This window comes from Dermacentor andersoni, chromosome 1, assembly GCF_023375885.2.
Source record: "Dermacentor andersoni chromosome 1, qqDerAnde1_hic_scaffold, whole genome shotgun sequence".
Classification (NCBI taxonomy): Eukaryota; Metazoa; Arthropoda; class Arachnida; order Ixodida; family Ixodidae; genus Dermacentor; species Dermacentor andersoni.
In genome coordinates, this window is record NC_092814.1 from 159664894 (window position 1) to 159809072 (window position 144179).

A 144179-nucleotide genomic window follows, 5' to 3' on the forward strand; every position below is an offset into this window, starting at 1 on the left:
GCTACGTGTTTGTGCAAGCTGATCTGGCCAAACAGAGGGATGGTGGCAATCTTTCCGTGCGGGAGCCTCCTTGTAGCATACTATGCGGATCTAAACATGCCACAACGTTACATGCTACTTGAGTAGGCAGCTGGTTACAGACAACTTTCTTTGAGCATGCGCTGCCGTGTGGCTATGCACCGCTGTTCGTGCTTCTCACCATGCGATTGACTTTCACTGCATAGAGTTTCATAAAATTACTTGAGGGAACTGTGGCGCTAGTGTCTAGGGAAGCTGCAAGCAGGGCCTTAACCCAGCATGGGAATGATTGGGTAGCACATGGATTTCCTAAACGTCGTCCTTCCGGCTTTTATGGCTCAGTGACTTTACAAAGTTATCATTTTTAGGAAATACTGTGTTATAAATAACTAAAGAAACATTATTAAAATTTTCCGACGGCAGGATTCGAACACAGGACCACTAGCACAGAAGCCCGATATGGAAATCATTCCACCACGGATGCATGGACAAGCGGAACCCCTGCAACTAGCAGCGATTATGCATGCTTGCAGAGTCTTATCAGCGTTTGCATTAAAAAAGTATAAATTGCTTCGAAGTTTGGGCCAATTTAGGCCCAGATAAAGCGTGATAAACGAAGCTACAAGAAAGTCGGAAGCCCCAAGCACGACATGCATGACAAGTTCATGTAGTACCCATCGTTCTCACGGTGGTTGAACGATCGCAGCGTCAGAGTTCCCTCTAGTAATTGTAGGAAACTTTCAGTGTTCCCATTTATGAGCGACACCACCCTATATGTCGGCAAGCTGCGCTCCTAAAGCTGCCGAGCGACGGCGAGCCTTTTCACACCGAGTGGCATGGCTGATCGAGTCAGCCGTCTTCGCTGCACAGAAGACAAAGTGACTCGGGCTGTGCGCAATTCAGAGGCTGCGCTCAATGAAGCAAAATATCTCGAGCCATGTATCGACCCAACAACCTCCAGAGATGGCTTAAACACAGTTTACAGCATGCCACTTATTCGCATTATACGCAAGTGCATGTACTGGAGGCTGCACTGATTGGGATACACTAATCAGCAAAAATGTGCTGACATGGGGTGCAGCGAAAAAAGTCGATTGGCGGTATCCGCGGTATACAACTTGTAATTGGCAAGGTCAGCCCGAGTTTGGCTTCGGAGAGTATACAACATATTTTATTTTATATTATTGCGCCGCACCTCTGCTTCATATACACTTACTCACGGCTGTAGGACGGAAAATTTAGCCTCCATCCAAGCGAAGGCCGACGCCAACAGGGCGTCCAACGTTTCGTTATAGCGACTGACCTTGCGTTGCATCTGCGCAGGAAAGCGTCGCTTAATATCAGTACTCTGTGTGTCCCTCCTCTTTCTCGTTGGACCGCATTTTGTAAAGATCCATTTCACGTTGCATTCTTTTCGCCCTTCATCATTGGCAATGAATCCCACCGCCTATTGTGGTGGCCAAAGCACATGAACCGCCTGCTCAAGCAGATTTTGCGTATCTATCATCGCGTTTTTATTAAGATTACTGTTCGTTTAACTGCAAAATCCCTTTATATATATTGAACCAGACCCGAGCAGACACTTTCAAAATTCACAACGCCACTGCGTTCTAGAGCGGGAACTTCAATGTGTGGTCGCCGCCCGCCCTCCGTTCTGGCTATTTCCAGGTTTTCCAGGTGAGCTACACGTTGCAGATGAATTTTGTGCGAAAATCGCCAGTGAGTCAGTTTTACTCACTGGCTTGGATTTATGCGACATTCCTGGTCCACGAGGAACAAGTATGGATGCTCCATTCTCTATGGAAGAGCTACACTCTTCACAAATAACTTGCCACAAAGGGTATTTATTTATTTATTTATTTATTTATTTATTTATTTATTTATTTATTTATTTAATCATTAAATACTGTGTACACATGGTCCAAGCAGGGAGGGCGACATATGGTACATACGTTGAAAATAATATTGACAAAACAAACAAAACCATAAAATTACAAGATTAGGATGTGGATGTAATTGTACAATTCTATTCGGTTACAGTTGGAGGGAAAAAAAACTTATATGTGTACGTTCTTGCAAAGTAAGGGGTTAATTCATCATGTCTGCGGTGGCGTGTAGTACTGGTTGATAACTGCGATAAATATTCAGATGGGTCAGGGAATAAATTGTTAGTGCGAAGTAGTTCAATTAATTCAAGTCTGTGTTTCTTCTAAGCTCGAAAATTTCCATAAGTTCGGTGGGGGAATCAGAGCTTGAAAATTTGTTGAATATATATCTGACCGCTTTTGTCTGAATTCTCTCACGACTATTGATATTAGTTTTTGTGTACGTAATCCAAACTATGCATGCATATTCCAGCTTAGGTATAATTAGTTAGAGGTAGCAAAACATTTTAACGTTAGAAGGGGCTTTCTTAAGTTTGTGTCTCAAAAGGCATAGTTTTCTTAAGGCTGAAGCGTAAGTGTTATGTGATCGTTCCATGATAGCGTATTGTTAAGAGTCACTCCTAGGTATTCATAACTAGTGACTTCATGAATCTAACCTATAGGTATAAAGCAAGGGTGATTTCTTATGTGTCATTCGCAGTAAGCTTTTATCTTTATTTAGTGTCCTTCCCCAGCATCTGCGCCATGCAAGAATATTATTTAAACTACAACACATACACATAAACCAGTTTGATCGTGGATAGAGACAATATCTTCAAAGAGTACACAATCATCGGCAAATAATAGAATCTGTACATCACCTTCAACCGTGTTAACAATATCATTAATATATAGAACAAAAAGAAGAGGACCGAGGACACTGCCCTATAGGGAACACCCGATGTGACGGAAGGCTGCCCGATTTTTCGCCATTTATCCCAACGAATTCTTTCCGGTTAGACAAAAAGCAGAAACCCAGAAGATAAACATCTGAGGGATTCCTGCATTCTCAAGTTTTAGAATTTATTTATCATGCCAGACCGTATCGAATGCCTTACGGAAGTCAAGGAAAATAATGTCTGTCTGTCCGTTCTTGTCGAAGGTTGGTGCAAAGGAACGCGCTACAGTGACCAGCTGGGTGAAAGACGAATACCCTCTTCTGAACCCGTCCTGAAAGCTAGTTAAGATAGAATGCTTTTATAGATATTTGGTAATGCTTTTTGCTATGATATGTTCGATGAGTTTGCAGCATGGTGACGTTAAAGAAACAGGACGGTAATTTTCAACAAATAGACGGTCTCCCTTTTTATGAATTGGTGTAATTCGGGCTGTCCTCCAATCACTCGGCAATTGAGACGCCAATAATGAAGCATGGCATATTATAACAAGGAACTTTGATAAGGTTACAGCATATCTACGAAGAAACAGGTTAGGGATATCGTCACATCCACTTGAACATTTGGGTTTTAGGTTCAACACCACAGCGCGTACGCCAGCATATGATATAAAATTTGCATCAAACGGTTGGTACACTCTGCAGTTACGTGAAGAATCACTGGGTTTCGAGAAGACACTGTGAAAAAATATATTAAAGTGATGAGCAATTTCGACCTTCCCCTTAACCATCTGTCCATTTATTGTCATTTGGGATATTGGTTTCTTCTCGGCAATATCATTCCAGAAGTTACTTGGATCGTTGGTAATAAAATTAGGCAGTGATGAGTTAAAATAATAATCATTTGAACTGCGCACGGCAAGTGCTAGCTTGCCCCGCAATTCACATATCAAATTTGGCTGGGCATGGACCTTTTTTAATCTCTTAATTTTGCGTTTCATATCAATGATATTGCGATTGATCCATGGTGTTTGCTTCTGAACTTGTTTGTTTTTTCTTATTTGGTATGAATTTATCAAGACAAAAATAACGCATGTCCTTAAAGCGGGTCCAAAGTAAGTTAACATTATTTTCGTCAAAATCAGATAGACAATCTTCCAAGTAATCAATCACGCATGCGTCGTTAGCGCGAGAATAATCTTTGACAAAATGTACAGATGATTTTTTTTTAGTTTTAGCATTGGAATCAAGTAGTAAGAAACACAAACAAGACAGTGGTCAGATAGCCCCTGCTCGATCAGCACCGTGAATTCAGCGAATTTGCGAGCAACGAAAACAATGGCCAAAACTGAAGATTAAGAAACTTGCACACGTGTCGGCCCAAGAACAACTTGGCTGAGATCACGTGTTAACATGATATCCAAATAGTAGAGGGAGAGAGAGATGCAAATGAGAGAAAGGCAGGGAGGTTAAATAGTACATTAATATCCTGACTATGATGTGGCCCAGGCTGAAGGCGCAAGCAGTCTACTCCGGGAAAATTAAAATCCCCTACAAGAATAATCTTACTGTTTAAATATTTATTCATACAAGACCGTAATTTATGCAAAAATTCAGAAGGGGCGTCAGGAGGTCTGTAAGTTGCGAATACAACGAGGGTATAGCCCCAAAGAGATACTTTAATACACATACATTCCAACGTAGGTATTATGTCTAAAACGAAGGCTTCTATCTGACATAATTAGGACCATCACACCTCCTCCCTTAGAAGACCTATCTGCGCGATAAACACTATAGGATGGAGGAAAGTCGTCTTGGTCGTTAATGTCTTCGCGAAGCCAAGTTTCGGTAATAATAGTAATTTGTGGGTCATGTTGAAGCAACAATACTTCTAGGGAATCTCTTTTATTTACAATACTTTTAGCGGTAACATTAATTAATCCTAGTTACTTATTCCATGAAGGCTCATTGATTTACGATTGTGTTTGCCGAGGGCGACTATATGCAACCTGTACCCGTTTGTTTTGCGATTCGTCCCAAAAGAAAATATGCTTGTCTACTTTAAGCTTGTCGTGTACAGGTGTGACCTTCTTTCCTTGAAGTTCATCGTTGCTTGCACTTACCCATAGAAGCTTGCGCTTCTATAAGGTAGTTGGCGAGTAGTCATTCTAGATGAAAATACTAGTCTCCTTCAGTTTTTTTTCTTTTTTTACTTTGTAGTATTTCTTTCTTTACAATAAAATTCTCAAGATACATAATTACCGGTCGCTTGTCACCTTGCCTTCCTAATCTATGAATACGACTGACAGAATCACACTGCACATTCAATTTTTCATTAAATATATCCTGAGAAATTTTATCTTTGAGTGTGTTTCCGGTCTCATTGAGAATTTCAGGTATCCCATGAATGATTAGAACGTCGGCTTCGATCCTCAAGGTCTGTTAGCTTTTTAGCCTGGAAGGTGATCATACGTTTAGTAGACTGTAAACTATGCGTATTTGCCACAAGGGTATCTATTGTTTGCGTGATCTGTGTCTGGATTTTGTTAAAAATACTGTAAAGTTCCAAAACCAGCTTCTCAGTTTTCAAGAAAAGCGTTTGCAATTCTTGGATTTCGTTATGAAGATCAGCCTACCCCTCTAATAACTGTTTAAGCATGTCAGCCACTGTAGGGCCGGGATTCACTTCAATATGGCCTGTTAAGCAGCAGTTTACACACAATTATACACTCATAAGCCATAGCAAGGCATCTCCGTGGGCGCCGCAGGATCATAACACCACGATAATCGCTATGCAAGGAGCTCACATCGGAACCTACCTGCGCATTGAAGAACACGGCTTCCGTCAATGCCATGGCAGTTCCTGGTCCGCCGCACCCACAGAAGGAAAGTTCCTGTGGTGCGTCTTTTATACGGGCGACCATGGATGACGCCACAGCACCGCGCTCAAAAGGGGTCGCTAGGAGCAGGGTTGCGTCTGGCCATGACGATGAGGTAGGAGGCGCTATATCACCGCCGAAGGTACATATCGCGACTTGGGGTCGAAGACGAGAGACGGACTCTTGGAGCAGACGAAGAGGAGATTAAAAAGCTTTATACAATATTTACATGTAGCGGGTAATGGCATACAAGTAGCGGAGCCGAAGAGCACACCAGACTCTCTCTTCTAACAATGGGCGGGCTCTGCATTAAATGCCTTTGGGCGTCCCATCGTCGGCAGGAACGAGGCAGGACCGGTGCTGACGTCAACCGCGTCGCTTTCCTCTTTCGTCGAAGGAGAAGTTCAAGCTGCATAAAACCGGCCTCCACGGCAGAGGTCAGCAGTTCTGTGGAATTCTGAAGGCTGCCAGTGGATTCGTCGTGGTGCTCTGTGCCAGCGGACTCCTCAGTTCAACCAACGGAATGGGTTCGGTAGTTTCCTGGAACTTTGCAGGTTGTCACCAAGGGCAACCACTTCAGAAGAACGAGGTGTGGAGGGGGAAGCCCCCGTTGCCTCCATGTAGGCACGCAGTGTGACACAACAATATGCGGACATCACAGGAACGCTGTTGGTGAATGTCCTCAAGTGCCTCATTATAGACCTGGAATGCAAAAATATCAAGATTAAGCTTCTTTGGCTTCCCCCACACCGCGAACAGAAACGGATTGTTGAAGCACTAGAACCATATGGTGTAGTCTAACAGTGCAGTCTAATAGGAGAGAAATATGGCGTTGTGACGGCATGGAGGGCTGGCAAATGACTAATCGTGACGGGGCGTTCACATTGAAGGATGGAGTCTCTGCCAGCAATCTACCTCACCTATTGAGAATGTCTGGACACCGGTGTTTCATCTTGGTTCCTTGCGCACTACCACTTTGTCTATGGTGCAATATGGTCGGGTACATCCGGCGACAATGTAGGACACCGCGCTGCAGTAACTGTCACTGCTACGGTCAGCTTGCCGATGCATGCATCGGAACCTACCCTGACAAGCTTCGTGGAAATCGACCAGCTGAGGATGAGACCATCACCGATCATCTAATTGAAGTGAGTGAGGTTGTGGATGCAACCGGTGAAACACCTGTTGAGGCTCATCGACAGGGGGAGACAAAGCCTTCATCGTCTGACAATAACCCTTGCCCGAAGCCTGACAGTGAGGATTATACAACTTGCCTGATGAAGAGCCAACTACGTCATGGCAGAGTTGCCACCAGTCCAGGATCGCCCACCGTCAGTGGAATCTGGGTCAATGTGCGACGCAGTTAAGAAGCGTCCAGCGCCGTCTGACGACTCATCGACCTCGGGAAAGGAGGCCCGGGTTCCAAAAGTGTCAAAGTTGATAAAACCGCGTCGGGGAACACCTACTCCTGCAGATGTCACTGGTATTAAAGTGCAACAAAAAGTCGGCAGTGCATCACCTCTTGAAGGAGGGAGTAATGTCATTACGAAGCAGCGTTTAAACGCGGCGCCAACATAGGTAATCATTGCGGGCGCTGTCCCCTTCGATATTGGTACTTTAAATGTCCATGGTTTATGCAGTAAGCGACGAAAAGTACAGCTTCTTCGTTTGTTACGCAATCGGAAATTAGATATTTCCGCTATCCAAGAAACAAAGATCGAATCTGGTATAGACACAGAAGCAGCTTATCTCCATTCCTATCTAGCTATAAAGCTTGTGTAAGCCATGCAATAGGTGTTTGCGCTGATTGTATGTTATCTGTTAAGAAACGTTTACAATGTGATGGGCTGCATTTGTTAACAGATAGAGAAGGGCGCCTAATATGGTGTGACATTGATATCGGTGGTATGAGTTTTCGATTTGCGTGTTTATGCCCCGAACAAGTTACGTGAACGAGAATGTTTCTTGTTATCTCTAGAACACCATTTCTATACTGATCGTGCATTGGTCCTTTTTGAAGACTTCAATTGTGTATGTAACGCGCAAGATCTGGGTGATTATGATTATCAAATCAAAGCATTGATATCAATGAAGCAACTGAATGCATTGATTCGTTAGCGAAAGGCAAGAGGCCCAGCCCGGATGACCTTACTGCTGCATTTTATCAGCGTAAAAAGCGTTGACAGCTTCGCGAGTCGGTACGGGTTCATCTTTTTTAACAAACTGCGTGGTAGGATAGGACACAAGGAAAGAAATTAGACAGACGAGCGCTCCTCTGTCCCATTTCCTTCCTAGTGTCTTGTCCTACCGCGCGGTTTGTTAAAAAAAATTTATCAGTGTTTTCGTTCCCTCTTATCAGCATTAATACTTCAGGCGCACCGTGAGGCCTTGGAAGTAGGGTACCTACCTGCCACAATGTACGAAGGACACACTGTCTTTACAGCCAAAAGCAATTATGAGACTTAATTGCAGAAAGTGGGTGGATATCTGCTTATTTCCTTATGCAATGTGCATCATCATTTTTTGCACAGGTATTAGCTAACCGTTTCCAAGTCGTGGTAAGATCTGCGGTCGGTGATCACAAAACATGCGGCATCAAAGGCCGGTCTATTCAGATCAACATTCATGTTGCCAGATCGGTGCTTGAGTGTGTAGCTGAGGGAATTGGACATGTAGCAATGGTACAGCTAGATTTAGCTAAGGCGCTTGACAGGGTGAATCACTCGTTCCTGTGTACTAGAGCATATAAATATTGGATCTCGGCTCCTTAAAGGTGTCAGAATATGTCATGCTAATGATTCGACAAGGCTGATAGTCAACGGTTTTCTCTGCGATACGATTAATATTTCATAAGTACGACAAGGATGCCCTATGTCACCGCTTCTGTTCTATTTGTATTTAGAGCCACATTGTATGCACATCCTGAAAGAACGAAATTGCCAAAGGTTTAAATTGCCGTCGAATGAAATTCGGGTTCCTGCATGTGCAGACGACAGGGCCTTTTTTTTCGCACTGATAAAGATAGCGTAAAGACTGCTCTTGCAATTACAGAAGATTTTTGCTGGTGCTAGAGTTCACTTTTTTAAAAGCTGAGGTTTTTAGTTTGGGCTACAGGCCACAATGCCATCACATTATGCAGGCATTCAACAAAGATATGCGCTGTTTGTGAGTGCCTCTCTCACAGTGTCAAAATATCAATACTCATTGGTCGGGAGGAGTAAAAATGCAACTTAAAGCGAAGTCATGGCGAGGTCGTAACTTGTCCACATTCAGTCGTGCTGAAGTGTGCAATGCTTTTTAGTTTTCCGTCTAATGTATGTGCTGCAAGAACTGCACTGCTCCCGAATTCGCATTCAGGCACTGCATCGCGTATTTGAAACATTTATTTGGCGCTCAATTTCCTCCCTCTTGAAAGTGGTGGCCTACTAAGATTAGTCCATCTCTTCGTCAGGCAAATTGTTTCTGGCTTGTTTTTTTTTTCTTTCGAGGCAGTGGCCATCCGTTTTTGCGAGAAACGTTACAGCTCCAATTAATTCATTATCTTCCTAATATAGCATTGTAACCAGATGCCAAAGATGTCCCACAGGCTTCTTGGTGCTTTCTCAGGGAGGTCATTCACTCTTTTCTTTTGAAAGTTAGATTCAGCCTGGAGTACATTTTCACTGAGAGTCGAAAAGCGATTTCTACTGAACTAGTGGACTCAATTTTCCCAGATCCTTTGTATCGTGCACCTTATTCAGGTTTCCCTTATCAGGATGTACTTAGGTGTGTCCGTAAAATGTGTATACCTCCTGAAGTTAAAACATTTTTCTTTAAATTGCATTCGGAAACACTTCCTGTTAAAGCTTAGTTAACCTTGAGGGACTGCTATGCGCCGTGGTCCACGCGTACTGTCGACTCTGTCCACGTGCCGAGACCATAGATCACTCTTTCATGGATTGTAAAGATGATATACTTTTTGGGGACATTCTCCAACGGACGTTTATAAAGCATATTGACATCACGCCATACTAAATTAGGTTTCTACCATTGCGGTCTAGAGAGGACCATCATATTGGCGGTCCTGTCTATGACATGTTTGTAGCATTTGGTTTATACAGCCTCTGGAGATCTAGGTTGTATGATCACCATGCCGAAATACCGAGATCTACAAGACCCTTCTTTCGCGAAAGTGCAGCTTATGTGAGAAGTGTGTACGATGCGCAGGAACCTCCGCCTGACTGGATGCACTTGCTGGAAGCATGCGTGTGTTTGCCCGAGTTTTGAGTGTGTAGCGATGTTCGCTCTGTAATATACTTCCAGTTTTGTTTTGCATGCCACAAAGAAAAACAAAATAGTGGCTTTGGTGAAGTGTTCACAGTACTAAGCTCGTGAACGTGAATACGTGTGTTCGAATACTACTTTGGAGCGCTTTTTTTACAGCTCAATAATGTTTTTATCACTACATGATTGGATAATGTCCTTAAGTGCTTATTTGAAGAGCATTGGAAATAATGATCGTTGCTCTCTTGAGAAGCGTCGGAAGAAAGCAATTATTAGTCCGTGAAAATAGATCATGGCAAGATGGTGTCGTTCCACAGAAATGGAAACGCATGCCGCCTGATACCGCTGCCTAAAAGCAGGAAAGTCACTGCTGGAACTGTCATCATATAGGCCTATAGCACTCGCCAGCTGCGTTTGGAAGCTCCTGGAACTTAGGATCCTCATGCGTTCGAATGGTACCTGAACACAAAATTTACTCTGACTCTATGGTAGGATTTCGACGAGGCCGTTCATCGATTGACAACGTCATCGATCTAGTGTCATCTGTAGAGCAGCAAATATCTAGGAGGAGATTATTAGTAGCGCTCTTTCTTGACGTGAAAGTTGCCAACGACATTTCCCATCCAAGCCATCCTAGACGCGCTTTTGACAACTGATCTAGGAGGACGAGTATTTCAATGGATGGGAAGCTACTTGACGCGAAGGTCCTTGTTTGTACATACTGAAGATGGTTCGACTACCGACCACTACCACTACACGTGCCGCGACGTCCCCAAGGCGGTGTTCTAAGCCCTATACTTTTCAATCTCGCGCTTCTTGGGCTGAACGAATCCCTACCGGAAACAGTGTCTCAATCTACGCCGATGACAACGGCGTCTTGGCATCAGCAGTGACTCGCCTGCAGGTTCGTCCAAGGCTACAGAAGGCAGCAACGAAGGCATCTGGCTATCTTCGCAAACAAGGCCTAACCATCTCGACAGAAAGATGTGCGTTAGTCGCTTTTACGCCACAAGATCCAGTATTATCCAGTATGCCTCAATGGCCAGCCTGTCTCTATACAAGAGAAATCATCAGTTTTTGTTTATCATTGTTGACCGGCACCTCACTTGAAGCCCTCAGTTTGACCGCTTGAAGAAGAAGTTCGCATATATTGCCCACGTCTTCAAATTCGTCACCGGCAAAACATGGGGATAATCAGTGGGCTGCATGCTACAGTTGTACCGAGTACTTTTTATCGGATTTCTACGCTATAGCTCTCCCGTACTTTCTAAAACCTGCAAGTCAAATCTTTGAGCAGTTCAGACCGTGCAAGCACAGGCACTACGCGTTTGCCTCGACCTTCCGCAGAGCGCCTCAACAGCAGGAACAGTTATATATGGCTCGAGACCATCCGATCGCGACTTACATTACCATCGACACGCTGAGGGAGCATGTTCGCCCCATTTCACATATGCAATCGAACTACCTTGCTTGCCTGCCAGAACGACGACCACAGACATCATTCTCCAGCGTATAGTCAACACTCATCGTGCCTCCCTACTGTCGGCATTCACACCCTCAGCACGTTCACCGTCAGCCTTGCGGTGTGTACAACAACCTGAAGTGCGCCTTTCCGTCCGAGGAATAAGAAATAAGATGGACCTGTCCACCTTGGATTTAAAGCAAGCAACTCTGGATTGTTTGCGCACTTTCTACTTTAAACGAGTCCATATATGTACGGATGGCTCTTCCACTGAGACCAGCTTCACCGGTGCAGTGGTTATCTCATCACGATCAATAAGCATCAGATACAAGATTTCTCACGTAACAACATCGACCGGTGCGGATTTTATTGCCCTCCGAGGCGCCGTTGATTACGTTAACCACCAACCGTCTAATCGGTAGGCAATAGTCTGCGACTCAAAGGTGGCCCTACAATGTTTTTTTGGCAGCGCTTCGTCGCGCGTCCTGTGATCAACTCGTGTCAGAGATACGAGAAATGCACCGTTATGTGATCGCGAAAGAACACGTCAGGTTTCAGTGGCTGCCGGGTCATTGCGGTATCTCCGGCAACGACCTCGCCAACAAATCTGCTATGAAAGCAAACGAAGGAAGAAACCTTGTTTCTGTACTTTTATCGAGGACTGACGCAGCCGAACGCTTAAAGGGGTCCTGAACCACTGCTTATCGAAGTCTCGAAATGCATTTGACATTAAAACACTTTCAGAGATATCTTGCGCATAAAGTACTTCAATGCGTTCAGCAAAAGTGAAGTTATTGGCAATCAATGATCGCCTGTGAACCCCTTCGCGGTGCTTCCGGTCCTTCTTCAATGTTTCACACTGCGAAGGCAACGGCGGAGCGAAGTGAGATCCACAATGCTCCGCCTACTAGACGCCATCGTGGCGCGCAGTTCAAATTTAATTTTGGAGCGAGAGAGAGAGAGAATCAACTTTTATACTGAGCCCTTAGTAACGGTTGGTGCGCGCTGGCACCAGATGGGGTGGAACCTTCTTCTCAGGTCCCATATGCGTCCAGCAGTTCCTGGCCCCTAGCCGCCAGCGCGAGCTGGGTAGGTAGGTCGGGGCTGGACAACAAGGTCTCCCATCGCTCGGGGGGTTGGGGCTGATTTGGATTTGGTCGGGTTGATTTTGGATGTTCACATAGACGCCATTACTTCCGATTTTAGCACCTGCCACGCGCCAAACTAGGAGGCTATCCCTAAGCTTACGGTTGAGCTCGTGGTGTCTCATCCCTTTGCTGTGGTATAAAGTGTACTAGGTAGATAAACGCGCGGTTGTCTCGCACCGAGTGGCACGTAGGTGCCGCTTTAGCGGTCGCAAACCTATGAATTACTACACATTATCTACTGCGTTAATGACACGTCGATTTATTGTAGAATATTCATTTGGAGGTTATACTGAAGTTCATGTCAACGGCTGGGCGGAGCATTAGCAGCGCAGGCACAGGTGGCACGTACTGTAAAAATCGCAACCCGTTTTCCTTTTTTCGTGTTTTTTTCTAGGAAAGGCCTCTTACAGTACGTTCTAGAAGAAGCCGCTCTGCGCATGCTCCGCCCAGCCATGAACGTAAATTTACGTCCAATTGGATATGTCGCAATAAAACACATCGGTAGTAACAACGTGTCATTATTCATTACAGTGCGGCCGCTGAAGCGGGCATCGATACACCTAACCCTTCTTTCCTTCCCTCGCGCTGCGCGCTGAGTCGATCCGCTCCCCTTGGCAGGAAACATCCGTGCCAGGCCCTGTGGCAAAGCATAGAAAAAAAGTACTGAAGGCGCCAAAGCAGCGCGTCTCCGTTGCTAGTCGACGCCTAGCCGGCTGGAGGACACGCAGAGCGTGCCCTTCTGGAACGTACTGGTGTTGCTAAAACCTTCTCGTTTTTCTTTTTTACAGCGCAGCTCCTACGCGCCCAATCTTGCGTTGAGCATCGGCGTGCTTCGGCGTCGTTTCTCGGCCTAACCGAGCGAAAGAGCACAGCGAAAGATGAAAGAGAACGCGGAGCGCAGCAGGAGATGAAAGAAGTGAGCGCGAGAAGGAAAGTGGAGGAGGAGGCTACAGTGAAAGCATGAGGCGGAAAATGGAGGAGGAAAGTATGGCGAAAGGATGAAGCGGAAAGCAGAGTGCCGCACGAGACTAAGAGATGGCGCCATAGTATTTGTAATCTGATTGTATGCGCGACGCGAATGGTGTAGTACTTTCTTGATGTCACGCGGGCAGCAGCTATTACACTGAAACCATAGAGAAAGAAATTCAACAAGAGGGGACCCTCGGCGAAAACTGGCAACAGGAAACACGTCACGCCTAGTGCTAATTCCATCCGTTAGTTCACGCGAGCATCGGAAAAAAAGAATGTGGAATGAACTTATAGACAACGTTTTATTTTTTAATTCTTTCCCGTTAAAACTAAAAAGTATTGCGTACAAATGAACTTATACTTTGCGGTCTATTTTTCTTGCGTCACCTAGCAACAAGCTAGTGACACGCCAGACGCGCTATATGATGCGTCATGCGCCAGACGTCTCACCGAAGCGAGCGAGGCCGGCTGCGCACGTGAAGTTTGCCTGTACGGCGACCCGTCTCTTTTGGATGCAGCCTGTTTGTTGGGCTGCCGGCATTTTCTTGCGTTCCTTCTGCATTTCGACACGGCACCGCTGCACTATTAGACTACGGCAAGGTGATAAATTTTGTTTGACAGTCTGCGACGCATTTCAAGCAAATTTAGGCTTACGGCACAAAACCGAGACTAGCGACGCAGTTGGCGAAAAACAGCTCGGCCATTCTGACGCAGTTAATTTGAGTTAACGACTCGTACTGGTAGATGTTTGCAACGCTTTATATGAGCCCCAAAATTATTATAACTTAATTATTTCGGTAGTTTTTGGGCACGCTGGCCGCATCCGGCTTTGTGGCGTAGTTAGTGAAAAGCAACTCGACCGTGGTGACGGTTTCGCGTGTGCTGAATCTTACTGGAACAAGTTCGTGACGCATTCTCTGACCCTCAAAATTATTGTAATTTTGTAACTTCTTGGGATACTTCCGCAGCACGCGCGCCGCGTCTGGCGCTGTGCCGCAAGGCGCGCCAGGCGCGGCGCGCTTTGCGGCAAAAAACCGCGCCGATCAGCGGAGCCGGCGTGGCGTGTACCAGCTGGCGTTCAAAACGCGCGTGCCCAAAACCGAAACCGGAACGTGTTCATCCCATCCGCTTGGTGCGCTACAGTCAGATCGGCCGCTGGGCTCTATGGGAGTGGGCGCTCTTCTTGAATTTCTTTCTCTATGCTGAAACCTCCGACAAGCCATGTATAAAAGCCGACGCGCTTGACCCGCAAATCTGATTTTCGACGATCGCCGACTCTGCTCGCCGCTATCGTTGTGCTTGAGTCTTACTTGCTTTGCAACGTGGCGCAGGAGACAATATATCGCGAAATGAAAACACGTATAGAGCTGCGCTCAAATTTCGCATTAGGAAGTATCGTAATCATCGGTCAATATTTTTTTTTCTCCCAAGAAAATGTCGGCCCAGCACGTGACCCTCCGTTCGGAGAACTCGACCCAGTGCGCTTGGTTCGTGGTAAGTTTTAATAAATGCGTACTACTTCGGGTGCTATGCCAACCGCTCTGTGCACATTTTCTCCTGATATTATAAATATATAGAGTTCCCAACTTGGGCTTCGCGGACAGAGGAAGGACGGACGGACGGATGGTATGAGCGCCCCTCTGAAACAGGGCGGTGGGTTGCGTCACCAGGCTCTTGTTGTTATTTTGCCTAATGTCCTACCAATAATCAGAAAGAAAAAAATTACAACTGCGATGGATGGATGGATGGATGGATGGATGGATGGATGGATGGATGGATGGATGGATGGATGGATGGATGGATGGATGGATGGATGGATGGATGGATGGACGGACGGACGGACGGACGGACGGACGGACGGACGGATGGACGGAACGCTCGCGGAACGCTCGCGATTCATGATTGCGGTCGTCTATTCGAGAGGCAAAACGAGCATATCGGCAAGTGTAGCGTGCGAGTGCGCAGAAGAAGCGGAGGAAGCGGCGGTGGCACTCATCCTCTCGGATCCGACGTGCACGACGGTTCTGTGCGACTCGAGACAAGCGGTCAGAAACTTCGCCAAAGGATGGATCTCACGGAGAGCGGCCCGAGTCCTGAGCAATCGCCAAGTCCAGCGGGAGGTAGAATTTCAAACCAGAATCCAGTGGTTCCCGGCGCACATGGAAGAAGTATTGGAGACACATCACAACCGAAACGAGACGGCACACGCCAAGGCGCGCGAGCTCGCGAACCGCGCCGGCGACCGTCGTCCGTGGGACAGCACCAAAGACTGCTTGGCGAGCTACAACGAAATTACCAAGGCCCTCTGCCTGGCCCGCCGAACCTTCCCTCCGCCCAGCGACTGCCCTCCAGACAAGTGCAGACGCTCACGTACCCTAACCCGGCACAATACCACAGACTCTACCCAGGTACGTACCCGACAAATATATGCAAGGTCTGCCACACTGATATGGCCACTTTAACTTACACGCTCTAGGACTGTAACAACAACTCGCACGGTGCTAACTCCGGAACCCTTCCGCTGCGGTGTGCCGCTACCTTGCGCAGCCCTATAGCCTCGGCGAACAACTCTGGGCCGTCCAGCAGGCCCGCGAGGCGGCGGCGAGGCAACACCTTGACGTCCCTACGTCGAAGACAATAAGACCCCGTCAGCAAAAGCTCTGCAGGGCTATAAATAAAGTTGTTACCAACCAAATCATGCGACCCCTGCCGGCGCTGTGGCAAACCAGGAGAAACATGGAAAGCTCCACTATAGCTCCACTAAAGCTCCCTTAATATCAGAACCTTTCAGACGACTTGTGATAGACACGGTAGGGCCTCTACCAAAGACAAAGTCGGGTTACTGGTACCTCTTTACCATCCTGTGTCCGGCTACAAAATTTCCTGAGGCGATTCCTCTGAAAGAACTCAGCTACACCGAAGTAGTAGACGCGCTTTTGACAGCATTTGCCCGAGTCGGTTTTCCAGCCGAAATTCAGGCGGATCAAGGGTCAGTGTTAACCAGCTCACTGACTTCCACATTCTTACAAAAGAGCGGGGTAAAGTTAATACACAGTTCCGTCTATCACCCTCAGTCAAATAGTGTAGAGGGGTGGCATTCAGTGCTTAAGCGAGTTTTGAGGACACTATTACGAGCACAAGGAGGACTGGGAGAATTGTCTTCCGGCTACTTTGTTTGCTTTGCGAACGGTTCCTCAAGAGGCTACAGGGTTCTCGCCAGCAGAACTAGTGTATGGGAGGACACTCTGTTCTCCACTGAGAATGTTAAGAGAGATGTGGGAAGAAAGAGGAGAGTGTCCAACAGTGGTTGAATACGTGCTAAATTTGCTGGAACGGCTAAGCGCAACCCAAGAACTAGTCGGAAAGAACATGGGAGTAGCTCAAAAGAACGCCAAATTCTATTACGACAAGAATGCGAGGCTTCGTACGTTTAACGCCGGAGACCAGGTAATGATCCTCAAACCTTCAAGAAAGAACAAGCTTGAAGTTCACTGGGACGGGCCCGTTAAAGTGTTGCACAAACTTTCAGATACTAACTATGCTCTGAAAATGCCCGGTCGCAGGAAGGAAGTGAGGATATATCACTGCAATTTGATGAAGCCGTACGTGGAGCGGAGCAGAGTCGTTAACTTTACCATCAAAGAGCCGGATGACATTAACACCGAGTTTAATGAGTGTAAGGCAACCTCCAATTCTGAAATCAGCCTGGAAGAAGCTGTATAACACTCGGTAACCACGGACGCTCTTAAATCTGAGCAGCTAGATGAGCTAAAGGGGCTGCCAGGGGAATATCTCGGTAGATTCAGCACTCGCCCAGGTAGAACCGAACTAATAACGCATGAAATACAGCTGACATCAACCGAACCCGTAAGATCAAAGCCTTACAGGGTGTCTCCACGAAAGAGAGAAATTGTAGAGGCAGAGATATAGCGCATGCTAGAGTTGGGAGTTATTGAGACCGCTGAGAGTGACTACACGTCACCGCTTATACTTGTGGAATCCTAATAAGGACCCTGGTCCGTGTGTTGACCACAGGAAGTTAAATATCATCACCAGGAATCAGTTGTACCCGATACCCAACATTGAGGAACGAATCGAAAGAGTCAGCCCTGCTAAATGCATTTCGACTCTAGGTCTCGTTCGGGGATACTGGCAAGTTCTGTCAGAAACTGCCAGCCGCTATGCCGCATTTATGTCACCTGTAGGCACTTTTCACCCTCTCGTTCTCAGCTTCGGGCTGAAGAACGCGCCGTTTAGCTTCTCTAAGTTGATGGATATTGTCCTAAAAGACTTACAGGTGTTCGCACTGCCATATCTTGATGATGTCGCAATTTTTTTTCTCACAGCTGGAAACAGCACGTATCTCACCTCAAGCAGGTGTTCTCGCGATTGAGGGAAGCCCGATTAACGATGAAGGCATAAATATGTAGGTTTGGCTGCTCGTAGGTTACTTATCTGGGCCATGTTGTCGGCCACTGCACGAGACGGCCGGTCGAGCTGAAAATTAACAGCTACGATCGGCGATTTTTCACAGCCGCGCTTCATCTTCTAGCCGCGCACGAAAACAGACATTCGTTCATTTTTGGGACTTTTTTGGTACAATCAACAGTACATTCCGAATTATTCGCAAATAGCAAGTCCTTTAACAAACGCACTGGAATAAGAACAAAGAGAAGAAGTTGTTAGTTTCTCGTCCTGTGCTTCGCACGCCAGGCTATACAAAGGAATTCATACAGCGCATACAGTGCGACGCAAGCGACAGAGGAATGGGCGTGGCACTCAGGTCGGCGATGATAATGAGGAACATCCTATTATCTATGCCAGCCGTAAACTAACTGTAAGAGAAGACGCCTATAGCGCTCCAGAGAAGGAATGTGCCTGTTTGGTTTGGGCCGCCCAGAAGTTGTCGTGTTAGTTGTACGGAGCGAGATTCATCTTCTAGACCGACCACTGCTCTCTGACATGGCTTATCAGATGTCACAAAAAAATGGCCGCTTGCTCCGGAGCGTCACCCTTCAACAGTAGAACTTCACCGTTGGATATAAGAAGGGAAAGTTGCATATCAATGCGGATGGCTTGAGCAGGCTAATTTGAAACTCGTTCTGCGTTTAAGGATCCCGATTAATTTTTTTTTTCGTTAAGCCAAGACGAACCCCTTTCATTTAGTAATAATCCATCCATGATTGCTAATTTTGTCGGCACGAAATTCCTTCGAAATTGGCATAGCTAAATGGAGTCTTTGTTGTTCTTGCACTCATGTTTCCTTTGAAGCCTGGTGGGTCTAAAGCGAGATCCAAGATACTTCATCACTGCGCAGAGCCGTGTTGTGGGGTTCGCTTTGCTGCTGGCTGTCATTGTGAGATGTTTTGGGGTGCATGTCAGCATTTCGCAGCTGGTTGCTGCAAGCCGAGTCATCCCCCTTGCCACCAGCCATTCTCTTCCTGCCCAGTGGTTATCAGCATTGGCCAGTCGAGATTTTCCGAGCCATAGAGGAGCTGTTACGATTGGCCAGCGGGGGTAGTGACCGCCTAGCCTCTCCTGCCCCACTGCGACGAATCGCTTTGTGAAGCTAACAATACGTCCCCTTCGGACAGACCTGCGGCGCCAGCAAGGCGAGACACGTTTGGCGCATCAAGTGTTGTTTGCTGTTTCACCACCGTCACGGACCAATGGGAGCAAGAAAACGCCTAGAAAATGATGTTCTAAGGCGTTCCTTCACGGACTCCGGTAACCACCACGCTCGTTTGAGAGGCGCTCCAGCTAACTGCTGGATCATCCCAGGAACCAAGACGCGCCAGCTTGAGTCAAGCGCGGCAATCCCCGTCCACGAAGCTCCTCTCCTTTCTGTGTGTTCAGTGAAAAAATGTGCGGGAGTGATTGTGTAAACCCTCGCCCTCAACGCGGATCCTTCGACGACCTTGGACACTCCGATTGTACGAACGGGAGCGGTAGTTCTCCCTGGCCTATGGATCTAGGGAGGACAGGGGGGACTTAAGAAAACTTTTTCGGCTCCTCAGGGTGCTTCACTTCAGTCATGCTAGACTGATGAGACGTAATGTTCGCCACTCTTCACGTAGGTATTGTAAATAAACCCCGCACTCCTCGTTCTCGATGAGAACACTTTCCCATTTTCAACAACGTCCTTAGCGTGGATGAGTCGGACGACAGCGTGGGCCAGCTACTCCTTTTGACATGCCCGACCCCAACTTTTACAAAGCGTAGCATCGCCAGTATGAATGCGACGCTTGACCGCGAGCGCCTGGTGAATCACAGTGAATACAGGATTGTGGCGACCGGCGATGCTGACGCGTGCCGTGCACATGCCGACGATAGGAACAGTACCACCATTCGCAACGCCGAAGACTCGTGCCGACGCTGGGGTGAGGAGTTTTCTGAGTCGTCGTCGGGAGGCAGCGCTCACAATAGAAAGATGGGCTCCTGTATCGATCAGTGCAATGACAGGATAGCCCTCAACGTCAAGAAGATTTTGGTTCATAGGTAGCGAGAGCAGAGGATTTGAGGGCATTGTCGACAACGCAGTTTCATCTCCACAAGCTGCAGTGTCTAGTTTTCCGGTTGGGTGCGAAACGGCGATAGGCGGCGAAGAGAAGCGACGGGTTTGGGGCGAACAAGAGTGACGGCGTTGAGGTGAAGGTGCGTGACCGTAGCGAAGGTTCGAGAGTTGGGGCAACAGCGGCAGTGGGTTCATGGCGGGTGGCAAAGGGATCAGTAGGTCTAAAGGTGCGGGAATAAGCGCCGGCGTATGTCCGAGTCTGTGGTACCCATTGGTTGCGGCAGTGACGAGCGACGTGGCCGATGCGACAGCAGTGCAAGCAGATAGGCTTGTCATCCGGGTGCACCATTAGGAAGCTTGCGATATGTGGCGGAAAAGGACTGCCAGAGACGAGGAGGGCCGCTAGAGAACTGTAGAACGCCGCGTTGAGTCGACGCGTACACACGGAGCTGGGCCCATGTTCTCGAATTCCTGTCTGACAACCGCCTGAATCATCGCAATCGCGGTTGCTGACGGATCAGGAGGCGTCGCGGAGAAGGATGGCGAACAGGCGGCCTCGAGCTTGCGGCGAACAATGCTGGTTACATAGTCACAGGCGGTGGGCTCACACGGTCTACCCGCACATGTCGACGTAGCAGTAGTATTGGGTAGCCGTGTGATGTGCTGTGATACGGCGGCTCTTAGCTTGTTCAAGGCAACGGAATTCTTTTATGATGGCGTCGATATTCGAGACGTTGCCGAAAACAAGCAAATTGAAAGCGTCGTCCGCGATTCCTTTTAGTATATTAGCCACTTTATCTGCTTCAGGCATAGCGTCGCCAGCTTTGCGGCAAAGAGCCGAAGACATCTTGTATGTATGAAACGTACCGCTCTGGTAGATGTCTGAACACGAGTCGCATGAGCCTTTCTCGCGGCAACCTTGCGCCCAAAGGGGTCGACAACAGTTCGCGTAGCTTTGCTTTAAAAATGTTCCGGCTGGTGATCTCACCTTCATGCGTTTGAAGCCACACGCGTGGGGTGCCGCTGAGATAAAAGATGACATTGGCGAGCATAAACATTGGGTCCCACCTGTTATTGGCACTGACGCGTTCACAGAGTTTCATTCAAACAACGACGTGTCCCTCCAGGCCAATGAACACACCAGGGTCGCGATGGTGGGCAACCGTGACGATTGGAGCAGTATCACTAGCCGCAGCCGTTGCTGATGCAGTCTCTTCACCGGGAGCTATGGTGACAAGCTCGATGTACCGACCGCTGCGGAGCTCCGTGCCGAGCACGGGAATCGCAAACCTCCACCAAAATGTTACGTGTGGAAGGACACAGACAAAATACACTATATGCAATGTATTGTCACGAGCCTTCAGAAGTACTCTTGGGGTTTTAATAAACCGCAGAGCAGCTGGCTTTTGGAAAGTACGTCCATCGTCGGGGTTGGCTCGCGAGCAGAGAAGGCGTGCGGTCTTCTTTGTTCTTTCGGGCTCGACCCACTCTTGCCTTCGACCCACACCTACATGCGGCATTATCCCCTATTCCGAACAAAAGCACCGTCTCGATGGTGTAAAATAGGCGTAAGCAATAAAAAAAAATATACCACCACAAAAGAAACGTTCCGCTGCCACAGTCAATGAACAAAGAGGCAAGCTCGCAAAGATAAATGAAAAGCAGAAACAAAGAAGTGTGAATGAGAGAAAAACATTAAGAACGCGCAGTGTACAGTTTCATGCGCACAACATGAACTATGTCCGAGCTCGGTTGTCTTTGTGTCCGGATCCGTGTCTGTGGTGATTTGTCCGGGACCACTTCGTAGTTAACGTCACTGACGCGGCGTAGTACTTTATACCGACCAAAATTCCGGCTCATCACCTTTTCACAGAAGCCACGGCGGCGAACAGGGGTCCACACCCAGACTTGGTCTCCGGGTTTGTAGGACACGTCCCTGTGGCGGATGTCGTAACGTCGTGCGTCCGTCTGCTGACGCTTGCCGATGTGCAGCCGCGCGAGCTGCCGAGCTTCCTCGGCACGCTCAGAAAATTAATCGGCGTCAGTTGTCAATTGGTCGGCGTCTTGATACAGCAGCATAGCATCCAGCATCATCTGGACTCTTCGCGACCGTAGAGGAGGCGAAATGGTGTGAATCGCGTCGTCTCTTGTACGGCGGTGTTATACGCGAAGGTCACCTAAGGCAAGATCCGATCCCATGTTTTGTGTTGAACGTCGATGTACATGGAGATCATGTCTGTGATCGTCTTATTCAGTCGCTCGGTAAGTCCGTTGGTCTGTGAATGATACGAGGTCGTCGTTCGATGCCTGGTGGTGCTTAATTCAAAAACTTCATCCACAAGCTGGGTTGTGAATGCTGTCCGTCTGTGTCTTATGACAGTGAAGGGAGCACCGAGACGCAGTACGATGTAGCGCATAATAACTGCACTACCTCTGAAGCCGTGGGATCGCCTGCGTCTCAGCATACCGTGTTAAATAATCAGTCGCGACGATCACACACTTGTTGCCGTCGGCAGAAATAGAAAACGGTCCGAGAATGTCCATGCCGACTTGGTCGAAAGGCGTGTGAGGTGCTTCAATTGGCTAAAGGAAGTCAGCCAGCTTAACGGATGGTGTCTTTATGCGCAGGCATTCACGACAGTCTTTAACGTACTGTTTTACGTTTGCCGAAAGCCAGGGCCAATAGTACATCTCGCTTATTCTAGCGAGTGTTCGTGAGAAGCCTAAATGGACAGATGTGGGTTCATCATGACAAGCGAAGAGGACGTCGTTCCGCATGTCTCTTGTAAGCACGGCTGTTCGAACGAGCATTCTTCTTAGTTAGCACGTTGTTTCGTAGACAGAAGGACGTCAACGAACGGGACAGATGGCGTGGTATGGCTGAGCCGCGGCCCTTTAAATAATCGATCATCGGTCGAATATCAGCGTCGTCACGCTGCCGTCTGATCAAGTCCGACAATCTAATGGCGCCCAGGAAGCCGTCATCGTCCTCTGTTTCCTGACTGACAGGATCAATGGGTGCGCGGGACAGTGTATCGGCGTATTCGTACTTAACGGATAGACTTATAAACGATAGTGACGTCAAATTCCTGTAGCCGCAAGCTTCACCGTGCTAGTCGTCCTGAAGGGTCGCGCATGCTTACCAACCAACAGAGGCCATGGTGGTCCGTCAATATTTTGAAGGGACGATCATAGAGGTAGGGGCGAAACTTGATAATCGCCCACACGACTGCGAGGCATTCTTTCTCCGTAGTCGAATAATTCACCTCGGCACCGGACAGTTAACGACTGGCATAGGCTATAACATGCTATAACTCTTTCCACTCCATCTTGACGCTGGACGAGCACTGCGTCAAGGCCAATGCTACTGGCGTCGGTATGCACCTCGGTATCGGCATCATCGTCAAAACGTGCAAGAACAGGTGCTGACTGTAGGCGCTGTCGTAATTCAGCTAAAGCTGCCTGTTGCTCATTATGCCAGACAAATGGCGTGTCGTCCTTTGTAAGGCGACTCAGAGGCTCCGCTATCTTCGAGAAGCCCTTAATAAACTGGCGATAGTAGGCGCACAAACACAGGAAGCGCCGGACGGCCTTCTTATCGGCAGGAGCTGGAAATGCGGCCACCGCGGCAAGCTTGTCTGGATAGGGTCGGATCCCTTTGGCGCTTACTACATGCCCGAGGAACTTGAGCTCCTCATAACCGACGTGGCACTTTTCCGGCTTAAGTGTGAGGTCTGCCGATCGGATAGCTTCTAGCACGCTCCGCAGGCGGTGAAGATGCCGCTCGAACGTTTCAGAAAATACGACGACATCATCAAGATACACAAGAAAAGTCTCCCACTTCAGTCCAGTGAGGACAGTGTCCATCATTCGTTGGAAAGTAGCCGGGGCTGAACACAAGCCAAAAGGAACGACTCGAAATTCGTAGAGACCATCTGGAGTCACAAAGGCTGTTTTCTCGCGGTCTTGTTCGTCTACCTCGGTTTGCCAGAAGCCACTTTTTAAATCTAGAGAAGAAAAATAGTGGGCGCGCCGTAGCCTATCTAACGAGTCGTCGATACGCGACAACGGGTACACGTCCTCTTTAGTCACGTTGTTAAGCTCCCGGTAGTCGACACAGAAGCGGAGCGTTCCGTCTTTCTTTTTGACAAGAACGACCGGAGAAGACCACGGGCTGTCGGAAGCTTCGATGACGCCATCGTCAAGCATCTCCCGGACCTGCGTACGTATAGTTTCGCGTTATATTGCCGACACGTGGTAAGGCTGCTGGTGTATCGGGCGTGCGTCCTCGGACGAGATGATCCTGTATCTAGTGATGGGAGTCTGACGTACCTTTGAAGAACTCGCAAAGCAGGTCCGGAATTCATTCAAGAGCTTGCGCAGTGCTGTCTGGCTATCGGTAGACAGTTCATAACTGATGTCGATATGGCCCAGAGACGAGTCTGCTGTCTCCGCTACTTCCGGCGTGAAACAGTTGTTAACGTTTTCTACTTCGTCTGCAAACGCTATCGAAGTGCCGCGGAAAAGATGTCTATGCTCGTTGCTAAAGTTGGAAACAAGCAATTGTGACTGGCCATCACGAAGCTGTGTAACACTTCTAGCCACACAAACACCTTCCTTCAGGAGGTGTTCCAAACCATTTTCGGCCACCGCTTCGCCATCGCGTAAGCCACAGCATGTGATGTCGACGAGGACACCGGCTCGTGGAGGAAGCGTTACACTGTCTCCAGAAACACGAAGTACGTCGGCTCGCCGTTGATCGTCTTGCACGTCGACTGCTCGGTCGGCTAAGAATGCGATACGACGCTCTTAAATATTAATAATAGCGCCAAACACCTGCAGGAAGTCAACGCCAAGAATAACGTCGCGGGAGCATTCGCGTAAGACCTAAGCGAGACGCTACGAATGTAGATCCTTGAGTTTCAACTCTAGTCGTGCAGGCGCCCAATGGGGTAACAACGTGGCCGCCAGCTGTCCGAATCTGCGAGCTATACCAGGGCGTGATCACTTTCTTCAGCTGCGTTGCCATTTGCCCACTTAGTATAGAGTAGTCTGCGTCGGTGTCCACAAAGCGCTAACGGCGTAGCTGTCAACAGTCACTGCTATATCGAGAGAAAGCCGGTCGTCCTGTTCAGCTGCTGGTGGTGTCGGATCGAGATCTTTCCGTGTCTGCGTCGATCAGGGGTCTTCAGCACTTCGATCGTCAGCGACCTCGCCCCCAAAGTTCGCTTTAGTTAGTTTTCCCCGCGGGGACTGGGCGACTACGCGGTAGAATACCGCTAGGGCGGAGGTGAAAATCGTCTCGGAGACAATGACCGCGACTGCCGCCCGGAAGGCGGTGGCAAGCGCTGCTGAGAGACGTAGTCCTCAATGTCCCGGGGTCGCTAGCCGTATCGGGGCGGCGGTGAGTATGCGGAAAAGCCGCAAAGTCTAAGGCGCCGGTATGGGCACTGTCGGTACAGGTGGTCAGCCTCACCGCAGTGAAAGCACAAAGGCCGGCGATCGGGTGTGCGCCAACCATCCGACTTCCGAGGGGATGTGCGTCTATCGTCGATCTAATGGACCGGTTGCTCCAGACGATGGGCAACTGGAGCGGCATGAGCAAAGGGCGGCGGCGTGTACCCAGCATCGCAGTACGATATCGGCTGCGCCGACTGAAGTGACACTGTAGGAGGAGCACGAACGAACAGCGGCGGAGAGTAAGCAGGGTGCCTTCCGCGTAGGTCCCACCGCGGTATTCAGTAGGTCGTGCCGTAGCATTATCAGGTGGCAAGGTATCACGGAGGGCCTTGTGCAGCTCGTCCTTGATGACGCTTGTAAGGGAGCTAGCCGTAGAGTGCGGTGTTGGTGTGACGCCGGCCTTTTGCAACTCTTCACGTAGTACAGAGCGAATGAACTCTCTCAGACACTTACTGTTGCTTCCGATGGTCGTGAAAATGTCGGCAGCGGACATGCTGTTCACTTGCCGCTCATACAGGTTGAACCGATGCAGGAGCATCTTTTCCATGGTCACGGCCTCGGACAAGAACTCCGCGACCGTCTTCGGAGGGCTCCGCACGAGACCAGCAAAGAGCTGCTCCTTGACCCCGCGCATCAGATGGCATAACTTTTTCTCCTCCGTGATTCCTGGATCAGCTCGTCTGAAGAGGCGCGTCATGTCTTCGATGTACGTCGTCACAGTTTCGTTTGGCAGCTGGACGCGGGCCCGAATCACTCGTTCCGCTCGTTTGTGGCGATCAGCACTGGTGTAGGTGTCAAGAAGCCGACGACAAAATTCGTTCCACGACATCAGCTGCTCCTCACGGTCCCGAAACCATGTACGCGCGCCGTACTCCAGGTAGAAGTGACGTGTCTCAGTTTTGCCGCGTCGTTCCAATGGTTCAAGGCGGCCACGCGCTCGAAGTCAGAAATCGTCTTCGAACACTGCGCCACGGAACGTCGTCGGGACCCGTGGGCTCTCAAGTGTATACCGGTTTAACATCGTGCTCTCCGTACCGGTTGGGGCAGGTTGCGCGGAAGCGCTGGTCATACCGGTTGAAGAAGTGGGAACCGTAGCGTCGACGACTTCCGGGGCTAGTCCCCCGATCCTGCGGCTGGCCCGATGCACGGGAGTGTCGACTGGCACTGGATTCGTCGTGCGGATCCTTGGAGGGGTTTGCAACATCTGTGAGGACCCCGCACCTCCACCAGTTTGTCACGAGCCTTCAGAAGTACTCTTGGGGTTTTAACAAACCGCAGAGCAGCTGGCTCTTGGAAAGCGCGTCCGTCGGGGTTGTCTCGCCAGCAGAGAAGGCGCGCGTTCTTCTTTGTTCTTTTGGGCTCGACCCACTCTTGCCCTCGACCTGCTACCTACTGTGGCAGTATATACCCTGGAGCCAGACCACCAGGCAGACACAGGCTCGCACCAAGAGCCCAGACACTTCACCATCTTTTTCTCGGCGGCAGGTCTCTTGAGCATCTGTTGATGGTATCAACAGATGCTCAAGATGCAACGAGCAGGAGGTTGCGGACGGAGACAAACATGCACGCCGAACACTGGGTTTTGCTCCGTTACATATTCCCCTCACCCCAAGAAAACGCGAGCAACCAACAACATATGAGGGAACAAAAAGAGGCGGATAAATAAAAAAAATGTGCCGTTAGTCCTATGTCCCACGATAGTTTTGTTAACCTCATTAATTTCACAGAAAAGCGCAGCTATCCGATCACGTCTAGCATAGCTCCGGTGTGCGAGGTTGGCTGCAGCGTTCCGGGCGACATAGGAGCACCCCGTACATGAATACAGTTCATGTTGCAGCTTGTGCGCTGGTCGCAAATAAGTAAGATTGGGGAACCATATAGCATCGGCTAATCGGCTTATTGGTGGCGTCTTTAGGGACCGAATGGCACATTGTGTGGCCTATGCTTGTTCCATGACTGATTTTTCATGTCCTGTTGACTTCGGTCCACTCGTCGCCGCTGGTAAACAAGTGCTGCCGCTCGATTGAACGTTTGTTGGACGATCGTGCTGGAAAATGGTCCGTGTCCTTTCCATCCTATTGTGTGGCGTCGCCGTTGAAGTCTGCAGCGCAGGCCCAGTCTTGATCGCTGCCTAAGCCGTCCTCGGCGACGTTCCTTTATGGGAAAACGTCGTATTCGTTGAGTTCGCCTTGAACTGAGTGGGGTGGAGCGTTGGTATCTTTCTTGTTGTTGCATCAGTGGAAATTTCGGTGACGCTCTTCGTCGTCTTCTGTATCGAAGTCGCTGTGGTTGCGGCAGATGTTCTTGGATTTGTTGATGATGATGTTACGACATTTGTTGAGGTAGTGTTTCTATCGAAATATTCCTTTGATTTCTTTCGCAAATTGAAGTGGGAGTCAGTTGGTAGCTGGTACACTGTTCTTTTTTGTGAGCAATGTCTGGTGGAGAGCGCAGTGTGCTGCAGGCTTCTCAGAAGACTCTTCTGAGGCTGTTGCGACGTCATTCAGAATGAACGCTTGTGTAATTTGACAGTGTGCTATGCTGCTTGGCGCGTGCGACGCTTTTGCAGTGACAATGGATTGCAGAGCGTTAGACGCAGAAGAAAGCTAGCGAATCGCGAAGCAGCTTGATCTTCTGATTTATGTGGCTCCAAATTGTCGTCGCCTTGAAAAGTACTTGCGCTAGTGCCCAGGCACTTATATTCTGATTTCGTCTTGGCAGAAAGCAAGTTGGCTTCGTTTCACCAGAGCTGATTTTTGCATTTCCTCGATTCTTGTTGCTGATACGTACCATAGTTTGTGTTCATGTCGCTAGGAATTCGTGGTAATTGATCGCTCGATGATGTCGCAGCGGATGCGGCTTGACCATGCTCTTCCAAAGAAAGGTTGTCTGTCTGCGATGTCGTGACGTCGTGCTCAATCGTGTAAAGCATGCACTACGGCCTAATGTTCATACAAGAGTAGTGTGAGTTGAAAGTGCGTAGCGGCCCGCGCATTCGAGACGAGCGATGGAATCCGTCAGAAGCTGCAACGACAACATCAGCGCTGCAGCGTGCTGAAGGCGCGCATATTGTTGACTGGTGTGCGGAGGTCAAACCTGGTTCAATATTGGGTTTCGAAGGAACGAATAGCGTGCGCAGTGGCTTCTCTTTTATTAGGAATGTCAAGTTCACGCTAGGCGTGCGATTGCGCGTCCTCTTCGCGGGAGAATGACGACAAGGAAAAACTTGCTGACGATCCTCTCATATGAGCCCATTCATTAGCGCAAAGCTGCGACTGTGCGTAACTGTATTCAAATTCCTGCAGCTGATAAAAGATGCAGGGGTCTCTATCATATATTTTGAAGCGACTGATCATTTCTTTCCATGGTTCATTATATTCAAATATGTGGGTGAGGTAGAACCGAAATGCCTCACCGGTCACGTATTCATTGAAGTTGGCGAGCATCTCCTGTTCCGACCATGATGCAGCGGTTGCGTGTAGCTCGAAGAGGCGGAACCAGTATTTCACGGGCCCATCGTCCGCTGATCCAGTGTACTTGTTGACGTCCAAGGCTTCCGATGATGCGTTCATGATGCTGGTCTGTTTCGGTGGTGGATCTGTGCGCTTGGGTTTCACGGCGTGGCATGGAAGACTTCCATGTTGATGTGCGGCTAATGAAGTGGCTGCCAGGTCTTTATCCTGTCGACTTGTGTGACGCGAGCAGTAGGTTGCGGACGGAGGCGATGACGATGATGATGATGATAATGCGTTATTAAGTGGCACAAAACAACTGTGGGGGACAGGCCATGAACCGGGTGGTAAAATGATTTATAAATAAAAGGAATATAAACGAATAATGGAGGATGAGAAAGAAACCGAAATTAAGTGAAATTAAGTAGTGTACAATAAGTTAGTCAGCCTTGCATAGACAGGAATAGTAACATGAACTTAATATTTAAAATACGTAATATAAAGGGTAGACATAAATATGAGTAGGTTAAATTATGAATAATTAATTAATATTATTATAACTGTGAAGTTGTATTATTGCTATTTTGAATTTTCTAGAATGATAACTTATTGAAGGAGAAATAAATGAATCATGGAAAATGGAAATATTAACAAAGCAATCTTTTTGTGTCACAGAGCAAATTATAAATGGCTCGGCAAACGTTCCTGTGGCTGTATCCTAATACCGTTGCTTCAAATGAAAGTATAACTGTACTGCATAAAGGCAGTCCTAGATTTCGAAGCAGAATTTCCAAACATCGTTTTCGTATAGTAGAAAACCGCCGACACGATAGTAAAAAATTATCGGTGAATTCCGGCCCATTGCAGAGGTAGCATGAAGGGGATACCGCCAGATCACATCTGTGCAAGTAAAAATCAAGTGGTGAAATACGGCAACGCAGCCTTGTAAATGATATTTCGAATTGTCGGTTAGGACACTATTGTCGGTTCCAAGGATAATTTAGATGCATAAAGTCTGCAGATTTTTCTAATGACAAAACTGCACATATATCTAGCCGCAGTGATATGCGCAGTTGCCGGCAGCACGTATAGCATCGGGCCATTTAAAGACGCTTGTGCTAAAGAATCGGCTATTTCATTAAGATGAATGTCTCGGTGGCATGCATGGTACCCATAGTACATACATACATACATCTTTATTTCAGCAGCTCACAACTTTTTACACATATCGTGCCCGCATAAGCGCAAGTCGCTTGTGGGCGGGTCACGGCAGACATGAGGTGCTAGCTCGCTGCTAGCAAAAGAAGTATGACGTAAATGCTACATATCGCAACAGCTTGAAGAGAACACTGAACAGGAATATTTTACTGTGTTAGTAGCATGAGAAAAAAACTAATCTGAAAAATTAAATTTCCCTCTTTCTTTGGGAAAAGGTAAAGAAACACATAAATAAAAAGATCACAATCTTTTTGTTTACAAGACAACAGTGCAAATAATGATAGGAACTGTTTAAAAAACATAAGCACACAATACCTGTCAAGTATTTCGAGGATGAAGTAACCATGCTTTAATTTGTTGTTTGGCTTCTTTTTGGGAATGCTGTTGAATTAGTTCTTTCGGCAACTGGTTAAAATAAAAAGGAACGTAATATTCTCGACACTTTTTACCATAGTTCGTATATATACGCGGTAACTGATAAAGGCATGTTTTTCTTAGCGTTTTAGGTTTACTCTGTATTATTTTGTGGCGATTCGAGAAAATATTACGAAGAAGTATCACTTGGACAAACAGATCCGAAAACGACTCAACACCTGCAATATTACTTCTTACGTCATTGTCTGAACAATCGTAAGCGGTACTGTACAGTATGCTCGCAGCTATCCTATGCAATAGCTTATCCACTCGATCTACTTTCGTTTGTGAGCAGGAACCAAAAACTGAAATACCATATCTGAGCACAGACTGGCCTAGAGCCTTAAAAACTAACCTTCGCAACTTAACAGGCGTGTTAAATTTAAGCGTGTATAACTGAGCTGCTACCGTTCGTAAACGCTTCATTATGTAGTCAATGTGGACATCCCACAACATACGGTCGTCGAAATGAAGACCAAGGTACTTAACAGAAGAGGATAGGGGTAGAGACAGGCAAGAGCATTTTAAACACTGAGAACCATGTAATTGAATGGACAGGTCTAGGCTACCAGTCTTATGAGGATTTCTGAAACATATCATGGTGGTTTTGTCTTTGTTTAAATATATTTGATTAGCATTTAACCAATCGATCACACGTGTTGCGTCTTCTTTAAGCAGTTTTACGGCTTCAGAATACGATTCGTGTGATATAAGTAGTGCAGTGTCAAGCGTATTGAAATATTGCAGCATTCAGTTGTATGTTGGCAATGTCATTTACGTAAATGTTAAATAAAAGAGGTCCCAGGACCGATCCTTGAGGTACACCATATCTAACTGAAGTAAAATCACTATATGTATTTTTTATTGAAACTACATGCATACGGTTTGAAAAATGATTGGAAAAGAATTTCGAATAAGGACCTCGGAAACCAATACTTTCTAGTTTGTACATCATGACGTTGTGTTCTATGGTTTCAAAAGCTCTTGTCAGATCTAAGAAAAGGCCAAGCACAATATTATTTTGATCAATATTTTTACATATATAATCGTTACATTCTTCAAGCAGATCGACTGTACTTAACCTACGTCTAAAACCGTATTGGGAGGGACTTATAATATCAAATTTATCGCAAAAGGATACCATGCAAGTGTAAATAAATTTCTCCATTACATGCGCTAACACGTTCATTATTGCAATTGGTCTATAGTTATTTTTATCTGATTTACTACCTTTCTTATAAGTTGGTATAATTACTGAGGCCTTTAAACCCTGCGGGATTATACCTGTTTCGAAACATCCGTTTAGGATAAACAAGAGTACGATTTGCAGATGATAGAAATTGCACTTTATATCTCGCACTCTTATTCGTTCATAACCTGCCGGATTGTTGAGTGGAATTGCGTTAATCAAGTCCCACAGGTCACTTGCATTAATGGATGGTAGAATAGCAGAGTTTGGAATAACCTGCCCTAGGTAATTTGAACTCGGAGTTCTAGAAGACTGCTGTTTTAGTTTTGTTAGTGATAGTTCAAAGGCATCTTTAAAGGAGTTCGCAATGTCCAATGACTCTGCAGGCGAAAATGTTTTCAGCAAGCCATCATCTAGGCTTTTACGTTCAGGTTTTCCCGCCAAGTCATGCAGCAAGCCCCATGTCTTTCTTACGTTACTGCGACACTGTGAGAATTTTTCAGCGTAGTATTCCCGTTTACTTATTCGTAACTGAGCAGTAAGCTTGTTACGTGCGGTTCGATATTCTTTTTGCAGATCTAGATTTGTCGGGTAACTTTTACAAAGCCTCCATAATCTATCTTTTTGGTAAGATAGTTCTACAATGGATGCCGTTATCCATTTTTTCCTCGGATTTCTGCGTTTCAATTTAACTTTTTTTCGTGGCCAGTAAAAAGAACGTACTAAACTGATTTGCCAATTGATTATACGTTGTCACATGGTTCGATGTGTCTAATGTCGTCCAGTCAAAGTTTCTGACTAGCTTATCTACCTTTCTGTCGTCTCTGAAGTACCCCACGTGATTTACGTCATCTTGTGGAGCGATAGTATCTGTAACACGCAAGGCCGTGAAATAATGATCTGCCACTTTTTTATGTATAACTACCGCCTTGGTTTCAAAGTGTGGGCATCTCGACGCCATATGATCAATGCATGATTTCGTGAGGCGAGAAGCGACAAGTTCTTCACGGGTGAAATCGTGTATAAGATGTACCAAACCATGGGCTGAAAGCAGATCTACATAGTCAGCGACTACCTGTTTTCTTGCTTTGGTGATATCAATGTTTATATCTCCCGCTATAATTATGTTATGACGAGCATGTTTAATGAGGAATGTAGACAATTCAGATAAATATACTTTCAGATCAGAATTAGGTGGTCTGTATACTGTTAATACCAGGAAAGTAGCTTTAGGCTTGCATAATGTAAAGGGAACGACTTCCGCTGCGGTAAAGTCAGCAGAAATTACTTCCATTATCCATTCGTTTCTAACAAAAACATAGACGCCACCGCCCTTGCTCAGGTCACGGCACTTTCAATGTGACTGAAAACCTTTGAGAACAAATGCTGCAGATTCGGACTGCGTTATATTTATCTCTGTTAATATGAGGTTGTCTAAGTATTGCAATACTTCGCTCAGGTACACATTTAATGAATCCCAGTGCTTTTTAATGCTTCTGATATTAGTGTGCACAAGCTCTAGAAATGGTGCAGTGCAGCCATCATTAGAGCGTAACCTTCTTTGTACCCATTCCGCGAATGAATTGAGCGCTGTGGGCATGACTAATTCAACCTTAATAGATCAGCTTCGCTGACAATTTTCTTCGCGCCTGATCCTTCAGCTTTTCTCATGAAAATCATTCCATTCTTAGTCAACACAAACTTGAATGCCTTAGGCTTTGCAACTTGCTTTGCCTGCATGCCAGAGCAGTCTCCTTGTTTCAGCCGTCAAGTTCTCATTGATAAAAATGTTTTCCCTTACCAAGATTCTACGTTTGCGATACCATGTGTCTCTTTGTATTCTTGAAGTAAATTTAACGATTATGGGTGGTATCCTTCCTTCCGTAGCTGGCAGCCTATGAGCTGCATCAATACAATCAGCGCTCAGTGATGCTATATCGAGTTTTTCTGCTAGTGATTTCAGAATAATGTTAAGGTCTTCATTACCACCAGGTTTCACGCCATGAATTGCGATATTATTTCTTCTAGAATAAATCTCCAAATTTGTGACCGCTGTCTGCAGCTGCGCGATTTCTTTGTCCTTCGCCGCAAGACTTGCAAATGCTTGCATATGGACTAAACGTGAGTGGGGCGGAGCTAACGTATAAACCGTGTTCACAGCTGTCGAATTTGTAGACGCGTTAAGCGCCCTGCATATACAGAAAGAGAATCTGTGACCATAACAGTTCTCGTAGCATGAAGGGGTAACTTTCGTAGAGCAAGAACTATTGCCAAAAGTTCGGCCTGAAAAACTGATCTATAATCTGGCAGCGAAATGAAAAAGACCAATCGAGGGATGGTGAGTAGATTCCCGCGCCTGCCTTCTCTTCACACGAACGAGGAGGCATCAGTCGGTATTACATTTATTGGGAAATGTGCCAAATAGTCGTCTTGCAAATGGGCATTCAAATATGCTGGGGGCAGCAATTTTGCGTTATTGGCAAAAATGTCTGCAAATTCAATTTTGAACGACAACGTGGAGCTATCAAGCGGAATTATTTCCCTAATGAGAACATTCAAAGGTGCTAATTGGACCTGCGCAAATGCAACCTGTGGGGTATGCAACCGGGGCCACGTGTTCTCAAAAAATGAACTTGGTTCACTAATAAATGCCCACTGTGTACGTCGTAGAAGAGATCCATAAGTTCTTAAGTACGTTTGAACCGTAAGCATGCGGAATCGCGTGTGAAGAGTAGGTAGGCGCGCTTCCTGGTGTAATACATTATTAGCAACGAAATTAGGAAGACCTAAACATAGCTGAAGAGTTTCTTTCTCTAAAAGAAAAAGTGGTCTCATTTTATATTTTGCACTTCCGGAAAACAAAACACAACCAAATTCTAGAATCGGTCCTACATGCCTACGGTAGATCATAATTAGTGTGTCACTTCGCATGCCAGAATGCCGGTTACTGATTCCACGTAGTAAACCTACGGCTCGTGACCCTTTAGTCGTAATATATTCTATGTGAGCACAGCAGTAAAGTTTTCCGTCATATGTGACACCCAGGTACTTAAGCGACTCTACCTGGGGAATGGTTATCTGATCATACACTAATGATAACTGTATCGGCCGAAAAGCGGAAGAACAAGGGCTGCACTTTTGTTTACGTTAAGTGACAGATGAAGATTGGCAAGCCACATCCCTATAGAGTACAAAGGAATGCTTGCAAAGACAGGTAAAGGAAATTGATGTCTCTTGCTGCCTCGAAAAATGCGATGTCGTCTGCATAGACATACAGATGCACCTCCTGACGCAGCATAACTGAACTCATCAACAAGTTAAATAGTACAGGAGACAGAACAGTCCCCTGGGGCAACCCTCTTGTCTGCTTGAACTTTGTTGATGAAAAAGCCGTCCTAAAAACAATGAAATTCTGTTTCTTAGAAATTCGAAAATGCATGCCGTTATATATCTAGGAAAATTGTAGGACTAATATTTCCGGCAGTAGTGGGAAAAACTTGGGAGCAGTGCAATCACGACGTGCAAGCGGGTATGTCACGTGGTGTTTTTTTTTTTTTTTTTCGCGGGCATCCGCAGTAAGCTGAAAAACACCAACACTTAATAGATGGAAAGACAGAAACTTTATTCGGACGTTTTGCACGACGGCCATGGAGCACAGAGAGCATTGTGCCCATTCGACGCGGTGGGGTGAAAACGAGTTCGGACGTTTTGCAAACCGCTCTTCAACTTTCCCATTGGAATTTTAAAGCGAAGCTTTCTTTGCCTCTTCCTTCGACTTTCCCACTGCTGCTGCTGCTGTCATGCACACCGCGTCTGGGGGGTCACAACGTGTGCATACATGACAGAAGCGAGTCAGAGAGGAAAGGCGACGCTAGAAACTCGTTTTCACCCCACCGCGTCGAATGGGCACAATGCTCTCTGTGCTCCATGGCCGTCGCCACACTAGCCTCTTGACAGCTGTAATTATCCGTGACTCCCCTCAGAAGCATTGCAGAAACTGCAGCGCTTCCCTTTCTACTAAGGTGCGAGTCCGGGACCGTAGATAGAACTGTAGGGAGGAGGGAGGAGAAGAGGCAGTTCCCATACAAGGGAGAGGGGGGAAGTGACGTGAAAAGGCAAGCAAACTCTACTAGACGGCAGTTGCGGGGAAACTGGACCAAAGTCCCTCAATAATTTTAAAGCACAGGAAGGCTTTGATCCAGTCGACAACGCCAGCGATAGGCTGATCGGTGACATGTGACCTTGCTCCGCCCGTTTGCCGCCATGAAAGTTCCTGCGCGCCGGGCGAAGAGCGCGCGTTTCGCCTGTTGGGCTATGCACATTGCTGCGATAATTTCGGTCCGGGAGGGCCGAAATGCCTTGTTGCTGTGGGGTTGGGTGCCGAAACCGGACGAAGGATGGCAAAAAGTTATTTTGCATCCCGCGCGGCAACCAGAACCTAACCAGAAGAAAAGTATGGTTGCACAGAATTGGGCGGAAGAACTTTGAACCGTCGGTAACTGCACGACTATGCGAGGCAAGTAACATACAACGATACAAAGCTGACATAGAAAGTATACACGTGCGTGTGTCGAGCTGTGATAGTATTTCACTCGCGCGCATGAATGTTGATGGCCGAAGTTTGTGGAAATTATTTATTTGAGTTCGTTATGAGTCCGCTGAATAGCTCCGCATGACCTAGGATGCAAAGGAGCGAAATGCCTTGTAGCTGTGCGGGTGGGTGCCAAGATCAGACGGAGGACGGCAAGAAGTTATTTTGCACCCCGCGCGGCAAACAAAACCTAACCAGAAGATAAATGTGGTCGCATAGAATTGAACGGAAAGACTGAACCGTCGGTAACTGCACGACTATACGAGGAAAGTAACGTAGAGCGACACGAAGGTGCGAGAGAAAGTATACACGTGTGTGCGCAGACCTGCGATAGTATTTCATTCACGCGCATGAATCTTGACGGTCGAAATTTGTGGAGATTATTGATTTTAGTGCATTATGAGCCCATTGACTTAGCAAGTGCAGTATGACCTAGCATGCAAGTAAATAGCGGGGCAGAAGCGCATTACCTCGCTGATAAATATCCGCATTTCGTTCAGTGCGGTAAAAAATAAAAAATTTCAGCAACGAATTCTACTTTTACACTCTCCTGTGTTTGTGCGCGCGTTGTTAACTGCGCTTTACAATATGTCCAAAAAGTAATTTCCAACTCTGCATATCCTAATCGTATTTTCGGGCAGATGCATTAATGATAGACTGCGCGAACACAAAAATAAAGTCGACAAACTTGTATCAGATGGGTTTCTCTCCCTTCATTGCAAGCAACATAAGTGCTCCCCTCTCTTCGAATCAACAATCATTACCGGCAGAAACAAGTGCGAACTCACTAGACTTATAATAGAAGCCGAGCAGATTGATGCCCTAGGGGATTCATGTATCAGCAAACCATCATTGGCTCTCTCTGAAAAAGAACTGAAATTCTTGCGCATGGCTTAACATATCACAAAATGTATCGCTCTGATTGTTAATCTGTTCACGTGGCTGTGACTCATGTTGTCTGAGTGTATAAGTACGACCTGGTTTTCGACAATAAACAGTGTTGGAAGTTAGCGCTGTGTGTGTCCCTTTGTGTCTTCTCTTGTCCCGTCGTTGAATCGCGCTACCATACTCCCCTTGAAGATGCATTACCAACAAGCCCACATTGCAACCCTCATGAATCAAAGTAACCGCTATGTGTACGCAGCACACTTACAAGCAAAAGAATTCACAGAGCAAACGGGATTAAGCGCAAGCAATCACCAAGGCTCGCGCGGTGATTGTGCGCAAACGAACGAAATGTAAACATGCGGAATCAAGGCGATCAAGCACTCATTCCGCTCTCTTGAGCGTTTTTCTGTCAGCGCTCATTTGAAATTAAAGGACTAGATTTAGCAGTTCGGGCCCTTCTTTCGTTTTTCACCAAAGTCATGCACCAGTAGGTTTTATTTCCGCGTGTGTGCAGATATTTTTTTACCTCACGAATGCCGCGGTTTAGCGTGGGCGCCGTCTGCTACAGGAACTTCCTAGGTGGCGCACGCGGCAGATGTCGCTACCTTAGAGGTACCTAAAACTGGACAAGCCCGAGACACAAGGTGCGATTTTGGGTGCGATGGGTCGTATGGCCATTCGCATAGGCAGCCGCACTCAACAGGTTCTCAACCAAATCCGCCGCACGCGGCGCCGAGTCGTACGCCGCGCATGCGACCAACTTGGTGCGATCTGTCGCATCGGTCGGGCGACTGCAGCCAATGACAGCGCCGGTAGCGTGAACGTAATGGCCACGTGGTAGACTCGGGAGGGCCGGCGAGTCTCTGGTCGAAACGCTGGCCTCTTTCGCCGCTGACGACGGCGCATAAAGCGGGAGACACATGGGGCGATTTTTGGTGCGATCGGTCGTACGACCATTCGCATCGGCAGCCGCACTCAACAGGTTTTCAACCAAATCCGCCGCACGCGGCGCCGAATCGCACGCCCCGCATGCGACCAACTCGCTGCATATTGTCGTGCGACTGCCGCATCGGTCGGGCGGCCGCAGCCAATGACAGCGCCGGTAGCACGAACGTCACGGCCACGTCGTAGACCCGACGGAGCGGAGCCGGCGAGCGAGCGCCTCGCCGCTCCGATCATGTCTGTTTTTTTTTGTTTTTTTTTTTCTCCCTGGTCGAAACGAAGGCCTCTTTCGCCGGTGACGGCGGCACATAAATAAGCTGCAATTTGTTTCTGACACGAAATAACTTATAGAATAAAGTGGCCTCGAAAGAGTGCATGTTATAAAACGTTGTGCGATATAGTAAATAGTTGGCATGATTTGTAATCGGACGCGGTCAGCGCAGATGCGCCAGCAATCGTCTATACGAAGCGGCTCGCCTGACTGGCGTGTTTACTCATCGCTACTAACGGCACCGAGAAAACTAACCGTATTTTCACTTAAGAGAAACATAAATGTTCAGGCATTGATTGTGCTGATGAATTTAGGCACTTTATTACGAGCTGCGGACGCATCGGCATGGGCCCTCGTCCTCGGATAGACGGCCGGCGAGCTAGGCCTACACAGTCTCCCAGCGATCGCAAGCTCGCCTGGCATGCTCATTCGCTTCCGTCGGCGCCAATGAAATCAAATGTGCTGCAAATTAAGCGTAAGATAACTGTGTACACGTTGTGCCGACTAACATAGACGCTTCGTTATACGAGCTGCAAGCGATCGTGTCACAAGCGCCACCAGTGTCGGATTCGATGGCCGAGCGAGCTATGCCTGCCGGCTCCTGTAGCCATCGGCGGCTGTCAAAGGAGCCGTTACTGCTCACGCGGCCTTGCGGAAACACGTCTACAGTGCTTCCATAGGCTTGTTTATATTGTCATAGTTTGTCTACATGGTGCGATTTCCCGTGCGATCCGTCGTACGGCGCGTTGTGTGCGACTTGCCGCATGCGGCGATTCGGGACACATGGTACGAATGACCGAGCGGCGGGTAGCTCCGCCCAGAACCGGCGCCCCTGCGCGGAAGTTCGGAATGCTGCAACTTCGAAAAGAAGGTGAAAGCAAACGTATTTGCACAGCTCTCTTGTTTGAAACAAACGATGACAATATAAACACGCCTATGGAAGCACTCTAGACGTGTTTCCGCAATGCCGCATTAGCAGTAACAGCTCCTTTGACAGCCGCCGATGGCTATGGGAGCCGGCAGGCATAGCTCGGTCGGCCATCGAATCCGACACCGGTGGCGCTTGTGACACGATCGCTTGCAGCTCGTATAACGAAGCGCCTATGTTAGTCGGCACAACATGTACACAGTTATCTCACGCTTAAATTGCAGCACATTTGATTTCATTGGCGCCTACGGAAGCGAACGAGCATGCCAGGCGAGCTTGCGATCGCTGGGAGACTGTGTAGGCCTAGCTCGCCGGCCGTCTATCCGAGGCCGAGGGCCCATGCCGATGCGTCTGCAGCTCATAATAAAGCGCCTAAATTCATCAGCACAATCAATGCCTGAACATGTATGTTTCTCTTAAGTGAAAATACGGTTAGTTTTCTCGGTGCCGTTAGTAGCGATGAGCAAACACGCCAGTCAGGCGAGCCGCTTCGTATACAGACGATTGCTGGCGCGTCTGCGCCTACCGCGTCCGATTAGAAATCACGCCAACTATTTACTATATCGCACCAACGTTTTATAACATGCACTCTTTCGAGGCCACTTTATTCTATAAGTTATTTCGTGTCAGAAACAAATTGCAGCTAATTTATGTGCCGCCGTCAGCGGCGAAAGAGGCCTTCGTTTCGACCAGGGAGAAAAAAAAATCGGAGCGGCGAGGCGCTCGTTCGCCGGCTCCGCCCCGTCGGGTCTACGACGTGGCCGTGACGTCCGCGCTACCGGCGCTGTCATTGGCTGCGGTCGCCCGACCGATGCGGCAGTCGCACGACAATATTCAGCGAGTTGATCGCATGCGGGGCCAATGCCTGCCGCGTTGTCCGGTAGCTCGGTTCCGGGCCCTCTCCCTTTTCTCTCCTCCGCGAAAAGGCAACGAGCGCCTCTCATGGCGAACGCCTACAACTTGCAATCATGTGCTGCGGCCTCTGAGATTACCGGGGCATCTGTCACCATCTCGAAGGCCCGCGATAACGCCCACTAACAGACGCCCGCGCATATAACGCGCCGGCGGATGCATTCAGCCGCCGCTGCCACATCCGCCGGAAGTTGAAAAGGCAACGAGCGCCGCCTCACGGAATTTGTGCTGAACTAACTTCAACTAAGGAAACCGCCGCTACAATGGGAAAGCGAGCAACGCGGCGGGGGGCGTGCGATTCGGCGCCGCGTGCGGCGGAGTTGGTTGAGAACCTGTTGAGTGCGGCTGCCGGTGCGAATGGTCGTACGACCGATCGCACCCAAAATCGCACCATGTGTCTACAATTTGCTTCTGACACGAAATAACTTATAAAGTGACCTGGAAAGTGTGCATGTTATAAAATGTCATGCCAAATAGTAAATCGTTGGCATGATTTCTACTTGGAAGTGCACCATGGTCAGCGCAGATGCCGCAGCAATAGTCTATGCTAAGCGGCTCGCCTGACTGGCGTTGTGTATTCATCGCTACCAATGGCGTCGGGAAAACTAATCGTATTTTTACTTAACAGCAACATAAATGTTCGGGCATTGATTGTGCTGACGAATTTAGGCGCTTTATTACGAGCTGCGGAAGCATGCAAGGGCTCTCGGCCCCAGATAGACGGCCGGCTAGCTAGGCCTACACCGTCTCCCAGCGATCGCAAGCTCGCCGCATGCTCGTTCGCTTCTGTCGGCGCCGATGAAATCAAATGTGCTGCAATCTAAGCGTGCCATAACTCTGTACATGTTGTGCCGACTAACATAGGCGCTTCGTTATGCGAGCTGCAAGCGATCGTGTCACAAGCGCCACCGGTGTCGGATTCGATGGCCCAGCGAGCTATGCCTGCCGGCTCCTAGCCATCGGCGGCTGTCAGCGGAGCCGACACTGAGAACGCGGCCTTGCAGAAACACGTCTACGGCGTTCGCATAGGCGTGTTTATATTGTCATCGTTTGTTTCAAACAAGCGAGCTGTACAAATACGTTTACTTTCACTTTCTGTTCGAAGTTACGCAGCATTCCGAGCTTCCACGCAAGGGCGCCGGTTCTGGGAAGAGCTACGCGCCGCTCGCTCATGCAAGCCCGTTATCCGACGTCTACAGAAAGCCTACACATACAGGCCGGTAGCTGCATTTTAACTCGGTACATACGCAATCACAAAAAGGGTATGTTGCTGCTACGCCGTTCCAGCGAGCAAAGTCGACCGTTTGCACATGACAGGAAGACTGCACGCGTGATGCTGCGAACGTTTGTGAAGATTTGAAAACCTGTGGCTACCCTTTTCTGTCCTCAGCGCAGAATAAACTGCCACACCCAGAAAGACGGCGTTCTACATCGTCTCCGGGAAACGAGCAGCCATTCCATGTCCCGGGCACAAACGAGACCATCGCTCGTGCGCAGCTACAACGTCAAAATTGCGCCTATGCCATTACGCAAACTAAAGAACATTCCAGTCAACGTAACGGAGAAAGTTAGGCAAAGTTACAACCTTTGGAGTCAGCGCTGGATTAATGGGGGAAGGGGGGGGGGCTAAGGGGGCTGCAGCCCAGGGCCTCACGTGGGACAGTAGTAGAAGGGGGCCCATTTATTCTAACCTGCTTAGTATATGGAACTATGGGCAACGGAACTTCGAGCGACATGTATGAAGCGAGAAAACCAGAACGAGCAGACGGGGCCCCCCGCCTAATGTAACAGCAGGCGTTTAGCCTGAGCATTTGGAGAGAGGTTGTCGAGCTGCAAATACTACAGGAATCCCCCGCCGCCCCGTGGGGCCCTCTTTCTTACGAAGCAAGCTGCGTTTGCTTGGAAGAGTTTTCGTGGTTTCCTGTCAGTCCGCCTGTTCAGTGCTGTCTGGAGGAGGGGCAAGGGGGAAACACCTAAAACATGTAATGTGGGATGAGGACCTCAATTTCCCTTGCCCCTCGTCACCACCACGCCGTTCCCCCCCTCCACCTCTCAAATAGTTCCGCCGCTGTCCTTCTCATATAGAAATGATGAGCTGCAGTACCCAAAAGTGACTCCCATTCGACTTTACCGCGATGGTAATTTGGGCGAGGGAGGATGAGCTCGATAGTAGATGATGAGTCTGATGGCAGAGTCTAGGCAGGAAAGATGATGTCACACGTGCTTTTGTCCGCGTGCCGTGGGGCATGGAATGTTCACTGTTCGGGCTAGGGTCGTGGAAGAGTGAAGGGGGAAGTTGGAGATCTGGACACAAAGGCCTGTCTCCAGGGCCCATTCCTGCCTAGTGGCTTGGTACCCTCGCGCTCGACGGGAAAAGCAGGTCAGACTGGCCGCCGAACATTCCAGAAAGAAGTAGAAAAAGGTGACTCAGAGGCGACGGAGGGCGCGTAACTTCGCCCGCGCTAGGAGTCGCCCTCTCCCCTTCATTCTCGCGCTCGGCGTCGACAGGGTGAAAGAAAAATCGAGAACCTCCTAGAACAGACGATTTCTCCTAGCCAATATGAAGACGAGACCGGAACGGGAGGAGTGAGTTTGTACGTAGAAGGAGGGAATTTGTACTATGCGTATGTGAACGCCTGCTTTGGCGCTAGTAACAGACAGACGCGGCGCGCGTCTATAAAAGGAAGTTGATCGCGGGCTGCGATTCATCCCCGAGCCGCCGGTTAAGCTTGCATAAGCCCGCCCGCTGAGGAGCTCCCGGGGAACGCACCACTCTCGGCCAGCCACGGACCATCCAGGCAGCGTGCGCCAGTCATCGGGACGGCCACCGTTGGACACCTGCGGTCGCGTCGGACTGACGAAGTGCCCGGTGAACAATTAGCATCCATTCATGCGAAAATGCTCGGTCGGAAGCATCAAAGTGGTGCGTTTAAACGAAAGGCGAAGTTAGAAAGAGAAGAGCGTGAAAAGAAGCTACCAAAGATGACAAAGTACCTACTGAATGCAGCTTCCGCGGAGCAGTATGATCGCGCTACCCAGAGTCTGTGTGAAACTCCCAATAGTACCGACTGTGCTTCTGTGGAGGACTTGCCAACTCCCTCATTACGGTTTTCTGGCAAGAAGCAAGGTTTGACTCATCTTGGTTGTCTGGATCCTGTGAAAACGGTGCCAACTTCGGTCGTCCCTATTTCTGAGCAACCGACGCTAACCGAGCCCTGTCCTGTTCCCGAGTCAGCAACGTCTATGCTACTCGGCCGAGCCCCTGCCACAGAGCTCCAGGTGTCCGGTCCGCCACGCCCGATTTCTACTACTGCTGATCAACAGGTGCCAATAAACCTCCCCGATGAGCCTCCTTCTACTGACGAGCGCCAGGAAATAACACTCCAAGAACCGACTCACTTATTTCCTGTTAATCTGGCTGCAAATAATCATGTTCCCACCCACAAAGTGTGCCTCGAGAGGACGAATGAGACGGCTTCTCGTTGCTGCAACAGAGACGTACAGACACCCCCGCAGCAAGAGGTACGTTGCGAGATTTTCCGAAGTGACCCTGCTAAGTGGCCGGACGTTATTGCTGACATCTTTCGGAGTGTACATCTGAGCTGTGTTGTCTTTTCTACGTTCTTGTTCGTCTTGAGTGCACTAAACTTTTCCTTAAAGCCTAGCTTTTGGTGAAAACAGAATGCAGATTAATCACAAAGTGAACATATGTGTTGTTTACAACAGTGCGCGTTTCAAGCAAATTTTGTTGTTTTCCGTATAATATTAACAATAATAATAATCCCGTTGATCACACTTCATTCTCTTTAATTTGGTGGGATTAAAATGAAACATGGCATACTTCCAGTAGCGTAGCAGGCGACGGGGGGGGGGGGGGAGTCAGTATAGGGTAAGGGGGCCGGCATGCGCGTTAGCCCAGGGCTCCCATTTTTCTTAATCCGGCCCTGTTTGGGGTGTATCTCTGCCACACAACGATAATCGTCATCTGCCTTGCTTGCGTTTCCTTTCTTGAAAACGCCGCGCCCGCTACTTTCCTGTCGGGAATCTTATGTCATGCTGATAACGCCATGCCGTTCGTTACTGGAAAGTACCGGGCTCGCCGTTTTAAAGAAAGGAAATGCGGACAAGACAGATGACGATTATCGTTGTGTGGCAAAAGAGTGCAATTTTGCTTTAAGCGTCGAATGAGCGTCTGCTTCAAAACCACCAATGGCAGCCATGCGGAGATTCACCTCTGGGCTCGCGCCGCGTTTCGACGCGTATGAGCCGTGCCGCACTGTCTGCGCATGCTTGTACATGCGGATGCAAGCGTGCGCGCATCCGCAAGCGTACGAGTGGTCTGGCCTTTTCTAGGCGGCCGTTCCTGCGGCGAGCGTCGGCGGCGTAACAGAGCGAACGAGCACAACGAATGATGAAAGAGCGAACGCGGAGGGAGATGACGCGAGCCGCGGGAAACTGGTGTCATGCGGGCCCACCCGACCGCTCGATGCCTGCTCGTATATGCTATTGGCCGGACCGCTCGTTCCGTACTATCGTCTGCTCGCGCTTGTTTGGTTTGGTCTCACGTAATCCGATTGTATGCGCGACGCTAACTGTGTAGCGCTTTCTGGAAGCCACGCGGTACCAGCGATTACACTTCAACCTTCGACGAGTCGCACATAAAAGCCGGCGCGCTTGGCCCACAGATCAGATTTCCGACGATCTACAACTCTGCCACATCTCTCAAATTCTCTGCCTCAATATATCGCGAAACAAAAACACGTATAGAGCTGCGCACAAATTTCACCTTGGCGAGTATCGTAATCGTAGGATCTTTTGGTCGGTGCATCACTCCGCGTTTTTTTTTTTTTTTTCGATACGCTAATATTATTGGTCGATCGCCAACTCACCCCCGCCCGGTACTTTCGGTTGTAAAGCGCCGTGCATGAAGCGTGCTACTACAAGAATTTTTATAAAGGGCTTAGCAGTAGCCGAGAAAGAACTAAACGAGATGTCAAAAGCAATGGCGCGATGAAGCCCAAAGGCAAACTCCATCGTTTGTCACGACTCACCCTGGACTCATTACTTCGTCTCCCTTCTTTTACCCATGTGCCAGTGTGTATTTCACAAGTACCCCAGACTTGTTCACAACGCTGTTAGCTATTGGCCTCGAGCTCCACCACTGGAAAAGCTGGCGCCACCGTCGGCGTGACGTGCTAGGAGGGATCACGTGGACATAGTGGCCGCGTCGGCTGCTTCGGGCGCGCCGAAGCGAGCTGAAAACGAGTTTAAATTCCCTCGTACGCTGCGGTTCTCATTTAGCGGCAAAATTTTCCCGCTTCGAGTGTCTCCTTTACAACGCTTGAAAGCACTACAATAGGTAGTGGCTGCCTTTGAAGGCGCGCGACATGGTAGGCTACTGCTCGGTGCCGCAGGGCCGGACGCACGTAACGGAGGCCGGTGTCAGCCTTATTCACAGGTAGCCGCAGGACAAGAAGCTGTGTGAAGCTTGGCTCGCGAAACGTAAAGCCGGCAAACAGTCATCGGCTACAACTCGGGTATGCAGCAAGCACAGACGCGAGGAAGATTTCTGCTACGGCGCCCGGTCTGCGATGTTCTGAAAACGCGCACTGAGACGCACGCCCGAGTCCGCTGCCCGACTAATGTCATGACGGTTTGGTCTATGAACTTGTCGATACTATAGATACTGACAAGTTCAGTGGAGTGGAAAGGCAGCGGTAATAAGCACATTTAAAGAAAGCATGGCATATGGTCATGTTTATGTTATGAATTAATGCACTGGATTACAAAAAAGGAGCAGCGGGAAATTGCACGCTGAGAACGCCGATAAACATACAGTGCGACGCAACTCGAGAAATAGTATCGAAAGGTCAAAGAATTTAGAAGACAAAAAAAAGATTGAATCGTCGCGACGGCACATCACAGTCCCCGGAGGCGTCGAAGTCTCTACAATGAAATTATTTTTGAACAGCTCTGATAGCGCCCACGCAACAATAGTTGCTTGTATACTGTCAAATGCTCATATTCTGCGGCCTAAAGCTCATGGCACGGTGAGAAAACGCGCGCGCGGAGAAAGCGAAACAGTGCGCGGACAAGCATGCAGACGCGCAGTCGGTCGCTGCGAATCTGCGCGATCGCTGCATTGAGGCTTCATTCTATTACGCTCCATTTAGTTATACAAACACTATAAGAACATATTTCACATAGTTTGCTCTCAGCGTTTACCTACCTTTCACGCAAGAAGCCGGTTCGGGAGACTCCATCGCGGCGACCGCGCGCAGTGGCGTTCACTGTACGTATTCGGTAAGGAGATGGCGGCTGTAAACGATTGTGTGCTTTCAGTTTGCCCAAGATTATTATTTAGACAGTAAGAAACTTCTCTCGTTTCGAAAGTACTTCCAGAAATGTCCGGGAGAGCTCGCGCGTGGTGTTTTCAGTGAGCGCTGACAGCGAAACCTATGAGGAGCGCGCCACGTGATCCCTCATACTACGCCAGCGAGGCGCTTCCGATAGAGGGCGACTCCGTAACTCCTCGCCGCCAATATGTGCGCTACAGGTGTGAGGCGTCTGCCACGGAAGCACTGCAATGTCCTCTCAATAGGTGGGGCAAGTGGCTCCTCTTAGGAAAGCTCCATGTGGGCTTCTGTTTGAATGTTCAACCATTTTTTGCAGCATTCATCGCTGTAGTAGTGCAAACACGATCGTCACCTTGTGATCCACACATTGGGCTTGTTTGTCTGCAGTGCCTAAACCTGATGAGGGACACTTCGATTGCTGGTCAGCACCACTGGCAATGCACAGAATGAAACAACATAGTTATTGGCTCTGCAATTTCCAGCACTTTGTTGCGGCTATTCCAGACATCCCATAATACGTAAGCGTAATATCTGATCAAAAATTTTCGCTGGCTCCGTGAAGTAGGAATCAAATTAATTAGGTTAATAGGTAGCAATGTAAAATTTGTAAATATGGTAGATGGATAGTGAAAAATACTAGAATGTTTTTACTCAAATACAAATGTTAAAAAAAGTAAATTATGGGGTTTTACGTGCCAAAACCACTTTCTGATTATGGGGCATGCCGTAGTGGAGGACTCCAAAAACTTTGATCAGTTGGGATTCTTTAATGTGCACCTAAATCTAATACACGAGCGTTTTCGCATTTTGCCTTCATCAAAATGCGGTCGCCATGGTTGGGATTCGATCCCGGGACCTCGTGCTCAGCAGCCCAACACCACAGCCATTGAGCAACCACGGCGTGTAAAACGTACAAACGTAAAATTTCCCTCACACTAAATACTGATGTGAAAAAGCACAACAAAGGAAGGTTGGTGTGCAAGTTTGCACCTTGCATACAAACCGTCAACACCACCACGCATTGCTCATGCAACTTGTGTAACCTTAAACCATGAGGAAACAGATTCACACAAAACAAACTTAGTTTGGAAACTTTGTGGGTGGAAATACTACTAGTCATGTGCAGCTACCATAATTTCCTCAATTACAAGGATAAAAGTGTGTTGTATGTGGACTGCACATCAAAGTGTTCTTTTGGAATAAGACAAACACACAATATAAGAAAGGTTCTTTTACTCAACCGAAGCTGAATGCAGGAACAAACATCCATGCTGCATTTTTTTTTTCATTTCTTAAAGCACACACATCGCAATGTCACAATGCAATAGATAAACTGATGTTTACAAGTCTCCAATAATTCTGCTGATACAAACTACTTCTTTCTCTTTACCTTATGTTTTGCCACACTGTCAAAGACTCCTTTCCATTTGTTCGTTGTACCTGATAAGCAACTCACTTCATCCATCATCTGCATTTGAAAAACAAATGAATATCATTCTTATACCAACAGAGATTCCAATCATGCAGCTTGTTCATTCACTTTTGTAGGAAGACAAACAGCAAAACAGTGTGCGCAGCATATATAGAGTAGTAGTTTTGAAGCCATCAGTATTGTGAAAAACAGTGTATATGGGATATGTACAACATGATCATCAATGAAAAATGTGACAGTTTGAATTCTGCAACATGAGAGACAATGTGTCCAAGGTGACAATGAGGGGAGTATGTGATGGAGTCGCCACACTGCCTGACACAAGTGTTGCAAAAAATAACTTGAAAGTTAAAATTATGGCAGTCTTTATACAATTTTTTTTTTTGCAAGAGATGTCGATCATAAAACTTGCAAAATGCACACACACACACATGCAGAAGCATTCATGCACTGAGTGTACTTAAGCTCACAGGCATGCTACATCCAGCATGTCCTGCCATGGCATTACACTCTGCTCTGACATTACCACATATAGTATGTGCTTCTCACAAATGCGAATTCAAGACACGCCGACGGATACATTCAACATTCAAATGCTTTCTTTCACCAGAAAGAGAAATGGTTTTGTGCAATAAGAACCTAAAATGTGGCCAAGTTTACTGAAAGCAAGAAGTCATGCCACGCGGACATATCAAAATTACTTTACTGTGGGACAAATGACATGTGAAAAGTACACATAAAAGACAGCACCAAAAAGACCACATTCTTAAGTATGACTGACTGTAGCCATTGAACTTCACAAGATGAAATACCAAACTTGTTTTGAGAGGTTTCCGACTAGAGGCTTGTTCACAAAGAAAGCCAATGCCCAAATGCTGAGAAAGGATATTCAACCTTTCTCTCCCCAAGTGTTGCGACTAAAACCAAGTAAACAAGCAGTGCAAATGCACTTCTGTTTTCTACCCTGCATTCTACATATCTTCAAATGGCCTGAACATAGATTTAATACCCCATTATGCACAGTGTTGAAGGAGTATTAGCAGCTACAATGCAACGTTTCTCAGTAAGTATTTAAGCCCTTATAATGAGTCACATGTGCATACTATATTTTATACTGGTCAGGTAGTACCCTAAACACAGAAAATATTATCAGTCTATCAAAAGATGATTTCCCATGAAGCAGAAAGGGAATAAATAAAGCAGACACTGGGTCACAACACTGCAAACAATAACAAATTTAAGACAGCTGCTGTTCAAAAGAAGTTTTAACAATATTGCGAGCTAGATGATTTGATAAAAATTGAAAAACTGGAGGCTTGCAACAAAATATTTTTAAAGATCACTATGGTTCTGTTATTTCAATAATTCGATATTCAGGTGGAAACAAAAATATACATACGAGGGTGAATCAGGAAGTCTTTACCCCTATTTCTTTTAGCCAAATTACGGCTGTAAATGCAAAGTCAACATATGCATTCCCAGCGGTGGACCTTTCTTGAACCAGCCTGGTCTTATCTGCCGGTAGCTCTGCAGCACAGCGCTGCCGTCAGTTCTTGAGGATGGCGGTTGTGCTTCACACGTCTACGGCATACGAGCAACGAAGTGTTATTCATTTTCTATGGAGCAAGGGACGAACGCCCATCGAAATCCACAGGTAAATGCAGCCCACGTATGGGGAAAGGTGTCTCGCTTTGAGAAGTGTGAAGTGGCGGTGTCACGAGTTTGCAAAAGGCCGTGATGACTTGCATGACAATAAGAGTTCGGGGAGGCCGCGTGCATCGCTGACTGACGACACGGCACAGGGGCATCTCAAATTTAGTGATGCGATGGGACAAATGTCTGAACCGGCGTGGGGGTATGCAGAAAAATAGTGTAAGGTACATAGAATAGTATGTACATATATAATTACCTGTATGTACCTTATTTTGGCTAATAAAATATAGGGACAAAGACTTTCTGATTTGCCCTCATATATAAACCATCAATGCAAACTCCCTTTAGCCAGGAAGGATAGCTTTCCTCAACGCACGCTGTCTTAGATTAGACAAGTGCATATTGTCCCGTATAACATGCTTGAAACTCCTACACATGTGGAGCACAAGCATCAAAAATGGCACAAACTTTGGAAGTATGAAGATAATACTCCCCTTAACAGAAAGGATATGATACAACACATGGTAAAGCTGTTTAAATATAGTAGAATATATTGTGCACACTTTTGAAGTAATACTTTTTTTTTAAAGTCTTGTGCTCAATACAAATTAACAATGTCAAGCATCTTATTACTTGCACCAACTATTTGGGTCATGGTCAACTGTTGTACTCCAATCAAAACCACCAAAAATACAAAAACACAGTAGTATACACCTTAAATATGCACATAATAATCCTGGTTTATTACCATGTTACAAAAAAAAAAAAGAAAGCTGTTCACTGTTATATTGTTTTCCCCCCAAAAGGCAAGAAAAAAATTATTCTTGTGGTGCAGTACCACATTTAGTTCAGCACTGAAAGTACAGTGGTTGCATTTTTTGCTCAACACATAATGGTGTGTTTGAACAGGATAATGGTGCTGTATTTTTAGCACACATGTATTGCAAATATGATGAGGAGCCCATGCATCTATAACCAACATGAATGCTTTGTAAATGATTAATGAATCACCAGCACAATCAGCACCAGCCAATAAATGAAATCTTTGGTCAGCAAAGCCCAAAAGTGTAAAATATGAAATTAGGGAATAACATAAAAAATGCCACTGTGAAAAAGTGGCGTGGATAACAAAAGGAACCATGGACCTCTGTATGCAGCATTTATGGTTTAAAGCCATTTTCATATCACTCACCGATTCCCATCCCACAAGAAAGAGGTCTTCATATGCTACGAGATGGCTAAAGGATCATAACTAGAGTTCCGCTGCAATGAGCACCTACTGTGTTATCACAATGTTACTCAAATAATGTTACGCCCTTACTGTTTTACTTTGTTCTGCCTCGAAAAGGAACAACCAGCTGTGCACAAGGATACTGCATGGAAGATACTAACATATCAAATGCAGTTAACTAGCAACAATTGGACTTGCATAACTCAAAATTTCAGTTGATTGAAACAAGTCTAGAAATGTTGCTTCGTCTGACACATTTTCAGTGAACCTGGAAGCTGCTCAATCCAAACGATGCTTTCAGTCAACAAAGCTCACTTTTTTTTTTTTTTTCTTCTCGCTTTACTGCAGCAAGCTGTAGCTCACAATCTATCCACCATGGCTCCCCTAAAAAAAGCTGTGGTAGGAAGGAACTGCAAAGCAATGCAAACAGGAGTAAAATGGAAGACCAAAGAAAAGGAGCCACTACAGAGATGTGCTACCAGAATGTTCAATGCCCTTGCGGCAGTTAATGACAGCCTACAGACCAGAATCTGGAGAACCTCTAGGTCACAGCCATATTCCGCAGGGGCCGCGGGAACTGGCACATTGTCAAGAAGGCGGCTCGCTCAGAATGTTCTTGTCGCAAGTGCAAGCCATGCAGACAGATGGTGACAGGGCTCAAGATTAAGTGAGCTTGCGCTAAACAAAGGTTAAGACTAAAATATTCTGATCTAATAGGGTGATAGAAAAAACAAGAGGATGCTTCAAAAGCCTGCGAAAAATTCTCATAGGGTAACACTCTTGGAGCGCTCAAGGCACTTATTTTAAAACTTTGTTGCAGTTCTTTAAATTTTAAAACACTGCACCCGAACTCTATAAACAATCTGTGTATGCTTGAACCTTTTAATCTAATTGTGGAAATGATATTACAACCAACAAATACGTTTCTCAGTATATAAGTTAAGTTCCCATACTGCAAGCTACAACCCTTCAGAGGAACTGCTAGCTGTTAAAGGGAAAGCTAAAGGCAAACAATCAGGCTAGCCTGGTAGATTGCTCATTCTGGCAGTAAATCTGCCACTAGTATGGTGGGATAAGATTGCTTCTATCAGTAAAACTAGTTGAGCCTTAAGCAAGTTACACAGAGGTACTCATTACAGCAAAACTAAACCAACAAATAGAGCAGCATGACCACACACATCAGTGTTGCTCTGTCTATATTGAACCACACTGATCATTCATTTTAGGTACTTGCCTTGAGCACTGTATTCAAAAATGACATGATACAAGATCCCGGGCACCTTCAGCCACATTAACGCAAACAGTATTAGAGTTTTATCCAGTACGTAAATAGGCTTAGGCATTATTATTTTAGACAATCAGTAGGACAGAAATGCTAACAGCAGCTCTGGTAATGACATCCGGTGACACTATGCTCAAATCAAAATATGCTTGAACATTCCTCTGTTTTATGACTTTTCTAAGTGCAGCAATATAAAGCATTTACAAGTTTGCATCTCTGTGAAGATCTTAACGCCAGCACTTTAGAGCACACTGTGATCAAACACGATCACAGGCCTAAGCAAAGCATACAACCTAAGAGAAAAATTATCTATTCATATTTTGCAAGGAATGACGCATGTGCAACTTCACTTTAATCAAAGATTTGTAGTTAAAGATAATGAGGATGTACGTTACGAGCACACACAGAAGCATGAATTCATGTGAATAAATACAAATGTAAACGTATAAATACAGCTGCACACACAGCGCAGTTCATACAATCATTCATAATGTTGATGAAAATTGAAATAATTTTAGCCACTGCTAGTAATGCCTATGCAATTCAAACCAGTGATTTACAAGAAACAGACATTAAAGTAAAGTTCAATACACAGTTACTTCCTTTTCACTGATAAGTAATGCACTAGCACTTAAAACAATAAAATCTATCTGTGATACAAATTTTTTTACTGTTTTTATTATAGTACGCAGGAAAGACATCTATACTGTTATGTTATTGTAATTACTATTTTTAATGTTATTGCTCTTGATATCGCATTTGCTAATATCGTACTAATGTTCCATACTGTTGCATTGCATGAACATTCCTTTCATTGTACTGATGCTTTTTTTTTCCCAATTCCTTACGAATATGTTAATGTTTCCCCCCCTTACACAATGCCTTCTCATTAAGGCCTGTAAGGTACTTCTAAATAAAATTAAACAAAAAAAAACAATCTGACTGCAAACAGAGTTTATTAGAGGATGCAAGCAGCTTGCATACGCAAGAACTCTTTTTGGGTCTTGCTGGAGCCAAACCGCTTGCATATGCAAGAATCGAAGTCATTTTCGCCTCCTAATCTAAAACTCTCTAATGTAACTTGCTCACTAGCAGGTCATATTTCTAATGTCTAGATTTTTCTCTAAATTTTCATGTAAAATTAAAAGCTACCTTAAATATTTATATTATGCACACTCATTACTCAAGAGCATGAACATAGCAAGAAGTTATTTTGAGAAAATTTTACAGTAACTTATGTTTTACTTTCAATTGTGCAGGTTACAATGTTACTGTTAAGTCTTGAAAATGGCGTAACTGCTGTAGCATTCAGGACAGCACATCAAACAATAAAATATATCTGTGACCACAAAGATATGCAGAAAGACATAATTATCTTTGTTTTTTAATTATTCACACTCATAGCAAGATACCTCAAGAAGGATTCAGTGGATTTTAAACACTGCTCCTTAAGTAAGACAAGCACTAAAAAAATTTCCCTGCATATGAAAATACTGCATCTTCTTCTAACATTTTGATCTCTTCCAACATTTTGATCTTGAAACAGCTAGCAGTGCGGCCATTCCTCCAACATATTTTCATTTTTAGAAATTCTGACCCCATTTGCATATGAATGTGTGCTCTAACAATGTTTAAAGGCTGCCTGTACTATGCTTAGGCCTATATATAAGGTGTACCTCGCTAGCATTAGCCAAGCTATTCACCGAAAAAAAAAGAAGAGTATTTAAAAACATGGTGCAAGATACCATTTTGAGGTCTACAGCATTCGGTCATCAGAATTCTTATGACCAAACGCCATAGCTCTTATAATTGCATCTTGCACTGTGTTTTTTAAATTTCTTTTTTCTTGTTGTTGTTGGATAGCTTGGCCAATGTTAGCTGGGACACCCTATATATGAGCCCATGCTCAGCACAGGCAGCCTTTAAGCATTGTTAGAGCACACATTCATATGCAAATGTGGTCCAGAACAAAACTTTCCTAAAAGACCTACAAGATATCAAAAAGACTGGGTACTGTGATCTACTGCGATTACAATCCAATGGGAATTAGGAGCCTTGATCGGCTTCAAGATCTCACGGAGAAAATGAATCTCTTAAATTTCTACTAGGTTAAACATCAATAGAGTTTATAGACATGTTTAGACGTGCATTTACGTTTTGCTCTGTTCAGGCCCGTGTGTTCTAACAATTTGCACCAAGCCGCTTTGCGAGAGCACTAGTGCGTGTGCATACAACGTTCATACCGGCAGTGGAACATCAAAAACGGCTCACACTCTGCAACTAAGTTTATTGAGGGGAACGTGAGGGTGCATCTACTTAGTTTCTTTGTCATCTACTTAGTTTCTTTTACAGCCAAGCTGACTGTGTGTCGCTGGCGTCTCTAGGAGACATGCTTGTTAAAGAAGGTCCGCTGAGGTCACCTGAGTGCACGAAATGTGAGCAGAATGTAAGAAATACTCTGCTAAAAAATGTTTGGCAAATACTTGGTTCTATAGTACCCAGGGCTACACCTGGGCTATAACAGGTGGGTCAATGGGAGGGCTTCAAATTATATTCGACCACTTCTTTTAATGTGCACTGAAATCACAGTACATGAATGTCTTTGAATTCTACTCCCACTTAAATGTGGCCAAGGCAATGCGGCATCAGATCTGCAGCCTCATACTCAGCGATCAACTCAGAGCACCAGTCATAATTTGTTTACTTTTGCATGCAAGTGTGCTCTTTCACAATAGTGGAAGACGAAAAAGATTTTCAGGGAATGAGGCAACACCAAAATTCTAGCACATTCTGCTATGAAAGGCCTAGCATGTTCCCGGAAAATATGTTTATAGCACAAGCAAAGAAAGCGTGTATCAAAGACTCACTGAAGTTGAATGCTTCCCCGAGACTAGACCGGTAGATCACTGTTCAGGAAATCTCTTGGCATTAGCGCAATGGAAAATAAGACCAATAGGATGCAACATTACAAATTAATTATAAGCATTTTTTTTCCGATGTTCTTTATTCGAAACAACAATGAAATTGGTGTTGCGATATCCCACTCCATGCAGCTCTTTGGCACATCCGTAGGTGCTCTACAACGCTCAATATTAGAAACAGAGACAAAATAAGTATGACGACCACTGAATGCTTCACATTGTCTCTGGCTCTTTATCTACAAGCATGCGTTGCAGTTAGTTGCTGAAGCCAGGGTCAGTGGCATTGCCATACATCTTACACTTGGGCACTATTTCCTTCCTTATTTTGTGTCTGACCTTGAAGAAAGAAAAGGCTTAGTTGTCTTCCAGAAGTGATCCATCTATCAGCCCGACTTAAAATTGTCTCAATAATGTCTTCATTGATTAAAAATGGGTTCTACTGCCACTAAAAGTTTGCCATTGCTTAATCTGCACCATATCAATACACCAGAAAGTGCGGCATAATCTTCAGGAGATTATCTTGCTCCATAGTATTGAAAGTTACCAACTTTAGTTACAATGAAACTTAGCAATACAAAAAAAAAAAAGGAAATAACCAAAAAAATACAAAGAAACTGCATCCTCCTTAAAGTACCTCAAACAATGTGCTAATGGATGTAATATTGCATTCAGTATGAGCTGCAGGAACTGATTTGCGATGCCTTCAAGAAAGCAATGAGCATACCCCTGTGCTTTCTGTTGTATGCTTTTTTTCACGGAATGATTATACACCGCACCGCAAAATGACTATCACTCCACTGCAGAAAGAGAAAAAAGACTGTGCAGAAATCACTGACGGTGAGTGTCAATGTAATTGAATAGCCGAATGCTTCTAGAAAGCTATGCACGTTATTAAAGGAATTATATGCTTGAAGGCATATATTTGTTGCAATGAGGACACTTAGGCAGCACTTGTTTATGCAATTCCATAGAGAACAGAGCTGTTAACCAGTACATCTGTAGTGGGAACATGTTGCTACTCATCTCCGTACCGACATGCATATTCTCCTCTCAGCACCAGTGGCCTATTCTCCTCTGTGATCTCCAGGTTTTCCTTACCCCTGCCAAACACTCGTTCTTTGACGTACTTAGCGACTCTCATGCTTAATCTTAGTTTGTGCATCACACATTGTACTTAAGCTTGCAACCTTAACAATGTCTCTTCCATGACAACACCATTATAGTATGCAATTCCAAGCATTCCTACATGCCCTCATGATGTCCCCGCAATGAGGTATTTACTATGGGTAACTTGCCTGCAATGACAACAGAGACACGACCACGATGCTGCCAGCATCTTTGCTCAACATCCATGATGTCAGTAACTTGCCCCACCCAGAGCTCCTATAGCAGAGGGTGTTGAGCGGTGAATGAGCGGCCAAGTTACAACCAATAGGAAACAGAGGGCAGAGAATAATGCAATGGGCTTGCCAAGAGCCAGGTAAGTAGCATAGAAACTGGGCATGTGCGAATGTTTTTGTCATTCCAACAACCTCACCATACAATTCATCAATGTAGATATTTGGGCTTGTTGGTGCAACATTTTGCATAATTTTCTTGTAGCACAAATAGCACAAGGACGTCGAACAAGAATGGCAACATACACAGGTGCCAACTTCCTACAACGATTTTATTTACGGGATAGACGTCACTTCTATGCCCTCACTTTTTCTACCCACGCTAGTTGATGTCAGTTAAAGTTAATTAGAGTGCAACGCAGTCAGGAGGTGCTGGAACTGACATTGGTTAAAGTTAATGAGAGTGCAACACAGTCAGGAGAGGCTGGTTTTCCAACTTCAGCTAGGACAGAGTTGGTTAAAAAGAAAAATTTCGCCATAATTCCACACATTCACCACCTGTCCCTAACCTGAAGATAGGATTATGGGGAAAGGTTGACACAGTAGCCTTAGCTCCAAACAAGCTTATCAGCTTATGTTCAAAAACAAGACCATATGGTACAATAAAGGATGTGTACAAAAAGAAACACAGAAACGAGTACATCAACTGTAGGACCTGTGTTGTCTATGTAATTCCCTTGCTCTGTGGAAAGATTTATATCGGACAAATGACAGGCTTAAAGGAGTATTTCAATAAGGTTAGCAAGCCTAGCCGGATGGTTTTCTCGCAATTCATTGTCACAAGAGCGGATGCGTTCCTCGCTTTAAAGATAGTTATTATCGGGAGAAGCAAATGTGAATTAACTCGTCTTTTCATTGGAAGTGCGGCCACTGAAGAGTTTGACAATGCCCGTGTTAGCAAATTGTCCCTGTCACTATCAAAGAAGGAGTTGGAATTCCTGCACATGTATTAAACATAATAGTTTTTGCTTAGTCCACAAGTGTGTTATACTATAATGTGCATCTGCTAGCTTGTCAGTAGACACGTGCTGTGAAAAAGTGAGGGTATAAAAGCGACGTCCGTCCCAAAAATAAGATTGTTGTCAGAAGCTAATGTGTGTAGCCATTCTTCTACGTCCTTGTGCTATTTGCACTAAACGAAAAATCACCATAGAAGTTATCGCACATACCCGCTGTGGTTAAGCAAAATAACTATTTCAGTGCAGATCTGGTGCCACTGCCTACATTTAGGAGAATTTTACAGCTGTATAACTTCCTTGCAGAGTGGCACCAAGCTGCAACTGCAGCTTGGCACCAATAGAACGCAAATCGTCAGGACAAAAACACAGCACCACTGCGACAGCCGGACCATGCTCGTAAAAGCAGGGCCTAAATTGAGACGTCTCATCACATTACATATACATTGTACAATGCCATTTCAACAAGTTTCAAATTCACTATTGTGTGCATATTTGACAAATGTCTTAATTCACACAGCTAATAAAGTTATAGTACTTTCCCAGAGTCAAACATACTAAAAACGACAAAAAATTTTCACGCCACAATTCTATTGTGCAAGCCTCCACAATTTTTCATTAAAGACTGTTCTATTCAACTCGATTCATTTTACAGATTTTTGCCATGTTGCATATAATCCAAGCTTTAGAATCAATAGCCCATCAGGAAACATGGCCATGCTAGAATTCTGAAATATCCGCCACTTGAAATGCAGCAGTTAGTACAAACACCTTTAGTTCACAAAGCTGCCACAAGGGACACCAGCTGTCATAACAAAGCTGTGAGTAAAGTTATTACCATTTAACTACCAATTTAATTGTAACCCAGCTCTCTTGCAAAATTCCTGACAAGAACAAATATTCCACAGCAGCAGGATTGGTGAATGTGTGAAGCATTTCAATGAAAGAAAAGTAAAGTACTACAGTGCCCTGCACTTATGATGATACCACATACAACTTGTATGTTGTTTGTAATCATGAGCCACTTTTTAAGAATACGAAAATTTACACCAGCTATGTAAAAAAAAAAGCATTTTGCAAAAAAAAAACGAAGCAATGGACGCGAGAGCTAGCACACTATAATGTGCAGCAAGGCTCACAGTGTTTCACGTAGTACCAGCTGCAGCAAACACCCACAGCACTGTGCAAACAATTTGCACTACACTGTTTGAAGCCAGACTTTATAGCAGGAAGCCTCCGGTCAGCCAATTTAACTTATTTCATCTAAATACTTGATCCAGACAAAATAATGCACCGCACCACACAAGCTGGCTCACGAGTTCCCGCTCCTATTAGGAAATGTACTTTGTCAGCGTCCTAATGGCACACTTGTTTGAAACATCACTTTTCAAAATGAAAGATCACCATTTCAATAATCACAGGTGCCTAATGTTATTTCAATCATTTTATTTTCGTGTTGGAATAACCATGTGATGATGATCATTACTGAGGAACAACTAAGACAACAGCCTATGGCATCAACCCACAACACCGCCAATGCAGCTGGTACATGCCTACAACAGCTGGATGTTTCCATATAAGATGGAACAGGTGACCCAGGTCACTATATTCAATTTTGACAAAATTTACACATGCCGCATATTTCTAACCTAAAAAATACAATTTCGAACAAAGTCTTAAGGAAAAAAATGTTTCTTGTTTACAAAAAACATTGCGCCTTCTTTCGGAAAAGTTTGTAATTTCTCAACTATAAGCATGCATTCTAAGAGAGCAATATATTCCCCGAGTGCAATGCTTTTTCTGACTTGAAAGAAAGTAAAGCGGAGCCTGCAACAAACTTTATTACACTATTTTGTGGGTGTCATTCTTGAAGAAATTGCAATGACACCACATGGCACATAACATTATTTTAGGACTTTATTAGTGGAAAGATTTTAAAGAGCAACAAAACTTGTCTATATTATACATCTATATTATTTCCTGGCCGAATTTTGTGGCTCTGGCAAATGACTTTCTATTTTAACATTTCCCTCAAATGAAGCGGTTTAGTGAAAATGTAAAATTTAGAAAATCACTTTCTAAGAAAAGCCACTTTAAATTTTTTCCTGCAATGCACAAATGAAAGCTGAAGATATGCTCCATCAATAAGCATAAAGTAATCTTCCACTAGTTGTGCACCCAACAGGTTACAAAGCGATAAGTGAGGCCAATTCAGCTTACTGGTCGTGGCAAGAATTTTTATGCTCCAACTAAGATACAGACAACCCCAGAACAAATATGTACGTCAGATGCTTAGGGAAATGTTAACAGGAATGCACGAACAATACAATTTACACTGATCCCACATATGATATTAGGTGCCTTCATCATGTGCCATTGGGTGGACCAGCACTTGTACAAGCGAACCACTGAAAGTGCTGTACTCAGCAGAAAAAAAAAAAGAAGAATCTTGGGGTTTCACATCACAAACAAAGATCTAATTACGAGGCATGCCATAGTAAGGGCCTCTTGCATTATTCTGACCAAATGGGATCTTTAATGTGCACCCAAATCTAAGTAAACAAGCGTTCTTGAACTTTGCCCCATCAAAATGCAGCCACCATGGCAGGGATCAAACCCGCGACCTCGAGCTCAGCAGCGCAACACCACAGCCACTAAGCTACCGTGGTGAGTGCTGTGCTTAGTACAGTCAGTACAACTCTCCTGCTATAAATATTGCAAACGTGTCTTTGCAACGCGTGTATACAAAAGAACTTGGACACTTAAGACATGAAATGTTTGCTCTGTCCTAGCCATCAGCCATGGCATTAGACACCCTGTGTGACTCAATATCATCAGTGACGCAGCAGTAATATACAGCCTAAAGAACTGAGAATTGCAGCAAAGAAAGAATGACGAGAACTTCATAGATCCGGGAGCAACCAAGTTGATTCTCGTCACCATTTGAAAAGCTTTTCTACTCCTTTTGTGGAATAAATATGACTGAAACTGCTCATCATAAGAATGTGTGAAACAAAAAGTGACCATGTTCAGATTTCCCATAAAGAGCAACAATTCAAAACAACAATTAGATTTATAACTTTCCCGTGAATGCTTTCATTTTTTGACAGACAATTGAGTAAGCTTAAGATGATGATTACAGGTAAAATATACAACGTATGTAAATTTTGTCAAAACTGAAGACTGACTGTAGCTTCATCTTCATCACCACAAGTCCTCATCTGCCATAATTATCAGCCCTATGCATGCTCAAGCCATGAACAAACAGAAAGTACTCTCGTTCTCAGCCGGGCTGGACACTGCAGCCACCGCTTCGCTTATCGCTCTGCCTTCACCTTTTTGAGTAAATGTAGAGATGACATTGTACCTTGTTGGCTGCAATCACATCGTTTTACAGTGACCTAGACCACCTGTTTGATGTGATCTGGAAACATCTAGCAATTGCTGTAATAAACTGCATTTGATGATTATATCAGATACTAATCAGGTACATATAATGAAATCCTCACTTTGGAAATGCTGCTTTCCAGGAAAACCATGCATCCAATAAGATTAAACAGTGAAATTCTGCTACGAAACAATGCCAATATAGGCTGGATGCATTGAAGACCAGTCTTTGTGCCTCAAAATTTTGTTGCACTTTCGTGTACTTCAAGAAATGCCTTCAGCCTACATGCAGTGACTGCTATGCGGAATGTGATAATTAGATGCAAGCATCCGTAGAAATAAGCATACATTTCAAACATACTTAAGTTGATCAATACCTAAAACACCGGTTTCTTACAAACTAGTTTACATGTTTATATAAAGTCATTTTTCACAGGTTAAATTGCTCTTACATCACCAGAACATATGATCCCAAGAGCTTAGCTGTAGTGCTGAGTTGTCCTTAAGGATATCTTTCTGACCCAAAATTGCAAAGTGGCACCCTTACGTAAGAGTAAAATGTTCTCGAGAGGTATTCCTGAGGCCATTCCAGATATTAACACAATCAGTTATAATGATGGCATTTACAGTCTTGTAAATATCATTATAAGTGCTGCACACTGTGGAACAACATTAACAAACATACAGACTTGTCCTTTGGGAATGCACTTTTGAGCCTCATCAGAGCACTGGGCTTAAGTCGGCATTAGAACACCTGTAGTGCTTACTTATGCTCTGAGGTGCGACAAGAAGAAAAGTAAAAGCAGCCATTCAAGACCACAATTAATTGACACTTCTCAAGCACAGCATGCTCAAGAATTGTTCCCATGGCACATAATTGCAGTGCTACAAATAAGAATTCTAGAATAGACACACAACATTTTAGGGCCCAAATAAGCTTTGTGCATGGCAGAATTGGGATATATAAAAGTGGCAAGTTTTGCTATCATGCTTTGCATCTTTCTCTTGTAATGCCACTGCAAAACCTATGCCATAACAAGAAAATAAAAACAAACTAAACGATGTTCATATACGCAATTCAGTGCTCATATCAATCCCAAGCACTAACAGAAATAAATGAGAATATCAGCCAGTTTTCAATAATTGGCTCCTGATGTGCAGTCATTTCCATCCACTCGACTAGCAATGGCAATGCCTTCCCATTTTGGGTCTAGAAGCTTCCAAAATTGTCAAGCAATCTAAAAATAGCAGTAATTGGTCGTTCAATGTTTGCAATTTACATGAAGGTGATAGGCATATTAACATTACAAGCTGCTCAGAAAGCAAGCACGATTAAGTGTAAGTTGAGAGCTTTTGCTTAGATGGGCGCCACCATGTTTATAGGCACAGAACTTGTGGGCAAGTTTAGGGTGGCCAATTATACATGAAAAATACCATGCCCTGCACAAACTACAAATGCGGTTTTCTTGAATTAATGCAACTCAGGCTAACTGAAGGATACAAGACAAACAACAAGAAACAGGAGACAGGAAGATGCCCCCTGTCTCCTGTTTCTTCTTGTTTCCTTCACTCATTCCGAGCTGCACTATAAACATCACTAAATATTAACTCGCCCAAACAACCTCTCAAATGTTGTCTGCATGTTGCACATGCACAGTGGACCTGATGCAATATCTTTGGGGCCCTTATTCTAAAATTAAATTAAAAATGATTTAATCACACCGGTTTTCAGTGGCTCATATAATACAAAACTCAATGCTGCTGCTGTGGCTGCTGCTGTGGCTGCTGCTGCTGCTGCTTTTTTTTGTTGGCCATTCTTTGCAGCCAGAAGTCCTCCATCTCCCGGCTCGATCGGTACCACTCATCCCGCCCTTCCCGCATAGCCATTGTACGCAAGAAATCGATCGCCTTCAGTGCTTCCTCGTCCGTTACCTCGTACTCGTCCTCTTGGGTCTCTGTTACTCGATCAACTACGCCTTCTAAAAAGTCATCCAGGTTGACAAAACGGCAAAATTCGTCATAGGTCAGCCCTGGTGGCACTGAGACATCCTGCATGCCTGTTACACCAGCTCCCCCTCGTGGCAGTGGTGTTCCACACAACGGAAGCCCCACCTGAGCAAACACTCCAGAGACAGTGTCTCCCTTGACAGAATCCCATGACTCTCGCACTAAGTACAGTGCATCAAGTACTGTTGTCTTTCGAATCAAGTCGGCAGCCCGGGTGTTTCGCTGAACACTCAGAGATGCTGAGACCCGACCATACAACCGTGAACGATAGTGGGCTTTAAGATTGCGTGCAACCCCCTTGAGTATTGGCTGTGGATGAAAGTAGAGTCGCACATTCTCCAGGTGGGCACTTGATGTATGAGCTGGGGTGTTTTCAACAAGCAGGAGCACACTGCGCTGGTGGAGACCCAACTGCCAGTCCCAGAATGAAAGCCACTCCGTGAAAATGGCAGCATTCATCCGTGCCTTCTGTGCAAACTTGCAAATGAGCGGCAGCCGTGAAGGGTCGTCTGGAAAGGACCGAGATGCTCCACTGTCCCCAACAAGCAGCAGTGGCCTCTTCTCTGTACCAGTCAAATTAGCACAAATGAGAAGTGTGATGCGCTCAGTTGCCTTCTTGTCTTTAACCAACTCCTGCTGGCAGCGATCAGCTGGATAGGCCGAGTAATAGAGTGCCGCTTCAGCAGCCGCAAAAACATTGTCGGCTGAGTACTGTTTTAAAAGCGCCACAAGTTCTGCACTGGAAACCCAATGAGGAGGGGCGGAAGCACTTACTCCGCTCAACTGGGATGAGTGGTGCTGGGAGGCGGAGGATTCCTTTCGTGGTGTTGACAGTCCATGCCGCTGTTTCCAGCGGCTGAGCCAGCCATCAGAAGGCTCAAAATGATGGCCTTTCTGGGCAGCCAATAGGCGTGCTTTTTCCTTTATATCATTGCCCGACAGACGAGACCCTTGTGCAACCTGGTTCTGGAACCACGTATACAGTTCTTCTCCTACCTGGCGTTCCTTGCCTTCACGTCGCCGTTTGCGGTCATGGTTGCTGTCCGTTTCAAACTGAAGCAGGATTTCTTCAGACTTCTGTCTCGGCCATTGTCACAGAGTGAAATAAAAAGAAAGAAAAGCAGAGATTGGATGTAAGGTTTCCCATAATGTGGACAGAGAGCTTGAATTACATAAGTTTTATCATAAGAAGCCAACAAACACTGACACCAAGGACAACATAGGGGAAATTACTTGTGCTTAATAAATGAAATAAAGAAACGATAAATGAATGAAAATTAAAGTGGATGAAAAAAACTTGCCGCAGGCGGGAACCAAACCCACAACCTTCGCATATTGTGTGCGATGCTCTACCAATTGAGCTACCACGGCGCTGTTTCCCCATCCACTTTCTTGGGCATTTATGTGTCCTAGTAGAACCCTGGGAGTGTTAGCCAGCGCCACCACTCACAGACCTTGGCGGCGGACGTGGAACGTCCTTTTTGCCGCAGGCGTCACGAGAACGTGATCTTTTTTTGGGTGAAGGCAACTGGTCAATAAACCCACATATGCTACCTGAAGGCACCAATGTAGCCGGATTCGACACCCTCGTTATGTATAAACGAGAAGGAAGGGGGTTAGCAGAGGGGCCTGATTTTTATTAGTCATATCATAAGAAGCCAACAAACACTGACACCAAGGACAACATAGGGGAAATTACTTGTGCTTAATAAATGAAATAAAGAAACGATAAATTATTGAAAATTAAAAATTAAAGTGGATGAAAAAACAACTTGCCGCAGGTGGGAACCGAACCCACAACCTTTGCATTTCGCGTGCGATGCTCTACAAATTGAGCTACCGCGGCGCTGTTTCCCCATCCACTTCCTTGGGTATTTATGTTTCCTTTATGTATTAGTTCCGTTTTTTACAGGTAAGTGGGCAATCTCATGCTATTTCACTTAAGCAGTACTACCGTTTAGTACATACTTTTTCCTAGCTCTGGCCAACTACGGTTTAACTAGGTTGCACTGTATTTAGAGAAGCAGTAAGATCCAAATATCTTGGTAAACCCACTTTTTCACAAATTGCAGCATGCATTAAAACACAAGCGAAGGTATGGCTGGAATATGGAAAATTTCTGTCAGGCAAGTTTGGAAGTTGCCTAAAGTACACATACTAAGAATAAAGCAAACACCAAAAATGCATACCATACCTGGCTTATCTTGCAAACAGTGGACCGTGCAACGCCGTAGAGTTTCGCTACTGCACCATGCTTTGCTCCAGGCTCCTTGAGAGAGTAGACTATCTTAACCTTGTCTGCCAGGGACAGGTCCATCCTCTTTTTCATGTTGGGCCGTTTGCTTTCACGGGGAGGTGCCAGAACAAGCTCCTTGCCAGTCTTATTAGCTGCAGGCGGTGGAGGCCCACTGTGCTCTTCTTCGTCTTTTGATGCACCAGCAGAGTTCTCAGGAGAGTTGCTGTTAGTTCCACCAGTGCCAGCAGAATTGCCCATGTTCTCGCCAGATGGAGATGGGTTGCCAAGGTTGCTGCCGCTGCCACCCCCACTGGTGCTGCCACTGTGGACAGACGCTGCACAGCACATTGTCATTTATGTCACAAGACAGGATGAGATGCACAGAACACATACTAACGGCCCAAGAGACTAATGCAAGCACAAGCCACGATTTGCTGAAGGCCATCTCCCAACAATAATATTCCCACTAAAGCAGGACCCACATGTATATGCAGGCATCAGCTTGCATCTGTTTGTGAAAAAGCAACTTTTATTTCTGGATGAAAAGCTTCTTCAACCAAGCCACTGCGTACAAGAAAGCTTTTCCCTTTCTTCCCTGCCAACACATTTTTGCGAGGGCAGAAGCACAAGTGGCACCCTGATCTGTACCTGCCAGATATCGGCATGCACGCCTGGGAGTATGGGGGAGAACAAGGAAAGTTGTGCGTCCATTTCAAAAGTTCCTCCGCACTGGCCAGTGAACAAAAGTGGGGAGCCTGCACATTTCTGCAATCTCAGCGTATCCACAATGGCTTGCGGGCACAATGGTACAATGGCCTATCGTACACCCTAGCTGGCTTGCACACATGACGCACCCCGCATTGTGTAAACTGCCCTACTAGTCGCTATTGTAACTGCTGTAAGTTAATCAAACAGCTCCAATGAACTTTTCTTCTGTCCGTAATTTACTTTCCCTTTTTGGTTGCGCCACCCTTTCGGCCGTTATTCAGATGTCAGCCATCGCTGATGTGGCCAGGAGAATTTTCACCTTCCTTTCTTTCTTCCAATAGCTACAAATAGTTGCCTTTTTCCACAACCAGATGCCAGCTGGCACTAACCCGTGGCGCACATATGTGGTTCCTACTTAACCTTCAAACTTTTACAATACTCAGGAGAAAATCCTTAATTTCTTCATCCCCTTCTGCCCCCCCCCCCCACCAAATTTCCACACAAAACTCAGATTTTAAATATCTGTTACAAGCACAGTGGGTTAACTTGTTTTCTGCCGGCACATCAGACAAATGCCAAAAGACAAACAGTTCAGCTTGCATTGTTTATGACTGCGAGGTGCTATAAATTACAACAGTGGTGCCCTGTGGTGAAGTCATCAATAGGGTTATGTTTCTTGTACGGACATTTTGCCTAGTTTTCTTTCTCAATAAGAATAACTTATGCTATGCTAAACTGTCCAGTAACTCTTGAGGGCAAATGTGCAATAAGCATCAGACACAGCAACTCCATTAACATCTTACAAAGTTGTTGGAACAGCGCTGCACTGCTGTATGAAGGTGCTGCCTGTATGGTTGCTATTTATCTGCGCTTCTTAACCTTTTCAGGGTCAATGACGTAAATATATGGTGCCGTGAACAAGTCCAAAATGGTCGATGCCATATATTTACGGTGCTGTCTGTACATTTAAAAAGGACCCCAATTTCCTGACATTTTCTTTCCTGGCATGTGCTGCCATTATGTAGGAATACAGGAATCTTTTTCTTGCGCCTCCCTCTCTTGGTTTTCGTTGCATGGTTTGTTTTAGAGCTAGTTTGCTCTGGCGCGTCTATATACTACTGCTCGCGCATTGGCACGCGGGCGACTTTGGCCTTGTTCAGTAGGCAGTTTCAGCTTTTTATACTCGCAAAACTGATGGCTACCTTGTTACTAATCACTCAAAGGGTAACCGCCTGTTTCTCGCTCGTTTAGTGCTCACAGGGGTGCGCATAGGAAGGATGCCGCCATGCATACGGTTCCTTTTCTTTTCTTTTTTTGGAGACTCGCGAAAGCTAATTGCCTCTGGTTGGCGATAAGGTGAAGATTAGCGGAAGTTTGTCACACGTCATGCTTTTCTGACCACACAACCACACAGTTTTCTTGAGTGCGCTCACCTATGCAGTTCAATTATACTATGGACGTAAATATCAGTGTAAGAGCAGGAACATTTGAAGGCTTGCGAAATATTCTCATGTGCGCATTTTCTAAGCCTTCAACTATGTGTATAACAATGCATCAAGTTTTTAATGCTTGTACGTTTATTTCTTTTTTTAACTGTTGCCATTCATGAATAAACAGTACATATATACCAATGCAAAATTTTTTTCTCACTTTACGGTCACCCTGAAAAAATTGCGGTAAATTTTTTTTGAGATAGCTCTCTCAGAAGAATTGTAATCTGCAATAAAAAAAAATCAACCTTGGGTAGTCGCATATGGCAAAAAAAAATCGACCCTGAAAGAGCTAAAGGGACACTATAGGCAAATAATAAGTTAAGGTTGACTGTTAAAATACCATTACAGAAACCTCGCAGCACTTGTTTCGTGCTAAGAAAAGACTTAGTTTAGGAGAAAATCGCATCTGAAGGGTCCACATATTTTTAGCGCAATTCAAATCTCCCGCCCTTGAGCGGGAAGCGGCAACATTCCATACGCCATCACCACCCATTACTGCAGTCGGCGAGTAAAACATCGCCTAACAGACGGGGAAGCGTTTTTTTTGTGCAAAACGTAAACACACAGCCATGGAGAAACCGAGCCAAGACAGAGCGCTGGTTTCGCTGCTGCAGCTGCTTTTGGTTGAGTAGCATGGACTGTTCGGGCATCCCAAGTGACATCAGACAGATGTGGCATTCACTGCTACTTGCAGATTGTGCAAGTTTTGGGAGCCAACAAAACCAGCGTAGCACTACTCAATAGCAAAACAACTGAAATGCACGAGCGGCACGAAGTTGAGCTAAAATGAAACCTTCGACTGCCCCGGTCATTGTCAAGAGTAACGTCAATGAGTTCTTTTTCTAAAATTTGAACGCTAGAAAAGCAGCATTCAAGGCTAGTACTTAAAGGTCCTGGTGGTGTCTCAAATCGTATCGTGGACTTAGTTAAACTTCTCGCTTACAAAAGCTTTGTTTGCGATAATACTGACGCTTTAGATGTCCTCAAGCATTAATCTATCACTTAAGCTTGACTTTATATTTGCCTTTAGTATCCCTTTAAGCAGCTATATCAGTTGTCAAGCAACTGCCCATTTAGTAATGGCTCTCCACAATAAAGTTGGGTAAAAACAGCCTTTAATATTCATAAAAGTAGAGCACTATTACAAATTCTTTCCTAACAATGAAATATCTAACCAATACAGGAAACCAGTTCTTGAAAAATTTGCAAGGTAGAGGAAATTTTATGAAAGGAAAAAATTGGCATCCATCCAAGAACAGCCACAAAGCTACCAAGAAAATTCGTAAGGGTTTCTCAGAAAAAAAAAAAAAAGCTTTGCCAGTGTAAGAAAAATTGGTTCAAGTCCCCAGGTCGCATTTCTAGGAAAGGATGGAGGGAGGGGGGAAAGTGGTGAAATACTCCTCTCGCATGAGGAAAGCGGTGAAACACTCCTTCCCCATGCTTCTGCTGCTGATGTTGCGAAACGAGCGAGGAAATAATTTTAAAGCTTGAACGCGTCTGAAAGCTGGTGTTCAATTTAAGTAACCTGGTAAGAACTCTTACCAGCCAATACTTTTTCAGCCTTTTTTGTTTAAAATAGGGGTGTGTGAATATCAGAAAATTTCGTATATTACTGAATATGATATTTAATATTTGTATTCGATTCAATGACTACGTATTTGAAAATTTTTTAATATTCTAAACAAACAGAATATAATGCTGGTTGCGCGGGAACAAACATGGTTCTTAGCATTTAGTTATATATAATCTAAGAAAGTGGGTCTGACTTTGTGCTGAATTTTGCAATAATTTCCTGCTGCAGGCAAAATTTCGCCTGTAAAACACACTTAGCCATTGAACGTCTGTTTTGCAGGAAAGCCATCCTCTCAGTAGCAAGGGGCACGGGTTTGCGATGGCGAGGGTGCACTCTTTTGCAGGTTCCACTTTCCAATCCTGAGCTTATTGTTCGACAGCAAAGTTACGGGAAATTTAAGGGGAAATTGATGTGATATAATATGGCAAAGGTTGTTGAGAACAGACAATAAGCAGATATTATTAAATTTTCCAAAGCTAGCATGAGCCAAATATACAATCCTTTAGTATAGCGGCTTACTAGTTTACAGTCGCCGACTGCTTTTTCGGACTCCAAAAATTCGGACATGCTCGATTATTCGGTCTGCTTCGCGGCACTGCCATTCTCCCCATAGACGATAATGTATAACAAGTGCCGAAAGTTCGGACACCTTGCAACCTCTCGTCTGATTGAGAGCACCATGCACTCGATTGAGAGCACCATGCACCAACTCTGACCAGTGCATGGTTCGACTTGCTGAACGCTATTTTTGTTTTGAACGAAGCCTCCTTGCTGCCCCACGAAGTGGCGCTACTGCAAATCCCCGCTCATCATCATCATTTCTGCCTGGTTCGATAGAGTGGCTACAGCAGCTCCGGTCTCAGCTTAGTTAGCCATGTCAAGACAATCCAGCAGCTGATTTGCTTCTTCGTGCACGACACTGCGAGTAGGCGTGGTGGTGTTTGCTTAGTGTGCTGTGTCAAGGTTGCGGTGATGCAAGGCGGCATACGGAAACATCACGTCAAGTGTCTAATGGCGCCGACAATGCCCGCGCAGACTTCACTTGGGAATGCCGGCAAGCAAGTGCCGGGAGGCCTAGGATTTGTCGCCTTCCGATGTGCTCCCTTACCAACGCCGAAAATATCCTGTCGAGACCTGCGCAGTGGTTGCATTGCGATTCCGGACACCCTCTCATTTGACAGTTTCACAGGCGCTGTACTGACATGCGCGGAACTCGACGATGGCGAGATCATTCGTCAGGTTTCTGCTGCACCGCTGGACGATGACTCCGAGTCGCAAGATGACGCACCATGTGCTACGCTGCCATCGCATGCGGAGCGTGTACAAGCAGTGACTGTGCTTTCAGCCACCTACAGTGACTGTACGACCATCTCCGAGATTCAGGCTTATCTTATTGCGTGTAAACGGAACAGCGTGCAATGGCGCATTCACGATTTCTTCAAGCCTACTGCCGAGCCCGAATAAGTGCATGTAAATAAAAAAAAAAAAATTTTCTTTTTTTTTTTGCTTAATCTGCTTTTTTCGGACACCTGTTTATTCGGACATTTCCGCAGTCCCCGTGAGGTCCGAATAAACGGTCGGTGACTGTATCTTTTTTACCAATGACAACGAAATTGCAATGTTCCAATATGTTAATGTAATAAAACTTGCTAATAAACGCATGTGCATATCATTTTTCAATATTCGATGCTAAGTATTCATATTTGATTTGTATTAAAAAATTTTGATAGTCGCACACCCCTAGTTTAAAACAAAAAGTTGGTCTTTAATACCATACCATTAAACCACGACTACGCCAAGTCCATGAGCATGTGGTGCTGATAAGTACATACAATGAGAAGCAACAAATAGCAATGTTCATAAACTTCCCAAGTAAAGACTCCCAGAAAGAAAAGCATCATCAAATGTGGTTCTGACCATACCAGCGAGACACTGTGAACATCAGTGCTGAAGCAATCAAGTTGCAGCATTGAACCTTATGCATGTATAACCTTTATTGAGCTATTAGGGTTGTGGAGTTTTTTCACTGGAAACCACAAATGATATACCGTATTTACTCGTGTAATGCCCGCACCCCCACATAGGGGTACAAAAATTTAGAAGAATTTCTCTAAGCGTCACGCGCATACTCACATGCTGGTGAATTCTTGCAAGCCGCTACAAGATTGCACTAGTCCGTGCCCAAAATATCGGTCGGCGACTGTAAATGCCTTCATAGTTGGACAACAGTGGCTGCATTTATTTGGATAGCAGTCTGAGCACAGTTTCAGGCTTCAGTGAGTAGCCATATGCCTGCCTCGTGTAAGTCCGCACCTGGTGAAAATTCCGGAAAAAAAAGTGCGGGCTTTACACGAGCAAATACATAAGCATGACGTGCTCTTCAAAGAAAGCACAAAATCTTCACATATCCTCAGTTCTGGCCTTCTAGTCCATTCTACTTAAATGTCTTCAAATCCACATCTGCTTTCATGCAGACTGGCCTTAACAGACACGACAGAGCACGGCTTTAGACCCTTTTTACCTCTCACTATAAAAAGATGGCGCTGCTGCCGCACCTAGCTACTTGTTGCCTCAAGACTCTTTACGTCGCCTCCATAGCGGATGGATTTCCCGTTCGTAACAACCACATTCCAATAGGAGGGGAATGCAAAAACGCTCCTGTACTAAGATTTAGGTGCACATTAGGCATCTAATGGCCGAAATGAATACGGAGCCCCATAACTATCACGTCCCCTTTCTATTATAAGCTGTGCGCAATCTTTACAATGAAGTGATCTGTATAATGAATGATTTCAAATACCCCAAGCACTTCGTTATAAAGGCGTTCAACTGTAGTTGTTTACTGCTTGCGCTTGTGCGCCACGTTACTAAAAACATTTTTGAAATCTTAACAATGTTAAAAATTTTGTTACATGAAATTTTTTCACATGAAGAACATGTTTGTGTCCAATTACAGTAAAAGCTCATTCATTCACAAGTCGTTAATTTGAAATTTCGGATAATTCAAAGTAGCCGCCGCATTCTGCCCAACAATGTATTGAAAGCAATATGCAATGCATCCCACTAATTCAGATTGAAACCCGCACCACCACCGTTAATTCGAACTATGCGCCATCGTGGATGGGGAGAGTGCTAGTGTGCGGGAGCACGTTGGCGGCACTGGCATCGCCACCGTAGCTTGGCTCTTTCCATCTGCGGCCCTTTGTTTAGGCCTGACTGGTGAGAGACACGTTTACGCCTGGCCAGGCATGGCCAATGCCTCTTTTGCAGGTCGGGCCTCTCCCTCTCGGGACCTTCAAGATGAATGAATAAATAAAGCCTTTATTTTAAGGAAGGGGACGGCTCTAGGCCGCTGATGGGGATTAGGAGGGAAGGGAATGTGGGTACCCAGACTGTTGGCTGAAACACTTCTTCATCTCAGTCTGGGATCTTCCGCTTTATGCAGGCTCAGGTGCATGTTCAGGTCTGCCGCTCTCAAATGGGCTGATCGACCCCTTCTACACTACTCGAAACAGGCCACTTTGTCTGCCATATGTCGCAATGGCTTTCTGTGTTTCAGGGTTAGTTTGTATTGCAATTCCTAGTGTTCTAATGTCGCCGTGTAGTAGATGCTGAATGTTGGATCTCCCTTGTGAAAAAGCTGCACAGCTCCAAATGAGGTGTTGCAAGTCTGCTCTGCATGACTCCTGGCAATGTGTACATCGGGTGTAAGTCTTCGCAATCGTAGCTTGTCTGGGTTGGTGCCATTTCTCAAGTATGTGTGGTGTGTAGGCAGCGTTGGCCATAACTTTATTCAAGAAAACCTCTTCCGTGCGGGTAAGCCCGCCCTTGTCGTCAAACACATGTACTGGTGTAGCTTCTAATAATCTCCGTTTACTGTCTGCTTTTATTTTAGTACGAATGTAATGCATCAGTGCTCTGCTAGGAGAGCCTGCGGCCAATATCTTTAGGTATGGATTTTGGTCCGCGGGGTTTGGCGAGGAAATGGAGTGTGGGGAGCTGTACGCGTAATCAAGCCCACCCGCTTGTGCGGCAGCTGCGTGAGCGGCTGCGTTTCCCCCATCCGTGCCGGTGTGCCCCGGTGTCCATAGGATTTCAACATTTGTCCCATTGTCCTGTATTCTCTTTAGCTTTTTTCTGGTGTCGTTGGCCACCGCATCATCTGTCGTAGGCCCCGTTATTTCGGTCACTGCTTCGTACGAATCAGTAAGGATCCGATAATTATTTCGCACACTCTGCTCTACAATGTCTCCCATGTCAATGGGAATGGTGTTGACTGCTCCCCATATAGCTAAGAGCTCAGCGTGCAAGGTTGCACCCCCAGGAAGCTGACATGTGTGATAGCCATTGTGTTGGGGTGCAGATGTGCTAACCCAGGCCATGCTTGCTATGTCGTTTGTGATTGCAGCGTCCGTGTAGATGTTAGTGGTGTGCTGCGGCGTGCTTAATCCCAATCTCTTTTCAAATATTTTTCTAGCTTCCGCGTTTCGTCTGGCGATAGGGCGTTGTTGCCTCCGTATGACCAGTGGTGCTTCCCATGGTGGCGTTATGGTCGCTTCCGCGGGCTCTGGCTTCGCGTGGACTTGTTTATCCCATGCCATGATCTGTTTTCCTTGGGTTGTGTTTTCCAACCGGGATCGCATTCGAATTCGTGCTTCACTGATTATGTCCCGTATGGGTGGAATTGCTACGAGCTTGAGCAGGTCCTCGTTCCTCGTGTGTTTTGGTAGCCCAGTGATCGTACGGAGGATGGCCCTGTGTAACTTTTCGATGTCGCCGAGGTCTCGTTCAGAGAATTCGTACAAGGGTGCCCCGTAAAGAATCCTTCCAACTGCAACTGCTTTTGCAAGCGTTTGGCATGCTTTCTGACGCGCTCCGCCATACTTGCTCGATATTCGTCTAACCATGTGCAACAGCGGTCTCCATTTTGCTTTAGTGTGCGAATCCATAGCTGGGGGCTGTTGCAGCTAGCAATCTGTGCTCCAAGAATCCTAATTTGTCCATTGGCCGACGTAATATCGCTTTGGCCGATGTGTAAAGTGATCTGCTTGTTTACATTGGTTGCTTTCTTTCCGTCTACGCTTTCCGTCTCGCATCTTGAAGGCTATGCTCTTTCTCTACGAGGTGTTCTGCCAAGAAGCGGCACCAGGTAATGTCTAGAACATGGTGGCCGTGACGTTTATCGGCGAGCGCAGTACCAAAAAGTGTAGCCTTTGAGATTCGTGGCTATTACTTAAAGGAAAACATCACTGGGATGCGTGTTTGGGTACCAGCTATACGTATAAAGGAACTTGGCAGCGTGCAGCTGGTGCAACTACAAAAGTACAAGGGAGACCAACGTTGCAGCAGGTTGTGGTACGTTTTGCGAGTGCATTTTAGAGCGCAGCTCTTGTTTCTGTGGCGAGCATTGGTAGCGCAAAGGCATGTTTATAGTCAGACGTATTCTGCGAGTGTTGCTTGCGGCCAGTCACACTACGCCGCTTGCAGTGTGCCAGCAGAAATGCCATCGCCTCTGAACTTCAACACGTGCGCCGTCAGCTGCTCTCTTCGGAGCATGCACAGAACGATCCCCAACCCGCGCGTCGCTTTGAATGGCTGTCCGCGACCGTCAGCGAAGCGGCGAGGGCACCTTTTTTTCTCCACACCATGCATTGTGGGTCGGCGCAGTTGGCGCGAAGAACATGCGGATAGAGCAAAAGGCACAGTCAGGCACAGCGGACCACATTGGCCGCGCCCGGTTACGTTGGCTGCGCCAGTGCTTCAAGCTATAGATGCTGTTGTTCTTGTCAATGTGACATAGCGTGTTCACTACGTCACATATATACGTGCCTATACATATACAGTCAACTCCCGATAATTCGAAGCCGCTTAATTGGAATTATTGGTTAAATAGAAGTGAAGTGCTCGTCCCCTCAGTTTTGCATGTAATCCTATGGAAGAAATCGCTCGATAATTCAAAGTCCTCATCCAGTAATATTGTTTAATTGGAAGTTAATTTTCAGCCGGGATCCTCGAGGCGACCGTCATTCTTTGGTAGAATGTGCAATTTTTCAAGTGCTGCAACAGCTCCATGCTCCGCGTTGGTGTCATCGCCACTACAGCCGTCCGCAACGCTGCCCTTCTTGGAGCGGCGTGATTATTCATTGCTACGGCTGCCGTAGCCTCTGCGATCAGCTCCGGCGGGAGGCGAAGCGGCTGCCGCGCGTGGCCAGAGCTGATCGCGGAGGCCACGCGGGTGCCATAGGTGCACACAGCGCTGCATACTGGCAGTGGCGAGATTGTGCGAGATTAGGCTTGCAGCGTGCGCAGCGTATGTTGAGGTGTGTGCTGTGGCGTGTGTTGGTCGAGGGCCTTTGTGCATGTAGCTCGTTGGCTAGGTTGTTCTGTGGGTGATCCTACGCTTCGGAATTGACTGTACATAGTTGCACAGTTGATAGCCATGGCAAACCGTGGCTCTGATCGCACGCTCGACCTGAAAACGAAAGTCGAGGTTTTGAAGGAAGTTGAGAAGGGAGGTGCCGCCAAACAAGACATAGCGTGGAAGTACGGGATCAAGCCGAACACGCTCTCAAACTATATCAAGAACAAGCGCACAGTAATGGATGCATTTGAGAACGACAAGTTCAAGGCGTCTCGGAAGCGAATGCGCACCGGCGCTAACCCAGAGTTGGAGAAGGCTCTGTTGGTTTGGATTAGGGAGGCCCGGAGCAACAAACTTCCTCTCAGCGGAGACATCGTTGCAATGAAAGCCTGAACACTTGCAGCAATGTTGGGGATCAATGACTTCATTTCGTCAGATGGATGGCTGACGCACTTTAAAGATCGCCATGACCTCGTTTTTAAGAGCTTGTGTGCTGAAAAAGAGTCCGTTAACCAGGAAACATGCGCCACGTGGAAGGACGGAAAGCTGCGTGAATATCTCGGCGAATACAGACCGGAAGACATCTTCAATGCAGATGAGACTGCATTCTTCTATCAGCTTCTACCAGAGAAGACCCTGACATTAAAGCATGACGACTGTGCTGGGAGCAAATGCAGCAAGGAGAAGGTGTCGGTGCTGATCACGGCAAACATGACTGGCATGGAACGATGTCGCTTACTTGTGATCGGGAAAGCCGCCAAGCCGCCATGTTGTAAAGGCGTAAAGACGCTGCCTATGGACTATGAGTCGAACAAGAAAGCGTGGATGACGGCCGAAATCTTCAAGAGCTGGAAAACGAAATTGGATCGCAAGTTTGCTTCTTCGAACCACAAGGTGTTCCTTGTGGATCACTGCAGTGCTCACGTGAATGTGCCAGCCTTGAGTGCAATACGCCTCGCATTTTTGCCTGCAAACACAACAGCTGTTTTGCAGCCAATGGACCAAGGCATCATCAAGAATGTTAAGGTCCAGTACAGGCGGCACCTCCTTGAGCGCATGATTTTGTGTATGGATAACTCCGCAAAATACGAGGTGAGCCTGCTCAGTGCCATTCACATGTTAGCGCGAGCATGGGATCGTATGAAAGAAACAATTGCAAACTGCTTCGCGGCTTGCGGTTTTGTGGCAGCTTCTTCGGAGGATGCCTCTGCAATTTCATTAGAGGAAGCGTCAACAAGCGAACTTGACGGCACTGATTTTGCTGATGCTCTCGGGGACGTCAATTTTGAAGCTTACGTCACCGTAGACAAGGCGGTCGAAACGTGCGGTGCACTAACGGATAACGAGATTGTGGAGATTATTCGGCCCCAGGAAGCGAACCAGGAAAGCGACGACGATGTTGAAGACGAGCCGCAACCTAAGGCTGCCGATGCAGCTGCGGGCCTTGCTCTCGCAGAGCACTTCTTTGCCACTGAAGGTAACGTGGAAGAAGCGTTCCGCCACATCTACAGCCTGCAGAACTTGCTTACAGCAGCGTGATTCGGCAAGAAGAAGCAGAGCAAGATGACCGACTATTTTTCTTAGAGAAAATAGTCGATTTCGCTACCAATAAAGTGCTATTTTTGTGTTTTGTGCTTAATTGGAAGTTCGTTTAATTCGAAGTTTTTTGCGGTCCCCGTGAACTTCGTATTAACGGGAGTCGACCGTATATATGCACTGTGTGCGCTACGGCAGGCTATATACGTGCCTTAACCAAGCAATTTTTTTCTCTGATTTTCATTAGTTCGAATTTTATATAATTCAAATTTTCGTAGTACACCTGCAGAATTTGAATTAACAAGCTCTTACTGTATCTCTGCAGCACGGTGCTACCTGTAATCCCTGGCTAATATGTACTTCTTAAAAGCGACGCTTTTATGCAAACCCTAGAACTTTTCTTACCTTGGCCGAGTGCTGCTTGTCTAGCCCTTCTAGTGCAAAGCACAATTGAAAAGTTACATACAAAAGAGGCACAAACAGAAAAAGAGACTACTATACATGAGCTACAGTTCAGTATGTGCAGTGGGAGTCCAGACGGAGTACGTATATGTCTGGGCGAACGGAGCAAACAGTTCTCTGGTGGTTGAAGCTGATAGCGGTGCTGGGGCCAGGCAGTTTGTGGCATCAAGGCAGTAATTGTGGGCAGGAGGTAGACACATCCATCGCAGATGCTGTATGTATCCAAGCAATGCACGGAACTGCATCGCCATCCCATCATGGGAGCGCCCTGGCATACTTGTGAACCACGCGCCTGCTCGAGGACAAAGTTCTGTGCAGACCAAAGCTGCTGCCGTACATGATGTGCATTGTCTTGCGTGTTGAGAGTGTCATCTTGTGTTGACGTCTGCACACCCAGTGTGACGGATCTTGTGCAGCAGAGCCGTGGCGTACTGGCCAGAGCCTGGCACGTGCCAAGGGAAAGAGTTGCTGAAACATCACTGAGGATGTCAAAGACAGTGGCTGCGTACAATGCTCTGTGATGGCAGAGGCAGAGAAAGTTCAGGGGTGTCAAGTCGAGTCCAGACGCAGTGATGTTGGTGCTGGAGTGTCGTGTACAGTGCTGGGCGAGGGTGGCACATGTGTTGTGGCATTGGTGCTGCAGGGGCCAGCACACGTGTGGTTTAGTTGCTCACCTGGTTGTTGAACTCATGCACAGAGGGCTCATGAGGAAGCAAGGTGGGGACTACAGGAGGCGTACGCGACCCCGCAGGAGGAGGTGACGATGCACATGTGGTCGTCAAACCGGTTTGAGTGGCCTGCGCAGGAGCGCAGGAAAGTGGGGGTGCGAAGCAGCATGCAGGTTGTCTGCCTGTTTGGTCGGCGTGGCATATGTGGGCGGTGCCGCCTCTGGGAGACAAGGCATACTGTTTTGAGACATTGCCATCACGGTGACCGCCTTGCTGGTTGTGTGTGACCCCTCAGATGGTGGCGATTCACTCCAGCTACTGCCTGCATTCTCACTTATAGTGCGCATCGTCATACAGGATTGACGGCACTCATACAGGGAGTCACAATAAGCCCGAATCGCCATGCTGACTGATGACTCGTGGTGCATCGACGGCACAGTCAGACATGAGATGTCTGGCAGCACATGATCCAATAGGAGAGAGTGGGTACTTCGACGAAATAGCCTGATCTAGGAGGGCTGCGTTGGGAGTTTGGCACACCAAAGTACATCAGCATGTCGGTCTTTATGTCATCATATGGCACTTCACTCAGCATTGGGAAGAGCAGGTCCATAGCTATGTCCAGCGGGAGGACATACTCCAGAACCTCATATTTAAAGAGTTGTATGATGATGGGATTCTGAGCCACGGCAACATCGAGCCTGACAGACCAGCCAACGATATTCTCAAGCTAAAACGGGGAAGCTGTGAGTTGAACCGCATGGATGGCCAGCCTGCCATTGCTGCATTGTCAGGAAGAGATATCACATCCGCAGGTCACCAATTGTAGATGGACAATTGATGCGGACTGTCTACTTAACTGCATGCAGTGGCAATTAACAGCGGCTGCTGGCCAGCCGAGCAGCATACCGTCCTTCAGGCCCGGTATGCCTGGAATGTTCTCTCCCTAGCTCACGCCTTGCCAATGGTTACCTTCTTCAACTGCGGCCGCCTGCACATAATTGTCAACCCGCTATAAGTTCATACTTTAAAAAAAAGAAGAAAACTGAATTGGGTGTCCGATGGTGGAATAAAATTTCAACTCCCTAGGCTGTGGTTCAATCTACAGCAGCCCCATGCTCTAACCATCAGGCCACAATCACACATACACTGCTATTGTGCCAATGCCAAGTAGCTCATTTAAATTATTGCAGAGAGTATCACATTGCATAGCACGGGTGTGCGATAGCCACATGCGCATGCACCAGTTACCTTTACGCCAAAGACACTGGAATCAAATGTGCAAATTTATAGCATCTGATTAACTGCTTCACGAAAGCACCAATTCATATCAATTCCAAGATGAGCGTTGGACCTGCATAATTTTTTTTAAATCGGCCTTTTGTGAATTTGTGCTTCTGCAGAAATCTACCCACCTATGTGCTGTGAAAAAGATCATCTGCCCTCAAAAGAAGAATTGCATGAACACTCGAATGGCAGAGCACATGCCTGGTCAATACAGTAGCCATACATAAAGAACCTTATCTTTGCAAACACACATAAAAGATGCATACTCAAGACAATTACATTTAATAGGACAAGGCAAAGAAATATATAAAGCATTATTACATCAATTTAATTGTCTCGCTTATCAAACGGTGCAACAAACATGTTAGGTGCGCTGATTAGAAGTCATGAACATGTGATATAAAAAAGTTGCTATGTAGTATGCTGAAAGAGAGATATTTTCATCGCATTTTATATGACGAAAATATCTCCGAAACATGTCAATTTGCGGTGACAGCCTGAATTGTGGTCCCCTTTTCCGAAGCACCTCTCTCCTTACATAGAAAAAGCGAAGAGACAGAGCAAAGGCTCACTCTACGCTTCTTCAAAACCATAATTTCAAAAATTGTCAACAATAACTAAGGCCTTCATAAGTGAAATTACACCTTGTCATGTCTACGTCGTTTTTCTTCAATTTAGCTTTAGGCAAAATCTGACACTAAATTCTGGCATCATGATGCAGCAATTTTTAAAGTACTAGTCAATGAGTATTTTCCAGACGCTCGATCTTTCAGACATGCCCGATAATTTGGACGCCTTCATGGCACTGCCGCATACCCCACGGAGTCAGTGTACAAGAATGTCAGAAATTTTGGACGCAAGAAATCTTGACTGTCTCATTTTCCAGACTTTTTGCCACGACCGCGGGTCCAAAACGACATTAATCAAAGCTACCATCGCCGCCGCCATGTTGATTATCTCGCCGCCTCCAATCGGCGCTCTGGCATGCGGATCCGCTGGTAGCTGTAGCCACCATCACCTTCATTTAAGCAATTCACTGCTATTAGCAGTGCCGCCAACTCCAGCTCTGTAATCCTCGCTGATGGCTTAAAAGCTCAGAAATCACGATGCATTGCATAATGCCGGTTTCCGAAAGTCAGCTTCGCCTCAAAGAGAAATGTTATGCGGTGAAGCATACAAAAAGTATTGCAGTGAAGCATACCAAGAGAGGGAAGGGAAAATTTCCTGGGACATTGTATGTATGCCTTAATTACACACGCGTGCACCCGCCGTCACCTATCGCAGTACAAGCAACGATACACCTAATAAGTATACTGGCAGGCCTTCAGAGCTATTTTGGACGTGCCTGTGGTGATTTGAGCCCTTAGGGGCAGTAAAAGGCACACATTCATTCTTTAAGACGTTTTTGCGGCCCCTAAGGAGTCCCAAAAATTTTATGCTGCCTGTATAGCCTACAGCTGCCATCTTGTGACCACTGAAGCTAGCCTCACTTTAGCTGCATACATGTTAGGCATTTCATGAACACATTGCACACTGTGACACAAGCAAGGCTTGTGTTCTAAATCAAATGCACCATTTTCAAAAAACTGTAATTCATTCGAACTCAATCGTGTAAGGCAAAGTACAAATTACCTTACACTGTTCTGTATGCTATGCAATTAGCTAGATAATTTTGTCACATAGGGGAACAACATAACAGCGAAACGTATTGATGTTTTGCAGGGCAATTCTTTTTTTGCTTCACGTCTAATGTCATTTTTCCAGGACACCTTTCTGAAAGCTTTAATGTGAATGCATGGCGAAGGCTAGTGGAGGGCCGATGGGGGGGTGTTGTCATGGAGACGATCCTCTTTCCCATGCACAGAGCAATGCGGACCCACTCATGGTGCACCTCTACCTCATTCCGGATCGTGTTAACTGTAATTGTTGAGGGGGGATCAGCGCTAAGAATTCCACACACAGATAAAGATGGGACGAGCATCGGCATAAAGCGTGGAGGCATTGTTGCTCCCCACCAGGCTTTCGTATGTCAAAGAGCTTCTCATTTCTGGTACTTGACCAAATCCTCGACCACGCTGCACAGAAGAAAAGCATTCAAAAAATACTGTGACTTGCTTGTCTAGGAAATGCATAATAAACACCCCCCACCCCTTTTTTTTCCCTTGTCTCTTTCATTATGTTAATAAACTTGAAAAGAGCTTGCTGTTAGGCTAGTTTGTACACACTGTTAAGAATGAAAACAGAACAAGAAACGGGACAAGAAAGGAAGACCTACAGAATGCTGATTTGCGCATGGCAAAATATATCAAGGATGGCGGTGATGGGCCAAGGAAGCTAAGAAAACACCACAACAAACAGGTGGGAGGGCAGGTAGGTGAATGGCCTCGAAGTCCACGCAGAAACATAAATATAGGAATGTTAGGGGCCGCTGCGCCATTCAACAACCGGTGAATGTTGAAGAGTACGACAGTGACTAACCGAGAAGAATTTTAAGAAGGGGAGTGGGGTGATGGATACGAGGGACACACAAGAAAGGCATCAAGAACAAAGTTGGTGGATAACTATGGTCATAGGGAGAGCGGCTTGTCACTGCCCAATCGCTAACCAGACGGCCGTGGCCAGTCGCCTAGCTGAGGCTCACCTAACCCGTCGCAACACGTGCTGCTTTCTGTGGTGGTGGCGGTGAAAACTTTTATTCAACAGAGAAGGGGAAGCTCGTGGGCTCCACTAAACTAGGTGTCGTTCTTAGTCCGTGACGTCATTGGTCGAAGCCCCCACTTGAGCCCAATGGACCAGAGCATATTGTTCCTCTAGTGCGGAGCAGGGTTGCCTCCCAGTCCTCTCGAGTGGGATGGGGAATAGGGGATAGCTTCGGATTCTATTGGCAGGCCCAGATCATGTGATATATATCTGCCAAATCACCACAGTGCTGGCATTGCCCATTGATTTTTGGATCTAAATGTTTAGCTATAGCTGAGTAGAGCAACGTATTAGTCTGGAGGTGCGTTCTTCTGTTTTGGATAGGCCTTTCATCGAAGGGGGATACACCCGGCATTGCTCGCAGTAGTAGTCTCGGATTGCGCTGAACCGTAGTAGAGGGGTAGGACATTCAGGCTGTTTAGGGCAACAGGGAGGTTCCCAGAGAATGAGTGCACGGGCCGCTGCATGTGCAGCTTCATTACCTCGGAGGCCCTAATGGCCTGGAGTCCAGATTATTCGTTTTGACGCGGGATCTCAGTCCCTGATGCAGAGTCTCAGAATTTTGTTGGCTAGTGGAGAGATTTCCCCTACCAAGTAGCTTTCACAGGCCCTTCAGTCTGCGAGTATGCATTTAGATTTTGGGTCAGCAGTCGCTAAGGTGATAGCGACCTCCTTTGCTTGGTTTGGATTCACGGCTCTAAATGAGAGTCCATCCACCTGAGTTCCCTGATGTACAACCGCTGCCGTGTAATATCCCCTGGGCGATGGTCCAGCTACATCAACATAGCAAACCACAGTATGAAAGCCAAGCTGGCTTTCTTGCGCTTTGGCACGCACCCGTCTTCTTCCTGCATGTGTTTCCTTCGTCATATTACAAGGGAGTGGGGGCACCCAGTATTTGGTGCGCCAAAGCTCTGGGATGAGCTGTGTGTGTTCAGGTTCGCAATCATGTTGAATGTACAGGCGGTCCAGCAGGTGACACCTCGGGGCAGTTTGCATAAGCCGTGTGAATTGATTTGTCAGGTGGGCCTCCCTGAGCTCCTGAATAGAGTTAAGGACCCCCAAGGTAGAGAATTTCTGATTGGAAGTGCTGATGGGTAGGCCTAAGGCGTGTTTGGTTACTTTCCTGAGGATTGCATCAGCCCTGTTCTCCTCATGTTTAGCCATAATTAAATACGGAACTGAGTAAAGAATCCTGCTAGTTACAAATGCATGGGCGAGCCGAAGCACGTCCCTACCACGTAACGCCCCGCATTTGTTCGAGACTCGGCAGATCATACATCCTACCTGTTCCCCAACTCTGCGTAACTTGTGCAACGTAGGTCCATTTTTGGTTCTGCTATGTATGAGAAGGCCCAAGATTCGAATCTCAGAGACCACCCAGATGGAGCCCCCTGATAGAGTCAAGTCCAGGGTCAAGTCTCGGAGCTACTGGCCCTTATTTACTGCTAACAACAGATGGCGTAATTTTCAGAGAGGCTTCTAAACAGGAAGCAGCCTGCTTTGGACCTGCCTCATTAATTCCCGAGTGTGATCAAATAATAATATGTGTCGTGTGACGACTACAATTCCATGATTGCAAGTTACTTCCAAACATCGCTTCAAACAAGTCAGACAGCAGGTCACCGAAAGTGAGTGAAACTTGCATCATATGATACTATCGAGGTTTTAGCTCAATGTTTCGTTCACGCATTTTAAAATCTACAATAATATAGCAAGCTCCCTATGCCGAAAGCACGAGTGATTGATAGGCAACTTGCAAAATAGCACCCGCCCTCTTCCATACGTAGCCATGGCCATACGACTCACTAGAAGATCTAGCTGGAAAACAACGGTTATCTCCACTGTCACTGGGGCTGCAAAAAGTCTGGCCTGCAAACATGAAAACACATGATAGTGTGCTGTCTTGCTTGGCCCCATCTTTAGTGCTGTTCGTTTTTCCAAGTCATGTACCAGCTAGGTCATCGACACACATCATATAATGCATCAATTTGCAAAAGAAATTTTAGTTTCTGTTATCATCATGCTTAAAAATAGCATAAAGATGATAGTATAATTTTATGTGAAGTGGCTGCACACCTTAGCAATGAGAAACTTTTGTGAGAAGTTAAGCGAAGTGTTGTTTCGGCAATGCAAAATCATGCATCCTCATTCATGCATTCTTGTCCAAAGAGTGCTAGGAGTTTGTCCTTGTGTGGTGTGCAACATCCACACACACACACACACACACACACGTGTGCGTACGTGTGTGTGTGTGTACACAGAGGGAGAGGGAGAAAGGTGGTAGCTGTGGGTGTTAAAATCACTAATTATCAGCCAAAACCAACATCATCCGCTATTCAGTAAGTAGCAAATCACCACCAGAAATCTTGTGGCACAATATATTACCATCCCCTCATCCTTAACTTCAAAATAAACACACATATGCTCTCATTACCATGCAAAATGGCACAACAGTTGTAAGAGGCTGAACAACTGAATTCGAGCACTTGCATATGCTCTTCTTTTTTTTTTTTTTTTGAAGGCAGCAACGACCTCCTGGCACAAATTATTTGAATTTTGCCAAAATGCAGCAGGATGTAGCATCCAGCGCAATTGACACAGCAATCACACCAGTGAACATGGTCTGCAATATACATCCAAAATTAAATTAAGTTGCAAGATTTAACGTCCCAAAACTGTACAATGAGTTATGAGGGACGGCATAGTGGAGGGCTCTGGATTAATTTTGACCACCTTGCGTTCTTGAATGTGCACCCAAAGCATGGTACACAAGTGTTGTCGCAGCACCATGCCATAGCAAATGAGCCACCACGGCGGTATATATATATCAAGTTTTACTCACCCTTTTCCCGTTCCATGGCTGTGTGCATACCGCCACTGCCACTGTTTGGCAAGTTGTTAGCACTCAACCCTGTAGGCAGAAAAAGAGAGATTTATTCCAAACCCCAACTCTCACCTTTTAACATGCCCCATATGGCCAGCACACCGAGCTGAAGGATGCTGCATATAGACAAGCTATACGAGTGCAAAAAAAAGGGTGGCAATGACAGTGTGTAAAAGCATGTAGTTCAGTTGTAAGCAAAGAGTGGATGCACACATTCCTTTGTTATCCATGCTTCAATTGATACACACCAGCATGAAAATTGTGAAAACATGCCCGAAATATTAAGGGGGGAGATTGCCCTTTGGAGCTGGAAATTCGCCTAAATATCTTTCTGCCTTTGCTCCAGGTTGGTGCAGAATACTTATTTTTGCTTGATTGGACCCCTGAGCCATCCTCGATTGATTTGGCCATAGCCTGTCACTATGAACATGTCATGAAATTTTTTTTTCTAATTTTCTCAAAACCACATTTTTTATAGTGTCACAGTTCTGGAGTGATGATATCTGGTTCTACTCATTCTATTGCAATAATTATTTTTTCTTTTTGTCAGAAAGGCAGACAATTAGAGAGTGCAGTAGGCCTATAATATGAACACATATTACAGAAATTTTCAAAAAGTAATAATTTGTCTGGGTGTTACTATGGGTTCTTTAAAATTTTGCCATGCTCCCATTCGACATAAAATTGGCTTAGAACACTATTCCTGCTGTTTCTCACTCTTCATTCTTTCCAGATCATTTATGTGAATCTTTATTACACCATGTTATACTTAAGTAAATAGCTCAGTTCGAATGTGCAAAAAACTGATCTTTTAAAAATTTCTAAAACATTATTTACTCTGCAAGAAAACAACGTATATCTTATATTAGCATAATGAAATGCACAAATTCAGCAAGTTTTATCAGTCTACCAAGAAATAAAAATTAATTTTGAAGTGCAGGGTTATTTCTTGCCTTTGGGCAAAATAGAGCACATTTTAATTCATTGCAACTACACTATACTCCATTCCGTACATAGCAGTCAACGCTGTAGAAGCTACGCAACAAGTTCGGTCAAGGAAAGTTGTCACTCTGCGCGTTCCGTCTATGCTTCGTACATGCTTTGCTTCGTGCCAACAGCGTTCGTTCGCGCAAGCATGCGTACATATGACGCTCCCAGCGACGGGTTGCAAATAAAAAGCACTAACAAGAAAAATTAAAAATGATGTAAAACAACATATTAGCAGCCATATACTACAGTGTGTTTGTTTCTAAGGATTAAAAATTAAAATTTGTTTCGTTCAATCCTGAGCCTATATATAAACAGTCGGCCACAGTTGCGGTAAAAAAACATCTAAATATATTCAAGTGCAAACGAAGCCATTGTAAAAAGTCTCTCTAGCCTCCACAGCATTGACTGCTATGTATGGAACAGAGTACAGCTACGCCAACAAGCCTATCATGCACATTACATTACGAAAATGGACATTTGCCCGTCTCCTCTTCCCACACCAATGGCAACAACTGCGCTGCTGAACCTTCACAATGCCACATTCTACAATTGTGCATTGGAATTACAGTGGAATGCTGATAACACAATCTTCAGATAACTATGGAAGAACATTGTATAATGTATAATTATAGCATAGCCCAGATATATCAAGCCCATAAGGCCTCACAAAGTAGTTCTATACCTTCATAATTCAATACAGAAAAATATACCAAAATATGCCAACAAAAGCATTGAATAATTTATATTGCTAAAGCATGACCACTTCCAGTGGGTATCACAGCTGTCTTAAACTTTTAGAAACACTCAGCACAAGAATGCGCTGCTACAATTTTTGAGATAACGCCACATACTGTAATCGCAGAGGCTATATCTCTGAAAATATTGGTCTTCAATCAAGTGCTTCAAATTAGTATTACGAAATACATTACGGTGTTTTCAAAAAAATATTTCCTTGCCATATTCATCTGCTGTGGCACGTGCCTTTGACCTTTTGTGTACATTATATATTGTGATGATGGATCGCTTTAATTTACAAGAAGAAGAATGCAAAGTTATCGCTCAGCGAAAGCAGTTCACAGTGCTGCATGCGAGCCAAACTAGTTTTGTTCTTCTCCTCATCCAAACTACGCTCGCATGTTACACTTTCCCATTCGCAGACAATGCCCGCTGGGCGAGTCATTCGGAAGATAGACTGTAGAATGGCTTAAGGTGCGCGACATGTGTCAGCTGTGTCTTTCTAGAGTGGCAACCATTGCTTGTGACACTGGAGATTACATACGTAATGCCACTGAGGCGGTCAACAATGACGAATGGACCGGAGTAGCGGGCCAAGTACTTCCGACACAGACCATGTTTGCGGACCGGTGTTCACAACCACACAAGGTCACCTTTAGTACAAGACACAGATTGATGGCGGGCATCGTAATAAATCTTTGAACGCTGTTGAGATGCCAGAGTTTGGAGGCGTGCGATGCTACGGGTTTCTTCTGCTCGGCAGCCCAAATTTTCATGTCTAGCGTAAAAGGAAGAATCGTGTCGAGCTGCGAGGAGAGCAAACACAGAACATAAAATAGAGGGTACCCTGTGGTCTTGTGCTTCACGGTGTTTGAAGTGCAAGTGATATAACATAGTACTCCGTCCCAGTTTTTGTGCTTGGAATCGACCTAAATGGATGGCATGTTCGCAAGAGTCTTGTTCGTGCGCTCTACGAGGCCACTGGTCTGCAGGTGATATGGGATGGACTGGCAGAACTGGCAGGCAGACAGACGTAGTATCGTCTCCACAACGTTGGCGATGAACTGACGCCCCAGGTCGCTGACGATGACTCGTGTAGGACCATGGAGCAGAATTATTAAGCAAAGCATAAGCTGCGATATGTGTAAGACCATTGCAGCAGGTATTGCCGCAGTTTCTACACAATGCATCACATGGTCGACACAGACGACTACCCACCGATTGGCTTTGTTTGATCGCAAAAACGGGCCGAGGAGATCGACACCAACAGCTTCGAAGGGAGAGTTAAGAGGCGGTAGAGGATAAAGAAGTCTGGGCGGCGCAGTCGTGGAACGCTCGTGACATTGCCAATTGTTCGCAACCAGCGACATATTTTTCCTTGTCGTGTCACATTTTGGGCCAGTAGAACCTTTGCTGGAAGCGGTGAAACGTTCAGGCAAAGCCCATGTGGCCGCAGGTTGCGCTATCGTGCGTGAAGCGAAGAACGTGGTAACGTAGAGTGCGTGGAACGATGAGAAGCAGGCGGGATCCTTGGCCTGAATAATTTTTCAGGTAGAGGATGTCGTCGTGGGCCACAAAACAGCTTGGGTTGGTGTGCTCATTCGCAGAAGCGAACAGAGGATCTAAGCCACAGTCGTCATGTTGTACTTTCTGGAATGTTGCGAGATCAGGGAACGGGGAGTCAATATCGTCAATATACTAATCGACAGTGTCAGCATCACACTCAGTCATAGGTAGAGGTAGGCGTGATAGGCAGTCAGCGTCTGCATGGCGGTTACTGCTTTTGTAGCATTCTACAAAGTCAGACTCTTGTAAGCGCAGGGCCCATCGCGCAAGTCGGCCAGAGAAGTCACATGAGCCCACCAACCAACAAACGGAATGATGGTCAGTGATGACTGAGAAACGACGGCCGTAGACGTATGGGTGAAGCTTGTGAATGGTGAAAATGACTGCCAGGCACTCCTGTTCTGTCACTGTAATTGCGCTCTGCCTTATTCAATGAACAGCTTGAATAGGTAACCATGTGTTCAGCATTCTCATGGCGTTGGACACGTACTGCACCGAGGCCGATTCCGCTGGCATCAGTATGAATTTCTGTAGGAGCAGAAGAGTCAAAATGGAGCAGCACCAGCCCCGATATCGGCATGAACTTTAGTTGCGTAAATGCAGAGTCACAATTCGGTGTCCAGTGGAAAGGCACATCTTTTTACAGCAAGTCAGTCAGTGGTTGTGCCCTATCAGCAAAATATGAGCTTAGGCCCAAAAAACTTCATAGGTCCCGGAGAGATTGAGGCTTCTTGAAGTTGCTAACAGTGGCGACTTTCTGCGGAACCGGTCTAATGCCATTTTTTCCACAAGGTGCCCCAGAACCAGTGTTTCATGTTCTCAAAAATGACATTTCTTGGAGTTCAATGTCGGTGCAACTTTCTCCAGACAGGTTAGAACAAGATAAAGGCGATGGTTATGTTCCTCGAATGTTCGGCCAAAGATCACCACATCGTCCAGGGAACATAAACAGATTTCCCACTTGAGGCCCTGCAAAACTGTGCCCATATATCTTTCAAATGTTGCAGGGGCATTACACAAACCGAATGGCATAACATTAAATTAAAACAAACCGTCTGGCGCCCCAAAAGCTGCCTTTTCTTTGTCAGTCGGATCTATAGGAATTTGCCAATACGTAGATCGTAGTCTACCAAAGAAAAATAAGACGCTGAATGTAAGCAATCGATAACATCATCGATACGAGGAAGTGATAGACGTCCTTCTTAGTTATGGAGTTGTGACGTCGATAGTCAACACAGAACCTCCACAACCCATCCTTTTTCTTAACCAAGATAACAGGCACAGCCCAGGGACTCTAAGTTTCTTGAATAACGCCGGTGGTTAGCATCTCGCTGACTTGCTCTGAAATGACTTTGCGCTATGACGCGGAAACACGCTAAGGCTTCTGTCGGAGAGAATGCGTAGATCCGGTGTCAATCTTGTGACCGAGTGCGTGAGCTCGGTAACAGAGTTCCATGCACCTTCTGTGCAAAATCTGTCGGGCCCTTGGGCCCTCTCTGCAGCGCGCACAGGGGAAGCCTTTGAAACACACGCCACAATGGCACTCGTCGCATTGGGCATGCGCACCGATCGCGTATCGTGAGAACTCGCGCGGGGAACGCCGGGAAGGCGGCTGCCCGATAAGAAGGCAGCGGAGACGGCACTCGTGGCTTTTTTTCCGGGGCGCGTCTAGGTTCTTTCCGGGCGTGCTGCAGAGCAGGGGGAAGGGTGTTTTTGTATTGTGTCCGCTTGAGAGAGCGCTCTTATTGTTCATTTTTGGGACTGTGTCTGCGCGCCTGGTTCGGTGCTTGCTTGCTTTCTGTGCTTTTTGCATTCTGTTATCGACCGAAAGATTGTGTTGGTTGACGGTTTGTAACGGCCGTTCTTTCGTCGCTCGCTTTGGCTTGTATGCCTCGCTGCTTGTATGCTGCTTTTGTTGCCTCGCTGTGCTGCTGCTTGCTTCTTTGCCTTGTTCTTTTTTGCTACTGGCCGTGAGGCTGCGGTAATTGAGTGTTTCATTATATCGTAAATTAAAGCGGTTTTTGTTCCTCGCGCCATTGGTCCTTTGTCGTGCTCGTCGCGGCTTGCGGACCCCCTGAGCGAAGGCGAGAGGCCTTCATTTGGAGCCCAACGTGGTTTTCTTCTTTCTCATTTTTTTCTGTTTCTGGAGTACGCTTCTGCACCGCAGGGACCACGAGCACGGGAACAAGGGAACCGCCCCCATCTCGAGGCAGCTGGCAATTCCCCCTAGGCCTACTTGTCTCGCTCCGACATTGGGTCCCACAGCTCCTGCATCTGTACCCAACCGCTCTGACCCGCGTAAGCTCAATGAACGTTTTATTCTACCTCTCGCTGTCCTTGCGCTCCGCTATTCCGCGCCATCCTGCCTCCGCAGAACCGCTTGACATTGCTTGACCATTCCGTCGGACCGCTTTTCTTGTCCACTTTCAACAACAAAGATGCACCGCCGGCATTTTAATGCACCTACGTTCGCGTAAAGTCAACAAGGGCGCGATAGAAAATCATACTCGCCAAACCACTAGTACGATGCCTGATAAAGAGGACCAAGCCGCACCCGGACAAGATATGTCCAGCATTATTGCCCAGCTGACCGCGCTGATCGAGCATCAGACAAACCAGGCAGCCAGTTTCCGTTTGCAGCTCGCTGTGCCTACATATGAAGGCCACACAGATAAGAAATCGGTGGCGGACTTCCTTCTGGAAATGCAAGATTACCGCGACGCGCAAGCCATTACGGATGACGATCTTCTTCAGCGCGTTTTGCCCGTTGCCCTGACTGGGTCCGCCGCCCACTGGCGTCGTCGCCAGTCATTCCAAAGTTGGACGCACTTTGAGCAGCTACTGCGAGCAGAATTCCTCCCCCCAGACTATGTCGTCCGCATGAAAGACGAGCTTCGCGCCCGTAGTCAGGCGGAGGAGGAAAGCCTCCAAGAATACATACGGTCCTTTCAGGAGCTTTACGAGCGCGCAGATCCTTCAGCACCAGAAACGGAAAGAGTCACCCGGGCAATCCGGCAATCTCACCCACGCTTTCAGGCTTATCTAAGGGGCCGTACCTTCTCTTCGCTTGACGATCTCGCTAAACCGGCGTCCGATATTCAGGCGGCTATGTTGGCAGAGCTCACTTACCAGCCTCCACCCCCGCCTCAAGCCTCCCTCGAGCCATCTTGCGCGTGGCACGGTTCTCAAATTGCAAGCCCGGGGAATATGGTACCGCCCCCAAGGGCGCTAGACCCATTCATTCACCGCAACTTTGCCACCCAGGTACCTTTACGGCCTCCGGTCCGGGAACCTGCAACAACGTTGCCAGGCACTCGGGGCCGCAGCAGGCCTGTAGCGGCTGCCGCCCAGTCAGGCGCAGAAGATACACGCAGGAGCATTCCAGTCTGCTTCCAGTGCGGAGGACGAGGCCACTACAAGAGCCAGTGCCCGAGCCCCCCGGGCTTCCTCCAGCAGGGAAACGACGAGGACCGGCGGTGGTGAGCAGCTACCAGTCGCCGGCCAACGACCTACCGCGCCCCGATGTCCCCTCGCAACATGCAGGCTCCGGAACGACCTCTCCGGCAGCAGCCTACCATCACGCGGTGTCACTTGCAACATCGAAGCATCTTGCAGCGGCCGCCAAGCACCGAGCGGGGGCTGGCGTTCCCGAGACTACGAAAAGCCGGGTGTTTTGGTCGTCTCACCATCCTGCGGCCACGGCGCTGAGCCGCAGACAACCTCGGCAGCAGAGAGGGGGAGAGAAACGGCTCCTCACACTCGAATCACCACCGGCATCAACGGTAGTAGCTGTACCGGAAAGGTGTCACCCCCCCAGACCGAAGGCCCAGGATCTCGGACAAATGGTGAGGGCTTTGTCGTCCACGTTCAGTCTTCTTGACGCCCACTTTGAGAAAACACCATTGGTGGCGGTTAGAATGGCCGGCATAGAAGTATCTGCTATTTTAGACACCGGCTCTGCTGTTTCCGTTTTCGGCGATCGAGTCAAAAGTGCCTGCGAGACGAAACGTCTACAGTTACGAAGTGTAAACACGACCCTTCGCATGGCATCCGCTCACGTTGCGTCCGCTACGTCAGCAGCCCGGTTAACGGTTACCATCAATGATAAAAAATTCCGGCAACGCTTCCTACACCTTCCCGGACTTTCTTGCCCTGTGATTTTGGGCCGTAACTTCATAGCCAAAGCAGGAATCGTTCTCGATCTCTCTAAAGGCACCTACCAGTACGGCATGCATGCACATCCACTCAAGTTCATAACTAAGCCACGAGAAGCACAGTCAAATCTGTTTACCGCCAATATCTCTGCGGTCTCCGAGACTGGTGGTGGTATTCTCACGGTTCTGAAGTCTTTCACAGGATCTCCGGCAGAGAAGACCAAAATCGAGACAGCGCTTAAACCATTTGCCGAAAAGTTCACGGAAGCTCCTGGCAGCGTTAATGTGCTGACTCATAGGATCGACACCGGATGCGCCCGCCCAATTCGTTTCAATCCGCGGCCCCTGAGCATTCACAAGCGAGCACTTCTTGATAGTGCGCTGGACGAAATGATTGCTACCGGTGCAGTAAGACCGTCTAAGAGCCCCTGGGCGTTCCCTGTTGTACTAGCACCTAAGAAAGATGGCACGGCGCGATTGTGTGTCGACTACCGTCGGTTGAACGCTGTCACAGTTCGTGACTCGTACCCCTTCCCATCAATCGATTCAGTGATGTATTCACTTGGGTCCGCAAAGTTCTTTACTACTTTAGACTGCAGCAGGGGCTTCCTGCAAATTCCGATCACTCCCTGCAATATTGCAAAGACTGCATTCACTTGCAATCGGGGACTGTTCGAATTTGTGCGATTGCCTTTCAGTTTGTGCAATTCACCGGCAACCTTTCAGCGTGTAATAGATATTGTGCTTCAAGACGCCAAATTCAATTATGCGATGGCTTACATGGATGACGTGGTAGTGTTCTCGAAAACCCTGGAGGTGCATCTCCTTCACCTAACCACCGTTTTACAACGAATGCAGGCCGCAGGCATCACCATTAACCCCCGGAAGGTCCAACTGGTTTCGACCAGAATCAACCTCCTAGGTTTCATTGTCGAGCAAGGCACATTCCGGCCTGACGAGGAGAAACTCCAGGCCATACTGCAGCTTCCACCACCAACAGACGTCAAGAGCCTGCAGCGGTATTTGGGCATGGTGGGCTTCTACCGCCACTTTATCCCCAACTGCGCTGACCTGGCAAGGCCTCTCCACCAGCTCCTACGGAAAGGTGCCAGCTGGTACTGGACTGACGTGGAGCAGGGATCATTTTGGGCTCTTTCATCGGCTATCGCCGATACCGCACGTCTGCGGCTTCCCGACCTCAACCTGCCATTCACCGTGCAGACCAATGCAAGCGAGTATGGCATCGGCGCAGTCCTGCTTCAGAAGCACCAAGGGAAGCTTCACCCTCTGGCTTTTGCAAGTCACACTCTCACAGGAGCAGAGCGGAACTATACCGTAACAGAAAAAGAGTGCCTAGCAATTGTATTTGCACTAAAGAAATTCTACATGTATCTCAATGGGGCTGAGTTTACTATTCAGACTGACCACCAGGCGCTGACGTGGCTGTCAAAGCTACAAAACCCAGCCGGCCGTTTAGCCCGTTGGGCCCTCGCTCTTCAAAAGTACAATTACAGAGTAGAATACAGGAAAGGCACCTTCAACAAGGTAGCTGACGCCCTGTCCCGAGCACCACTCTCCGGGGATGGCGAGCCGGCACCCGAAGTCCTGGCTGTGGCAGTGCCTGTGGACGCCTGGGGAACACTGATCTCCCGCCAGCAGCTACTCGACGCCCAGCTAAGCGACGACCAGCGCAACTTGATACGCAAGGCACTGGACGGCGCCAACCCTGCCGGTAGCGGCAACTATGACTGCTACATGCAAGCAGACGACGGCCTGCTCTTGCGGTATATACCTGCTGCCGATACGGATTGCGGTGAGTCTCCATTCTGTGTCGTTGTGCCTAGAAAGCTGCGCAAGCCTTTTCTAGAGTACTTTCATGACACCCGCCTCGCCGGTCATAGCGACGGCAAGAAAACATTCGAGAAGTTGTGTCGCGTCGCGACATGGCCGCACATGAGAAAGCATGTCTTCAGATATGTTCGCACATGTCCCACCTGCCAGACCGTGAAACCGAGGGGAGGGAAGCCACCGGGCTTCATGCAACCAGTTGAGAGCCGATACAGATGGGAAATTGTGGCATGTGATGTTATGGGCCCATACCCCAGGTCAGCTAAAGGGAATCGATACTTGTTAGTGGTCACTGACCATTTCTCCAAATGGGTAGAGCTGTACCCGCTACGCAGGCTGGATTCTAAGATAATCTGGGATAGGCTGTTGGAAGCATTCACCCGTTTCGGTTTCCCAGCGCAGCTTATCACGGACAATGCCACATATTTCACAGGCAGGATATTCGTTGACACTTGCAAAGCTCTTGGCGTGCAGCACAAAAGGACGACACCCTATCACCCTCAAGCCAACATCACGGAGCGTGTGAACAGAAACCTTAAGACAATGCTGGTGGCTTTCACCGAGCGGCACAAGGACTGGGACGTTCGTATCCAGGAGATGGCTTTCGCCACAAGGACCACAGTAAACCGGTCGACAGGGTTTACGCCAGCGGCTATTCTTCTCGGTCGCGAGCTCCGTTTTCCTATTGAGCATGCATTCACCAACGGCTCTGAATTACCAACTCGCAATTACTCCACTTTCACACAAAATCTTTCCAGCCGCCTGGCCCACACTCTGAGAAGGCCAGGGAAAACTTGGACCTTGCCCGCCTGGAACATGGGAACCAATACAACAAAGGCAGGCGGCCCCTGGAGTTCGCGGTCGGCGACGAAGTGCTCCGCCGCACCCACCCTCTCAGCGATGCTGCAAAAGGGTTTGCTGCTTCCCTCGCGCCTAGATGGGATGGCCCTTACGTGATCGCGAAACGTATTTCTAGCTTGGTGTACCTCTTGCGGGAAAAACACGGCAGCAGAGTAATAGGGCCCGTAAGCTTGCACGACCTCAAAGCGTACTACGAGCGCCCATCAGACAGCAGTTAGCAGTTACCACGACGTCAGCAGTTTACGCGGCTGTGCCCTACGTCCGTTATCTGTTAATCGTGCCCATTTTTTTTTTATGCTGTCCTTGGATATCCTCGCCTTACGCAGAATGCCACGCTACCACTCCAACGGGCGTGACCAGCCTGGATGCCACGGCGGCCCATCGAAACTTCACCTACGTCGTCGGCCTCTCACTGAGGCGACCGACGTGCGCTAGCGTCGGTTGGGCGAAAGCGCATTGTCTCTGAAAGAGCGCATGCCAATTGGAGCAGTCAGGTGGAGCTCCGAACGACGCCAGACACCATTCCAGCCCATCGCGTGCCAACTGCCCCGAAATTTTGCTTCGCAACAGCCATGATGTACTGGACTAGGACGATGCATGGTGCTGTTGTTGCATAGCGTTGTTGGACACCCAGGCGGGTGTCCGGTCTTGTACGGGGGGGAGTGTCGGGCCCTTGGGCCCTCTCTGCAGCGCGCACGGGGGAAGCCTTTGAAACGCGCGCCACAACGGCACTCGTCGCATTGGGCATGCGCACCGATCGCGTATCGTGAGAACTCGCGCGGGGAACGCCGGGAAGGCGGCTGCCCGATAAGAAAGCAGCGGAGACGGCACTCGTGGCTTTTTTTCCGGGGCACGGGCCTGGGGAGGCGCTGGCGGGGCGTGGCGCGTCTAGGTTCATTCCGGGCGTGCTGCAGAGCAGGGGGAAGGGTGTTTTTGTATTGTGTCCGCGTGAGAGAGCGCTCTTGTTGTTCATTTTTGGGATTGTGTCTGCGCACCTGGTTCGGTGCTTGCTTGCTTTCTGTGCTTTTTGCATTCTGCTATCGACCGAAAGATTGTGTTGGTTGACGGTTTGTAACGGCCGTTCTTTCGTCGCTCGCTTTGGCTTGTATGCCTCGCTGCTTGTATGCTGCTTTTGTTGCCTAGCTGTGCTGCTGCTTGCTTCTTTGCCTTGTTCTTTTTTGCTATTGGCCGCGAGGCTGCGGTAATTGAGTGTTTCATTATATCGTAAATTAAAGCGGTTTTTGTTCCTCGCGCCATTGGTCCTTTGTCGTGCTGGTCGCAGCTCGCGGACCCCCTGAGCGAAGGCGAGAGGCCTTCAAATCAAATACTTTAGCGTGTCTGGCTAACAGTGTAACTAAGACTCTGCACTTCTGCAAGGAAATAGACTTGCTAATCAGTTTTAAGTACTCCAATTCTGTAACAGAAATATCAGTAGGGTCAGACTTGGAGCAGTCGATTAGGGCTCGAATATAGATGACGCACTCCTTTTCCAATAGGGCAAGGCGCATACCTTCCGGGAGCGTAACTGACTCAGCTGTCTGGTTCACCACCCATAACTGTTTTTCCACCAGTAAGCAATACAAGGCAGCAAGGCACAAACATGTTTTTCTTCACACTAGGCAAGGGCAACGGCTCAATCACAATGTCAAATGAACCTGTACTCAAGTTGGTTGTCGATGCATTAACTAGCACGCTGGAAGCGGACCAAGCCAGCAGAACAGAATTCTTTATTACAACGAGGTGGTCGCTTCAACAGGGAGGCTGTTGGGCAAGAGTGAACAACAGAACTTCACCTGCTTTGCAGTCCAGTCGCACAACGCTCTTGCAAAAAGTTGATGCCAAGGATAACGTCGCGAGTGGAATGAGCAAGTACTGCAAATTCTGCCTTGAACGCCTTGCCAGCGATACAAACAGACACAGTGCATGCTCAGACTGGACACAAAGACGCGCTGCTCACTGCCCGAAAGGTAGTAGGTCTGTCCCAATGAAACATAACTTTACAGCCAAGTCATTCCTTGAAAACTAAACTCATTACAGAAACAGTTACCCTGGTGTCTATCAAAGTCATTGTGGGAACATCATTAACAAGCCCATAAACCTTGTTTTGAAGCATCGAAACTGGTGGAGGCATAACTGTGTGCAACGCGGTACGTCCAGCAACCTCATCTCCATCGGCCACGCAGACTAGTCTGCTGGTGGCGGAGATGAAAGCCGCAGCCGGGGCTGTGGAGATGGTGACCGTCGCTGGCGCATAGTAAGTGGCGTTAGGCTTTACACAGAGGCAGGAGAGTCGCTACAGACGTTCTGCCGGTACACGAGCTGCTGGAGAGTTGGATCCGAAGGCCAGTAGGCGTGATCAGGGTGTTGGCTTCGCTATGTGGATGCTGCAAATCGCTCAGAAAATGTCATATGTGGGCGACATCACTTAGGGTAGAACCAGAGGATGTGTCTATGAACACCGCACTGGTAGCACACGGGGCATTCACTTGGCATGCCAAAAGTTGCGGTATTGTGAGTGTACACAGCACACTGTTCCCACTCTGGAACAAAAGTAGACGGCCGGCTGTTGTAGCTGCAACTGTCACGGGGCACATAAGGCGGCTTGATGGTAGAGGCCATTGGCAGTGGAGCCCTCAGCCAAGCTCGCGGTTGGAGTAGCTGCGCTCGTCGAAACTTGCAGCATTGGTAGTTGTGGATGGCATATCACACTGCATGTCTCTTGTAGTTGATGTAGTTCCTCACGTACAATGAGACTAATGGTGGAGGAAAGGTCGGCAGGTAGTGAATCATGGAATACATCGACGGTGGCAGCAGTCGTGATGTTAGCCAGAGATCCAAACTTCGAAGTGATGTGACATGTTTTAAGGGCCTCGAAGGTTCGACAGTGATTAATCCCATCAGCCACTGATTCCAGACTCTTCTTGCCTATGAGGAAGTGATAAACATCCTCAGTAATACCTTTAAGAATATGGCACACCTTGTCTTCTTCCGCGATATGGGCATCCACTGCCTTGCACAACTTCAGTATCTCTTCAATGTACATTCTGCAAGTCTCCCTGGTGACTTGAGCCCTCTGCGACATCTGCTCTGCACGTTTCTTCTTCATTGCAGAGTCTCTAAAGCATTTCTTAATTTCCTCCACATATAGTTCCAAGGTTGTCAAAGTGCCTTCATGGTTCTCAAACCATACCAACACAGAGAAATCAATGAAGAACCCCATGTTAGACAACTGGTTAGTGGCATTCCAACCGTTGGATCGGCTCAACCGCTGATAGCGGCTGAGCCCCTCATCCACGTCGTCGCCAGGTTTTCCTGTGAAGGTGCGTGGCTCCCTGTAGTGGTAAGGCGATGCCCTCGTGGATGGTTGCTCGGCATCTCCAATCGAGCTCATTTCTTGAGGTAGTGGTGCCAAGCCCGCAAGTCAACGGCTGCGGCAAAGCTCGTACTTCTGTGCTTCCTCATTGGCAGACGGTGTCCCTCAGGTAGCACTAGGTAGTAGCCGACTTACCCCGCACCTTCCACCACAATTGTGACGATGGATCACTTTTATTTGCAAGATGAATAATGCAAAGGTATCGCTCAGCAAAAGCAGTTCCCAGCACTGCTCACGAGCCAGCATAGCTTAGTTCTTCTCTTCACCCAAACTCCGCTCGCATGTTCCAATATTATTGCAATAGAATTGACAAGTGACAATTCAGTACAACATATAGCGCTCACAGAAATACAGCCTAATACGTACAATTAGAAAAGTTAGTTCACCGGCTTTGCATTCTCTGCCTTCATCAAAAAAGAGGTCAATTCAAAGGAGAAAAATGATGCTTCATATTTTGCAAAATGAAAAAAAATGCAATGTAAAATTATGGTTGGTACAGCCATCGTGTTGTGTAATTCTCGAAAAAAATTGAAGACTTATTAATCTTCATGCTGCTGCTTGCAAACTAGACCTGCAGCATTAAATGCCATGGTCTGCAAGTTCGAAGGTAGTCCCCGGAATTAGTGGAAAATACATGTTGGCTTCCTCCCTTTTTGGAAATGCATAAATTCAGGCAGCAATAAGCCCGTCCATGTATAAAAAAAAAGCTCTCAGGTGCTGCTAGCAGTGGATTTTGCATGACCAAGGAAAATGTGATAAGCATTACATTGAAGTAGCAATGTCTATGGCAGCCACATGCCCTGGTCCCTTCCCAAACCTACATGCCCACGTTGTTATTCATTCCACTTATAATTTCATCAAGTTTGTGTAATGGCTTTTTGCTAAATGGTGTGACGTACCTTCAAATATGTTCTTTTGTGCAGAGAGCTCAACACATTTTCTTGTTGCAGGATATGACAAACAAGAGGAGGAGAAACAAACTTTATTCAGTAAAAAAAATTGCCAGGCTTCTCCCTGCTTGCACCAGCAGGTGGAAGGTCATTAGTACAGGACTCCTGCTGCGTCAGCGGTATCTCGGGCCCACCACACCAGTCTGCGCTGGTCATGCGAGTCCAAGCTGAACAGCACGGCCTCATACTGTTTGTGTGTGGGGTTGGTAATCGGAGGTGTGTTCAGTGTGTAAGGACATTCCCAAGTGGTAGAGATAGTTCTGTTGGCATTCTTTTTCACTGACCATCAGCAAAAACTGGCTTTGAAAAAAAAACAGTTAGATGCCTCACCTTGTCTTTCCATGGATGTTTAGGTAGGAATGTTAAACAGAAATAGCCCTTGAGTTTGTTAACTGCGTAAGTGCACGTAAGCCGATATTTCGAAAGCCATGCAGCATTCAATAGCTGTGCCATACCTCCATTTCTTGGCATCAAAACAGACCAGTTGATTTGATGGTTTCCTAAAGCGGGGTTTTATGACAACGCTTCAGTAAATTTCTTCAGTTCACTTGACTTGACGCCAGGCAGATGCTTGAACATCTTATGATATGCAACTATAAGTGGGTGGCAGAAGACTATCGAACTTGAGGCTCGCCATCTGCCATTTTTCAAGGTCTAAATCTGCGCAGACATTCAACATCAGGTTCCCCATGATGAATGCACAACATGAAATCAACCACATAAGAATGCAAACTACATCTTCATGCAACGACTAAAGCACCGCAAGTGCACAAGTAATACATCAGCAAGCCCCCCCCCCCCCCTCTTAAAGAGCAAAGGAGTACAGCTTTCGCAGTAAGTAGACGAGAATTCTGGAAGCACATTATCGCTTGAACTGGATGGTCACGTTCGATGAATAAGAAATAAATAAAATCAAGCAAAAGAGATCCCTACATTGTACCAACGACGGTTCTCCCAACATACCGTGAAACAATAGGCACCTTTTTTACCTCAGAATTGACATCTGCTTTCATACCAGAATCTGTCAAGGACTTTGGAGAGTTATCACCATTTCAATGTGCCCTTGCCTTGTGACACAGGTGTAGAGTACGAGGAGGGGCACACCATTTCAATGTGCCCTTGCCTTGTGACACAGGTGTAGAGTACGATGAGGGGGGGGGGGGGGGAGGGGCTGAAGGGCTCAAGCCCCCCGCCCTCTGAAATTTTTGCTGTGCCCTCCCCCCCCCCCCCCCCTAGGAGATTAGCAATGGGGCCAGGGGGCATCATGTCTCCTTTTGTATGGCTTTGGAGAAATAGACTGAACAGCTACAACTGCCTCAATGTTGAAAGAACAGCACAGCCTTAAATTGCCGCGGCTACATAGATTTGTCTCACACCAACAGACACCAAGAGTTTTAGATCCAGTTAGCCATCAGAGATTCCGACTGGCAATGGCAGCTCTCCGAACGTCTGCTGTTCCAGTCTCTGTGCGGAATCAAATGAACAACCACTTAATAAGTGCAGGTGTTTCTTTCGTCCACATTCTCTTCTAAGACTTCGAACCCTTCCCAGACGCCCAAATCAACTCTTTACTCGAAACACCAACTAGGAACTTACCTTCAAAAATAAGCCTGGCAGAGACTACACATCATCCTTGCAAATATAGATCAAATGTTTATAGCAAAATGAATGGGACTCTGACCTCCATAATAAACTCCACAGCATTAAACCCATCTTGAGCGAATGGTAGAGTGCCAGACACTGGGAATGGTTCTACAAGGTGGTCTTGTGCCGTTCAGAAATTGGCCACGTGCACTTAGCACACAGCCACCTCTTAAGAAAGGGGGACCCATTGGTCTGTGAAGAGTGCTCGGACAGCTTATCATCAACACATTCCGGTGCGTTTTTCCCACAGTCTCTACGAGAAGCTGTCATTTCTCGCCTGCGTCTTATTCGCCACTGTGGCGTGGCAGCCTATTACTCAGAAGTTCCGGCGCTTATTCTTCTTCCCCTTCGGATTCTGCAAATACATGTCAATCAGAGCAATTGAAGTTAAACTGAAACCTGCCGCCAACTGTCAGAATCGCAACCACCACGGGACAAAAAATCAAGTGCATCATTAACATCCGGAATCAACGTGACCTGTAAAACTGGAGACTCGACATGCAACTGCTGCATATACCGTGAATGATCGACGTCGCTCCTGCTTTGCTCACTGAAAGGTATGCCAACGTTGTCGCTGGAAGCAACCTGTAAGGCTGCTATGGGTAACGCCGAACGTTTTCAGCGCGGCCACCGGAGAAAGCGAAAGATGAGAATTTTCTCGAACAAACTCGAAGGCCTGCATGCCTGCGAGCACGGCCCAGAGCACCGCCGAGGCCCTCCTCTACCGGTAACCTTGACAACTGAGCGCGCAGACAGACGGTTTGAGAAGGCTCGAGCTCTTTGAAGGAGACAAGGGGAAGAGAGAACAGGGTGTCTACCAAGTTGACATTTCCAAATTCCCTGAGTTGTCCAGCTTTTCCGCGAGTGCCTTTGCGAAATTCCCTGAGTGACACAGAACTTCGTATTATGTCAAGACGGGTTTGACACCATGTCACCTGATGCTGTCACTCTCTAGTAACACGTTAAAAAATAAAAAAACGACTTAATCGAGTTTGAATAGTAAGGAGTACTGTTTATTTTACTCAAAAAGAAAACAGAAGGGCGGAGTTAGTAAAATGCACCAGCGAATAAAATACCTTTGAAAAAAAAAAGTAAAGCCCATTGCAAATCGAGTCGAACATTCTCATATACTAATAAAAAGGAGATGCGTACAGAAGCAAATCTTTTCGAATATGAGCTATTTCTATTAACTGATAGCAAGCTCATTGGTACAGTAAAAGCTCGTTAATTCAAAACCCGTTAACAGAAATTCGGGCAGCTCTATCGGTCCCGGCCAAAGAGCATGTTAGTCTATGGGACCAAACCTTCGTTAATTCGTCAGAATTCGGCCCCGCACCGCTTAATTTGGACAAATGCTGACGGCTGCCGTTGCACGAAAGTGTGGTAAAGCAGCGCTGGCACCACTGGAGTGAAACCAAAACCGGAGAGGCATTGCCATAGTAATCAATTAATGGGGGCGATCACAGCATCACTGAACATCGGTGTCTTCTTTCTTCACTCCACTGTGCTTTCGACGACATTTTCCCTTGTGTTGTCGAGTCGGCATCATCTCTTCTTGCAGAGTTTTCTTTTTTCGTTGTGACCATGTTTTGCATGCCACCACCATCATGCGCTACAGTGATAGCAATGCCAGCAAAGCAGCAGAAGTACAAAGCCAAGAACTTGGCGACTAAGGTGGAAATTTTGCAGGCTTTGAAGAACGGCGAATCACGACAGCACGTTATGACCAAGTACACCGTGAAGCGGAGCACGTTGGGAACGTACGTGAAAAATGAACAACGTATTCTTCAAGCCTTCGAAAGCGAGAAGTTTCATGCATCAAGAAATTGGTTGTGAACTGCAGCTCATTCCCAACTCGAACAAGCTTTGCTCCAGTGGGTTACTAACTGTCGCAATGCGCATCTGCCTTTGAGCGGACCTCTCATCATGGCAAAAGGTGAGAAGTACGCTGCAATGATGAAGATTAAATCGTTCAGAGCTTCAGAAGGGTGGTTCGCGAGGTTTCAGGAGAGACACAAACTCGTCTTCAGAAGTGTGTGAGGCGAAAAGGCCAGCGTTGATGTAAGCGTGACCACCCAGTGGAATAATGTGAAGCTGCTTGAGCACATCGCCACATATGAACCAAGTGACTTGTTCAATGCAGACGAAACTGCTCTATTTTTCAGAGCTCTGCCCGACAAGATGCTGACTTTCAAAGGGGACCCGTGCATTGGTGGCAAGAAGTGCAAGCAAAGGATAACTGTGCTTCTTGCCGCCAATGACTGGCACGGAGCACTTGCCACTTGTTGTCATCGGGAAGGCGCATAAGCCACATTGTTTTAAAAACATCAAAAGCCTTCCTGTTGAGTACAGAGAGAACAGGAAGGCTTGGATGACCTCGGACATTTTTCCAGGCTGGCTGCAGCAGTTAGACCAGCACTTCACGTCTAAGGATCGCAAGATAATTATAGTTGTTGACAACTGCAGTGCACATAAATTAGTCGAACTGAAGAGCGTCAAGGTAGTTTTTTTGCTGCCCAACACTACATGCGCCCTTCAGCCGATGGACCAGGGTATTATTCATTACGTGAAGTCGAAGTACCGAAAGCACCTGCTACAGCGAATGATCTTATGCTCAGAAGTTGGAAAGCTGTATGACGTGGACTTACTCGGTGCAGTGCACTTCATCGCCCACGTGTGGAAAAATACACCTCCGCAAGTCATCGCCAACGGTTTTCGGCACAGCGGTATTGTGAGGCCCGAGCATGCGGCACTAGCCGACACGGTGTCAGCCGAGTTTACCGATGATGACTGCCCGACCTTCGATGCTGTCCTTCCCACAGATGTGACCTTTCAGGACTACATCGCGATTGATGATTGTGTCGCCACGACTGGTCTCCTGACCGATGAAGAAATTATTAATGATTTCACAGGCGCCCGGGAAGACCATGATTCAGCTGAAGAGTCATGCGAGGAGGTGCAGCCACAACCTCATCGCACCTCGTGAGAAGTCACGGAGGCGCTTTTGATATTGGAGGACGTTTGCCTGAGCACTTCAGACAGTTTGCAGACTGTTGGCCACTTGGAAGAGTTAAGAAAAATTGTGATGTCAGCCGGAATCTGCACGAAAAAGCAGGCAACTATTGCAAAATACTTCAGTAAATGAAGGTATGCTTCTCCAACTTGATTTTTATGTTTTTCCTGTTCATTCGTTAATTCGGCATTCGGATAATTCACACATTTTTCCCAGTCCGGTTAGTCCGAGTTAACGAGCTTTTACTGTACGAGTCCTGATTCTCTCTAAAGATTTGGTAGGTCAACCTCAACTGTCCTGACATACTCTCAGCTCGTGCACAACGCCTCCCTGTTGCGTTTCACTGCTTTAAAGAGTTTATTTTGGTTTGGATGAGGAACACCTGCATCTTGGCATCAGCCAACGCTTTGCTTTTTGAACTCGAGCTCCTTCAAAAAACGGCGGCACACTTCCTTTCCCATTCACTCCTCAATGCATAAGTCGTTTCTATTCTCGTCCACCTTCTGCCGCGCGTTCACCCCATGGACTATTTGAAGCATGCTTTTGGTCAGATGCACAGTCAACGTCCAATTTTTCGGACATCCTGGGGGCCGCAAAAACGTCCAAAAAATCGGGCAGTTCAAAAAAATGAATGCACGTCTTTACTGCCCTTAAAGGCTAAAATCGCCACATGCACGTCAGAAAAAGCTCTGAAGGCCTGCCAGTACACGTATTAAGCATGTAGGTGGTCGTACTATGACAGGGGATGGCGGGTGCATGCGTGTATAATTAAGGAATACATACTGTGTCCAGTGACAATTGCCCCTTCCCACACTTGTTATTATCATCATCAGCCTGGTTATGCCCACTGCAGGGCAAAGGCCTCTCCCATACTTCTCCAACTACCCCGGTCATGTACTAATTGTGGCCATGTTGTCCCTGCAAGCTTCTTAATGTCATCCGCCCACCTAACTTTCTGCCGCCCTCTGCTACGCTTTCCTTCCCTTGGAATCCATTCCGTAACTCTTAATGACCATCGGTTATCTTCCCTCCTCATTACGTGTCCTGCCCATGCCCATTTCTTTTTCTTGATTTCAACTAAGATATCATTAACTCGTGTTTGTTCCCTCACCCAATCTGCTCTTTTCTTATGCCTTAACGTTACACCTATCATTCTTCTTTCCATAGCTCGTTGCGTCGTCCTCAATTTAAGTAGAACTCTTCTCGTAATCCTCCAGGTTTCTGCCCCGTACATGAGTACTGGTAAGACACAGCTGTTATAAACTTTTCTCTTGAGGGATAATGGCAACCTGCTGTTCATGATCTGAGAATGCCTGCCAAACGCACCCCAGCCCATTCTTATTCTTCTGATTATTTCAGTCTCATGATCCGGATCCGCAGTCACTACCTGTCCTAAGTAGATGTATTCCCTTACCACTTCCAGTGCCTCACTACCGAGACTGTTAAACATTACTTTAGTTTTCTGCAGATTAATTTTTAGACCCACCCTTCGGCTTTGCCTCTCCAGGTCAGTGAGCATGCATTGCAGTTGGTCCCCTGAGTTACTAAGCAAGGCAATATTATTGCTTGTTATGCTTCACAGCAATAATTTCGCGTAGGCTTCACCGCGTAACACTGCCGTATTGAGGCGAAACTGACTTCCAAGACCAACATTATGCAACGCACCATTCTTCCCGAGCTTCGAAGCCAATTGCGAGGACCACAAAGGCGGAGTCGGTACCATTGCTGACAGTGGCGAATTCTTTCAATGAAAAACACGGCACAGAACGGCAAGAAGCTTAATAGCGAACGTCGAAGCAGCTAGGCCTAGCGTTGCCGCGGTTGTGGCTACGGCTGCCAGCGGAACTGCGTGCGGGAGGGCCGGTTCGAGCTAAGCGGCACGGTAATCAAAATGGCAGCTGGTGGCGGCTTTGATTAATGCCGTTTGGGACCTGCGGTCACGGCAAAAAGTGTAGAAAATTGGATGGCGAAGGGTTCTCACGTCCGAAATTTCAGACGTTCTTATACAGTGACTCTATGGGGTACGTGGTAGAGCTGCAATGCGGTTTGAATTATCGGGCGTTCGGAAAGTCGGTCGTTGACGGTACACTGGCAACTCCTCCAGTGGACGACACAGCGTCAAAGAGGATTTGTTATGATTCATCTCTGTTATTCGAACCAGCATTACCACGAATTTCGTTCCCTTTCAACAAAATTACTGCTCATTTTCCCTGATAGAAGCACAAATGCTCTGTATAATGGACAGAATTCATTTTGCAACTTTATGCTATCGCTAGTAGTGTATGTTTGCTTTTGCTCTACTTTCGACTTGTACCCACTCCTGCCTTGGCTGCTAATGGGCAGCCAGCAGTATTTGATAAATAAATAAAAATATTCCCTGAGTTTTCCCTTAGTACTTCTAGACTATTCAAGATCCCAGAGAATTCCCAGTTTCTTCGGTTTTCCCGGTTGGTAGACACCCTGGACAATATGTGTTGGCGCTCGACAGCAAGAGTACCAACAAAGATGATGAGAATAACTTGAAAGAGCTAATCAAAATACCTGTAAATTACCAAGAATGGCATGACAGTGGAGCCGCAAGAACTCGGTTTGTTTCAAGAAAGTCTACGAATGGACTGTGATGTTGCCCTGTGTACTGCACTGTGCTTCAAGGTTTTTCGCACAAAAGTGAGCTTCTGAAGTGAAAAGGAGCGTAACACGATGTTAAATAACTGCTATTATTTGTTGCATATCAAATTTTTGTAAGAAAAGCATTTTCTAGTATAAAACAAAATTTAGAAAGAATCCTCAAAGAGTAAACAATTCCCTGTTAAGGGGCTAAGTAATTACAGTAAAACCTTGTTGATAAGTTCCTGTTTGTTACGTTCCCCCGCCTCTTATGCTCTGAAACATCAGTCCCATTCGTGTATCTGGCCCGCAAGAAAAGTTCTCCCAGATCATGCATTCTTTTTCTGTGGTCCCCTAAGAAACAACACCGAGGTGCTATCGTATTTCTTATACTGATTATACCAGCTCATTTCTCAAAACACATCCCATTTGACCAGGCTGTATATCATATCTATGCAAAGTTTCAGCTTACTACCCCGATTCATCTGTCTGCAGAAAGTATTTGAAATCATGAGCAATTTGTGGAGGCTCTGTGGTGTGCACAGGGCGGACATAGATGCTAATGCACTAAACATGTTTCTCTTTGGTGCCTGCAGTTGTACCATTTACTGCAAGATGCAACAACTAAATACCTCTTGTGCAACTATTTTGCTCTCTACAAACTGAATTTGAACATATACATTGGTGGTATAGGCACATTACTTTCACACATACAGCTCCCACTGGCAGCATCTGTTAAAATTATATATAGCAATAAAAATGAGCCAAGGAATTTTTAGACAGCAAAGTTAGAACTGCCTATGCCTAATAAAGAACTCTAGAGCTTGAAAAATTCGAAGGCCTTAACTGTACAACTACCACATTTTTTTTCTAAGGACCCCTCCTTCTGTTTTTTATACCCATGACAACAATGAAAATGGGAAGCTATGCGTAAATCTAAAGCAGATATAACGATATTACAAAGTTGCCACAAAAAAATATATTTTATACAGAAGCTAAAACTTGAAAAAGTGGTCCATGGTCCTTTACAGTCGCTCAACCTGAAATGAATTCTCCACACATTCACTTAAGCAGCTGTTCCAGCTTCTACAAGTATGCTACAACTGTTTTTAGTTTCGTTAAAGCTGGCTGTGATGCAGCACTTTGATGATGATACGTGGTGTTTAATGGCGCAAGGGCCAAGTATGGCCAAAGAGCGCCATGCAAAAAGGTAATTTTAACAATGTATTGTGAATGCAGTGGACAGTGGTTTCATCATGGTAAATGTGACATGGCTGTAAAAAGGCCTAAAAACTGTCGCTGTAAATGGCGTAAAATAAATAGGTACAAAGTGATGACACTGATTAGGGCATGGACGATGGCAATTGGGTTTCATTAAAAAACATGATGGAACAAGACAACACATAACAGTGATAGTAGAACCTCAAGAGAGCCCTTTTATTAGAAGGGCTGTTAGTCGTGTGCTAAAAATTACCTGTCCAAATGATTTTGAGAGTATCTGTTTCCAATAAAAACTGTAAGACTAATTTCAGGTTAAAAAGCGATTCATCACCAAGAAAAAATGCAGGGTGAAGAGGTGTATTTTCACAATATGCAGAAGGAAAATACTTTTTCCTCTCTGTGTCTATTGCAGGGCACTGAATTAGAACATGGAGTACTGTCAGACTATTGCCGCACTTACCACAAGTCGGGGGATCGCCTCCGGTCAAGAGATAAGAGTGAGTACCGTATGTGTGGCCTATCCTTAATCGGCAAAGAATTACTTCCTTGTAACGTGCTGTTTTCCCACTTATCCAGTTCCCCAGTTTTGGTTTTATTAGGTGAAGCTTATTCATTACTTGTGTATCCCACTTGCCTTGCCAATGATTCCTTAATTTACGGCGTAGAAAAGGCTTTAGGTCTGTGGCAGGGATGGGAATATTTCCATCTCTGTCGCTAAAAGTTACTGATGTAGCACTTTCGTCAGCTGCTTCGTTCCCTTTTATACCTTTGTGACCGGGTACCCAGCATATGACAGTCACTTGATGGCACATATATAGGGCGCACAATAAGTTATACAGCTCATTCAAAACGGAATTCTTATGTTTTTGTAAACTAATTAGTGCTCTCACGACACTTAATGAGTCTGTGAAGAGAACAGCCTTAGCGACGTTTGTGAGCCTGATGTGTTTAATAGCCGAGGGTATAGCGTACGCTTTCGCTGTAAAGATGCTTGTGTGTGGGTTTAGTGTCCTAGATATTGAAAATGATGGTCCAAGAGCTGCGTAAGCAACACCATCAGCAGACTTCGAAGCATCCGTGTAAAATTCAGCACAGGAATACTTCTCTTTTAGTTAAGAAAATGTGATTGTATGTGAGCCTCAGGCGCTCGTTTTGATATTTCTAAGAAAGATACGTCACATTGGATAGTTTGACACTCCCAAGGCGGTGGGAACCGAGTAGGAGCCATTGGGATATTTTCTAGAAAAGGGACGCCTGTTTCTTCTGACAGTGCTTCCACTCGGAGGGACAGAGGAGGCCTGATGGCTGGGAGGTTACGGAATAGCCTGGCAGTGGACAAGTCACTAATTGCAAGATGACATGGATGCTGAATATCTGATTTAACTTTCATGGCGTAAGAGAAAGGTAAATATGCTTTGTAGATGAAGAGACCATTCGTTCGATTCAACGTACAGGCTCTCTACAGGACTAGTCCTGAAGGCACCTGTAGCAAGACGGATACCCAAGTGGTGAATCGAATCTAACATTTTCAAGGCACTAGGCGTAGCAGAACTATACACTATAGCACCATAGTCAAGGCGTGACCTTATCAGACTTTTATACAGGCTCAAAAGGCATTTTCTGTCACTTCCAGGATGTACGGGACAAGAGCTTCAGAAGATTCATTGTCTTCATGCACTTCGCCTTCAGATATTTCAAGTGGGGGATAAATGTTAATTTAGTGTCAAACATGAGGCCCAAAAATTTATGTTCATGGCTCACTGGGAGCTGTTGTCGATTAAGGTAAATAGCGGGTTCAGGTAATATACCTCTCTTGTTCGAGAAGAGAACACACGTGCTTTTTTGCGGGTTTAATTTAAACCCATTCTCATCAGCCCACATTGACAATTTGTTTAGCCCAAGCTGTACATGTCGCTCACAGATGGAAAGAGTACATGATTTAAAACCTATTTGTATGTCATCTACATACACAGAATAAAACATTGTACGTGGTATGATAGTATAAAGTGAGTTAATTTTTATAACGAGTAGAGTGCAGCTAAGCACGCCACCTTGTGGTACACCTGTTTCCTGTGTAAATAGACGAGATAGCACATTACCAACTCTGACGCGGAATGTGCGGTTAGACAGGTAACTTTGGATGACATTCAGCAAATTACCTCGGACTCCCATTTCGGCCAGGTCACGGAGAATTCCGAACCGTCACGTGGTGTCGTAAGCCTTCTCCATGTCAAGAAATACTGACAAAAAGAACTGCTTATGCACAAAAGCATCGCGAATATTCGTCTCGATGCGGACAAGGTGATCAGTTGTGGATCTACCTTCCCTGAAACCACACTGTAGGGGATCTAATAGTTTGTTACTTTCAAGAAAATGAAAGAGACGCCGGTTAACCATTTTTTCAAAGAGTTTACATAGGCAACTTGTCAACGCTATAGGCCTATAGCTGTTGATCGAAGTTGGGTCCTTGCCGTCTTCTAGTATTGGAATAATTATTGCTTCCTTCCAGGCGGATGGAATGTAGCCGGCAGAGAACACAGAGTTGAAGAGTGACAGTAGTGTTCCGTGGGTTTCAGGGTGTAGGTGTTCGATCATTATATACAATATTCTGTGACTTCCTGGAGCGGACTTGTTACAGCCATTGAGCGCAGCCTAAAATTATGCCATGCTAAATGGGCGGTTGTAAGGTTGGTTGCTATTTCCTTTGCGACCCAGAGGCAGTCGGTCCGCTTGTTGCCGTCACAGTTAGCGCAGTGGGTTGCGGAAGAACAGTTATCTGATGCGTGCTCTTTAGATGCACATTTTGCACAAGTAGCACGCTCTCGGCAGCTCTGAGACCCATGCCCAAAACGCTGACACTTGAAGCATCGGCGCAGATTGGGGATGTATGGTCGTACGCAAAGTTTACAATATCCGGTCTCTATCGAATCATGCAGTTCACTTGTTCCGAACGTTATTACATGCTTTGTTGGGATTTCCTTGTCATCGCGTCTTAACTTAATTTGTTGCACCTTTATAACGTTTTGGTCTTGCCATCCTCCAACAGCTCGCTTTCACTGAGTTCAAGGAGGTCGTCATCAGAAATGACACCGCGCACAGTGTTCATTGACCGGTGGGGGCCCACAGAGACAGGAATGTCAGCAAACGCAACAAGTTTAGTCAGTTTGCTGTATTGAAGTTTGTCACGCACTTCCAGAAGAAGGTCGCCGCTTCCCATCTTAGTTACTTTGTAACCAGAGCCGATTGCTTCTGTCAGACATTAGAGAGTTTTAGTTTAGGGGACGCAAGCGGCTTGCGTACGCAAGAACTAGGGCCGACGGTACTGCGCACGCGCAGACCGCTACGTCTACTTGCGTCCTTGGGTTGTTTGGCCGGCCGAAAACATCGCTGCCCCTAAGTGGTCACGTTACCCACGTGACTCTCGCGGTGTAGGACTACTTACGAGTAGCTAGCAGGTAGATAATCTGATAAATATTTCGCCAAGTGTCGACAGACGCCGTTTTTACATATATTAGAGAGGTTTAGCGTGTCCGGTATTCGGATAAACGCAGTTGGTGCGGAGCCATAAATGGGAGCAGCCTGCATGGTGCATCCACCTGGCGGCGCAAAGCTCAAACGAACAAAAGCAGCTAACATTGCTGTAACCAAGTATATTCTACTTCGCTGCTGGTGTAAATTTTCGGCACTGGCGTAATTGTGTTGCTGCCAAAAATTTATACCCTCAGCAAAATAAAATACACTTGGTTACTGCAATATTAGCTGTTTTTGTCTTTTTGAGCTTTGCGCCACCAGGTGGCTGCACCATGCAGGACGCTCCCGTTCATAGCTCCGCCCCAACGCCCCAGCCTGCGTTTACCCGAATACCGGACGCTCTAAACCTCTCTATTAACTGCTTTTAATAAGAATAGTTTTATGTGCTTTACTTCATATGCTTGATTTCATGTTTTAAAGAATGATAACACAGCAAAGGTCAGACGTTGATGGCGCTGCGAGCGCATGCGACCTCACTGCGGCTTGCGTTTGAGCCACTAACCTATAACGTGTTTCTGCTTGCGTACGCAAACGCAAACGCACCCAAGCGCTAGGGGCCCTAACGCCTTGCGTCCCCTAAACTAAAACTCTATTTTGCAACCACAAATGGGGATATTGTACGGACTGTCTTGGTTTCATGTTGACTATGTATTACGTGGTACTTGGGAAATATTTCTTTTGGTTTCATCAGAAAGTTGAACATTTCGTCGGTGCGCCCCCTCTTCAGGGAGCGATCAGGGAGTGAGGGGAAACTAGAAGCCATATATAGGATTACTTTATTCGGCAGGAATGCCCGCCGCCCACCTCGGAACCCAACCTGGGGACGTCACAGATTTTAAAAAATTCTATTCTGCGTACGCCAGCGGTACGTTCCCACTATAACCTAATATAGATACACCCGAGACTGGATATATTACACAAGGTTAACCCTTGCCGCCCAGAAAATAGGAAGTTAAAAGAAATGAATAGAAGACAGGAAAGATGGAAAAGTGGAAGAGAAAGGCGAAGATGAGGGCAGAGAGAGACAGGAAAAGGCGACTGCCGATTTCCTCCGGGTGGGTCAGTCTGGAGGTGCCGTCTATGCCAAGCAGAGGCCGAAGAGGTGTGTTGCCTCCGTCGGGGGGCCTCAAAGGTCCAAACAACCAGCGTCGGCTCAACCCCCAGGATCCCCTTTTCGCCAGACACGGCTAAGCCACGCACAGCTACAGGCGGGAGGGTCCAACCCTCGTGTGCTCAGGTACGTGGTGTCGCAACACACCAAACGCCTGCTTGCGCAGACGCCCCTACGGGGCCTGTGATGCAGCACTTTACATAATATTGTACAACATTTCTTCAAATCTATCTTTTTTGCTTATACCAGTTGGTTCAATAACTTGAATCAAAATCTTTTAATGAAATGGTACACTGTAAATGAATATGACTAATGGCATATTGTTTCCAGTCATCATGAGTTAGAATATTTCTGTAGTGCGCATAATTAACCAATTAACTTCAATTATGCCAAATTTTAAATACTTCAACTTTGTTATAACAGAGCCATCAAATTCACTTTCACTGCTCCACCTAATATGTCTGCAACATGGAAGGATTACTAAGACCAACATCAGAAGATCGGCTTTCATTATTCAAAGTAGACGTTCAAAATACATAACACTTACAAAAATGCTTGAAACACCCAAGAAATTGTCCTAAGTTTTGCACATATGCATAGTGCACATGCATCTTTCAGAACAGTACATTTTTTTGTAATGACTGCTGGCTCAATACATGAATTTAGGTTTTTGATAGAAGAATCTAGCAGATAATTGTATTTCCTCTTCCAAATATTTCATCAATAAATGACAGTCAACATCACTACAGAGAGGCAAGAGAGATTATGCTTAAAACATCAGTGTAAAGAGGTTGACCACTGCGGTAAATGGCAGTGGACTATAATAATTTCATAGGCCAGGTAAGTCGCAAGTTTGTAAAGTGAAAGGAAAAAGAAATAAAAGAAATATCTACCTCGGTCAGAGTCAATGGCAGGGTGCAGTGTTCTAATGTCGCTACTCCCCATGGGGCTGCAGCCAATACCTGGAAAAGTGTACAACACAAAGTTTCATTACTGCACAAGAAATTAATTCCAAAGCTACAAAAATGTGAACAGATTTACCAAGTGCAGTCGTCGGGTTGGCATGCTGATTTGTCTGGTGGATCCCTCTCACATCTCCAGGAGACATGCTACTGCAACTCATCCCTGTTCGAAAATTAACATGAAACCAGACTTAGAAACATGCAAAACTCAGCCTGCCATATTTAGCCGAATGCTTGCTCCCAACTTCAGCGAAGACAAGAAAATTATTAAAATTAACCTCTCTTCAATATTATATCTATACTACCCCTAAATTCAGCAGTACATGAGCGAAATGCTGTACTGCTTCTTGTGCAGCTTTACAACTAGAACATTAGTCGGTAAACAAGTAACATGAAAAGCAAAAAAAAAAAAAAAAAGATTTGCATGACCTTTTGTTGTGTGCTAGCAGAGTTTCAGCAATGCACAGCATGTGGATACCCCCAGACAAAGAATTTCACCAATGTGTTCATAAATTTTGTACAAAGGTGATGTATTACCAACAATACAAATAAAACTGAGCTAGAGAGAAGGAAGAAATTAAGCTTTACTACTGAACAATTAGGCTTGATCTCACCTGTATTCACTACTACACAGAGGCTGTTGAGATGCGTCACTCTAACCGGACACCTCACACAAGATAAAATGAAGCCATGCAGCAGCACAGCTGGGTCACGCCATCCAAAGATCGAAACTCTAGAGCACAGATGTGCAGACCTTTCACAGAAGAGCAGCAGATAGAGAGTTTGGATAACTGCTTATCAGTTTTTATGAACAACCACGATGCCTGTTCCACTCAACAAAAGGAAGCCAGCTCAGCAACTTCTGATAACAATGGTCTCCCCAAAGATGCAAAATACATGGTGGCAACCAGAACGCAGAGACTAGTAGAGGCGTTGGCAGGCATAAGATATGCTAATCAGATAGCGGAGGCTGCAACAAAAGCTTCAAGAGCATGCATAATCTATGAAGGGGATGTCTTGCTGCACGAGTACAGCAGGAATGTGCACACAAGGAACGTAATGCCAGCTAAAGGGGACCATGAAGAATATTGGCACTGAATGTAATTCACTCTGTCAAACATACAAGCATAAAATGTGTGGATATTAAATTTAATCTGCTTTATTATTGCTGCCACTACTCGGACTTAAATTCTTTTGTTTTTATAAGATGCATACAGCACTGAAGCAGGGAACAAAAATGCAGCCTGTCTTATGTCCCACAGAGACACTGAAATGCATCTCAAGTGAAGAGCATACTAGTCTTGCAGAGAGTCCTGGAGTTGAGCTCAGTTAGCAAATCCCCCAAAACATAAGGAAAAAAGAACAAAAATTTGAAAGTGACAATGCAAATAAGGTACTAAAAAAGTTTTTAAGTGCTCAGCCCCATGCAGAAGTGCTCACATTCCCAAGCTATATTTGTATGGCAAGTAAAAAGAAAAGTATAAAACACTGCCTACTTATGTACTTCCCTGCTCAGAACTACTAAGCTTATGACACTCACATAAAACAAGTGGCAGGGATTAAAAGATACAAAAGGAGCTGCAGCCATTTTAAAGAAGAAATAAATTGTGCAGATCCCACGCACACTGGGAATCAACGTTATGCGAAGCATTTTGCAGGTACCTGGCTAATTAACATTATTTGGAGTTTGGCAAAGCGATACCAGGTGAACCAGCATGTTTGTGTAAATTGAGTAATTGTGTGCACAGGTCGGCAAGCATATGTGTGTGATGACACAAGCACGAAGTCAACCACGTTGAAGATGATCGTATGATGGCAACAGCATGGTTTATACGCTGGCCGTTCAATGCACGCTTACGACATGGCGATTGTGCACTTCTACACAGAGATCGGACGAGCATAAGCTAGAAAAGCATGAATTGCAATGTCATCAGCAACCATGTCTTACAAAATTGTACATACCTATGGCTATGTCATGTGGTGTCTGTTAAAAATGACAATGGCATTTAGTAATCCAACCAAGAAATGTTAAAACATGATTAACTTGGGTAATCATCAAGTCTGTACAATGTCGCACACTTTATACATAGCGTTAGCTGCTACCAGGAAAGCATTGGGAAGGAGGAGGAGGAAAAACATGTATTGAAAAAAGAAAGGACAAGCAGGTGTCTCTTCTGCATTGGGGAAAGTGGGCCAGTTCCACAGACTCTGCAGTCTAACACGCACGCCACCTCAAAGTGCGAGTCGTCAAAAGGAAAAAAGACAAGAAAGTAGCACAGGATGCACGTGCCCAGCATTTAAAAGAGCTAGCTGGCTTTGAAATGCAAGAAGTATGCATGAGACCGTGGCCTAATGGTTAGAGCACCAGGCTGCTGTGCTCAATGGTAGAGGTTTGATTCCAGCATCACTCCCACATTATTTTCTTTTTATTAATAAAACACTACAAAAACAAAATGTTAAATTTATGTTTTGAAACCAATGACTACACCAAATGTGAGATATAAAATAAGCTTAATCAATAAGCATCAAAGGAGTGTTCAAACTTGGGTAAGGCAAAAAGGTGATACATCCAAGATTTATGCATAGATAGCCTGTACTGATTTAGTGAATGCAGCCACGTTGGATAATCACCAGCACCGGCAAAACAGCAACACTTGAATCCAATCCACTCACTTTTAGCCGTACAGATGCATTGCAAAACCTACAAGGTAGCTTTCCTGCACAGCAAAATTTCATTCACAATAGAGAATGAAATTCAATTTCAATGCCAGCATATTCGCTGACATTGACATTTCATCCATATTTCACAACCAGCATGTTCAGCATTTCACAGACAGCCACATATTGTATGCAATTATCAGTTCCTGAGCATTATTTAGACAGGTGCTCTTGAATGACAATGACTAGTCAATCATGCAGTTTGGCTGCTTGAAAGTGTGTGATTTTCATCAATCACGGGACATCTAATGATGCATATTTGCTATGCATTTATTACCCATGTGACTGGCAGCACTTGATGGGTGCAGACCTCTCACGTCGCTCCCATCCATGCTGCTACAGCTCATTCCTGGATGGAAAATCAATAATAATTTAAGTATTCAAGATATTATTGCACAGATGTAATTCAAAAACATGGTTTTAAAAGTCATGAAGTTAAGTAAGACTGAGTGATAGCATTCGTGCATGTACATGTCCAGAGACAGCACTGATGGAAACAGAAAACACTGTGATATACGTATGTCAGTGAAACACCCCACATGCAGCACTTTGACAATGTACCACTTCCGTCAAACAAAACTAGAAAGTCTGCCGACGCCAGTGTCACTGAAGCTATCACGTCGAATACGCAGCCACATATCTAAAACTGCTAAGGTTTTTGTCATTGGTTCACTTTACTGCTGTTTATAAACATCACACACTACTGTGATCCGACTTTGGAAAAACAGCATACTGTTAGCACTTAGCTAGAGAAGCTCCAGCAACCTGGAAACAATTAGGACACGAAAGATTTGTTCACTGAGCATGCAAGTGTCCATTATTCCGAAAAATGTGGCGAGCTCAGTGTATGAACTCGGGAGGCAGAATACACATTTGCGCCGGGGTGCACTCACCTTGATGCATTCCCAAAACCAAGTTTGTGTCCATCTCTGCAGGTGTTGGAACAGTAACAATTATTTTACTCAGAGCTCTTTTCATCAAGGAAAATGCAGTGCCCTAGCGTCACGTTGACAGAGGAGCACAGATGAACATCGAAGCACATCCAAAAATTGAGCGCGAATTTCACAACTATATATGCTTCCCGCCTCCATTACAAACTATTATTCCACTGTTTTACGCACTACTCATTTGCAGCGACAGTTCGCGCGTTCATCTCCACCCGTGGTTCTCGTTTGAAGTTTTTCCGCGCTGCCGCCGAACAATAAAAAATCTTCGCGCGACTAGCAAGATCACTTTCGATGTTCTTTAATCAATCCAAACGCATTTCAGAAGACGGCACGCCAAATTTAACAACGGAACCAAAGTGAAGTGCAAAACACGCGGTCATGTAAAAGCTAAAGGTTTGAAAGAAGCGTTTAAAAACAGTTCATAATGTCACTGAAGTCCTTTTATAAGAAACATCGTTATTGCGGACGCCATGTTTTCATCTTTGTGCGAAAGATCCAAAGAGGTTTTCCACCCTGTGAAATGCGTTCTTTACGTAGTTCAGTTTGCAAACAAAACGCACCGCATCATCTTTTTTTTTTTTTTGCTTTTTTTTTCCTTTTTAATGCTTTTGTGTGCGCACGAACACGTCGTTTGCAAAAGACGCTCGATGCGGTCGGGAAAATAATAGGCGAAGATAAAAAACACGGGCGAAGGGGTTCGTTTACTGTGAAACGCTTACCTGGTTCAGTTTTTGTAGGAGGGATGCTCGACGTAGGCCGCGCTAGCAAATGTTACCTGCCTATCAGCACACCATTATCTAGTCAAGGGATACCCATTCTATGGGCAAAGACGCGTAAAAAGCGAACATCAAACGCTCGCGTTAAAACGTCAAAACACTCCATTTGTTTATGCCAGCGTTGCCAGTAATTGAATGCGACTTTCCGCTATACGTGGCCATCTTGCTTTTGCGGATTTTATTATTACGCGTATTAACACGTGCGTCCGAGCAGAATGACATGCAGTCGTGCACCAAACATCAAATTAGCTGCATGAAAAGAGCCTTCATTAGTAGGTTTTGTGGTCCGAACTTGCGTATACGTACATTTGAACTCATTGAGATGAGTTCAGATGAGTTCATTGAGATGATTTTATTATACAAGCACATCGACAGTACGGCGGCATATTTACTTCGATGTTTATCGCTGTGACCATCAAGGGGCACACGACGGTGGAGTTCTTATTGCTTGCAGTCATGAATTATCCTGTACACCAATTATTATTTCTTCTAACCTAGAAATACTATGCCTTCTTATTCGCTCTTCCCCTCGATATGCCATTCTAGGCGTGTGCTACAGGCCACCTGCCAGTAATCCAAACTTCTCACCAGAACTTAACAGTACTTTCTGCCAGATTACAGCAAGCCATCCTAACGCTCATATACTTCTGTTCGCTGACTTCAACTTCCTCATTATTGATTGGAATAACCTGACTTCTGCAATAAACAACACAGATGCGAAGGACTTTGTCGACATCTGTTTGAATTTTAACTTATCACAGCTTATCTCAGAGCCAACACGCGTAACGCGCTACTGCGCAAAAATTTTGGACCTTATGCTTACTGACCATCCAGAGACCTTATCATCGGTTACCTACCTTCCTCCTATCAGCGACCACAGTGTAATTCATGCCACATTTGACTTTGTCCCACTACTGCGTGTTTTTTCCAGCAAAACTATCAACCTATATGACAAAGCAAACTTCGAAGCTATAAATGAAGAATTGTGTACTTTTTTTCCAGTCTTTGAAACCTCATTCAATGAACGATCTGTACAAGAAAACTAGGAACTGTTTAAAAAACAAATTAATTATCTAGCAAACAAGTATATTCCGAAAATAACATTCCGTGCAAACCATAAAAACCCCTGGTTTAATAACAATGTAAAGATGTTGGAAAATAACAAAAAGATACTTTTTCGTAATGCCAAGCAGAAACCAAGCCCAACTTCATGGCATAAATAGTACGCCGCTGAGAGAGGATACTTACGTGCTGTCCGCAATGACAAATAGTCCTTTTTCAATAATGACTTACCTAAAATGTTAACAGACAACCCCAAGAAATCTTGGAAAGTTATCAACCCAGGCAAACCACGCACTATAACTCTTGTTAATGATACAGGGGAAATCATGCCTGAAATTGAGTGTGCACTCATATTTAACAACGCACTTTCGTCAGTATTTTCTAATGATAATAACATTCCATTGTCTAATGTCCCCTGCAACATAGCTTCTAGCATGCCGAGCGTGGTCTTTTATCCTGATGGTGTCTTGTGCATAATTGAAAACCTTAAACTTTCATCCTCAACAGGTATAGATGGTATAAACTCTAAACTGCTAAAAAATAAAAAATATATTTCATCATTTTTGTGTCTTATATTTTCGCAGTCACTTTCTGCAGGTTCCATGCCTCACGACTGGAAGGTGGGTAAGGTCGTTCCCATCTACAAGTCTGGTAATAAGAACATGCCGTGCAAAATCATGGAACATGTCATCTACTCCTTGATCATGAATCATTTCGACGCCAATCAATTTTTTCATTCAGCACAGTGTGGGTTCTGTAAGGGTTTCTCTACCGAAACGCAACTAACTTTGTTTCTGCACGACCCCCCTTGCATGTAAACCTTGACTCTAACCAACAAACTGACGCTATTTTTCTGGACTGTCAAAAGGCCTTTGACAAAGTTTGTCACCACCACGTACTACTATATAAAACTTTCTTCTTTGAACTTACACAGTGACATACTCAAATGGCTCGAAGCATTGCTTACTGATTGCTACCAATTCGTTTCTATATATGACAAATCATCCACTCTTCTCTCTGTAACTTCTGATGCCCCTCAGGGATCAGTTCTCGGTCCTATTCTCTTTTTAATTTATGTTAATGATTTACCCCTAGATGTATCTTGCAAGATACAAATTTTTGCCGATGACTGCATTATTTACCATCCAGTTTCTAATGCTACTGACGTAAACAGCTCACAACAAAATCTAAACAATGTGCAGACTTGGAGTGAACATTGGCTGATGATGCTTAATCCCAACAAATGTAAACATATATCTTTTACCCGCTGTCGTAACCCTTTCTTGTCCTCTTATACAATAGTAAACATTCCCATAGAACCAGTAGAATCATTTAAGTACTTGGGCATCACACTTTCTCATGATCTCAGTTGGAGTACGCATATTTCCAACATACTTTCATCACTTTTTTAGGCTTCTAGTGCAGCTCAGAAAGAGAAAAAAAAGGAAGGTGGAAGGGGTAATGAAAAGGAATGGAGAACAGAGTGAGCGCTAACTTCCAACTGATGGCTTATTTCGTGACACAGAACGCTACTTATACACTCAGTGAACTATGTCACATTCAGGGATTACATAAAACCAAGCAACAAAACCGAAAGTAACCATGTGAAAACACATATTCACACAGCCTGTGGTGGCAGTCTGAGATACGCCAATTCATTGCTTAATAAAGATAATGAAGGTGAGCTTACACACGCATGGCCCAGACCTATGATAGCCTTTGCTTCAATGATTTCTCTTGTGAGCTGATTATGACTACGACCTAGAATGACACATTCCTCTAGAACAGGTTTGCAACCACACGATTTGCAGCGCTGCGCGAGAAACCCCCCAGCTGTAATACAATTCTTAGCATTGTAACTATGTTTGCGCAGCCTATCATTCAGACATCGGTCAGTTTCACCGACATAACGTTTTACGCACTTGAGTGGAAAACAATAAACAACACAATGTGTGCAATTAACGAACTTCTTTTTATGATTCTTATCACAGCTAGGAGGAGCCTCCTTATTCGGATTAGTGAGCTTGCAAATCCTCATAAGCTTGTCAGGGGCAGAAAACACAACGCGAATATTCGCTCGCTTGGCAATTTTCTTAAGATTATGTGAGACGGTGTGAATATAAGGAATAATGCTTGTCCTACCCTGAGTAGTTGCAGGATTATCTTTGTGCTGGTTGTCTTTTCTAAACTCTCTTAGAATCCGTTCTGCTACTGACACTTGTAGGGACACGGGATAACCAGCCTGCAAAAGCCGTTTGCACTGAGAGGCAAAGCTAGACGAAACGGTATGGTGGCAGGACTTTTTCAAAGCATTATTTAGACAAAGGTTAGCAATGCGTCTCTTGACCAGCACTGGATTAAGGGGGGGGGGGGGGGGCTAAGGGGGCTGCAGCCCAGGACCGCACCTTGGACAGTAGGAGAAGGGGGCCCATTTATTCTAACCTGCTTAGTATATGGAACCATGGGGAACGGAAATTCGAGCGACATGTATGAAGCGAGAAAACCAAAACGAGCAGACAGGGCACCCTGCCTAATGTAACAGCATGCGTTTAGCCTGAGCATTTGGGGAGAGCTTGTCAAGCTGCAAATACAAGACTCCCCAACCACCCCGGCGGGGCCCTTTCTTACGAAGCAAGGTGCGTTTGCTTGGAAGAGTTTTCATGGTTTCCTGTCCGTCCGTCTGTCCAGTGCTGTCTGGAGAGGAGGGGCAAGGTGGAAACACCTAAAACATGTAATGTGGGATGAGGACCTGAATCTCCCTCGCCCCTCGTCACCACCACGCCACCCTCCACCTCTCAAATAGTTCCGCCGCTGTCCTTCTTATAGACAGGATGTGCTGCAGTACCCAACAGTGCCTCCCATTCGACTTTTCTTTACCGTGATGGTAATTTGGGCGGTGGAGGATGAGTCCGATAGCAGATGATGATGAGTCTGATGGCAGAGTCTAGGCAGGAAAGGAAAGAAGATGTCACACGTGCTTTTGTCCGCGTGCCGTGGGGCATGGAATGTTCACTGTTCGGGCTGGGTTGTGGAACAGTGAAGGGGGAAGTTGGAGAGCAGGACACAAAGGCCTGTCTCCAGGGCCCATTCCTGCCTAGTGGCTGCGCACCCTCGCGCGCGCTCGACGGAAAAAGTAGGTCAGACTGGCCGCCGAACTTTCCAGAAAGAAGTAGAGAAGGATGACTCAGAGACGACTGAGGGCGCGTAACTTCGCCCGCGCTAGGAGTCGCCCTCTCCCCTTCGTTCTCGCGCTCGGCGTCGACAGGGTGAAAGAAAAATCGAGAACCTCCTAGAACAGACGATTGCTCCTAGCCAATAGGAAGACGAGACCAGAACGGGAGAAGGAGTGAGTTTGTACGGAGAAGGAGGGAATTTGTATAAGGAACTCTATGCGTATGTGAACGCCTGCTTTGGCGCTATAGTAACAGACAGACGAGGCGCGCTTCTATAGAAGGAAGTTGATCGCGGGCTGCGATTCAGCCCCGAGCCGCCGGTTAAGCTTGCATAAGCCCGCCCGCTGAGGAGCTCCCGGGGGACGTACCACTCTCGGCCAGCTACGGACCATCCAGGCAGCGTGCGCCAGTCATCAGGACGGCCACCGTCGGACACCTGCGGTCGCGTCGGACTGACGAAGTGCCCAGGGAACAATTAGCATCCATTCATGCGAGAATGCTCGGTCGGAAGCATCAAAGTGGTGCGTCTAAACGAAAGGCGAAGTTAGAAAGAGAAGAGCATGAAAAGAAGCTACCAAATATGACAAAGTACCTACTGAATGCAGCTTCCGCGGAGCAGTATGATCGCTCTACCCAGATTCCGTGTCAAACTCCCAATAGTACTGACTGTACTTCTGTGGAGGACTTGCCAACTCCATCACCACAATTTCCTGGCAAGAAGCAAGGTTTGACTCATCTTGGTTGTCTAGATCCTGTGAAAACTGTGCCAACTTCAGTCGTCCATATTTCTGAGCAACCGACGCTAACCGAGCCCTGTCCTGTCCCTGAGACAGCAACGTCTATGCTACTCGGCCGGGCCCCTGCCACAGAGCTCCAGGTGCCCGTTCAGCCACGCCCGATTTCTACTACTGCTGATCAACAGGTGCCAATCCTCCCCGATGAGCCTCCTTCTACTGACGAGCGCCAGGAAACAACATTCCAAGAACCGACTCACTTGTTTTCTGTTAGTTTGGGTTCAAATAACCATGTTCCCACCCCCAAAGTGTGCCTCGAGAGGACGAACGAGACGACTTCTCGTTGCGGCAACAGAGAAGTACAGACACCCCCGCAGCAAGAGGTACGTTGCGAGATTCTCCGAAGTGACCCTGCTAAGTGGCCGGACGTTATTACTGACAGCTTTCAGAGTGTATGCCTTGAGAAAGGGCCACTGTATTTTCAAAATCGGGCAGAAAATTTTCGTTCTTCGAAAAGGCAATAAAAAACTCAGAAACGCTATATGTCACCTCATCTTTTCGTGCGAAAGGCTGTAAATGGGGAGGCATACAAGCGACACTGGTCAATGTACTCAGAGTCCAAAGGTTCCGTTTACTGTTTCATGTGCAAAGTATTTTCGATTTCAAGCAACCCCAGTGCTTTCACCACGCACGGCTTTTCTGATTGGAAAAGAGCAGAAGAAAAGGCTTGCGCACATGAAAATACCATCGAGCACCGGAACTTTGTGGCAGCATGGCTCGCCCGCTCTAACTCGAGCAGCACAACTGACAAGGAGCTGGTTAAGCATCTTGTCACTGAGACTGCTTACTGGACAGACGTGTTGAAGCGCGTAGTCATTGTAGTTAAGCTTCTAGCTGAGCGCAACCTAGCGTTTAGGGGCAGTGAGGAGATTTATGGTGCTTCAGGCCATTGCGAAGTTTGATCCCTTTCTAGAGGAGCACATCAAACGTTACGGGAACAAAGGAAAAGGTCACCCATCGTGTCTGTCAAAAACCATTTGTGATGAATTTATCAAGCATATGGTAAAGGCTGTCAAAGAACGTCTCGTTGACGAAGTGAAATGCACAAAATACTTCTCTTTAATTGTTGATTCGACTCCAGACCTTACTCACATTGATCAGCTGTCAGTTGTTTTACGATACTATTTAAATGGGAAAGTGTACGAACACTTTCTTGGATTTGTTCCAATTGAATCGTATACCGGCTTGTATCTTTTCGATACCGTGATGTCCCTCTTGACGACCAATGGCATCTCAATTGATGATTATAGGGGCCAAGCTATATGATAATGCGAGTACTATGTCAGGAAAATACAAAGGACTGCAAGCTCAAATCAAACACCTGAACGAATTGGCAGTCTACGTCCTGTGTGCTGGTCATTCACTGAACTTAGTTGGCGCGCGTAGCGTTGACAGTTGCCTTGAGGCAGTCAATTTTTTCACTGTAATTCAGAGACTGTATGTGTTCTTTGCTGCCTCACCTAAGCAATGGAGGTATCTTTTGGACAGCATGGGCGGATCTGGCCAGCAGCTTGTTTTGAAAAGTCTCTCTGGGACCAGGTGGTCAAGACACGCTGAATCATGTAAGGCCATTCTGAAAAATTTCAATGCAGTCTTGTGTTGCCTTGAAGCTATATCAAAGAACGAGGAAGAAAACGGTGACACTAGGAATGAAGTGCACTTTCTCTTCAAGAAAATGACAAAGCTAGAGACTGCATTCGTGGCGATTTTCTGGAGTGAAATCTTGGAGTGCTTTGACAAAACGAGCGTAGCACTTCAGAAACCAGGCCTAGATATTTCAACTGCTGTAGACCTGCTGAGCTCTCTAGAAGGCTTTGTTAATTCTTTGCGACCTCTCTTTGATACCTTCGAAGAGAGAGCACACACACTACGTACCAATCAATGTTATCAGGATGAGGGCAAACGCATCGTTTTGAGTAAACACCCGGATGGAAAAAGCGATAGCGCACTACAAGGTAGAAAAAAGTTTATCGTAGAGACCTACAATGTTATACTTGACAGTCTGGGCTTTGCTTTGCGAGTGCGAAAGACTGCCTACACTGAACTCTGCGAAAGGTTTGGATTCTTAAAATTGCGGACAGAAGTTGGGAGCGAGGCCTCTCTGGCACAGCAGGCTGAGAAGTTGGTGAAAACCTACAAAAATGATTTGGAGCCAGCATTTTCCGCTGAGGTCGTTCAGTTTGCGAACTTTCTGCACAACTCTGTGTGCCAGGACACGAGTCCCCCGAGAATAATGAAGTTGCTGCATGAAATAAAGCTTATTGATGTGTTTCCGAACCTTTCTATTGCTTTGTGAATGTACTTAAGCATACCCGTGGTAAACTGTGAGACCGAACGATCGTTTTCCAAGTTGTCGCTGATAAAAAATCACCTTTGTTCGAGCCTCCTCGACGACAAGGTGAACTCGCTTGCTATCATGTCCATTGAAAGTGACCTCCTCCTAAGTCTATCCTTCGAGCAGACCATATCTGATTTTGCCAAAGCGAAGGCGCGAAAGATGCCATATTAAAAGAGGACTGTTTGCGCTATACATGAGTAGTTAAAATAAGTTCGTTGTGTCGCCTCCCAGCCTCCACGTTGCCATTGAAACGCTGATCGCTGTAATTCAAGATATGCAAATCTTCGTTGTTCGTCTCTTGTTTGTTCTTCTTGTGATATTTAGCGTGCTTATAAAGAACTGTATTTTTGTTGTTTTTGATAGTGCCATGTTTATTTGGTGTCGTCCTTGCTTGTCTTACCTTTAACGAAAATATTTTCAAATAATGTTTTGTAATTACAGTTGGTAATTTTTATCTGTATTCTAGTGCATTTTTATGGTGTTTGTATTGCCTTAAGTATTGTATATATCTATTGCATATTTATAGAGTAATGTGTATAACGATTACTGCAGTCTGATGCTTGAATTTTAATAAAGAATGTTTTGGGTACAACCATGCGTCTCCTCACGGGACTAAACTTAGTGATGCAAACAAAGCCTAGCTTCAGAAGGATCGACATCTGAGCTGTGTTGTCTTTTCTACGTTCTTGTCCATCTTGAGTGCACTAAACTTTTCCTTAAAGCCTAGCTTTGGTGAAAAAAGAATGCAGATTAATCACAAAGTGAACATATGTGTTGGTGTTTACAACAGTGCGTGTTTCAAGCAAGTTTTGTTGTTTTCCTTATAATAATAACAATAATAATAATCCCGTTGATCACACTTCGTTCTTTTTAATTTGGTGGAATTAAAATGAAACATGGCATATTTCCAGTAGCGTAGCAGGCAACAGGGGGGGGGGGGGGAGTCAGTATAGGGAAAGGGGGCCTGCATGCGCATTAGCCCAGGGCCCCCATTTTTCTTAATCTGGCCCTGCTCTTGACCAACTTAGAATGAGCAGAATGAAATGGAAGAAGTCGTTTATTAGCACAAGGTTCATAGTACCAACACGCGTGAATATCGCAACAAGCTAAGCGCAGATCCAAAAACTGGATCGTGTGATTCTGTGGGAGCTCGTGAGTAAAGTCAAGGGGCGCAAGGCATTCTTTAACTATTGGCACCACCATGGCAACCTCAGTCTCAAGGTCAGCCGGAGAACACTGAATACAAAACAAAAAATTGTCCACATAACGAAATATTTTAAAAACATTAGTCTGATCAAGGTTCACTGACATGGCGACATCTAGGTGAGCTAAAAATAAATCACTGAGGAGCGGGGCAATGCACGAACTGATGCATACTCCGTTTTTCTGCAAATAGATGGTATGTGTCATTCCATGTAATGAATGTTGATGACAAATAAAAGCTCAAAAGTTCCGAAAATTGGTTACTATATAGACAGCCCAGCATTATTCTGAAAACGGGTGACATCGAACTCATCAATTGTCTGTCAAATAGCTTACAGCAGGTCATTGTGAGGAATAGAATAGTACAGGTCCTTCACAGCGATGGAGAAGACAAGAAATTTAAGCTTCAATCGGAGTTGTCCTTCAAAAAGTCAATCACTTCATCGGAGTTGTGTATTGAAAACGGGTCATTCATGGGTAAAACGGCTAGCTTGGCTTGCAGAAACAGCGCGACAGACTCCTGCCAGGTGTCCTTTTCTGAAACAATAACCCTCAATGGGACGTCAGGTTTGTGCGTTTTCGCGCTAAAAAACACCTCTAGGTGATATCTCGTTTGCTGCTGGCAATGTTTTTCAACATTTTGTCCAAGTTACGTTCTCTGCAAAGTTTCTTAGCCTTAGCTTTTACCTTACTTAAGGACACTGTTTCTTGTCGCTTAAAAATGGTGGAAATTGCCTGACGAGCTCTTGCATGAAAATTCCCTCCTGAGAGTACACAGAACCCGCCTTCTTTATCTGCCGGTAACATGCAAATCGAATTGTCACACAGATATATAGTTAGCTACATGTCTCAAAGAAACCTTCGGAAGTGCCCGTCGGCATATGGCCCCTACACCTTCGGAAATAACGCGCGAAACATCCTCTTCCGCCGCGAACTTGGAAATCTGCCTCGATCACCATTGACAGCATCTCTTCCGGTGGTTTACTAGATTCCAATGCAAACTTAGGTCCCAACGCCAAAATGTTGTGGATGTGTTAATTCTGGTAGGTCCAAGTTTTCCAGCGAGTGAACAGTGTTTCCAGGAGTCGGTCTTCTCTCGGAACAACGACCGCGAAGTTCATGCAACTGGCACTGCCAGTGCAAGCACTCGGTTTTTTGGTCAGCGAAGTGTCGGACCCAGCGAAGAAGGTTCCGTAGAAACCTTTAGCTGAGCAGAGATCAGCTGGCGGTAGAGTCGAGCCTGCCTGTGCAACTCGGATTTGAGAATCTTGCAGATTCTGCTGGAATGTCCAGATGAGGGAAGGAATCCACCAAAGATGGAACCTACTTCCAGTGGGTTGATCCAATTGCGGCGAGCACAGACTGCCACCACAGGCTGTCTGAATATGTGTTTTCACATGGTTACTTTCAGTTTTGTTGCTTGGTTTTGTGTAATCTCTTCATGTCACATAGTTCTCTGAGTGTATAAGTATATAGCCTTCTGTGCCACGAAATAAACCATCAGTTAGAAGTTAGCGCTCACTCTGTTCTACGTTCCTTTTCATTACCCCTTCCACCTTCATTTTTTGCTCTGTCTGAGCTGCGCTACAGGCCTAAAAAGTCATGACATACCAACTCGCCCAAACTGCCACGCTTTTGACTTTCATCAGTTAACAGAACTTTTGGCTTCATGAGATGACACTTCGTGACGCCCCGCAGAACGTAAAACTTCTAGGTTTTAAATCCCTTGTCAGACCGAAAGTTGAATACGCATCACCCATCTGGAATCCATATCAAGTCTATCTTGTTAACGCGCTCGAGTCCTTTCAAAACCGCGTCGTCAGATACATCCATTCATCCTACTCATATGATGTAAGCATATCATCCTTAAGAGCAAAATCTGATCTACAGCCCCTTGCACATTGTCACGCTACATCCATCCTTTGCCTCTTTCATAAGTTCTTTTACAGTTCCCTAATTCACGAGCGATATATCACACCACCCGCACGCATATCGCTACAAACTGGGCACCCATTACAAGTCTTATGGCCACGCTCCCATACTACTACTTTTCTTCATCTTTTTTTTTCCCGCACAGCATCAGACTGGAATGCATGCCCTTCCCCACCATGTCACTGAAATCACTTGCCCGACATCATTCTTCGAAAATGTCTCTTGTTGACTGAAAAGGAACCTGCTTTTTTCACGCATCATTCTTTCTGTTTTTATGCAATTGCGCAAATGTAGCTTTCCTGTACAGCTTTTCTGAATACCTGTGTTTCTGTTGCATTATCAACTGTACCCAACACTTATGTAATACCCCTAGCAAAGGGGTCTTTAAGGAAATAAAACTGAACTGAACCGAACATATCTCCTATGTGCATGTAATAATGCACTGGATATTCTGTTCAGTTCGGTTATAACCTATTCAACAATATAAAAACATTTTGCATGCTTGTCGCCAAACGCTAATCATCACCTACTTGCGTGCATTCCCTTCTTTAACACTGTGCGCCCAGTACTTCCTGGTCACGAACGGCTTGCATGTTATCAGCTTGACACCGCATTCTCGACAGGAAAGTAGCCAGCGCGGAGTAATCAAGAACGGAAATGCAAGCCAGGCTGATGGCGATCATCATTGTGGGACAAGATAAGCCTCAAAGAGTGCCAACTTTTTTCAGAGTGTACACTCTTGAAGGGAAGGGAGGGGAAGCATAGCAGGGGGCAGCAGAAAGTTAGGTAGGCGGATGAGCTTAAGAAGTTTGCAGGGACAACATGACCACAATTAGTACATGACCGGGGTAGTTGGAGAAGTATGGGAGAGGCCTTTGCCCTGCAGTGGGCGTAACCAGGCTGATGATGATCATGAGACTTTAAAAAAGTTTGCACCCTTCGGAGTGCAGCTTGTCCCTAAGCAATAATCGCCATTCTCATCTGTCTTGCGTGTTTTTCCTTTCTTTAAAGCTGTGCCCACGGTACACTCTTAAAACAGTTGCACCCTTTGGGGTGTATATTTGTCCCACAACTAATCGTCATCTGCCTTGCTTGCACTTCCTTCACTTTTAAAAAAATTGCACCCTTTGGGGCTTATCTTTTCCCACAACACCCTAAAAAGTTTACACCCTTTGAGGCTTATCTTGTCCCCAAACAATAATCATCATCTGCCTTGCTTGTGTTTCCTCTCTTGAAAACTCGGCGCTCGCTACTTTCCTGTCGAGAATGCGGCGTCAAGCTGATAACGCGCAAGCCATTCGTGACTAGGAAGTACTGGGCTCGCAGCGTTAAAGAGAGGAAATGCGGGCAAGATAGATGACGAGTATCGTTTGGGGACAAAATACAACCCAATGGGTGTAAACTTGTTTTAGAGTGAATAATTTCCAATTATTTTTGGGGGACAACACTTATTAATTCAATCATTATTTATTTCGTTGATACGGTCAACCTCGATTGAGGGTCATAACAGCTGATAAGCCCCAGAGGGTGCAAGCTTTTCTTTTAGAGTGTATGCACTTTTAGTATGTGCATACGTACATGTATGTATATCATACCTGATGAACCAATTAAGTTGTCACTTACCAGCAATTGGTTGGATGTGGTAGGAATAATAAAAATGCGAGCTTGCTGGAAAGGTTGTGAATTTATGTGACAATTTCTTTTTGAACACATCACCATTGATAAAGAGCTATATCCACTCAAGATGGAATGGGATTTATTTGTTGCATTGCTTAGCCATATAGAAAAGTCATTTGTTAATTTGGTCACCAACATTTTAAGGCAATGCAGTGTCCGACTTACAAGAGACCCATGCTTCATTTATTATTGTCTACTACAGTACAAGTTGTACACACAGAGACAAGACATGAAAGGTTTGCATCGGGAACTATAAGGTCGCTTTCGACTGTGCAGAGCTCCTATATATGCATATATCTTGCACACTGCATGAAAAGTGGAAACTGTCAGCCTATGCACTTTTGCTTGGGCTACGGCTGTAATGAACTTCATGTTTCTTCATATGTGTAGTGGCATTCTCAGTTTACAAGACCAGAGTGAATCCAGCAAAGGCAGACGTTCACATTCAGAGAAGTGTTTAGTGAACTATAAATAGTTGCTATTCTATGCAATTACTGCTAAAGAAAATACTTCGCCAGCTCTGAAAATTACCTTAGCTTTCCATGTTAGCATGTTGCAGTCCTAGCTTTGCTCCTCGAAAATACTACACTTGCACGACCAGTTATTTAGGGTCTTGGATTTGTAATATTGTGAAAAATGCTAATACAGATGTCATCAGCGTGTCTAGAGAATTCATTTTCAAAATTCCCTGACTTTTCCAGGTTTTCCATGACTTTCAAAGTAAAAATTCCGTGAAAAAAAAAATAAACATCAGAAGACAGTTCAGCACAATGCGTTGGCGGGCTAGTTGGTGCGAATCCATGAATACTTTGTTTAGCGCAAAACGACAGAGACAAGAAAGACGACAGGACAAGGCGCTACTCTCAAGTGACATCATTTTATTGCGTCACTCCTTTATAGACCGCTCAAACCAGAGGAACATGCGCAGTGAGCACCATGCGGTGGAGCCACCAACATCCGATCCCAAGAGCGCACTCATGCGACAGAATCCAAAAAACCAAATTCAGCGCTGTACAAGGTTAAGGAAGGCACACTAATGCACTGTGACCCCAATGACTGAATGTTATCGGAAGTTATCGGAAGCCATCCCAATTTAATAGCTTGAATACTTCTTCCAAGCACACAGTCAATAGCATTGGGGAGATTGTGTCTCCTTGTCTGACCCTTTCCTTTATAGATATCTTCCTACTTTTCCTGTGAAGAATTAGGGTAGGTGTGGAATCTTTGTAGATATTTGCCAAGATATTTACGTAAGCCTCCTGTACTCCTTGATTATGTAATGCCTCTGTGAGTGCTGGTATCTCTACTGAGTCAAATTCCTTTTCATAATCTTTGAAGGCCATGTAGAGAGGCTGATTGTAGTCTGCAGATTTCTTGATTACCCGATTGATGACATGGATGTGATCAATTATAGATTATCCCTCCCCGAAGCCAGCCATGTTCTCTTTGTTGACTGCAGTCAAGTGTTGTCCTTATTCTATTAGAAGTTATCTTGTTGAATATTTTATACAAGACTGGAAGTAAGCTAATGGGCCTATAATTTTTCAATTCTTTAATGTCTCCCTTTTTGTGGATTATTATAATGTTGGCATTCTTCCAGTTCTCTGGGACCCTTGAAGTCTTGAGACATATTGTATAAAGGGCTGCAAGCTTTTCAAGCGTGATGTCTCCTCCATCTTCGGTTAAATCGACTGTTATTCCATCTTCTCCTGCCGCCTTTCCTCGTTTCATGTCTTCTAAGGCCCATCTAACTTCATCGCAAGTTATAGAAGGAGCCTCTGTAACCTGTTCATTACTACTTTCAATGGAGGTATCCTGGCTGCTCTGGGTATTGAACAGGTCAGTATAGAATTCTTCTGCTCCTTTTACTATATCTTCGAAATTGCTGATGATATTACCCTGCCTATTTTTCAGTGTTCCCGCCGTGGTTGCCCAGTGGCTATGGTGCTGGGCTGCTGAGAACGAGGTCGCGGGATCGAATGCCGGCCATGGCGGCCGCATTTCGATGGGGGTGAAATGCGAGAACACCCGTGTACTTAGATTTAGGTGCACGTTAAAGAACCCCAGGTGGTCAAAATTTCTGGAGTCCTCCACTACGGCATGCCTCATAATCATAAAGTGGTTTTGGCACGTAAAACCCCATAATTTTTATCTTTCAGTGTATACATCTTGGCTTGTCCTATGCCAAGTTTTCTTCTTACTGATTTCATGCTGCGTTCATTTATTACTACTTCCTCAGTCTTTCTTACGTTATAATTTCAAATATGCTTTATTTTCTCCTTGTAGATCAGTTTGGAAAATTCTGCAAATTCTATCTTATCTCTTGAGTTGGACTGTTTCATTCGTTGTTGTTTCTTTATTAGGTCCTTCGTTGCTTGGGAAAGCTTACCTACTGGTTGCCTTGGCACGTTGCCTCCCACTTCAATTGCTGCTTCTGAAACCAGCCTAGTTATGGTTTCATTCATTACCTCTATTTCATCTACATCTCTGTATATTTGCATATTTGTTTACATATTTGTTTGCATATGTCTGCAAGGCTGCATATTTGTTTGCAAGTACCAGCAGAATTGGTCTGCTTTAATCTTTACTGCATCTAGGCTGGCCTGTTTCTTCTTGACCAATTTCACTCTTTCTCTCTTCAAATTCATGTGAATGCTAGACGTCACTGACCTATGATCACTGCACTTTACCCTACCTATCACTTCTACATCCTGCGCTATGCTGGTATCGGCAGAAAGTATGAAATCGATTGCATTCCTTGTTTCCCCATTAGGGCTTTTCCAGGTCCACTTTTTGTAGCTACGCTTTCTGAAGAAGGTGTTCATTATTCATAGCTTATTCCTTTCCACGAATTCTACCAACATCTCTCCTCTAGTGTTTATAGAACCGATGCTGTAGTTGCCAAATTGCTTGTTCACCAGCCTGCTTTTCCCTCACTTTTACATTGAAGTCACCCATTACTACAGTATACTGAGTTTTCACTTTTCTCATGGCTAATTCCACATCTTCATAAAACTGATCTACTTCACCATCATCATGACTGGAGCATAGGCTTGTACCACCTTTAATCTATACCTCTTAAGTTTTATTATGACTACTGCTACCCTCTCACTAATGCTGTAGAATTCGTCAATGTTGCCTGCTATGTCCTTATGTACTAGGAATCCTACCCCGTATAACTTCCTATCTGGGAGTTCTTTATAGCAGAGGGCGCGGCCATTAGTAAGCATTGTATAAGCCTAACCAGCTCTTCTAACCTCACAAAGGCCAATGATATCCCAAACAATGCCTGATAGTGCCTCAAAGAGTCATGTTAAGTTAGCCTCACTCGAAAGAGTTCGGGTGTTAATGGTTGAAAGGGTCAGTTTCCACTGGTGGCCTGTGCGGGTCCAGAGATTCTTGGCACCCTCCGTCGTGTGACAGGTCTGAACGCCACTTTGGTCAGGTGCTCCACAGCTGCTGGGGACTGAGGGCCATGGGTTAATTGTAGGAATCGTGAGGAAGGTAGTGGCCGAATACTGCACCAGGGAGGCCAGTTCCTATGCACGCACTCAAATAAATTGAAAGGCGATTCAACCTGTAGTTGAGACCGATCAAACATTGTCGCTTCAGCACTGCTCTTACAATAAATTATACGGTTCATACATGCCACTCTCACCCCCAATTTGAACAGGAAGACGTTTTGTATCAATTTTAACTAGAGGTTGAATCACCTAGCTTCCAACTTTTTGCTATATTTATTGTTGAATCAAGAAGCAGAACTTGGTGCAGGTGTAAGGTTCAAAGAGCTTTCAGCTTTGTTCCCTGTCATTTTATAATCCTTTATTGGTAGTCTTAAACATGAATAATTGGATAAAAATACTTTGTCATGCAACAAAAACAATGGACCCGAATTTAAGAAGATGCCATTTTTTAAATGTGTTCTGCTGTAAATGATTTTCGCAGGCAATCTAAATTTATGAGTGATTGTTCATTAGACAGCCAAACCCTAACAAAAAACAAATTAAAAAGTTCAGTCACAGTACAACTTTACTGCAATGCACGCCTTAGTATTGGGTCACAATACAAATTTACTGTGCAGAACAAGTTAACATAAAAGAACAGTACAGAACAAGTTAAAGACCATGCAATGAGCGATGGAATAAAAATGTTAGGCATAACATTAAGAGACAGGAAGAGAGCGGCATGGATCAGAAGGCAAATGAGGCTAGCCGATATTCTAATTGACATTAAGAGAAAAAATTGGAGCTGGGCCAGTCATGTAATGCGTATGATGGATAACCGGAGGACCATTAGAGTTATAGAATGGGTGCCAGAAGAGAAGCGCAGTCGAGGACGGCAGAAAACTAGGTGGGGTGATGAAGTTAGGAAATTTGCAGGCACAAGTTGGAATCGGCGCAGGACAGGGATGATTGGAGATCGCAGGGAGAGGCTTTCGTCCTACAGTGGACACAAAAGGAGAGTGATGACGACAACTTTACTGCAGTGCCTGCCTGCCTTAGTTTGGAGAGAAATTGATGTGTTGACAGTACGTTTTCCTATTCAAAAGTGCTGCATCAGTGCAGGACATGTGGCTTTTACCGCACTACCACGTAGTTCTTAATACTGCATTTTATAACTAAACACTGCACCCTTGGAGTTGAAATTTTTGTATACGGGAATTTATTCGAGACAACAACCCTTTTTCAGAGGTGCAGCAGAAGCTTAATTCATCACGTTAGATTAGGTTTATGCCACATAGCTGCCTTATAGTAGCCACGAAGACAAATTACAACTGGGTTTTAATAGTGTAACAAAATGCATTAGTGCAGGAGTCACAGCAGCTCTGTGCCATGTCCAGCCACTTCCTCCATCAGAATTATTGTACAGAAGAGCAGACTTGCATTGCTGCAAAGAGCCTAATAACCTAGCGGGGAACCAACCTACACAAATTTGCAACTTGGACAGTTCAATCAATCATTTTCCATGAATTTCATTTTCTGATTAAAATTAAAAACTCCCTGACAATTCCCAGACCTTTCCAGGTGCTCAGAATTTTCCCAACTTCTCCAGGTCACTATGCATCCTGCATAAATTTTAAAGGCATAGTAACAAAAAGACGTTTTTCTTTAATAGGTAAGTATCACTCAACGATCAAAGTATGAAACCTCCTCTGCTCCAGCATGTGACAAACACACGTTGTAACCAGTTTAACAAGCTCTAAAACTGCAAATTCTGCAATCCATTTCCATGGGACTAGTATCTAGTGATCATACGGTATAACAGACGACCAACATGCTGAGGATCCACCATTCTAAACAACCCATTGTAGTCGTCGTGGCCTGAAGTAACACCATGTTGCTGAAAGCATTGAACAAGTGCTTCCCCTTTTCTGCATCAATCAATGTTCTTTAGCACTCCGTGCAGGATATAAATTAAGTGAAGATATAGTTCAGCAAGGGCAATGCAAGTGGTTCTCGGAAAGGTAACAGAAGTCAAACTGAACTACAATCCCGGGATGGTCGTGTCCAAGCCTGCTGCATCATGCTTTTATATATACCTGCATCCAAATATCTAATTTTGACATTAGGAGTCCATGTTGAACACCACAAAAGCTTGCCAAGATCACAAAGTACTGTATTTTAAGCTGATCTCATGCTGAACAGATGCTATGTTGCAAATCGGTGCAGTATAATGCCAGCCACCTGCATAGCTACTAATACTGCTTAAAAAGAACGCGGCAGCACTTTTAGAACATGGCAAGAAAACACTTGTGGTCCATAGAAAATGCTACCATGAACTTGCAAGCCAAATATTTCCTGCATGAAGCAGGTAGCCCACACCAGAAAAAAAGAGATTGTTCTCCCACTCCTGCGGCTTTTGAGTCCCCCTCTTATTATGTCCCATCTATGACTGTGCAACAGCACTAGACACCAGCTAACAAGTTATTTTTCATAACCATGAATTACTCTCAAAAGCTCACACATGCATGCACATCACTCCAATCTTCAAGAAAAGGGAGAAGTGGTGGTTGTTAACGTGCCTTGCCAGTCATAGCACCGCTGCTTTCTCGTTCTCTATCACCTTTGTAGTAAAGCCCCTTTGCCAGTAATGTCAAAGGAATTATTACGTCACGGTAGCTCTAATTTGTGTTCACATAGGACCATCCTCATGACCCATGCTTCCAATTTTGTTGTATACATTAGGACACTAAAAGCAGTTCTAGTGTCTAGTCTCACAGGCCAGCGAGTATTACACTTATTCCCTTCAAATTACAAGGGTCGTCCAGCAGGTTAGTTCCGAGTGTTTTTAAATAATGCACGAGCATTAAAAAAAAGAAAAAAAAGAGAAACACTTATGTGTTATCAAAGTGGTGTAAAAGTTGTTTTTGAAGATGTGAACCATCAGTTCTTGAAAACTTTAACACAGTGCTGAATTTTGTATGCTGGCGTCATGGTAATCTGCTGCCAAATAATCAAGCCCACCTGTCACCTACCTCTGCCTGAATCACAGCATAAATGAAAAAAATGTTGCCCTGCTGCTTAGGAAACCCAAAAGATAGCGCTAGTTTTCCATGGACAAGTTTGCACTAGGGCAAATTTGGTTTGAGTGCAGTGCCGCAAGAGCAATTTTCACTGTGTTGTGCAAAATGGCTTCTCTGGTATTCTCTCTCACAGAATACGAAGTTTGGGGAGTAATCAAGTTTTTGCAAGTCAAGAAACTGATGACAGCACATATTCTTCGGCAGCTGTATGAAATGTATGGACCAGGCATTAAAAAAAATTAAATTATGGAGTTTTACGAGCCAAAACCACTTTCTGATTATGAGGCATGCCGTAGTGGGGGACTCCGGAAATTTGGACCACCTGGGGTTCTTTAACGTGCACCTAAACTAAGTACACGGGTGTTTTCGCATTTCGCCCCCATCCAAATGCGGCCGCCGTGGCCAGGATTCGATCCCGCGATATGGACCAGGCATTGTGAATGACTTTATGGTCAGGCGATTGTGCACGAAGTTCATAGCTGGCCTATGTAATGTCCAAGATGAAGACCATTTTTGCCAGCCACGACTCGTTACAGAATTGACAGAAAAAGGGTAGCAAGCAATCAGAAAAAATTGATGCTTTAGAATTTCTGAACTTTCTTCTCAGATATGACACACTCCCTACTGCACAGAATTGCCATTTCTGGCAGGGCAATGTTTTGTAAGTGATGCTCTGGTTCAGGCAGTGGCGACATCCCGGTTTCAGACATGGGTAGCAGAGTAGCATGAAACCAACATAGAGAGCTTAGTGCCGTGCTATGACAATTTCCTAATGAAGGATGGTTCACATATAAAAAAAAGCAGCCTATGCATCAATAAAACAATATAAATTGCAGCTCTCATTCTGGAGGCCCCTCATAATAAACAAAACTGAGGTACAAAATGTAGCTTGTTGCCATACTACTCCCACAACCAGTGGGCCTCCCAGGAAAATGGGTTGCTTTCGGCACCAAAACCTCTTATCAGCTTTATGCAATATACAGAAGTGCATCAAACTTAAAAATTCAGAGACAATTTATGTTTGTTAAACCATGTTGTGATGACAGTACATGCAAAACTGACAGAGAAGCCAAAATTTATAGCTGAAATAGGAGGTTCAGGTTGTTTAGCACCATCAGAACCTCCCGTCTGTGACAAAGGCATTAAGAAACCAGTCCACATATGCAAAACAAGTACTTCTCTCACAAGAAAAATTTCACTTATTACTATAGGGCTTTTAAAAATCTGCTAGCAGACTTCTCCACAGAGCATAATGCTGTTCATAAAATGACCTCTTAACTTTAAAGAAAAGTTGTTAAGGTGCCATCATATCCGAACTGTTAAGTAGTTAAACTTGCTTGGAGTAAATATTCCCAATTCTACCGCATCTTCCCATTCCCATTCTACCGCAACTCCGCATGCACTTTAACAAAACATGCAAATATGTACTCTAATCATGAAATTGTATACTTTATTTGACTTGATGAAACTATGAGCAAAGCCAGATATAAGTACAAACATGAGCAGCTACAATGAGGCTCACCACATATACATGGTACATGAGTAACGGGTTCCCAGACAAATTGTCACACCCAGATGCTGGCAGTATAAAAAACAATGTGAAATGTGTATAAAAAGTATTGTATAAAAATTTTAAAATGTGCACGAGCATCTGGTATAAAGGGCATCAAAAAAATGAAAGGCAATAAAAGTAGGTCAATGAAATGCACAATAGGTGCTCATGGTGCATGACATTGATAACAGATGCCTTATTTCACAGTACAAGAAGGTAAAAAGTGCCAGTGCAATGTGTTGATTAAAACCAGCAGTGTGCAATACTCATTGCTGCAGCTTGTTAGTTACACGAGCAATAAGACAATTAATGTCGGTCTCCTTCACAATCTTAACAAATGTGCCCCGCCGGATAGTTAGTACTTTAAACCAATCAGGAAGCACTTTTGAAGCAAGGGTGATGAGAGACTCAACTTCAGCCACTGCCTGAATTGATGAAAAGCTTTCTCTGATCTTCTGCACAAGGTCGTCCTTCAATATAGCTGCCTTCTGCTCAGCAAGAAAGTGGGACCGTGTGATTCTGATGAACTCTGGAAGCTTGGCCAGTTCTGCCCGCTCTTTTTCATCCTCTGGTCGAAGCGTCATTTCTTTGACAAGTTTGAATGACTCGCGTTCACGTATGCGGGCAAGGAGATCTTCAGATATCCCTTTCAAGCAAGTGCTGGCCACATTATTACTATGTGAAGGCGGTGTATTAGCAGCTGATTGCTGGTCTGCACTCAAGCTCAACAGTGCTTTTTCAATACGCTCACCAAGCCTTCCCTTGACTTTGTCTAGCACATCCTGTGCTGAGGTGCAGGATTTCTTCAGTGGAGACTCGGGGAGAGGTCTTGGACATATGTTGGGTACGCTGTCCAAAGGAAACTTTGGATGCCAGCGGGTTAAAGCATCCGCTGCAATCTTCACGGGTGGGTCCAAACTCAGAAGGAACTTCTCGTGGTGCTCTTTCACAGCAGAAAGTAGAAGAGCATGAAACTGTTTTCTTCGGTGCAGAAGGTGGGCTGCAGTGAGCACGTTTGAGTCCTCCGGGGGCAAATGTGGTGTTATTACAAGATGGTAGCCACTGTCAGCGAGCCCACGTTGCTGCAGCTTCTCCCGACTCAAAATGTATGCACCTGGAAAGATTGCTGTGATCTGACCGAGTTTGGCCTTGCTGAAGGCCTTCTTTGACATCTCCTCAACAGAACGCTTCAGTTTGTCGAACGTGCAAACTTCCTTTCTGTTGAACAACATACTAACGATCGTGTCACAGCACCGGAATATTTCGGCCAGTTCTTTGTAACTGTATGGAAGGGTCAGGCTCGGTACGAGTGGCTCTGTAAGATGGTGAAAGCGCTCATAGGCTGGGCCTTGCACGGCTTGGTCTTGGGTTTTCCTCGTTGCCTGCACTTTTTGGAGAGCGGTCTGTGCCTTGTCGATAGCCTTCAGCCTATCCTGCAGCTCTTGCAGCTTGCCGGACGCCATAAGCCTTTTTATGACGGCACTCTTCTGTTTCTCATCCGTGTCAGATGCATGCTTCAACAGAGCGTCAGGCTTCTTCTCCGTTTCTTCAAGCAGTGAGAATGGTAGTTTAGCGCTGGTTTTCTTGTAGAAGTCCGGCATGTCGGCGCCGTCAACATCCTCATGAAGAAGCAGGCGCTTGCGAACCGAAGTAGGAGGTCGCCGAAATGGCAAGCAGTTACCTTGCTTCGATGTGACCGGAGTCTTCTCCGCAGCGTCAGCGCGTCTCCTTTTGTGAGGCAAGCTGGCACACGGCTCTGAGTTGAAACCGATCAGACCCTGAGCGACAGTCTTTGGCGTTCGCAAAATGTCGACACTGCTTCCGAGTTCGGTCCGTTTATTCTTCAACGTAGAACCTTGTTTCTTTGCACTGTAATAGCGCGTGAGAGCAGTCTGCTTCATCAAAGACATTTTGAGCTTGTAATGCACGTTCGCGCCAAAATAAAGAGTCGCAACACCTAGCCTGTCTTCTTTTTTCGCGCGGACTTCTACATCAACGCGCGAAAACCACGGCGCAGGAGGTATAAAACAAAACACAAAAACAAAAATGGCGACTTCTTTTACGCTGTTGCCAGCGTTGCCAGTACAAGTACACCTGCGTTATTTAGAGGTAAATATTTGACTTGTTAATAAATTACTGAAACAATTTTTACACACTGAAACAATTTTTACACAACTTAACCGAATTTACTAGCATGTTATATTTAGAAAACAATATATTTTTACGCAAATAAAACGAGTCAAATCACTGAAGCGAGTGACAGCGGCGCGAGTTTTGGTTCCCGATGTTTTCTTCCGGAGCTCTTTCTCTCTCTCTCTCTCTCTTTTTTGCGTTGATGTGCGATTTACGCTTTTTCAAATCGCTGACGTTTTACTAGAGTTTTGCCATTCACTCCGCACGGCTCTAGCCTTGTCCCTGTTAGCCCTGTTACATGCCGGTTACGAAGGTGTTCCGTGCTGTTAGGCTTAACGCGGTTCAAGCCAAGGGTTGAAGCCGTACCGCAAGCAAAAGGCTGCTCGTATCGTGCTCGTATCTGCTCGTACGTTGTTTGTTGTGCGCGTTCCGCAATGCGTACCGTCTGACGGGTGTTTGCTGCAATCAGGGTGCTGTCTGTTGGGCCCTCTGTTTGTGCCCCAAATTACTATTACCATAGGTGTCTATGCTTTTGCTACGAAACGCTCTCTGATCCCCGACCAAAATGCCTAGTAAAGGAGGCATTGCCCTGACCCAATGTCTTAACCAATATGTTTGCGATAGCTTGCGGGTTGTCATACCCAGTGCGTTCCCACTGATGGGGTTTGTGATGCCGACATTCTGTTGCCGTCCTGCCTGAGGGGCCATGGTGTAATTACTCTGTATATTTCTGACTTTCCACTTACGATGCCACTGACCAAGGACTGTGTGGAGTGCAGCCGCGTCAATTTGAGCTTGATGGTATGCTGTTTCTAAGAGGATAATTGTCGTGACCCCAAAACATAATCGTAGCGCAAGTACATGGGTAAGAAAAAAGAATGCGCTGTCTCGATTCTTCCTCCTTACCCGTGTACACCCTGGTAATTTTGCAATAATCGCACAAACGTCCACCGCACGGCGTGTCATCGGCCCTGTAGCCAGGACCTCAAGAGACAGAGGTTGGGTTGCGTAAACTCGGAGAGGCCTCTGCGAAGGTGCATGTGGCCATATGCACAATCCCAGAGGTCCAGGGGCACGGGACGGTCTAGCGGATCTAGTGGGACGGAAAGGAGTGTGGTTGAGGCTAACCATGTCATGGAGGTAAACTGGGACGTGTACGAGCCTGGCCCCCACCCTTTTGCACAGGATGGCATTCACTACAGTGGTGCCACGGGCAGGAGGGTGGGTAGTAGGATAGGCCGCCGAGCAACGGCTTTTTTGGGGGGACCCAGAGCTCTGAGGCCACCAGTGTAGACAAAAACGGATCCAGAGAGGCCCCAACGTTCAGGAAATGTAGAGTCTGTAGAAGAAATAGACGTAAGCACCAGTGCCAAGGTAATTAAGACATAGGGTATGTTAACATGCAAGGTGGTAGGTATAGGCTGAAGTGGGGGTAGATAAATGAGCAGTGAAGACAGGAGGAGCTGATGGTATACAGGTTTGTAGGGACACATCTTAGGGACATGCAGCAACCACCCTGTAATCCTGGCTATGCATGGGAATATTTCAATACAACAGAGGGCAGTAGAAAGGGGGGTGGAATTGAGGCATTTATACATACAACTATAAATTGGCAAAGAGTCGCACAGGAATGCAAGGAGCATTTATGACTAAAAGGGAAAGTGGCAGGGGAGCAGACACTCCTTGGCTTTGTATATCTGGACGGGAGCAAATGCCAAAAAGGAAAACAAAAAAATGGTAGAATGCATAGCAACTGACATGAATGAGCTAGGAGGAGACAGATAATTATACCAAATTAAATTATGGGCCTTTACATGCCAAAACCACTTTCTGATTATGACGCACGCCGTAGTGGAGGACTCCGGAAATTTTGACCACCTGGGGTTCTTCATCGTGCACCTAAATCTAAGAACTCGGGTGTTTTCGCATTTCGCCCCCATTGAAATGCGGCCGCCGTGGCCGGGATTCGATCCCGCGACCTCGTGCTCAGCAGCCCAACACCATAGCCACTGAGCAACCATGGCGGGTTATAATTATACTAGGAGATATGAATGCGCACATAGAAGATATGGACGGGTACACAGACTCAACAGGCAACATGCTGCTGGATATGTGTGAAAGGTATGACTTAGTTGTGTGTAACGGTACTGAGAAGTGTGAAGGGCATATAACATGGGAGGTAGGGAGCCTGCAGTCAATAATAGATGATGCACTAATGTCACATAGGATGTATGGTAGGCTGGGGGTAATGACTATAGATGAATATGGCCCCAGAAGTCTGGGTAGGGATCACAAATGTATCAAGCTGAGTTTTAGAAAAGAAATGAAAGTAGGAAGGAGGCAAGATGAACAACCATATGGGATTTTTTACTCAAGAAAACAGCTGGATATGGTAACCCAACAAATTGCGGAAGTACTTTCTGAGAATACTAAAACAGAATGGAGCTACGTAAATTTAACAGGACTATTTGAGCTAGAGCTTGCTAAGGTATGGTAGGCTAGGGGTAATGACTATAGATGAATATGGCCCCAGAAGTCTGGGTAGGGGTCACAAATGTATCAAGCTGAGTTTTAGAAAAGAAATGAAAGTAGGAAGGAGGCAAGATGAACAACCATATGGGATTTTTTACTCAAGAAAACAGCTGGATATGGTAACCCAACAAATTGCGGAAGTACTTTCTGAGAATACTAAAACAGAATGGAGCTACGTAAATTTAACTGGACTATTTGAGCTAGAGCTTGCTAAGGTATGGTAGGCTAGGGGCAATGACTATAGATGAATATGGCCCCAGAAGTCTGGGTAGGGGTCACAAATGTATCAAGCTGAGTTTTAGAAAAGAAATGAAAGTAGGAAGGAGGCAAGATGAACAACCATATGGGATTTTTTACTCAAGAAAACAGCTGGATATGGTAACCCAACAAATTGCGGAAGTACTTTCTGAGAATACTAAAACAGAATGGAGCTACATAAATTTAACAGGACTATTTGAGCTACAGCTTGCTAAGGTATGAGACTGGTCCAAAGGGAAAAGAAGACGGAAACCGAAGACCTGGTGGGATGAGGAGGTTAAGAAGGCCATAGAGAAATGGGAAGCATCCAGGGAACACAGATATTCTAAGCAGAGGGGGTGATCAAGAAGCTGATGTGGACAGAAAATGGGATAACTTCTTAAACTATAGAAGGGAAGCATCCCATTTGATCAATGAGAAGATTACAAGGGCACCCAATGGTTGTCAGAATTAAACAAGAAGGATACAAAAGTAGCTAACAAATTTTGGAAACATCTCAACTCCTTGAGTAATAAAACTAGCCTAGAGCAGAAAGTGATAGTTACAGCTCAAGGTGTTCGGCTAGAAGGAGATAAGGCAATGAAACATACAAGAACAATGATGACAGAAAAATCTAAAAAACAACGAAACGTTGCATGTACTTTATCAGATGAGGATAGACCAGTTAGTGTAATGGCTCTGCTTGAACAAAGCGAGTGGGAAAGGGCAGAGAAGAAGGTTCCTAGTAACACATTCGCAGGACCTGATTGCATCCAAATTATGTTAATAAAGACATTGGGCCCAAAATCTAAGCAAGCATTAAGAGAGGTAGTAAGCAAAATGATAACGAACGGTAAAGCCCCCGATAGGTAAAGACTATGCAGTATGAACGTGACATATAGGGGAAAAGGGGACAAAGGCGGCATAACTACCGTCCCAAACAGTGACGGCAGTGGTTTACAGTGTGGTGATGCAGATTGTAAAGGACAGACTGCACGCATGGGTGGAGGGCAAGGAGGTGCTGAGGGTACTACAAAATGGGTTCCGGAAACAAAGAAGGTTGGAGGACAATCTGTTCTCAATAACGCAGTGATTCAAAATAGCAGAAAAAGGAACACGGGCTGCTATGGCTAGCATTCCAACCATCTCCAACCAGCATCTCCAACCAGCATCTCCAACCAGTTCTGGTATTTCTGTGTATTCTA

At 45.8% G+C, this 144179-nt stretch overlaps 4 protein-coding genes across 6 annotated transcripts; 2 read left to right on the plus strand and 2 right to left on the minus strand.

The window, feature by feature from the left end:
- Positions 1–58937: 58937 nt before the first annotated feature.
- LOC126546990 (tigger transposable element-derived protein 3-like) lies at positions 58938–119432 on the minus strand. 3 transcript variants are annotated; one of them, XM_050194757.3, is made up of 8 exons: positions 117762–119432; positions 116989–117024; positions 116373–116444; positions 113457–113540; positions 113309–113377; positions 84770–84838; positions 65095–65471; positions 58938–63977 (listed from the first exon to the last, which is right to left on the minus strand). In XM_050194757.3, the coding sequence occupies exons 2-8, from the start codon at positions 117020–117022 to the stop codon at positions 62646–62648; spliced, it is 2037 nt and encodes a 678-aa protein (XP_050050714.1). In that variant the 5' UTR covers positions 117023–117024; positions 117762–119432; the 3' UTR covers positions 58938–62645. The 3 variants fall into 3 exon arrangements, with proteins under 3 accessions (XP_050050714.1, XP_054918644.1, XP_050050718.1); XM_055062669.2 differs by having other exon boundaries at positions 116989–119432; XM_050194761.3 differs by lacking the exons at positions 116373–116444; positions 116989–117024; positions 117762–119432 and adding an exon at positions 113992–114869.
- On the plus strand, positions 68077–76810 carry LOC140215456 (tigger transposable element-derived protein 4-like). Its single transcript, XM_072286001.1, has one exon. The coding sequence runs from the start codon at positions 75677–75679 to the stop codon at positions 76808–76810; it is 1134 nt and encodes a 377-aa protein (XP_072142102.1). The 5' UTR covers positions 68077–75676.
- On the plus strand, positions 90629–91585 carry LOC140215457 (uncharacterized). The gene has a single exon (XM_072286002.1). It carries the CDS (start codon positions 90629–90631, stop codon positions 91583–91585), a length of 957 nt encoding a protein of 318 aa, XP_072142103.1.
- Positions 119433–137953: 18521 nt separating the features above from the next.
- Positions 137954–140108, minus strand: dup (chromatin licensing and DNA replication factor double parked). The gene has a single exon (XM_050194762.3). It carries the CDS (start codon positions 139980–139982, stop codon positions 138339–138341), a length of 1644 nt encoding a protein of 547 aa, XP_050050719.1. The 5' UTR covers positions 139983–140108; the 3' UTR covers positions 137954–138338.
- Between the last annotated feature and the right edge of the window lie 4071 nt (positions 140109–144179).

Excerpts from the sequence above, each read along its gene's own strand:
- LOC140215457 (XM_072286002.1), top strand. The coding sequence starts at position 90,629 with ATGCCTGATAAAGAGGACCAAGCCGCACCCGGACAAGATATGTCCAGC.
- dup (XM_050194762.3), bottom strand. The coding sequence starts at position 139,982 with ATGTCTTTGATGAAGCAGACTGCTCTCACGCGCTATTACAGTGCAAAG.
- LOC126546990 (XM_055062669.2), bottom strand. The coding sequence starts at position 117,073 with ATGAAAAGAGCTCTGAGTAAAATAATTGTTACTGTTCCAACACCTGCA. Across the intron at positions 113,378-113,456 it reads CAACCCGACGACTGCACTTG|GTATTGGCTGCAGCCCCATG; the intron begins GTAAATCTGTTC and ends ACACTTTTCCAG. Across the intron at positions 65,472-84,769 it reads AGCCATGGAACGGGAAAAGG|CGTCTGTCCACAGTGGCAGC; the intron begins GTGAGTAAAACT and ends TGTGCTGTGCAG.
- LOC140215456 (XM_072286001.1), top strand. The coding sequence starts at position 75,677 with ATGTTGGGGATCAATGACTTCATTTCGTCAGATGGATGGCTGACGCAC.